The sequence below is a fragment of the Cebidichthys violaceus genome, unplaced genomic scaffold (assembly GCF_023349555.1).
Source record: "Cebidichthys violaceus isolate CVI_PGR_0920_01 unplaced genomic scaffold, fCebVio1.0.p SCAF_14, whole genome shotgun sequence".
Classification (NCBI taxonomy): Eukaryota; Metazoa; Chordata; class Actinopteri; order Perciformes; family Stichaeidae; genus Cebidichthys; species Cebidichthys violaceus.
In genome coordinates, this window is record NW_027176307.1 from 14882599 (window position 1) to 15018284 (window position 135686).

Consider the following 135686-nt stretch of genomic DNA (forward strand, 5'->3'; position numbering starts at 1 on the left):
TCACATTTTTTCCACAGACAGCGACAAACGTCACTCAAAAAAATTATTGAATAACAAAAAATGTAATGTTTATGGTAAATATGGGTTCTAAGAAAGACTATTTGTTTACGTACAAGAATAATAAAGAAATGTATGAATAAGAGTATCGAAAAATAAGAGTACTAGTATCAATAAAATCCTAACGATACCTATCCTATAGATTCTGAAAAAATATAAATAAAAATATAAATATTACAAAATGTTGATTTGAATATAAATAAAGTTATTCTTAAATAGCTTTTCATCTTCTTATATAACATCAAACACCAGTTTAAAATTACATTTTGGCACTTCTGGGCCTCCGTACTCACGGGGTAAAATATGATCTTTATATTCTAATGTCTAGTGAGCTTGTAGATATCACTGACTAATAATCATAAAGATTAATACATCTATCGACTTGTTTTGACTGGTTTAACCTGTGTGGTCTCTTTGTGGTTCAGGACATCAGTTCGGTGTATCAGATCTTTGCTGACGAGGTCCTCGGCTCCGGACAGTTTGGGATCGTCTACGGAGGTGAGAGGCAGAAAAAAAACAACTCAAATTGTCGTCGTTGTGTTTTCCTTTTTTATTCCACATCGCCGCCTCTGATGTTATTTAAATTACAGATCAATACGAATCTCTAAGATGTTGTCCTCCGCAGGTAAACACAGAAAGACCGGCAGAGACGTGGCGATCAAAATCATCGACAAGATGAGGTTTCCCACCAAGCAGGAGAGCCAGCTGAGGAACGAGGTGGCCATCCTCCAGGTAACGACGCTCCTTCAGCGGCTCAACGCGACGTAGAAAAGCACAAACAAGCTTCTTAATTTAGGGCTTTTAGGTTTAAATCCCTCGGCTGGAGTTCATCGTTGTAGTTTTTTTCACGTTCCTCGTCCCGTTTTTTGCCGACAGAACCTGCACCACCCGGGGATCGTCAACCTGGAGTGCATGTTCGAGACGCCCGAGCAGGTGTTCGTGGTCATGGAGAAGCTCCACGGCGACATGTTGGAGACGATTTTGTCCAGCGAGAAGAGCCGGCTGCCCGAACGCCTCACCAAGTTCCTGGTCACGCAGGTCAGCGGACGACCAGCAGCCGGATTTGAACCTGCTTTTTAGATCGTCACGTCTCGCACACGTGTGAACTTGATTTGTAAAGTCTGCGTGAGGTCCTTTAAGATCTCCAGGATCCTTCCTGTGACTGCTGAGTGTTAAATGTTCTCGTGTCCACAGATCCTGGTGGCCCTCAGACATCTCCACTTCAAGAACATCGTCCACTGTGACCTGAAGCCAGAGAACGTTCTCCTGGCCTCGGCAGAACCCTTCCCTCAGGTTAGAACGACCCCAAACGCCGTCCCTCTTTCTTCTGTCCGTCGCCTTTGAACGTCTCTCGGGTGGAGCATTCACGCCTCTCGTCCTCCAGGTGAAGCTCTGTGACTTCGGCTTTGCCCGCATCATCGGGGAGAAGTCGTTCCGCCGCTCCGTGGTCGGCACGCCGGCCTACCTGGCGCCCGAGGTGCTCCGCAGTAAAGGCTACAACCGATCTCTGGACATGTGGTCGGTCGGCGTCATCGTCTACGTCAGCCTGAGCGGGACGTTTCCCTTCAACGAGGAAGAGGACATCAATGACCAGATCCAGAACGCCGCCTTCATGTACCCGTCCAACCCCTGGAAGGAGATCTCGGAGCCCGGTGAGGTTTGAATTAGTCGAACTACAGCTGAAATTATAATAAAGAGGCAACAATTAGTAGATTAATCGACTAGACATTTCTTTTTAAGCAAAAAATCTCTGGTTGCAGCATTTTAAATCATAGTAAACTGAATATCTGTGCGTTTTGGACCAGTAGTTTGACAAAATAAGACGTTTGACGACGTCAACAGCAACATTTAGGATCAAACATCAGATCCAGATTGCCGGTGTGGACTTCTAAAGGTTTTTGTTCTTCCTCACAGCCACAGACCTCATTAACAACCTGCTGCAGGTGAAGATGAGGAAGCGCTACAGCGTGGACAAGTCGCTGAGCCACCCCTGGCTGCAGGTAACCGAACTGCTCCTTACCTCAGTCCAGATATGGTCACTTCCTGTTCACTGGTTCCAAAAAAAAACCAACATGGCGACGGCCAAATCAAAAACGTCAGTCCACAAACCAACGGGTGACGTCACGACGACTACGTCCACTTCTTGAATACAGTCTGTGGTTTAAAATGTTGTGTGGTTCTCGTCCTCTCGCAGGACTACCAGACCTGGGTGGACCTCAGGGAGTTCGAGACGCGGCGCGGCGAGCGCTACATCACCCACGAGAGCGACGACGCCCGCTGGGAGGAGCACGCCGACGAGAGAGGCCTGCACTGCCCCAAACACTTCATCATGTCGCCCAACCTGGACGACATGGACGAGGACCCTTAGCGACACCCCCCCCCCCCCCCACCCTTCCCACACTGGACGGGTAAAAAAAACATTTTCGACATGGAAGCGAATGTTCCCCGAGGCGGCGCGGCGTTCCTTTTGTGGGAGGCGGCGGTGAGGCGACACTGTGACGATAATTCAGGTCCAGAGAATTTTTATGAAGGAACATTTCAACGGCGATATTTTTCTACAAGCCATACACAAATGAGCCAAAAGCTGGAGGGATCATTTTATTTTCCAGAATTCGAGCCGCAGAAGGGTTACTCGCTGAAAAAAAAAATCAAAATCCAGAGCCTTTATATCCTGTTTCAGCTCAAATAGCATATTTTTATGACGTCGTTTCAGACTTTCTATGTGATGCTAACTCAAAAACAACATCACGTCTTGATCTTGATTATGTTCTGAATATAATGTTCATTGTTCTTGATGTTCTTCGTTGGGAGGTCTTTGCACTATTGGGAAACTCTCTTTTAAAAAGGAGAATTCACTGATAATAACTTTTTTATTTCCTTTGTTCATCTGCAAAAGTGAACTTCTTCCTACTCTGTAATACTCATTACGCACCAGGAAACTAAATAATTGGATGGATGAAAACTGGATTCATTTTTTATTTTTAAAAATCAAAAGAGGTTTATTCGTTGTATGGTGGCCTTTTTCGGACATCTCAGGCTCAACTCTTACTACTTTTAATGCTAATGTTACACAACAGAATATTAACTTATGTTAACATGTCCGACAACTATCAGGTATTAAAGTCAAATTCCAATATTATTCACCCTCACATTGTCACACGCTAACCTTAGCATGCTAACATGCTAAATGTAAATATGTTAAAGACAAAACAATTCAGGTATTTCTTAACCTCAGATTTATTTTCATACGTCTGTTGTCGAGATTCAGGAAAAGTTAGCATTGTCACACGCTAACCTTAGCATGCTAACGTGCTAAATGTCAATATGTCAATAAGGACAATTCAGGTATTTTATGTCATGCTAACTTCTTAAAGATTTGAGAAATGTGACAATCAACTTGGGCCTTTTTAAAACTTTCCAAAAACTTAAATCTTAAATAAATTATTTCAAACTTCTGTTGTCTACGAGTCCAACACAGGAAGTAGCCTCCTAAATTAGCTTTTGTAGCTAACTGCATACTTTACTTTCGGACAATTTGCCGGCTAACCTAACTAGCAAACATTTAGCATTTTAGTAACACGCTAACTTGTAAGTATGTAGTATCCGTCTATTATTATTATTATTATTATTATTATTATTATTATTACAGGATTATGATTAGACTCAGTATTTATAAAACTCAGTTGAGATTATCAAGATTATTCTACAAACATTATAGTTTTGCAGAGAAACAAATGCATTAAGTTATTTTCAGTGATTCTCGGCGATGAAGACGAGCTAAGAATGGTCACTGGTCCTGATCCGACTCCAGCCTGAGAAGTTGCTTCACAAGTTTTATATTTTTGCAAGAAATGTTTGTCTCATGTGGATTTTTTGACGGGGAAAATATTAAAATGGTTTACTTTGGGAAAATCTCATTTTTTCCATCCTTGTTGTTGAACTGATGCTCTTCTAGTCATAGTAACTTTACTTATGAGACATTTATATAATTGGCATTTTTACAGGAAGATCTGGAATTTAGAGGGTTTTATGGCAAGATGGTGGAAGGAGTTAAAGATCAGCAGAGAAAACACTGAGATGAACAGAAATCAGTGGAGCAATACAAAAATACAAAAATAAAAATACTTAAATTGTGTGTAATCCCAAATTTAAATCAGATTTAAAAGGCACAACTCAAACCGTGGTGGCGAGAAACCTTTATAGCATCTACAGTAGGTTTAATAATAACAACATCTCCTCCTGAATCAGAGGAAAAGCTGATAACGATCCCCCAGCAGGATGTTTGGAAACGATCATTTAATTACACGATCCTGAACACGATCCCGTCTGGAGGGACGGCTGCTTGCTTTGGCAGCGGCGACCCCCTCACACGTGTAACCAAATCTTTTAATTGCCACCGGGCTCGTTGTGAATGGCTGCTGCACAACTGTGAGCTCAGCTAACGGCTTCAAGATGTGGACAGAGGAGGAGGAGGAGGAGGCGAGGCAGCGTAGCAAGGAGGGGTTGACCCTCTTCAGCGGTGTCACGGTCTCTCTGTCAGTGTCAGATAGGCGACGTAAAACAAAAACAATTTTGTTTTTTTTAGTTGTGTATTTCTGATTATGGGTCATGTTATCTCTCAACCCTCTGTTGTAGAGATTTAGCATAAGTTAGCATTGTCACATGCTAAGCTTAGCATGCTAACATGCTAAATTTCAGTATGTTAAAGACAAAACAATTAAGGTATTTTTCAACCTGGGATTCATTTTCATGGTTGTGGTCGTTCTGATTATGGGTCATGTTCACTCTCAACCTTTTTTTTTTTTTTAGAGATTAAGCAAAAGGCTAGCTTTGTCACACGCTAACCGTAGCATTAGCAAAAGCTAGCATAGCATGCTAACATGCTAAATTCCTATATGTTAAAGACAATAGAGTTCAGGTTTTTGCAGAATTTGGAAAATAGAAAATGTGTTGAACATAAATTCTTTATTTTCTCACATCTTTATATCAAAACATCTTCACAGTTAACTTAAAGAGACACTGTCCTTTTAGCTCACTTCACGTTGGACGTAAACTTTGTTCTTCTTTTCCTAAATCTAAAACGCCATCGTCCCATGAACACGATCTTCTGTCCGAAGCGTCTCAGGTGAAGCTGAGCTCGGTGAATCCGGCTACAGGCGGCGGCGCCGCCGGACTCCTCTTCTTCTCCAGCTTCAGCCCCTCTGGTCTGGCGGGTTTGGCCAGCCGGCTGTGGTGCAGCAGGCCGAAGAAGTGGAAGCGCTCGCCCATCTTGGCGCCGTTGGTCAGCATGTCGTAGCTGCCGATCAGCTGCTGCCTGGTGGACGCGTCGCTGCAGTTCCTCAGGAGAACCTGCAGGAGAACCGCAGAGGAGGTGAAAGGCTTTGAATCAAAGGATCTGAGCTAATCACACTATCTTAAATAAATCACTGTGCTCAGTGAGGTGAACACCGTCACACTCGCCTGCATTCGGGAGTCGATGCCCATGTTTTTCAGGAACGTCCGCTGGGTGACGGGTCCCAGACAGGCCACGCCCCCTCCGGCCATCCTCCGCAGGAAGCCAAAATCCACGTCGGCGGTGAGGTCGGCCGAGCCGGGCGAGGAGAGGACGTCGTGGAGCCGGTGGCCTTTAAAACCCTGACGAGTAAGAAACAGTAACTTTTTCATATTCACATGTCAGAGGAAGAGGAGCGTCCTCCCTGGTTTCCTTTTCACTGCTTCCTACATCTGTTTCCTTCAACTGGAACTGAGGAGACAACTAACTGTCGCCACTTTAAAAAGGTCTAAATCTCAAAACTGCTCCTTTTCTGAGAACTGCTCTCCCCTCTTATAGACTTATTAACTACGTGATGATGTGACTACGTGAGGACACGCGTCTGTCCAGGTGTCCTCTCGTGAGACGCCGTCCTCCTCACCCTGAACGTGTCCGTCTTGGTTCCGTCGTGTCCGTAGTCGGCGATCAGCGCCGCGCCGCCGTCCTCCGCGATCCGCCGGGCCAGCTGCTGCACCACGACCCCGCCCTCCGCACACACCTCCACGTGACCCCGCCTCTCGTCCGCCTGACACACACACACACACACACACACACACACACACACACACACACACACACACACACATATGACTCAATCAATAATAAATCACTTCACTCTCAGTTCCTCTCTGCTGGAGACGTCGACCACAGTCCGACTTTTAACCCACACAGTCGGGTTTCCTCACTTTTTAAAGGTGGGCTGGACAATTAAATTTAATAAATGTCCTCAATTTTGATGGTTATTAATCTATTTATTATGAATAAATAGACACATCTCTTTGATGTAGAAACCAGCCAAAAACGGATCATTGTTTCATTTTTAGGAACACAGACGGCCTCAATGTGCTCCTTAAAATCCACTTCCTGTCTGTTTTGACCTCTCGTGCTGCATTTAAGAGCAGATTCTTCATCCAAACAGACTGATGATGATGATGTCATGGCTCTGGCAGGAAGTTCAAAGCGTGTGGAGAGAGGCCAAATCAAAGCAGACTGCGAGCGCACAGAAGGTTTAAATGTGGGAAAGGAAACACCAGATGGAGGCTATAAATCATAAAAAGTGTTCATTGAAAAGACTGAAGATGTTCTTCAAAGTTTAAAGTTTAAAGCTCACCTGCACAAGCGTGGACGAGGCCGGAGTGGGAGACGGCGCCACGACGAACCTCAGCTGCTCCGTCTTCTCCGGGTCGATGTCCACCATCACCTCCCTCCAGCCTCTCTGAGTCCTCTACACACACACACACACACACACACACACACACACACACACACACACACACACACACACACACACACACACACACACACACACACACACACACACACACACACAAAGTTATGTCTAAACACCCGGAGAGAGGTGTGTTTGTGCAGCGCGTTCACTTCATTGTGGCTCCATCTGGTGGTGAAGTGGTGTAACGACACGCTGGTGAAGAGCCGCTACAGCTCATTTTTCTACACTTTTGAGATTTTAGAAAGTTTGTCAGAACAATAAAACAAAGAAGCAGAAGAAGAAACAACATGAACAAGAGAAGAAGAAAGTCATGACAAAAAAGTAAACAAACCTGAAATTTGTGGATCGGCAGAGCGTCAAAGAACTCGTGAGCGAGAAAGATGCTGAATCCTGAGAAAAGAAGAAGAGAAACCATCAGTGTAGTCCTGGTCCTCTATATGAACCAGTCTCAGTGTAGTCCTGGTCCTCTATCAGGCCTCCATCAGTACAGAGACCATCAGAGAGAAGATGGTCTGTTTCTATAGAGTTATTCTTAATGATGTCATCGGAGCCACCGGGTCGGATTCTGGTGAAACCAGATGAACTCATGCGTATTTCATACCTGTGGGGACGTCCTCTAAGCGGCGGTACCAGGACACCGGCAGCCCGTCGGCGGTTTCCCCGCGGCGGTACACCGGCTCATCCTCGGCGTCGGCCTCCCGGCTGCGGCTGCCGGTCAGATTCTGGGCCTGAAGACGACTCAGCACCGGACTCACCTCCACCAGGTGGAGGGACGGCGAGGCTCCGCCCACCACGGACCGCAACTGACCGAACACCTGGGAGAACAACACAGAACGTAGCTAGTTAGCTTAGCTTAGCACAAATCCACTTACCGGCACCTTTAAAGTTCACTAACTAACACGTTAGAATCTGTGTCACACGTCTGATGTTTTTGTGCTCTTCGGGTCTGAAACACGTCTGATGATTTAAATAAAGTTCGTACTCGGAGGATGTCGACGGCCAACGATCCTTTTCCAGGTCCGAGCTCGACCAGCTGCAGCTGTTTGGGTCGACCGGCTCCGATCCACTCGCTGACGATCCAAATGCCTAGCAGCTGGAAAACAAACGGTTATAAACAAGTGTTATTACCTGACATCAGAGGAAATGTGCTGTTTGTCTTTCAGACGGTGAACTATCAGGACGCCGGTTCCCTAAAACATAACAGAGGTTTCCAGCCTCACCTCTCCGAAGATCTGGCTGATCTCTGGTGAGGTGATGAAATCTCCGTCCGGTCCCAGCATGTCGTTCCTCACGTAATAACCCTGAGAGAGAAAACACAGCAGACGGAGTGGAACTAGTTCAGGTTTTTAGACAGAAATAGAAGAGTTAGTGGTCAACCGGACTCCTTCAGAGTCCTCGTTAAGAGTCCTCGTTAAGAGTCCTCGTTAAGAGTCCTCGTTAAGATACCTCGTTAAGAGTCCTCGTTAAGAGACCTCGTTAAGAGACGGAGATCAATTAAAGAATCTAATAACCAATTATCTGATCGTGCTGTAAAACACGTACTTTTACTTAATTTAATTAGTTTAACAAAAAATAAGTTGCTTTATTAAATAAATTGTCACTTATTTTGTAAAATTACAAAACATTTACTGGAATTTGTTAAGCTTTTAAAACATATAAAATAAATATAGAAAATGTTAAAATTTGAGAAGAACAAAACAAAATTTGACCTCAACGATTAACGATTTGTTGTTGATTAGTTTTCTGCATTATTCGATTCGATTAATCCAGAAAATGTTGCTCCAATCAGAAGACTGTATTTATTTTTCAAAACAAAAGTGAGAAAGTTCTTCACAATAAAAGCACTTAAAACCAAACAGGCTGTTTTCTTAAACTGCGATCCTCACTCACCGTCACCGGGTTGGTGAGCACCTCCCTCATGTACTCCGCCACCGTGATCGGACCCGTGGCTTTTATTTTGGAGGTCAGGTGTCGCATCATGGAGGGGCGGGGCTTCTCCTCACCTGTTGAGGAGCTGCAGGTGAGTCTGGTCTGAGCTGCTCTCCATCGCACTGTCAATCAAACACATATACAGTATACATGTTATATACATGTTTAATAATAAAGAAATATTCAAGAATTATGTATTATTATTAATAAATAAAAGAACAAAATACAGATTCAATATATTAATCTATGAATATTAATGAGATCAGTTCTTGTTTATGGCTAATTCTTAAGATCCCTGCATGAATACTTGATATACATGCATGAGGAGGGGGAGGAGGAAGAAGAAGAGGAGAGGTGAGGGAGGAGGAAGAGAAGGAGGGGAGGAGGAGAAGGAAGAGGAAGAAGAATAAGAGGAGAAGTGAGGGAGGAGGAAGAAGAAGAAGAATGCATGAAATACATGAATAACTTAGTTATTTGTAAGGTTGTGTGGTATAAGACTTGTGTCCTTAGCCCAATTTACTTGAATTAATTAACATCAAATTAAACAAAACCTACATATTTTGTATAACAATACATCTGTTACTCAGTAATAAGCACATAATAAGGGACGAAACAGGCAATTAATGTGGAATAAAACATTAAATTATGCAAAAATGCATCGAATTTCACAGAAAACATGCAAATATTCAACAACAGTTAGGTTTCACAGCACGTGGTGTCTCATTATAATAATATAAAGTAATACGTGTCTGTTAATCTGAATTAAATCTAAAGTATGGATCACTACACTCACCTGCTGATCGATTGACTGGACTGGAGACTCTGATCAGCTGCTGCGTTTTAACTCCAAAACAAAGCCTCATTCTGCTGATTATACTGATATAAATTAAACTAAGACGCTGTTTTATAATATATATTAAATAATATTTGGCTTGGCACCATTATTAGACACGAAAGTGTATTTAAACTCTTAACTTTAACCCGCATGGACCAACTCTCTGCTCTGCTAAAGTCCTTGTGCAAGAGCGACATGCTAATGCTAACAGAGTGACGAAGGTTAAGCTAACCACCGTAACATTTACAACATCCGGGTAACCTTTCACAAGAAAACACCTTTCGTTGGCCATATTTGTAGTGTTAAATTAAATCAACAATATACAGGTTTTATTTTATTTTTATAAAATTGTAACAAATCTCATTAAATCTGTATCCTTATGATTGTTTCTGTTAATTTTGGGTTCATTTATGAATAAGCCAACACTTATTTGGAATACTTTTGCTATATTATTTTGAAAAACATCAGAAAGGTAAGAGTGGTAAACTTGACACATTTTGCCGGGACAACAAACTCTCTGATTGGACAAACGATTGGTGACGTATTTGGACAAAATATTGCGATTGGCTCCTCGATCTATAGCCGGAAGTAGTTCTTCTTCACAACATTTGCATTTAAAAAATGAATAAAACGACAATAATTTTTCGTGTACATTTTTATATTCTCATTTAAACAATAAAAAAAGCATAATGTGAGGAAAATTACTAAAATATTTCGTTTTTCCCCCAAAGTACGGAAACGCTGCCGTGACGTTGCCTCTTTCCACATCCGGGTCACGTTCTTCTCCTCATGCTGTTTGTTAGCAAGCATGGCGGCGAAAAACAAGCACCGTAAAAAGTCCAAAGCGAGCGGTAATAAAGTGACATTTCAGCCCGCAGACAACGACATGGAGGCCGAACACAGCGGCGGGGAGGAAGCGGAAGGACCGGCGGCTGATGCCGGTGAAGACAGACGGAAGAAAGGAGAAGAAGAAGAGCTCAGTCTGGACGAGATTCTACGGCTCGGAGGAACTCAGGCGAGTTAAATAAATAATACAAATAAAATAAAACCTCATAACAGACAGACCTGCGGCAGCTTTACTTATATAGATAGTTACTTTGTTAATTATAATATTTGTGTATTTATTTATTTTAGTTATATAATAATTCACCCGAATAAAACCTCATAACAGACCGATTATAATTGATTATATTCACAATATTTAATATATTATAATTAATTACATTTACTAAAGTACTGTACTTACAAACTCAAACGCTAACTTTTAAATTATAATTATTTGTATTTATTTTGATAATATAATAATTCACCTCATAACAGACAGAACTGCTGCAGGTTTACATATTAATAGTAACGGTGGAAAGTATTTAATTACATTTACTAAAGTCTACAAACTCGATCTACTTGTAGTTTTATTAAAACATTTATATTAAATAAAATGTATTATTTCTTACTCCTCTACCTCTTCTACTCCACACATTCAGAACTCAAAGTATAAACCACCTAAAACATCTTGGTGTGTTATTATTAATTCTGCATTTTAATGCATCAATATTAATAATAATCAAACAATGAAAACGTGTTTTTCTTCTTCTCTTGCTCGTCTCCAGGCCGACTACGTTCTGCTCGCCGGCCTGAACGACTGCAACGAGCTCGTCGACGGAGGAAAGAAAGGAGCGATAGACGACCTGGAGGACGGCGAGCTCGAGAAGTTCATCGCCAAGCTCGGCGTCCGGGCGTTCTCCGGACTGCAGAGCATCCCGGACGAGCCGGAGGGAGAACCGGGAGGCGAGGAGGAGGAGAAGGAAAGTAAAAAGGCAGAAACGAAGAAAACAGAGGAGGAAACCGCTCAGCAGAAAGCGAAGAAGGAGGAGAGACAGAAGGCGAAGAAGAACAACGACGCGGCGAAGACGAAGAAGAAGCAGAACGTGAACGTGTTCGAGTTCCAGAAGAGGCCGGTGCTGCTGATCAAACCCGGAGGGAAGTGGTTCGACCTGGACTACACCGCCGAGGCCTCCTCCGCCCAGCAGGACCCGTCGCTGGTGTCCCAGTACAAGACGCTCGCCCAGCAGCTGTACGAGGCCGACGTGGCGCTCTACAGGAGCAAGAAGAACCTGCAGAAGGGCGCCAACTCCAACTGGATGAAGACGGTCGTCTCCTCCGGCGTGCTGGCGGACCGGATGGCGGCCATGACGGTGCTGATCCAGGACGCGCCGGTGCACACGCTGGAGCACGTGGAGAACCTGGTGTCCATGGTGAAGAAGAAGGGCAGCCGGCGGATGGGTTTGATGGCGCTGGACACGCTGCGCGAGCTGCTGCTGTCCGACCTGCTGCCGGAGGGCAGGAAGCTCCGCCCCTTCGCCCAGCGGCCCTTCGACCAGCTGGAGGAGAAGGCCAGCGGCAACCGGGACGCCCGCGACCGCCGCCTCGTCCTCTGGTACTTCGAGCACCACCTGAAGCACCACGTGGCCGAGTTCGTGGCGGCCCTGGACACCGTGGCGCACGACACGGTGGCGGCCACCAAGGCCAAGGCGCTGGCCACCGCCCACGAGATGCTGTGCGGCCGCCCGGAGCAGGAGCGGGCGCTGCTGGGCCAGGTGGTCAACAAGCTGGGCGACCCCGAGTACAAGACGGCGGCCAAGGCGTCCTACCTGCTGGAGTCGCTGCTGCACAAGCACCCCAACATGAAGGCGGTGGTGTGCTGCGAGGTGGAGCGGCTCATGTTCCGGCCCAACATCAGCGCCAAGGCGCAGTACTACGCCGTGTGCTTCCTCAGCCAGGTGATGCTGAGCCACGACGAGGCGCCGCTCGCCGCCAAGCTCATCGCCATCTACTTCTCCTTCTTCCGCGCCTGCATCAAGAAGAAGGACATCGAGTCCAAGATGCTGAGCGGGCTGCTGTCGGGCGTGAACCGGGCGTATCCCTACGCCGGCGCCGGGGACGAGAAGGTGAGGGAGCAGCTGGACACGCTGTTCAAGGTGGTGCACCTGGTGAAGTTCAACACGGCGGTGCAGGCGCTCATGCTGCTCTTCCAGGTGATGGACTCCCAGCAGAGCGTCTCCGACCGCTACTACGTGGCTCTGTACAGGTAAAGCCTCCTCATCTTCATCTTCATCATCTTCTTCTTCTTCTTCTATTGTAGTCAGGATCTATATAACCTAATCTTAGTCCTTCTAATAGATTCAGTCAGTGTGATCTTGAGTTTTTTACAAAAAGATCGCTGCAGTTTTTATTTATTTATTTAAACAAAACAAAAGTCGACCAAGTTATTGATTAACTTTGTAGGTTGAAATTAAATGTTATTTGACGACTGATGAAGATGTAAACGTTGACTCCTCTTCTTCTTTCTCTTCTTCTTCCTTCTCCTCTCCTTCCTCCTCCTTCTTCTTCTCCACCCTCTTCCTTCTCTTCTTCCTCCTCCTCTCCCCCTCCTCTTCCTCTTCTTCTCCTCCTTTTCTTCTTCTTCTTCCTCCTCTTCTTCTTCTTCTTCTTCCTCCTCATCTTTTTTCTCCTTTTCTTCTTCCTCTTGTTCTTCCTTCTCTTCTTCCTCCTCCTCTCCTTCCCTCCTCCTCTTCTTCCTCCTTCTTCTTCTTCTTCTTCTTTCTCCTCCTTTCCTCTCTTCCTCCTCCTCCCTCTCTCCTCTCCTCTCCTCCTCCTCCTCCCTCTCCTCTCCCCCCCTCCAGGAAGCTTCTGGACCCGGGTCTGTCGTCGTCCTCCAGACAGAGCATGTTCCTGAACCTCCTGTATAAATCCCTGAAGGCCGACATCGTGCTGCGTCGGGTCAAAGCGTTCGTGAAGCGTCTGCTTCAGGTCAGCGCCGAGCAGAGCGCCAGCTTCTCCTGCGGAGCGTTGTTCCTGGTGTCGGAGGTGATGAAGGCCAAGCCGGGCCTCAGGGTCCTGCTGCAGGAGGACGGGGTAGGAGGGTCGCACCGGTCCGGGTTTCGTTCTTTAAGATCCTGAAGATTGTTTTACAGTTTGTGAGTTAAAGTCTGACATCACTTCCTGTTGTGTTCACTCAGGACGGAGAGGAGGAGGAGTTCAAAGACCTCGCTGAAGAAGAGGAGGAGAAGGAGGAGGAGGAGGGTGACGACGATGATGAAGAGGAGCGCTTTGTGGACGCCGACAAACTGGAGGAAGGAGCGAGAGCAGAGCCAGAGGTGGCAAAGCCCACTGCATCATGGGTACACCACCAGAACCTGGAAGGTGAGTTAAAACGATCAAAAAGACCAAAACACATTGTTAAAGTCTGTCTTTGATGTTATTTGTTAGTTTTGTCTCATCTTTAGTTCTCCACAGTTTACCGTAAACAGCAGATTCTGTGTCCACATGTTGTTGTTGTTGTTGTTGTTGTTGTTGTTGTTGACGACAACTGATTTCCTGTTTGTGTTTTTTTCAGGAGGGAAGAGCATTCAGAGCTACGACCCGCTGCACAGAAACCCGTTATTCTGCGGCGCCGACCACACGACTCTCTGGGAACTACAGAGAGTGAGAAATAAACAAATAAAGAAATTATTATATATATTATATTTATATATATATATATATATATATATATGTATATATATTTTTTTATATCATCAAATATCATATTTAATCATATTATATATCATTAAAAAATATATATATATATATATATATATATATATATATATATATATATATATATATACATATATATATATGTATATATATATATATATATATATATGTATATATGTTTATTGTGTGTTTTTTGTGTCCCTGTCATGTCGTTGTTGTGTGTTTTCTCGTCCTCGTTGGTCACGTTGTGTCTGATGAGGACACATAAATGACTCTGTACCGTTTCCTGTTCCTCTGCAGCTCTCCGTACATTTCCACCCGTCGGTGTCGCTGTTTGCCAAAACCCTCCTGGAGGTAAAACGATCAAACTGTTTGATCACAGAGACAAAGAGTTAAAGGTGAACCTTTCCTCTCTTAAGACGCCTTAATGTGTCCTCAGGGAGGCTCCATCCAGTACTCCGGTGACCCTCTGCAGGACTTCACCCTCATCAGGTTCTTGGACCGGTTCGTCTTCAGGAACCCAAAACAGCTGAAGGGGAAACGTAAGAAACACCGACCTCACCTCCGGTTTTTAGACATTAGAGCAGAAGTTTTAACAGCTTATATCAACAGTTCAGCTGCAGAACAACTTGAATATGTGGAATAATCTTTCATGTTTTATCTTTTCTTAGAAAACACCGACTCTGCGGCGCTGACGCCCAAACAGAGGTTCCCTCTGAACTCTCTCCCAGGTGAGTTCATGCTGTGTGATGATGTCGTGTTTCTTCACTTTGTTCTGTTGTGAACTTTCGTCTTTCTGTTGGTCTGTCAGTGAACTGTGAGGAGTTCCTGGTGAAAGAGGAGAGTCAGATCCCCGTGGAGGAGATCTTCTTCCATCGGTGAGTTTATAGACCAAATATTGACTAATATATTTTAATAATAATATTTATTTGTCGTCGATAAGACAAAATGAACAACAATACAGATTAATGACGTTTAAGAGGAGCGTTCACAGAGAAAGTTTAAAGCAACAAGAAGCATCTTAATAAACGTTTATTTCTGCAAAAGATCGAGACGAAAAAGTGTGAATTTGTTAAGAAACATAATTTTAGATTTTGCTCTCGATTCTCAAAAAAAAAAAACGTTTTTAGTTTTGTTGAATCTACATTGAAACACAACGTATCATGTGACTGATGCAGTTTTCGATGTTTCTTTCTTGGACAGTTTCTTCAGGAAGCGTCAGCAGCAGAAGCAGCTTCAGGGTCGTCGTCCTCGAGGAGACGGAGACAACGAGAGCGTGGAGGACGTCGACGACGAAGAGTTCGAGAAGCTGCTCGGTGAGTCGAGACCCTCAGGAGGTCAAAGGTCAACGGCTCGTGTTCATTAACTGTGGACGTTCTGCTGCTAATCATGCAATAATAACAACACGGAAAAATGTATAAAATCAGATTTACTTTTAGAATGAAACACTTGAAATGAAAAGAAAATGTAAACCAGATTTTGCTGTTTAATATTTACATTTTTACTCCTTCAACATATTGTTTCTTTTTTACAAAATGAACCAAAACTGTATCAATGAAAATTTTAAATATTTATTACATATATGTGTTATTGTAAATATTTATTACATATATGTGTTATTGTAAATTTCAATTTTATATTCAGGGTACTTGTTTATTTTTGCTTTTTATTTAATTTAAAAGAAACACCAAGTGAAAATATGTGAAAACTACTTGCATGAAAAGTAATATATTTTTACTTATATTTGAAAGTAATTAAATTATTTAAAAACAGTATTTAGTTTAGTTCAAAAGTGAATAATAATATGTATTTCTTGTGTTTTTGTTGTCCTTTCTGTTATAAACCTCTTGTTTTTACTAATAATAAATATGAATATGTTTCTGAACAGATTCCTGTGAAGGAGACTCGTACTTCACTGAGATGACCGTCGATGATCTGGACTTTGCAGGGTGAGCGGTTCTCTCATTGATTATTGATTAATGAACTACGGGTCAGTTTGTGTTCTGTTCCACATGAACAACATGGTGAATACTGCAGTAATAACACAGTTAATAACACACTGATGGAGTCTCTCTCCTCTCTGCTCGTCAGTAACGTGAAGAGTAAAAAAAGTAAGAAAGGAGCCGAGGACTCGGAGGACTCGGAGGACTCGGACGTGGACGACGTGGACGACCTGGACGACGAGGAGGTGTCTCTGGGCAGCATGGACGAGGAAGACTTCGGAGACGAGCTGGAGGAGGAAGGAGGAACCTTCATGGATCCTGATGGAGGCGGAGGAGAAGACGACGATGATGATGAAGAAGGTGGGGAACGGATCACGTCTTTCTTGTATTTCTGTCAGTTTCCTTTTTAAAGTGTTTTACTTCTAAAACGACCCGACTTTTGTTAAATATGTTCAGTTTATTACATTTTCAAACCTGAGAAAACTTTAACTTTAATCAAACAAACCGTCCGTTTCATTTCCCCTTAGAGCATCTCAGCGCTGTGGATGTTTAACAGAAACATCAAAGTCATAAATAGACTCTGGATCCAGTTTGAAGCCACTTTTCTACAATCAGCTTTAAGTTCTTGGTGGTTTTTAACCAGATTCAGGATTAGAGTCGATCGGTCGTCTTAAAGGATCTTAAAGCTTTGTAAAGGAATTCTAATTAACTCATATTTCATATTCATAAACTACTTCATTACTTTTGTTCAAGTCAAGTATTAAATGTTTACTCGAATGAAGATTTTTAAACGCTGCTTCACGGCGTCACCAACTCCGTTTGTTGTTGTTTTTGTACTGATGGTGAAAATTACAACAACTGAACATTGAACATAAATTGAAGTTGAGATGATATTTGTACGTGTTTTTCTCCGGGTTTTAAGATGATTTTTGCTGCTTCAGGACTTGAACCTGTGATCTTAAAGTTCCAGGACGCTTCTCTGAGCTGAATACTAAACTAAATCTATCTTCCTTTTCTTTATTTAAATGTGTTTGTTGTTTCTTGTTGTCTTCTCTCAGTTCCAGAGCTGGAGGAGGACGACATATTCGGTGGTGAGTTTACAAACCAACAAATGTACATAAAGTACTTTATCGAGTATTCACAAAGTTGTTCTTTAAATATAATAATAATAATAATAATAATAAAACAAACGCACACAAACAATAAAAACACCATCACAAAATATTAGAAACACAATATGTTGTTACAGATGACGTCACTTTTACTCAAGTACTTCACTTAAGTACAATTTTTGAAGTAGTAGAATTCTACTCTACTGCAATCCAGAGGGAAATATTGTTCTTTTTACTTCCCTAATTGATAACTTAACTTACTTTACTGATTCTGGTTAATAATAATATAATCAACTAATAAAGTATGATGTGTTGTTGTTCGTTAAGATAAAAACTTGATTGAGTAAATTCACAATGTACACAGACATATTTACAGTAATTAAAGCTGCAGCATTAGAGCGATGAACACATTCATTTAATGTAATTAAAACATTCTTTAAAAATGATGATATATATTAGTTAACTTGTTCGCGCTACAGAAGATTCCAATTTAAACTTTCCTGCTTCAAATAATGAAATGAATGTTTGTTTGTCTGCAGAGTCAGACGATGAGATGGAGGTTCCAGACATCACTCCTCGAACCAAGAAGATGAAAAGGAAATCCTCTGAGGAGCTCGACTTCTCCGAGTCTTCAGGTTGGTTCAACTTATTTCTCTGTTACATTGTGATGCCTTCAGGCTCTGGGTGAATGATGACATGGAGGTTTAAGGGTTAAAGCGCTTTGCGTGGTCGGAAGACTAGGAAAACGCTTTACAAGTGCTTATAGCTTTTACCATTGTTTCTCCATCGCATAGATTCAAAACAGGGGAAGAAGAAGAAGAAGAAAGGAAAGAAAGATGAAGCCATATTTGCTTCTGCTGAAGAGGTGAGATGTTTTGTGAATTAAAATAGTTCAACGTAAAATCCAAGTTTGAATTTGATTCAGAGAATATCAGAGTGGAACTTGAATAAAAAAAGGACGAACACGTAACAATGTTTTTACCACATGTTATACTATGACTTTTTTTGACATGTTATACTATGACTTTTTTCGACATGTTATACTATGACTTTTTTCGACATGTTATACTATGACTTTTTTCAACATGTTATACTATGACTTTTTTTGACATGTTATACTATGACTTTTTTCGACATGCTATACTATGACTTTTTTTGACATGTTATACTATGACTTTTTTTTCGACATGCTATACTATGACTTTTTTTGACATGTTATACTATGACTTTTTTTGACATGTTATACTATGACTTTTTTTGACATGTTATACTATGACTTTTTTTGACATGCTATACTATGACTTTTTTCGACATGCTATACTATGACTTTTTTCGACATGTTATACTATGACTTTTTTCGACATGTTATACTATGACTTTTTTTGACATGCTATACTATGACTTTTTTCGACATACTATACTATGACTTTTTTCGACATGTTATGCTATGACTTTTTTCGACATGCTATACTATGACTTTTTTCGACATGCTATACTATGACTTTTTTCGACATGTTATACTATGACTTTTTTTCTGACTTTTTTTGACATATATTATGACTTTTTTCGACATGCTATACTATGACTTTTTTCGACATGTTATACTATGACTTTTTTCGACATGCTATACTATGACTTTTTTCGACATGTTATACTATGACTTTTTTCGACATGCTATACTATGACTTTTTTTGACATGCTATACTATGACTTTTCGACATGTTATACTATGACTTTTTTTGACATGCTATACTGACTTTTTTCTACATGCTGTACTATGACTTTTTTCGACATGTTATACTATGACTTTTTTCGACATGCTATACTATGACTTTTTTCGACATGCTATACTATGACTTTTTTCGACATGCTATACTAATTTTTTTGTAACTTTTTTTCAGTTTGGCTCCCTGTTGGATGAGAATGCTGGCTCCAAGTTTGATAACATTGGACTGAACGCGATGGCAAACACTGACAAAGCAGGTAGGTTGGATAAATGGAACACTGTTCGTACCTCATGTTAACAACAAGAAAAAGGTGAAGGTTTTTATTCAGTTTGCTGGATACCAGCCATGTTTAATGACCTCTCCACTGAGAGAAACAGATCAGTTGGATAACAGCTTTCTAAAAAAATGTATCATCTGAAACAGGTTGAATCAGGTTTACAGACACAAAATGGTCCACCTCTTCTGTACAGTTTGCTGTAGTCTTCCATTAGATCCATAAAACCAGACACTGATGTGCCTTTTTTTTTTTTTTTTGTCCTTTCTAGGCCTAAAGCAGTTGAAGTGGGAAGCGCATCGAGACGACTGGATGCAAGACCGCGACGCCAAGACGATGCGCAGGAAGAAGAGCGCGTTCAACAAGAAGAGGACCTTCGGTCGAGTCAGGGCGGGAGGCAAGACATTCGGGAACAAGAAGAGGAAGAACTAGCAGCTGCTGTGTGTTTGTGGATATTTGGACTGACAACTTCATTCCTGTTTGACCGACCACGCTTCATGGTCTCTCTCTCGGATCCCGTGGACCCCCGCCCACTCATTGGACCGGTAGTAAACTAGGAGGAAACACAGGAGAAGAAAGTGATTTTATAAAATCAAAGACTTTTATTCATACTACCCCTATGTTGTAAGAAGACATGTACATCAACAGAAATTAAAATTATTAACGTTTTCTGTCTATGGTTTGTTTTTTAGTCTACATGCAAAAGTTCCAATATTTTCAGTTATGCCATATTAAAAACATTCAAATGTGTTCATCTTTTCTCCATTTATGCCCTGTGGGTATTTGTCATAATAGTAAATAGAAACTCATAGTAAAACATGTTGAAAAAAAAAGTCCAAAAGAGTCACAGTATAGCATGTTGAAAAAAGTAATATAACACAGGGGTATTCAATTAAAATTCCAAAAGGTCCAGATTGAGAAAATCTCCTTGTGCAAAGGTCCGGAACATTACAATAATATCTCACTTGTGCTATTTAGTGCCATATATTCAAGAAGCCTAGTAGTAGTAACGCCTCTGTGTAGTCAACTGTCAAATCAAATAAAGAAAGTACACATCGATTATATTTTAACAATTATTATTCTCAGTTTTCAAATTTAACTGGATGGATTATAAATAATACATAGAAAGACAAATACATGTTCTCTCATTTCAAGTAAAATAAGGGCTCCATCTAAAAATAAGAGTCCGTCCATTCTTTGTTAAAAGCTTTCGCGGGATACTTTTCTCTTTATAGAGCACGCCATGTGAAACTGCTTCGCCGACTCAAGATGCATTTCAGAATACACACATTCGATTGGCTGAGTAGCGTCACGTGAGATGATTTACAATGCATGTAATTGGTCGATCTATTTCCTGGACTGTTGACCGAGTGCCGTAAAGGCTAGAAAAGCTGTGCAGGTTAAAATAAAAGCGCTCTGCCAAAATGTATAACTGACTATCCAACAGTTATACGTCCGGGTCCGGATAAGACAGCGTCTGGAGCCGGACCACGGTCTGCCTATTAGTGACCCCTGATATAACATGTCCAAAAAAGTCATAGTATTGCATGTCGAAAAAAAGTCATAGTATAACATGTCGAAAAAAGTCATAGTATAACATGTCGAAAAAAGTCAGAAAAAAAGTCATAGTATAGCATGTCGAAAAAAGTCATAGTATTGCATGTCGAAAAAAGTCATAGTATTGCATGTCGAAAAAAGTCATAGTATTGCATGTCGAAAAAAGTCATAGTATTGCATGTCGAAAAAGTCATAGTATAGCATGTCGAAAAAAGTCATTGTATAGCATGTCGAAAAAAGTCATAGTATAGCATGTCGAAAAAAGTCATAGTATAACATGTCGAAAAAAGTCATAGTATAACATGTCGAAAAAAGTCATAGTGTAGCATGTCGAAAAAAGTCATAGTATAGCATGTCGAAAAAAGTCATGGTATTGCATGTTGAAAAAGTCATAGTATTGCATGTCGAAAAAAGTCATAGTATAACATGTCGAAAAAAGTCATAGTATAGCATGTCGAAAAAAGTCATAGTATAGTATGTCGAAAAAAGTCATAGTATAGTATGTCGAAAAAAGTCATAGTATAACATGTCGAAAAAAGTCATAGTATAGCATGTAAAAAAAAGTCATAATATATGTCAAAAAAGTCAGAAAAAAAGTCATAGTATAACATGTCGAAAAAAGTCATAATATATGTCAAAAAAATTCACAAAAAAAGTCATAGTATACCATGTCAAAAAAAGTCATAATATATGTCAAAAAAAGTCAGAAAAAAAGTAATAGTATAACATGTCGAAAAAAGTCATAGTACAGCATGTCGAAAAAAGTCATAGTATTGCATGTCGAAAAAAGTTATAGTATAACATGTCGAAAAAAGTCATAGTATAACATGTCGAAAAAAGTCATAGTATAACATGTCGAAAAAAGTCATAGTATAGCATGTCAAAAAAAGTCATAATATATGTCGAAAAAAGTCATAGTATAACATGTCGAAAAAAGTCATAGTATAGCATGTCGAAAAAAGTCATAATATATGTCAAAAAAAGTCAGAAAAAAAGTCATAGTATAGCATGTCGAAAAAAGTCATAGTATTGCATGTCGAAAAAAGTCATAGTATTGCATGTCGAAAAAAGTCATAGTATTGCATGTCGAAAAAGTCATAGTATAACATGTCGAAAAAAGGCATAGTATAACATGTCCAAAAAAGTCATAGTATAGCATGTCGAAAAAATTCATAGTATAACATGTCGAAAAAAGTCATAGTATAGCATGTCGAAAAAAGTCATAGTATAGCATGTCGAAAAAAGTCATAGTATAACATGTCGAAAAAAGTCATAGTATAACATGTCAAAAAAAGTCATAGTATAGCATGTCAAAAAAAGTCATAATATATGTCAAAAAAAGTCAGAAAAAAAGTCATAGTATAGCATGTCGAAAAAAGTCATAGTATTACATGTCGAAAAAAGTCATAGTATTGCATGTCGAAAAACTCATAGTATAGCATGTCGAAAAAAGTCATAGTATTGCATGTCGAAAAAGTCATAGTATAGCATGTCGAAAAAAGTCATAGTATAGCATGTCAAAAAAAGTCATAGTATAGCATGTCGAAAAAAGTCATAGTATAGCATGTCAAAAAAAGTCATAGTATAACATGTCGAAAAAAAGTCAGAAAAAAAGTCATAGTATAGCATGTCGAAAAAAGTCATAGTATAACATGTCGAAAAAAGTCATAGTATAACATGTCGAAAAAAGTCATAGTATAGCATGTCCAAAAAAGTCATAGTATAACATGTCGAAAAAAGTCATAGTATAACATGTCGAAAAAAGTCATAGTATAGCATGTCGAAAAAAGTCATAGTATAACATGTCGAAAAAAGTCATAGTATAACATGTCGAAAAAAGTCATAGTATAACATGTCGAAAAAAGTCATAGTATAGCATGTCGAAAAAAGTCATAGTATAGCATGTCAAAAAAAGTCATAATATATGTCAAAAAAAGTCATAATATATGTCAAAAAAAGTCAGAAAAAAAGTCATAGTATAGCAAGTCGAAAAAAGTCATAGTATAACATGTCGAAAAAAGTCATAGTATAACATGTCGAAAAAAGTCATAGTATAGCATGTCGAAAAAAGTCATAGTATAGCATGTCAAAAAAAGTCATAATATATGTCAAAAAAAGTCATAATATATGTCAAAAAAAGTCAGAAAAAAAGTCATAGTATAGCATGTCGAAAAAAGTCATAGTATTGCATGTCGAAAAAAGTCATAGTATAACATGTCAAAAAAAGTCAGAAAAAAAGTCATAGTATAGTACGTTGAATAATGTCATGAAGAAAGTTGTAGTACATATTGAAAATAAATATAATATAAATAATAAATATGTTCTCACCTTCCAGAACTGAAGGAAGTCTTCTGTTCATTGTGTTCCTGAAATCTGTGGTGGAAATAAAGCAGGATTCTTTCAGAAACAGATCAAAGTTCTCCATCAGCTCGTTCCAGTAAAATACTCTGATAATAATGATAATAATAATAGTAATAATCAATACCAGATACCTTGACTGTTGTTCATCTTGTGGAACAGAGCGTACGCCCCGAAGACGCCCAGCAGCTCCAGAGCGATCACTCCCTTCATCAGCTTCTTGGCCAGAGGTTCCAGAGGTTTAGGAGGCATCTGAGGAGAGATCAACACACACTACTGTAGCTCACTTCAACACCAACGTCACCCAAGACACTGACCCTAACCCCAAACATGCTCCTCTATACAATAATTCAAAACAATATGTATTATTGTTCATGTCTTTCTTGTTTTAGCTCTTTTATTGTATTTAGAGTTGTTGCACACTCTCTCTAACACATCGACACAATTACATTTTATTTTGTTGTTTGTAATGTTTTGATATTATATTTCATATCTTGTCAATACTATTGTACGTAGTCATATCTTATGCATATTAATTGTATGTTAATATTTGTATATTTTAATATTATATAGGTGGAGGCTTCAAATGAGCCCAGGTGTCTTTTTGTCTCTTCCTGCTCGGTGCACATATTATTTATCTCCGTTATGTTTCTTTATTGTTATTGTTTGAATTGTGCAAAATAAATAAAACAAAAAAAAATACGTTTAGCTGGTTCATCATATTTGTAAACAAACATATACAATAAAATAAAATGCAATCAGAGAAACAGTGACTCATAAATCAATCATGTTTCCTTCATAACGTTGCGGAACAACGTGATGTTCATGAAGTTACGAGATGATGATTGTCTACTGAGTGAGCGGGATCCTCACGTGACACCCTGAACGGTCTCTGTGTCTTCATGCTCACGTCCTCTCACTCTTAAACACACTCACCTTCAGACAAACCACAGAATGAGTCTCTACTGTAGAGGAACTCACTCACAGCTCCGACAGTAACGTGAAATGCTCGCGGACGTCCTTGTAGAAGCGAAATGACGGCTACTTCCGGAGTACGGAAGCTCGGCTGGGAAAAACAAAACCAACTGCGACTTTTACACTTTGAGGGATCGTGCTGGTATTAAAATGACTTAAACTACTACCAATAACAAAAATAATAATAATTATAATAATTACAATATTTGCAATAATTATAATAACTATAATAATTACAATAAATTAATTATGTATGTATTAATAACATTATTATGAATAATAATAACAATAATGTTACTATTATGTTGTTGTTATTATTGTTTTAATATTGTTTAAGTTTCCTAATGTTTCACATAATTAACTAAGGCTTTGAATGCTGAAACTTTACTTGCTAAAGCACATTTTTACAGCGTAGTAAAGGTACTTTTAGCCCACACAAGCAGTATCCACTACTGCTTTTCAGTACAAGCATGGTGCTGTAACATAAAACAAATACAGGTGTGGGTAGTAATTAATCTCTGGAGCTTTTACACGTTTTCACCATCAAATATATTCATACATGCATGTTTGTGATTGGGGTTTGTTGAAGCCATTAACTAAACAAAGTACTTTAAACCCATATTAGCCTTTCATCTCTCACCTTGAAGAAGATGCAAATCAATTATTGTTATTATGTAACAACTGTGATTTCAGCCAGCTGTAGTTGCAGAAACTCTCCGGTAGGTGTCAGTGTGTTCTTGTTGAGGTTTCAGATGAGAAGAAACTCAAAGAAGAGATTCTCACCTGAGAGAAGTGTCCATGTAAAGGAGAAGAAGAAAGATGTCGTGCATCTACAACCCTTAAAAAACATGTGAAAAAAACCAAATCAAGTTATTAAAATAAGATGCTATATAATGATGTTATAGAATGTGATACAGCAGTGATTAATCCAGAAACAATATAATAAAACACTATCAATACTTCTACTTTAAGTACATTTTACTGATACATCCCTTTATACTCCAGTAAGGTTTTGAATGCAGGATTTTTACTTGTAGTGTAGTATTTGTCACACTGTGGTAGTATTTTATACTGCAGTAAAGGATCTAAATACTTCTCATGATATAAAATACAGTTTTTCTGTGAAATGAACTAATAAAACGTGACAATAAAATGCAGATTAATGAGCAGACTCTGCTGTTTCTGCTGTTTTCTGAGAGAAAGCACCAGTTTGTGGGTGTTTGTAAATGTAATTGCCTTCATGTGGACTCTCAGTATACTCAGGTCTCTGCTGGTCTCTGATGGTCTCTGCTGGTCCCTGCTGGTCCCTGCTGGTCTCTGCTGGTCCCTGCTGGTCTCTGATGGTCTCTGCTGGTCCCTCTGGTCTCTGCTGGTCCCTCTGGATTCTCAGCAGCTGCACAAATCTGAAGTTTGGTTGAAGAAGAATTCCTCTGAGTGGCTTTTTAAAGATAACTTTACTGTTTCTTAATACAAACACGTGACGTTCATCGGTTGAATGTTTTGTCGTGACATGTTTAAAAACTACAATACCCATGAGCCTCAGCAATGTAGACCAACACAACAAGATATCACGACGGTTAGTCAAGTTATCGATAATTCGGCTGAAATAAAACAATGAAGTCATTTTTTTTTTAAGAAAAAAAGGCCAAAAGTGTGACGGTTTGTGGAGCATGTTTATCAATTAGCGTAGCTTAGCATAAAGACAGGAAGTAACAGCTGGGAGCAGTGACCATGTTTTTCAGACCAAACACACCAGAGACGTTTTATTTAAAGAGCTTTAGAGGCGCTGGTATATATATATATATATATATATATATACGTATATATATATATATATATATATACATATATATATATATATATATATATATATATACGTATATATATATATATACATATATATATATATATATATACGTATATATATATATATATATATACATATATACATATATATATATATACATTTATACATATATATACATATATACATATATATATACGTATATATACGTATATATATATATGTATATATGTATATATATATACGTATATATGTATATATATGTTATATATATATATATGTTTGACTCTAAGGAGCCAGGCTAGCTGTTTGCCTCTGTTTCCAGTCTTTATGCTAAGCTAGGCTAACACCGTCCTGACTCCAGCTCTGTACTGAACACACAGAACAATGTTATAATATTATTATGGTTATTATTAGACGCATGTGTTCAGTTATTGATGCAGTTTGTTGGCAGTGGTGGGATGTAACTATAAGTACGTGTACAGTAGTGTAGAGAGCCTGTAAGTACAACTTGAGGAAGGCTTCAAGTTGTGTGTATTTTTTGGGGGGGGAAACACATTTAAAACGTAAAGAGAGACATTCCTGCGGTTGTCCTTCAGTCACTAACTCGTATTACGAGCCGGACTATAGATCGTCACACCAGCTCACACGGATCCTTCAGGCCCGACCGTCTCAGTGACCCGCTGAGCTACGCTGGACCACAAAAGGTGAACTATTTGGGCTTGTTTGACGTCCACACATGGGAGGACAGGTTGTGTGTGCAGAGAGCACGGTGGTCCGGCTCCTCTTGTTCCTTCACCTCGGTCGTGTGTACCCACCGTCCTGTCGTCCTGTCAGATTCATCACCAGGTAAATACACACTCGGACAGACCTCAAACAGTAAAGACCTGCAGCCGAGGAGGAGGAGGAGGAGGAGGAGGAGGAGGAGGAGGAGGATCAGTCTCCACTCTGCTTGTTAACTCCTGTGAAACAGTACATGAATAAAACATGAGACGTCCTGAAGTTTAGGGGTGATCTGTGTTGGTTTTCCGTGAGTTTAAGTTCATGCAGAGACGATCACAACCAGTCATTCAAAGCAGGAAGTTTAACTGCAAGTAAAGGAAAGTACGAAGAAGTGCATTCCAATGTGACTGAAAGCTCCAGAACTGCTACTAAATGGACTTTGAGGCCGAGTTAGTTGTTCAATTTACAAAGTGAAAAACTTTAAAGTCACAATATTTAAGATTTTAATGAAACCAAACCCCATTTAATGTTTTTACAATCAGTAATAACTGTTCTATATATAACACAGTTTTCATATCGTTACAGCAGAGCTGCAGCAAGTACTCAGATCTTGTAGTACACAGTGTAGAAATACTCAAAACGACTGAAAGTAAAAGTACTCATAATGCAGTATGGCTTGTTTCAGAACAATATAAATTACATTATTGAATTATGATTAATGATGCATTAATGTTGCAGCTGGTATTGTGATTTTAACCTATAATAATACATCATAATCTATTAGTTGATTATATGTTGTATTAATATAGTATAGTGTTATATAATGTGAAGTAACTCAAGTTTTGAGATATATGTAGTTCAGTAGATGAATAGAAGTATAAAAAAGTACTCGAGTAGTAAATGAGTTACTTTAGTGTAACACGTTACCTGCGTAATTGGACAGGTAATGACATCATTTACTGAGAGGCCACGGGGTGGGAGTCTCCTCGTGCCGAGATGGAATATATTCAAATCGGAATGTGCGCGTGAGCTCGAGGAGGAGGGGGGGGGGGGGGGGGTACGAAGCGGAGACAGCTGATTGGACACTGGCTCCGCGGCAGCAGCGCGAGCGCAGGTGCCAGAGTCCCTCAGTGAGCAGAGAGCCCGGTCACACAGACAGTCCCCGCTCAGGTGTGTGAGCCAGACCCGGTTCTGAACAGCCAGGAGACACCGGACGAGCGTCACCGGCGGCCAGCTGAGGACGGGCTTCGGTTCGCGTGTTTGTGTTTGTTTTTGTTTTTGTTTTTTTTTTGTTTTTTTTCCCCGCTTCGCGTGAAGCCGTTTGGATGCATTAAGTGTTGGGAGCGTGCACGATGCTGAGCGCCGTTAAGATGGAGGGACACGAGCATGCGGACTGGAGCGGCAGCGGCTACTACGGAGAGACCGAGGTCCGTGCACTTTACACCGGCGTTCATCAGAGCTGAACCCCGCTGATTATTACATCACTAGATTATTATTATTATAATAGATGAACTCTAATCACACGATCACGAACATACACACATCTGCACGAACCAACAATACATACAATATATATAATATATATATATATATATATATATATATATATATATATATATATATATATATATATTATATAGGCCTGTTTTACTTATATCACGTCATACTACTCGTGTGTTCTCCACACAAATACATGAATATTTGTCATCTATATTTTGCAATTATAATACACATATTCGATGTCAGTATTTGTCTTATTGGTGCATCAATCACGTGATTACTTCAATGCAGAACTTTTATTTATGCAGCGCATTAAAACGAGAGATTTGAGTTCTTTCTTTTTTATGTGAATTTTGCAGCAAAATGAGAAAAAAAATCCCCAAAATCTAAACGTTTGATTGAAGTTCGCATCTAAGCCTATATTAGTTGATTCCCTGCTCTGAAGAGATTGTTACAAAGAAGCAGAAGTATCTGTTATTCTTGAGGTAATTCTTCTGATTCGGTGAATCAGTAAAATGAGACTTTGTTTGTTCAGAAATCTCACTTCTTCACATCAGTAAAGGTTGATTTTAAGAGCATATGTCTCACCGATGTGTAACATGTAAAGACCGTGAACTGTGACGTGTGTTTAAATGGCTGTTATTGACTCCGGCCCTCAACATAACTTCTATTTGATCATCATTACACTGGAGATATTTGTCAAACTATTGACAAGAAAAGACAGAACATCAGAGAGCATCATGATCAATGTGGAGGACCTCTTAGTATGTCCTAATAATATGAATAATAATAATTCCGTTGGAGGCCGTTAAGCGGTTCTATCGACACTGACTCCAGAATTCATGAAGCTTAATTTAAAGCTCTTAAACAATATTCTGACCTTCGCACTGAGAGATGAGAAGATTACAGCTCTATAATACCTCGAGTTTCCATGGGGAGAAATATAATGTATGATAAAATAATCAGTTATAATCTCAGTTAATGTCAAGAGAAACTCCTTGAAATAAATACTCCGTTTAAGTAGAAACCTGCAGGAAATAGAGTGGAGGAGTTTTTTGGAGGACTTCCACTCCTACGATCCTGCTTCAGTCATCTGTATCATCTGTGAAGCTCCTGGTTGTTGGTGTCAATATAATACAACATAATATAGAACCGGAGCTGTGCTGAAGGTGTAACGTTCCGAATTTAATATGCGCTCAATTAAACGAACGCATGATGAGAGGCTGCTGTGTTGATCATCAGGAATAACTCCCTCATGTTTGTGTATAATATTACAGAGATACAGATGTGCTGCTTTTCTTTGTCATATAAAATCATCTGAGGGTTTGAACACATTATAATGAGATTAGAGGCCTTCGCAGCTTCCAGATGTTTTTGGACCAAACAATCAAATAATCATCAGATTAATCCAGAACGAACATAATCGTTAGCAGCCCAATTTAAATTTGTAAAGTTATTTATAAGAGTAAACCAAAAAAAAAACCTTAATTATAATTCATGCAACAGCATTTTTACAAACATTTGAATACAGTGTGGCCTGTTTATTAAATGAATGTCTACTAATAGTATTAAATAATATATATATACACATATATCTATATAGTATAAATACACATGAACAGGCTGTGGTAATAACGTGTTGCTCTGTGTTTCAGTGTTACACCTCAGCGGGAAACATGAACTCCGGTTTGTCCATGAACTCAATGAGCAGCTACATGAGCGCGCCTGGCATGACCGGCACCGGCCACATGAACGCGCACTACGTGAACCCGGTGGGGGTCAACCACTCGTCGATGCCCGCCGGGGTGTCGCAGGGCCCCGGGGCGATGGTGCAGGCCGGTGTCGGTATGACGGGCCTGGGCGGCGCGCTGCCGCCGAGCATGAGCTCCATGAGCCCGCCGCCGCCGCCGCCGTACGGGAGCGTGCCGGTGATGAGCCCGGTGTACGGGCAGGCCTGCGGCATCAGATCCCGGGAGCCCAAACCGTACCGGCGGAGCTACACGCACGCCAAGCCGCCGTACTCGTACATCTCCCTGATCACCATGGCCATCCAGCAGTCCGGCAGCAAGATGCTCACGTTGAACGAGCTGTACCAGTGGATCACGGACCTGTTCCCGTTCTACCGGCAGAACCAGCAGCGGTGGCAGAACTCCATCCGACACTCGCTGTCCTTTAACGACTGCTTCATCAAGGTGCCCCGCTTACCGGACAAACCGGGGAAGGGCTCCTTCTGGGCGCTCCACCCGGACTCCGGGAACATGTTCGAGAACGGCTGCTACCTGCGGCGGCAGAAGCGCTTCAAGTCCGGGAGAATGTCCGGCGCAGGTGAGAAGGAGGCGGCGGGGAAGTCGGGCTCGGAGGGCGGCTCGGTCACCACCACCAGCACCCGGTCCGACTCCCCGCACTCCTCCTCCTCCTCCTCTCCGTCCTCAGACGCGAAAGGCACCGGGGTCGACCTCAAAGCGCACCGGGGCGAACTGTTGCCCTCCAGCCCCGTGCGCGTGCCCTCCCCGCTCGCGCACACCCAGCACCTGTTCTCCCACCCCCACCACCACCCTCACCACCACCACCACCCTCACCACCCGCTGCTGCTGCACGACGCCGCGCACCTGAAGCCGGACCACTACCACCCCCACTACTCCTTCAACCACCCGTTCTCCATCAACAACCTCATGTCCGAGCCGCAGCACCACAGACTGGAGCCCGTGGTGCAGTACGGAGGCTACGGCTGCCCGGTGTCCGGGGCGCTGGTGGCGGCCAAAGGCGGCCTGGATCCCGCTCACAGCGACTCCAACTACTACCGCGGCGTGTACAGCAGGCCCATCATGAACTCCTGAAACAGAGCAACAACACGCTGGATTTGTACATTTGTGAATGTGAGGAAAGGATTTTTCCATCAGTCATTTGTGTGTTTGTATTTGTGCAACAGATAAAAACAAAATCTTTATATGAAAACAGTCTTTTTATCTTTCATTTAATTGAATCCAATCCTCACCGAAGGTCTAAATTTGATTGCCACGCTGCATCTCCAGCACCAACGGTCTGAACGTCAATATGAACACGAAGTGGTTTAATCATCAGCTGCGGGGTCACAGAGGCATGACGTCATCCGCAGATAACAAACAAGAGATTAAATGTGAGGAGGTGAAATGTTCTGCTCTTAACTCACATTAACGTCCAACACAAGTGGTGTTTAACAGCTCGATGACAGACTTCAGGGTCAGGAAGGACATTAATCAGCACCGGTCACTTCAAGCTGACAAAGAAAACACTCTGCAGCCTTTTAACTGTGTAATTATCCTCTTTATATTTAAAGTTTTAGTATTTCTTACAGGTATAAAGGGGACGATAGCAACGCACGACATGATAAACATCAGTTAAATTAAATTAATTAGTCTGTTTTTGATATTTGATATACAAAAAAGTATGTTGACAGTCAACGAATCAGCAAAGTCATTTTTAAAATTTTAAAAAAATTGCCAAAAACTTCTTTGATTCCTGTGAGTGCAGAGATGGAAGAAGTACTCTTATATTTACTTGGAAAAAAATACGCCATTGCAAGTAAAATCATTCAAAAAGTATTATGAGCAACTTAAAGTATCAAAAGTACCCATTTTGCAAAAGTATATATATATATATATATATAAAAATATATATATATGTATTATTAGAGAATATTTTGTTAGAGCGTTTTAATGTTAAGTGGAGCCAGTTTTAGATACTGGTATTATATTACTGGACATATTAGAGGTATAGTACTGCATCATATCCTAAAAACAACGTGTCAGACACATGTAGTGAAGTATAAAGTACCATATGTCTTAAGCAAAACATAATTAACAAATAAGAAATACTTTAGTGCCTCCCAATTAAGTAGAGTACGTAAATATACATACGTGAATATAGTAAGTTACATTCCACCACTGACTCGGAGCGAGAGTTGACGTCTGTTAAACCTTAAATCTTAAAGATGGAACAGGACAACGTTAAGAAGAACTCCTCAACGCACTCTTTGACTTTTCCAACCGTCTTTGTGGAACCAAACGATCAATCGATCGATCAATCAAGAACATAATCTGGAGATTAGTCAACGATGAACACAAACACGCTGAGGTTTGTTATCAGGATTTCACTCAGTCCCCAGGTACCATTACATTAATTATCGTTTCCCTTTGAAGTAGCAGTGAATCTTTTCATTGATAAAAAAAAAACATAATTATTTCACACAGTTGTGGACTTTTCGTTAATCCGCTGGAACAAAATGGAATCTAAATCCCCGATAAACTAAGTTTTGTTATCTAATAAAAAAAAAAAACAGTCCAGGGCTGCATTTTAATTAAAAGCATCTCAACAGCGATTCAGCAGATTGCCGTGAAAGTTTGTTCAGACGTTCATGTTCCCCAGAGGATGAATGCCATTGACTATGGTGATAACCTGACTTTTCCTCTAGCGCCACCAGCAGGTCAAACCTTTTACTTATCATGTGAAATATCTGAAAATGTACTTGATAGATTGGCACAACGTTTTGCCCAGACGTTCATGTTCCCCAGAGGATGAATCCTACTGAGTCTAGTGATCCCCTGACTTTTCCTTATGTGCCACCAGCAGGTCAAACCTTTTACTTATCATGTGATGTGTCCTAACATTTACTTGATTGATTGGCACAACGTTTTGCATAGACGTTCATGTTCCCCAGAGGATTAAACCATAAAGACTTAGCGGGTATATAACGGCTGGCTAACTTCTGCACACGCTGCAGAAAAACAAAAACAGTTCATGTCTTTCAGCTTTTAACTGGCTTATTTACAGTGTTGTGCATAATGTATAAGATGCTCCTTTATTCATGGGAATTCATTGGTTGTTGTAGCAGCACAAGGACAGAAATAAGTGCAGATAAAAGAAGTATATTGACCTAAAATATGAATAGAACTTAAACAAGAACAATGAAGACAAAAGTAACAGTGGTGAGATTAGAAGCAGCAACGTCTTATGTAAACGCCAGACTAATATATAATTATATAAGATATTTTGTGTGTTGGAGTCGTCGCGTTTGGAGGAGATTGGAGTTGTCGTCACCAGCTGACACCACAACACAGGAAGTTGACCTGAACCCTTCGGGTCAGTTTGTTTTAAGACGCCACGCCTCCCAACCGCTCAGTCTGACTCTCATAACTCATAAAACACCAACCTTTTACTGGGGAGGGACACTCTGTGTTGTCACGAAGCAGAATTAACAAGCTGAGCGTCTGACGGTTGGAAGGAGAGCTGAAGGGACGCCGAGCCGGCTTTCATGAGCCGTCTGGGAAGCTTTCAGAGAAAATAACGTCTACAGACACGACAGGTTGTTCATTAACTTCACACTCAGGATCAAACACGCACTTCACCAGCTCATGTTGAATATTAAACAATTCTGGTGACAGAAGTTTGAGATAGAAGAAAGAAGTACTCAGATCGTTTACTTCAGTAGAAGTACTGCAGTGTAGGAATACTCTGCTACAAGATGTGGTTCTGCATTCGAAATGGTACTTTAGTAAAAGTACAAAAGTTTCAGCATCAAAATATACTAAAAGTACCAAAAATAAAAGTACTCATTTTGCAGAAAGTGTTATACTTTTACAAGGAATCCTGCATTCTTTTTCTTAAGTAAAAGTACAAAAGTAATAGCATTAAAATGAAATGTACTCAAAAGTAAATGTACTTATAATGCAGAAAGTGTTGTACTACACAAGCATTCCTGCGTACATAACCAATACTTAGTTAGGTTTAGGAAAAGATGGTGAAATACCGAAGTGCCTTTACTGAAGTAATGAAGTTACGTGACAAATAAATCAGCGTTGACTTCTGGTTCCACGCGGGGAACAAACGGTCTCCTGACTGAAATATCGCTGCTTGTTGGACCCGCCCACCTCCACTCCCTCCAGACCAATGATGGCCTTTTGTGGTCTTCATACTTCCTCGTTCATGATTACGTGGATAACATACAAAATGATTTTGTGGGAAACCTCCGAATTACGGCGCATTATTTTTCGTGTAGGTATAGCGACGAACGCTGGACGAGACCAGCCGGCCTTCACGACCTGCGTGATGTCAATGGAAAGAGGAATTAGGGATCGACTTTCTAGGAACAAGAATGAAAAACAAACAGTCTTTTTGTCGGGACATCGGTCAGGCTGTTTTCATACAGCGTTTGTAGCTATACCTACGAAAAGTGAATGTCGTACATCCAGGAGATGCTGTTTGTTCCCCGTGTTAAATGAGTCAACTGTGATTTATTCGTTACATAACTTCCGTACTTGAGCAGCACAGCTTCTGCAGTTATTTTAGACCAAATCACGATCTTTTCCTAAACTTTACCGAGTAGTTCTGTTGCCTAAATCTAGTTCCTTTGAAGACAGAAGTATATTTTGTAAAAGACCACATTATGTAACGAGTGTAAAATGACGTGCGTTGCTGGACTTTTCTGGGAAAACACACAAAAAACGTTAGCGTAGGATATCAGACGAACCGTAGTATGAGGATACGTTGCATCGGATGTCTCCCACTAAGAAAAAATAGTATTTTTTTCCTTCTTGACCTCCTTCGTTATTAGACATTAGATTAGTTTTTAATAGTAACAATACACTTGTCAGCGCTCTCTAGAGGACATGTTCTGTAATGCAGACAGTTTCTATAAAAGACCTCAAGACTAGTTCGGCACTTGTAATTTTTTCAAGTTCATTGTTACTTATTGGCTAACATGTATACGCTGATATCAATAACTCTGCAATAAGAGGATATTAATATATTAGGTTAGCTCTTATGCTAGTGTTAATTAGCACTAAACGCAGTAGAGCTGAGATTAATGGGAATGTTATTTGATCATAAAAGTGATGAAATGTCACCAAAGTTGTTGCAGTTCATCCTCAGGGGAACATGAACGTTTGTACTGAATAACATGTCAATCCATCCAATAGCTCCCAAGACGTTTCACTCAAAACTGTAAATGTCAACCTCATGGTGGCGCTAGAGGCAAAGCCAGAGGATCGCCAACGTCTGAGAGGTTCATCCTCTGGGGAACGTGAATGTCTGAACAAAAAACCTCACAGTGATCCAAACCGACAGATATTTCAGTCTGGATCAAAACATGTTTCACTCGATGCAAACATCACGTATAGCTTCAAAGAGGAGCTGCAAGAAGAACGATGCAGAATATGTAGAGAAATGTGATGGTTGACGTTAAAAAGAAAAAAAAGGCGAAATGAAGCCTGATTCTGCAGGAACAAAAGGCACAGATCGGCGTCGGAGGTGTGAGCGGTTTCTCAGTCGCTCGCCGCCTCGCTGAGCGTCTCTGTTTGCTCACGAAAGCAATCAGCCCGTTATGAATAATAATGGCGTTTTTCTGAGGAAGGGCTGCATGCCGAGCGACTCGAGGTCAGAGCTTAGCCAGCGATGCCGTGTTTGGACAAGGAGCGTTTACCACACATACACACACACATGCATACATATGAGGGATGTCCTAACTTCAGCTTTGCATGCACTATTATTCCTACAGTTCAAAGCCTCCAAGAGATAAAAGGGGGGCTTTTCTTTCACATACATACAGTAATCTGACAAATATCTGCATCTCGATAATGCCAAATATTAAGCTAATTTCCTTAAGTTGCTTTGTGTTTTCCATCAGTTATATAAAAGGTAACAGATGCTTTTAAATAATGTCATTTCCATTTGCACTTTTATTTCCATCTTTCAGTCAATCCGATCTCAATCTTTTGTCTTTGACACAGCAGCTTTCTTTTCCACCTCAAAGCCATTATGTCTGTTGACCCCTTTGATTCAGGCTCAAATACCTGAAGAAACGTTAAATAAATCACCGTGACATTCTGTGCAGACGTTCATTGTCCTCGTTGGATGAATCCATGAGACTTTGGTGATCCCCAACACGCACTCGAATCACGCTGCACCTCCAAAACCTAAAGACCTGTCCTGCACTCTGAGACGAACGGTAACTCGCCAAATATTTGACTATTGACCACTGACCAAAGAGCATGGACCACATTTAGTTTTATGTAGATCAGCTTTTATTGAACGACAGAACCGTCAACAAGGCATCTTTATTTTAGTATTTGTTAATATGTAGTTATTGAAGTTATTATATATCATATCTTGTTAAAATACGTCATTAATATTACGTATCTTATGTCTCAAATTGCCACCATCTTTTAATAAACCCAACTAAGTTGTTTCCCACGAAGACGGCAGTTTATTTTGAAAAGACTGTATTCATGTAACGAGCAAAAACGGTCACGTTTAGGACTTTAGTAGGAAAACACAGAATTGTTTTGACTTTCCTTAAGATATCATGTGAACAGTTGGGTGTCGTGTTGTGGATGTGACAAGTTCGCGACAGTTTTCCTAAACCTATAACTGGTTACGTTGCCTAAATATTACTTTTCTTTTGTAGCGTAACGTCGTCCCGACTGACGGGAATGTATATATTACATATATATATATATATATATATATATATATATATATATATAAATATTCGTATTACTACAATGAAAACTATTCATTTATTAAACCGCTATCCTTTGGCACTTCAATTTGTGAAACCTGAGCGGTGAGCTGGCTGTAAATTTAAGTATTTGTGTCACTGTTGGGATCCGTATCCGTAACTATGCGCATGGTCTTCAGTCTGTGTTTCTGACTCTCTGTTTGTCCTTTTGCCTGCCTTCCTCCTCAGACCTCCTCTTCCTCTGCAGAGCCTCTCCTGCTGCTGTCAGAGCATGTGTACACTGAGTAAACCTCCACATGCCATCGACCACCTTCCGCATATTTGCGCTCGGCTTTATCAGACCCTCCATTTTGGTTTTCCCGTTCAAATTCATCCAGAAAAAAAGGGGGAAAAACTTTGAAAAAACGCTAATGATGGGGGGTGAAAAAATAAATAGATAAACAGCAGTCAGATGTGTCGGGACTGTTTTCATGTGTTTCATTTAAGGACGTCTGTCTGAGGTCGAGGTGACGGGTCGCGTGGTTTGGAGGGCAATCAGAAGGCAGGAAATTTGAATGGAAATGAGTCAATAACACCGTCACCTTCCTACATAACTGCTCCATGGTGTGTCATTGAGCAAGGCGCTGCTGGGAAATTTACTCACTAACAAGTTACTTTGTCGGCGTCCAACTAGTGATGTATGGAAAGCTGAAAGTGACATTTAAACGCCTCTATTTTCACCCCATTGATGTAAAAAAAAAAAAGACCACTTTTGACGAACAAAAAGCTGCTTTTTACGCCGCTCTACTAAGTGACTTTAAGGCGTTTGTTCCTGATAGTGATGAACCTCTACTTCTGTTTTGCATAACCCGAATGGAAGCTATGTCCAAACCATATAATGTATAAAAAACGTAGCCATCATGACATCACCATTGGTTTGTGGACTGGAGTTCGGAAGCCGGGAGTTCGACATCTTGGATTACGGCCGTTGCCATTTTTCGCAAACCGATGAACGGAAGTGACCATATTTGGACAAAGAAGAAGTGACCTGTCAATCACCGTGTGGCCCCGCCCCTAAAGCATCCCCTGCTTTATGGTGTGTTTGACTCTAAATGGAGCATAATGTACTAAATGAACATCATGCTGTATTGAAGAAGACTGTAAACTAGAGATTGAGACCATAAACTCATGTTTACAATGTTTACTGAGGGAATAAATCAAGAGAGAAGTAGAGTCATTTTAGACTAGACTTCTATACAACCAGAGGAGTCGCCCCCTGGTGGACACTAGAGAGAATGCAGCTTTAAGACATGAAGCATCAGCTGGGAATTCATCAGCATGAGAAATGTGAGTATTGATCCAGACCGAACTAGATTCAACCTTAACAAATTATTAAAACAAAGTAGTTCTTAGACTTATTTAGAAATGTATACAAAGTGGCTTCACAAAAACACTGCAGCATTCTGCTCTGGTCTGGCTTTTAGTTTTGACATATAACATATAAAAACAACGTTTTTGACTGCTTTCAAACTGCTTAAAACGCTGCATTTTGTCAGAAATGTAAATAAATTGGGAGAAAATAGAGGCGTTTATTGGCCCTTTTGGTTTTCCACCGTGAGGCGCTGTCCAAACATTTACTGCGGTGGGAAAAGCAAAGCCAAATGGTAAAATTTCTATCGTGCGAGAGGTTTAAAATGATAGCATTTTGAGGAAAGAATCTAGGAGATGTGACACCTCACAGTCTCAGAAAGATAAATAAAAAGATAAGTGTCCAAACAACTTTATAATAGCGACAGTTTATCCCTGTTAATTGCATTTCCCATCAAATTAAAGTTTGATAGCAGCCTTGCCCTTCAAAGTCCAACATCAATCGCCCCCTAGTCTCCAGGAAGTGTGTGTTTTGTGTGTGTGTGTGTGTGTGTGTGTGTGTGTGTGTGTGTTGTCCCTGACTTCCAGCCACCTGTGTTTGCTCAGCAGCTTTCCCTCGGGCTGGGCAGAGTGAGCGGCAGCAGCCAGATAACAACCAAGGCTGCGTCGGTCTGCAGAGAGGCAGCAGGGTTTTCTTTTTTTTTTGAATACAGTTAATCATCATCTCTGCTCTGCTTTGTTCTGCGGCTCAACATGGACGACGAGGATCTGCCTTGTTTTGTGTCGGCTTCACGAGTGACACGAGGCCACGAGTCAAGAACCAGAAGCGTTCGTGACGACGGTGGTTTCATTCGTTCATCTGTTGTGGGATTTGACTCGAAGTTATGGAAGCCTGTTTCTGCAATGTGATGAAAAAAATAAGATCCTGAAAGTCATTATTTTTAGATACTAAGTCATTATTTAGAGATAGTAAGTCATTATTTTGAGATATTAGGTCATTATTTAGAGATATTACGTCATTATTTTGAGATATTAAGTCATTATTTAGAGATATTAAATCATTATTTTGAAATACTAAGTCATTATTATGAGATACTAAGTCATTATTTTGAGATAATAAATCATTATTTTGAGATATTAAGTCATTATTTTGAGATACTAAATCATTATTTTGAAATACTAAGTCATTATTATGAGATACTAAGTCATTATTTTGAGATAATAAATCATTATTTTGAGATATTAAGTCATTATTTTGAGATACTAAATCATTATTTTGAAATACTAAGTCATTATTATGAGATACTAAGTCATTATTTTGAGATAATAAATCATTATTTTGAGATATTAAGTCATTATTTTGAGATACTAAATCATTATTTTGAAATACTAAGTCATTATTATGAGATACTAAGTCATTATTTTGAGATAATAAATCATTATTTTGAGATATTAAGTCATTATTTTGAGATACTAAGTCATTATTTTGAGATACTAAGTCATATTTTGAGATACTAAGTCATTATTTTGGTTATCTGCAGCACGGGAACCGTTCTGGTTCTGTTACTCTTCACTTTTTACACCTCGCCCGTCAAACACAACTTTGTTAACTGCCACCTGCAAAAAGCTTTCTGACGACTCTGCAAATCGTCGTCCTCGTCCGCGATGAGGACGACGAGGAAGACGAGGAAGACGGAGAACTAATCCAGGACGTTATGAGCTGCTGCCAGCGAAGCCGCCTCCAGATGAACTCAGGGAAAACCAAAAGGACGCCATCAACACTGCTCCCAGTAGACATACCTTAAAAAACCCCGGCAAATCACTTTTTTATTAATTTATGTGCAATATCAGTATCAATATCAATGAATGTGCAATAACAACACTTCATATTTCCTACCTCATATGTGCAACAGTGTGAATCCAACCACTCAATCAGATTATATGGTATTTTTAGCTTGTTTTTATGGTTTATTTATTATACCTTTACTGTTTCATTATTTATTGTATTTGTTTGTTTTTTAGTATTTTTTCTACTGATGTCTCTTGTTGCTGTAATCCTGCAATTGTCCCCGCTGTGGAACTAATAAAGGATTATCTCATCTTGTCTTGTCTTATCTTATCTTATTTACATTTCTGATTAATTTTGTCAATGGATTAATAATAATTTTTGCTGTACTTGTACATTTCTGTAGTTTTTTGTTGTTTAAAACTAACTAAAGCTTTACTGAGATGATGACTCATTGGACGTCTTTGTGTTTGTGATGAGTTAAGTCCAACGTTCCCTCTCTTTTAGCTCAGTTTTTGGTCTCCACCACGCCCCGAGCTCATAATGCTCCACTACGTTCACCAGCTGCTCTGTAGCTGTGTCTGTCTGCTGGTTAGGTAGTGTTCAGTGTAAAACATCCGCCTGCAGCGGCTTGAAACCAGCTTAATGAGAGCCGTGAGACTGAACCAAAACAGTAAAGTTGTGGGCTATAAAACCAAAACAAAGAGGCGAGAGCTGAGGGTGAACAACAGTCTGGTGATAACTGAGAGGGGCAGGTTTCCCTCATCCATTATCGATATGAGAATATTGTTTAGTGCAGCTTTAAACGTTGTCAGAATCAAGTAACTAAATGCTGCTGAGAACGTTGTGAGATGATCTGAGACGAAGAAGACTTTAGGTCCTTCAAAAAATTGATTTAAAGAATGAATACACAGTCAAAGAAACAAGGATATCTTGTTAATTTCTAACCTCGTCTCAGCTGACTTGTGCAACTTTAAAGATCTTCGTCTTTTGATCTCGGCGTAAGGATATATGAGTTGGAGGTCTCACGGCAGTGGGGCGTCTTTGAAACTGCAGATACTTCAAAAAAAAAAAAAGAAGAAGAAAAAGATCGGGTCCATCTTAGATAAACAGCAGTTTTCCATTCATGGAGATGTACAATGACGCTTTCTTAAGGTGAAAAGAGCTTAAGCGTCAATCTGGGTGCCTTTCAGACCTCCAGCCCGGCCACCCAGAGAGCTCCGGGTCTGGGTGTCTTTTTTTTTTTTTTTTGCAGTGGGGATAAAAATTTGGCGGGGCAACGGTCAACTACTGCTAAACGTCAGAGTTATTGGCCCGAATGTCATCTTCACTCTCCCACGTTTGAAGTGGTCGGAAAGCCCCCCCCCCCCCCCACACCCCCCCTTTTCTTCGATGGATATCGGGCTGAACATTTAGCCCGTAGGCGCCACGTGCCGACCGCCTCTACGTCAGAGCGAAAGCCAAATAAAACAAAGTCAGAGCCGGTCACCTGACGGTACAGTTCACAGAGAAAAGGCTCCAAATGCCATGAAACCGGTTATATGTAGTGTGTTGTCTAATAGCTGGCGGCGCAGATCCGCCACAACAAAAAAAAAAAAAGGGGGACGCCTGAGACGGCGCCTTGATTCATGGGAACGCCTCGGCTCTGCCTTTGTGGCTGCTCCTCCACTGAGCAAATACTCCAAACTGTTCATTCCCCCGCCGGCCCTTTCTCTCCTCCGGCACATTGTTTGTGCCCTCGCATTTCATTCAGCCATAGAGGAGGGAGGTGGTGGTGGTGGTGGTGGTGGGTGGGGGGGAGATTGCTCTCAGAGCCACTGAGCAAACAGTGTGGAGAAAAAGGAGCCTGCCATCTTTACTCTGTTCCCAGGAGAACTTGCCTTTTTTTATTTTTCTTATTTGAGCTCCAAGCTGTCGAGCTGAGCCGAGAGTTTGATGTCAGAAAAGCTGAATTAATTGCTTTAAGCCAAAGGGGCGGGCCACCCATCACCAAACGCTGCCCGAAATGTTTTATGGAGATTATTAAAGCTTTCCCGCTACACAAGGTGTACAAATATTGGGGCATCCTTTTATTTATGATTCTGAATCATTTTCAGGGGGGAAAAAAATGGTGGACGCTGTTGCTTTCTGTTAGTCAACAGTGTTTTTTTAAGCCTAAAGATTATTTTAGTTGTGTCTTTCCTCCAGAGGGAGAGCCAGGTGCACCAGAAACTGAACATAGAGTGGCACATTAACGTCCATTTACTTTACGCAACAGCGTTCAACTTGCGTCAATGCAGCCCATTGATTTCCTTTCATTTTAGCGTGAAAGTCAGATATGTTTTTATCATTTCAAACTCTTCCGAATCCCAAAAATAACAGTTTTAATAGCAACCTTAAAGGGTGACTTAGTGTTGCACTTTCATAAAGGTGGGGTACTCAGAAGAGGGGTTAATAAAAGAATATGGATTACAATTGAAGCGGACGAGGTTCAGTTAGTAGTGTGGGTCGAGCTTCTAAAAACACTGGATCCTACACTTCCCATAATGCCGAGTAAACCATGTTTCAGTAAATGCCCCAGAACCCAAACTACACCGTCAGTCCTCCCTCAGGTGGACAAGGACCTCGAATGTGACGCACAAGAGCTCATTCTGCATACAAAGAACCTCCTCATTAAAAACCACCTCGTGCTAAAAAAGAATCCCTGCTGCCATGTTTCTGATCTCCACTTAGCATCCACTAGCAGGGTCATTCAATGTAAAGCACACGGCGGCCTGATAAACACATCTGTGCTGTGTGTTATCAGCAGATTAGTGGCTCTTTGTTAACGAGGCTGCAAACATGGAGAGAGCTATCAAAAAACCCTGGAACAAAGCATCCGAGAGAGCAGAGGATAAACCTGCATCCTCCGGGGTTAAATATAAAAAAGAAGCTATATTTAAGAGACGCAAACACAATTCTCTTTATACCAAATTGCACAATTTACAAGAAGCTGATGAGTTATTAGTATAGGACTCCAGATGTTGCTCTGTTATCTACAAATTAATTGTTTTCACTAACAGAAACAACAAATGCCAAATTCTTAAATGGAGTCTGGTGCTAGTTGTGCTTTCTGGTTCTTTAAACCGCATTTTTGAAGAACGTCTACCTGTTCTTACAGTGATCCGAATATATATATATATATATATATATATATATATATATATATATATATATATATCTATAAAAGGGTTAGACAAATAGACAAAAGCGTGCCGAGTTAATCCTAAAAATCACCTAATTTCCATGGTTTTACAGCCTACAAGTCTGAAGACATAATGGCAGACTAACTCATATGATATGTAAAGAAAAAATGAGCAGAATATGACTGGAGTCTGGTGGTAATTTTGCATCGCGGCTCTTAAAATAACATTATTCAGGACCATGTCGCCTCGCAGTGAGCTGAATAAACCAAATGATGGCAGAGTTCCCTCAGCGCTCAGGACCAGCTTTGTAAATGCTGACAAAATCTGTTTGGAAAAACAAAAGTAAAAAACTATGTAGCCAACAACTGTGCTGAATAAATCTTAAAATCCACCCAATTTCCAAGTTTTAAAGCCAACAGGGTCGAAAGAAACAAAGGCAGAAGTTACGATATGTAAATGAAAAACGAGCAGAATATGTCTGGAGTCTGGTGGTCAAAAAGAAGCGATATAATGATCTCATATCAGACGGTGAAACTCACACGGGCAGATCGAGGGAGTTCACTGAAAAAATACACGATGTCGACGAGCATCTGCTCTGGTTTAACCTCAAAAATCTTAAAATCTTCTGAGCATCACTGAGAGAAAAATCTATCCAGCTGATCTGACGGCAAACCAGCTGCTTTGTGCACAACGTCCCTAAAGATTCTTTTACAAATCTATCAGGTGACAAGTCAGTAAGACTCCAGATGTTCCTTTATGTGTGGATGATGAATGTTTGTGATAAACTGAAGGATGAAGTGTTCCTTTATGTGTGGATGTTGAATGTTTGTGATAAACTGAAGGATGAAGTGTTCCTTTATGTGTGGATGTTGAATGTTTGTGATAAACTGAAGGATGAAGTGTTCATTTATGTGTTGTTGAATGTTTGTGATAAACTGAAGGATGAAGTGTTTCTTTATGTGTTGCTGTTGAATGTTTGTGATAAACTGAAGGATGAAGTGTTTCCTTTATGTGTTGATGTTGAATGTTTATGATAAACTGAAGGATGAAGTGTTTCTTTATGTATTGATGTTAGTGATAAACTGAAGGATGAAGTGTTTCCTTTATGTGTTGCTGTTGAATGTTTGTGATAAACTGAAGGATGAAGTGTTTCCTTTATGTGTTGATGTTGAATGTTTGTGATAAACTGAAGGATGAAGTGTTTCTTTATGTGTTGATGTTAGTGATAAACTGAAGGATGAAGTGTTTCCTTTATGTGTTGATGTTGAATGTTTGTGATAAACTGAAGGATGAAGTGTTTCCTTTATGTGTTGATGTTGAATGTTTATGATAAACTGAAGGATAAAGTGTTTCCTTTATGTGTTGATGATGAATGTTTGTGATAAACTGAAGGATGAAGTGTTTCTTTATGTGTTGATGTTGAATGTTAATGATAAACTGAAGGATGAAGTGTTTCCTTTATGTGTTGATGTTGAATGTTTATGATAAACTGAAGGATAAAGTGTTTCCTTTATGTGTTGATGTTGAATGTTTATGATAAACTGAAGGATGAAGTGTTTCCTTTATGTGTTGATGTTGAATGTTTGTGATAAACTGAAGGATGAAGTGTTTCCTTTATGTGTTGATGTTGAATGTTTATGATAAACTGAAGGATAAAGTGTTTCCTTTATGTGTTGATGATGAATGTTTGTGATAAACTGAAGGATGAAGTGTTTCTTTATGTGTTGATGTTGAATGTTTATGATAAACTGAAGGATGAAGTGTTCCTTTATGTGTTGATGTTGAATGTTTATGATAAACTGAAGGATAAAGTGTTCCTAAATCAAAATTATATGAATTTTTTTGCAGTAAAAGTTTGTTTACAAAACAGATTTTCAATATATGATAAACACTTTCTAAATATTTGAATAATACACCATTGGGTCAGAAAATTGATAAGTGGGACTTTAAACCTCATTGGATATGTGTTACTGTTGTGGGGACATAAATCTGTTCACACACTCACATTGTGGGGACTCGTCTTCCTTCTGGGGACACAATGAAAGTGCCCATAATGTAGATCAGAACATTTCAGGAGGAAGACTAAGGTTTGGATTAAGTAAGGTTAGGTTTAGGCCAGTTGCGGTTATGGTTCAGGCAAGTCTCCAGGAAATGAATTTAAGTCAATGTATTGTCCTCTAAAGTGATGGAAACATGACTGTGTGTGTGTGTGTGTGTGTGTGTGTGTGTGTGTGTGTGTGTGTGTGTGCGTGTGTGCTTGCGTCAGCAGCAGATAAACAGACTGTTTGTTGTGGCTCAGTGAGCCGCCGTTCATCTGGAAATCCACATTTCTTCTTCTCTCACATTTTGTGTGTCTGCAGCAAACAGCAGGAAGGCTTCAGTCCAAACCGCTGATGCTAACACAGCATGCTAACCGATGCAGCATGCTAACTAACACAGCATGCTAACTAACACTCTGCTGACTTGCAATGTTGTAAATAGTGGAAATTACTAACATAAACCAGTCTTTAAATCTTCCTTTAAAAAGCTTTAAATCTAATGCTAGCACTTGGTTTTATTTCCAACATGCCATAACTGTATAATTATTGTTGTTATTTTATGTTATTGTTGGATAATTTATTACATTTTATTTCTGTGTTATTTCAGGTTTCATTTACCTCGTTGCCTCCTGAATTTTTTGTATCCCGGTGAACCATGTAAAGCCCTCTGTACTTTGTTTTGTGTAGTGCTGTATACATGAAGTTTATATTATTATTATTATTATTGTTGTTTTAGACCTGATGTTCTATTCTTCTTCTACTCATCTCCTTCACGCTGTATACACTGCTCATAACCACACACTTCATGAATATAAACCAATCTATTACATTATACAATCAATATTTACTCTTTTGCACTATTTGTATTTGTTTAAAATGTACAGACACTCTTGCATATATATATATATATTGTATGTGGTTATCTAACTGTTTCTTTATATTATATATTTGTTTGCCTCTCTTTGGTTAGCTTGTTTTTGGCTGTATGTTTATTTCTGTATTTCTTAAATTGTTCAAAACCTCTTTTCTGAGAGAGAAAGGGGCTCAGATAATAATAATAATAATAATAATAATAATAATAATAATAATAATAATAATAAGAAGAAGAAGAAGAAGAAGAAGAAGAAGAAGAAGAAGAAGAAGAAGAAGAAGAAGAAGAAGAAGAAGAAGAAGAAGAATGTATGTGTTCACATGAAATCAAACAGTAGAGCTATATTAACATATATAAAGAGCAACAGGCTGAAGAGCAGACGAGTGGCGCCATCTACTGGCCGGGACACAATATCACAGTTTCACTGCACTGAAAATATTACAGAATACTTATACAAATAAGTTCTGTTTATTTCTCATCAGTATTACCAGAGAGAGACGTTTTTATTCTCATGTAAATTTCTCCAAATTAGTGGAGATGAAGTCATGATTTGAAACCTTTAGTTAAAAAAGTATTTAGCAAATGTAGTATTTGAAGACAAAGAAGAGGAAGCGAACAGTTGTTAAAATCTATTAGCCACCAGATGAAGAGTCTTCAGTTCAAGAGCCAATCACAAATTCTCATTTATTGTTATATGTATATTTAGAATCAATGATTCAATGAAGAAAATATTAAGCTCATTAACAGGATGTCTGAAAATCCCATATTATTCAGGATTGTACTTGAATTACTTCTGAGTTTTGCATGAAAAAATAAATGTATATGTAACGATAATCTTTATATAATAATATAACAGTGGCAGAGGACTTTTAATTTAATATTTAAACTGACATTATTTACATAACATTTTCATTGCCAGACTTTTACTTGTAACAGAATACTTTCACAGTGTGGTACTTGTACTTTTACTTGGGTCGAGGATCTTAATACTTCTTCCATCGCAGCGCAACATAAAGTCCACAGGGTGCCTCTAACAGGTGATAAAACACCTGTTTCCTCCTAAAGGAGATCTTAAAGCTGTTTTAAATAATAACACTAAGGGAAGGAGATGAGGAATCATTTGAAGGGAATCAGATCACTCTCTCGGTCCCTCAATCTCATTCTGCATTCAGCAGCACGATGCTTCTGTCTGCCTCCTTCCAAATGGGAATCTGGGAGAGAAATCCCTTTAAGTCGGAAAACCCTGAGAAGTGATCGCGGGGTGAGGCGGCTCGTTACGACGACCAGCTGCTGTGTCAGACTTCCAAATGTCTTAATGTTCGAAAGCCTGCGAGTCATCAGTGAGAGTAAAGCTTCTGTAAAGCTCTGCTCGCCATGCTAAGCCTCCGTGACCATATGTGCAATACATAAATATAATGGAGGTTGACATCAGCAGCACCTGAGGAACCCTGTCTCCTTTAAAATCACGTTCCTGTTCAACTAAACTGAACGCTCAATTAAGTTTGGAGGGAAACGTGTTTTCTGTCCGGATTACGGTCTCATTTTGAAACAGTTTGAAACACGTGGTTAACGTTGTTAATTGAATCAAAACAGGGACAACACCAAAAAACATAAAAATATCAAAGTGAAAACAAAAAGATGAATGAATGAAGGATTTTATGTCAAGTAAGTGTAAATTTACACAAGAACCTCGACCTGTGTGACCATTAAGAGCCTGGTCACAGTGAAATTCATCCTCAAATCCTCTAGAATAACCGGTATAAGCTTGGTGACGTACTTATAGCGCTAGTGAACTACTGTAGTTGGCAATCATGTTAGACAGCCTGGTAAATGCTAGCCAGCTATAGCGCTAGTCACAGTAGCTCCCTTAATTGGAAAAAGAGATATTTAAAGGTGCAATGTGTAGAATTTGGCGTCATCTAGTGGTGAGGTTGCAGTTTACAACCAACTGAAACTTCTCCCATTTGCCAAGCGTGTAGGAGAACAAACGGTGGCCGACATGGAAACACAGAAGGCCTTATAAAGAGCCAGTGTTTGGTTTGTCCATCCTGGGCTACCGTAGGAAACATGGCTCTGTATGTAGATATAAACCACTCATTCTAAGATGGCAAAAACACAACAATTCTTATTTTCAGGTGATTAAACACTACAGAGAACCTACCTATTAATGTTATATTCAAATTCTGCCAATAGATCCCCCATAAAAGCTACACACTGGCCCTTTAAGAGGAACTTAAAGCTCTCCCTGATAGCTAGCTTGCTAACCTTGTCGCTAATGAGACAAAAGACGAGACTCTGTCCGTGTGTTCTTCGCATTTCTGAAGAACCATTCGATCGATTTCTATTTCACACTTGGCGGATTTATCAGTAAAATAATTTTGAGCTATTAACTTTAATACAATTCAGAAAGTAAACTAATTATATTTGTTGTGTCTTTTTGTCATCAAGAGATGCAATAAATCCTACCAAAAAATGACACTACAAAAACAAAACAAAATCAAAAGCCTTTGTTGACACACTTTTCACATCCAAAATTGTTCCCTCTTTTGTTTTTTATCACTCTTCTTGCCACGTTTTCATTATTATCACTCAAATGGTGGTTGAAGACACCAAGAAGCCCATTTATGCCTCCAGTAAAGAGGACATACTGGGCCACAAGTACAGAAGCAGTGAAGCTGGAATAATAATAATAATAATAATAATTAAACCCTCCTCAGGTTTGTTGAGGTCAGCGTCTGCACAGAGAAGATAAACGAGTCGTCCTGTTCTGTGTTCGGAACATTTCACTCAGTTGCTGCATTTGTGGGCTCTTTGAGTCAATACATTAAATAGATCCAGAGGGAGCGTGATGTGTATCGCCCCCTCCCCCCAATACGCTCGGCTGCCAATGAAAACATACAGCGGGCGGTGTCTCCATGTGGGTCTGAGGCGAAGATATTTGTGTTGCTGACTGGACTGTGCGGTCCGGTTCTGGCCGAGTACAAACCCAGAATTTTCCTTTCCCGCTGCCTTATTCATCGCTGATTAATAAGATGGAAATGTTTAACCGACTTCACCTTCTTCATCCTCACAGAGGGTCTGCCGTCGACTCATCTTGTGTAGACAAACTTTAAATTCCTCTCAAAACCCCAAAGTTTCGAAATACACCAGTCATTTTAAACATCAAGTATAACTTCAATTAGCCTTAGCTTCAACTAGCTCCCATGAATTTCGCTACATTTTTTTGTCTTAATTTGTTATTCTTTTGTGTTTTTTACTGGAGAACATGTGTTTAGATCATGATGCTTGGTGCTCAAACACAGTCAAAGTTGATGGACGATGTCAATTTCCTCATGTTGAATTTTTTATGTGAAGATGTTGTATATTATCTGACCAGATAATTGTTTTTGTTGCTGCTGTTTGTAGTCCTTAATACGCCAAATTAACAAATGCACTACAGGAATGTACTACTGTTTTTGTGTTGTTTTGTTTGTCATGTTTTTCTTGTGTTACAACATTTCTTTGTGCATTTTTAAATTACACTTACAAATGTAAGTGCAAAAAAATGCATGCACTCTTCCTACCACTTTTAGTTATTTTCATTTGTAAAAGTAAGGCTTTCTGTTTTTATTTATTTTTAACTCTACAGCACTTTGAGATACATAGTCTGCGTAAAATGTACAAAATAAATAAAGATTATTACTAAAGGATCTAAAATGATCTAGACCTGCAATGAAAATTGCCTCGAGATAACTTTATTTGATGCTATATAATTAAATGGAATTAAAATACTTCCTCCACCACTGCTTTTATAAATAAGATGGACTCTTACGAGTCCATTACGGCTCCTGTGTTAAAATATAACCGTCCTGTGTGCAGAACATGCATGACTTGTAAAATTAGAAGCTTCCAAAGTGACTGTGCCCGTCTATCTTTGGTCCTTCCGCCCACTCAAAGTGTCTCAAACATGATCGATGTGAAACTTTCCCCCTCAAACATAAATACAGACGAGGACGAGCTCAGACCGCCGCAGAGGGAACTTTTCCTCTTTTCAACAATTTTTACTGTTTCCATTGAAATCCCGGTGAAGTTTGATGGTGATATCTACTAGTTCATGTTGTGACCCTCTTCACCTGGAGACTCTTCTAAATGTCTGGACTTTAACTAAACGTCTCTTTAAAGGACCTTTTCTATCAATGGAGTTTTTCTCACACTCTGATCCAGAAATCTCCACTTCAGTAGTTCTGACATCCACCAAACTTCACACCTTCATTCCTCTCTGTGTGCTGAAGCTTTCTACAGAGGGGGTTGTCCATATTTAGTTTTTTTATGTTGACAGTATTTTCTGATTCATGTAGTGATACAAAGAGATATCCATAATCCCCTCTGTAAAAACCTTTCACTCTAATATGTCAACAACATGAAATGAGAATTCTGAACCTGGCTTTAGATTTCTGGCTGTATGCTAATTAGCACATATTTTATACAATAATATCTAATTTGCATATTTAAACATAGAATATTCAAAAAACTTGAAATACAAAAAATATTTGTCTTATTGTGAGTAATGAACTGGGTAAGTTTCCTTCTCACCTGTAGTGTCTCTCATTAATGTAAAAACAGGATTTTATTGTAGTTGTTTGAGCTCGGGCTTATTTTATACTATTAACTAATGATAACTTTCATTATGGATTAATCTGATGAGGGTTTTCTCCATTAATCAATGAACTGTTTTATAATTCTCTCATAATAACCCAGAAAGTGACACCTTCACAATGTTTGTTTTGTCTAACCCTCAACATTATCACAAATACACTACAATTATTAACAATATTGAAAGGAGAAGTAACTCGTCTGTCAATTAAATGTAGTGGAGTAAAAAGTACAGTATTTGTCTCTGAGATGTAGTGTAGTCGAAGTATAAAGTACCTTCAATAACAGATGCCTCATATTTTACATGTAATGGTGTGTTTGGCCACTAGGTAGCAGTACACTGCAGGTAATTCTCTTCAGTGTGACTCTACAGACACTTTTCATGTCTGTCACAAAGAAGAAAACCAAGGATCCATCATGCTGTTTACACTTTCACCTCGCTGTGTGTTTATACAGACTATAATATTTTAAACATCAGGCCCTTTAAATACTGTGTGTATAAATATACTAACCCATAGAAACAATTTAACTTGTTTTGCTGTAAAGCACACGGGGAGCAACTTATGGTTCAATGTCTCGCTTTAGGACACTATAAAGACAGCATAGGAGCCGAAGATCAAACCGCCAACCTTGTGGTTAAAGGACGACCCGCTCAAGACCACTGAGCTACAGCCGCCCTAAATATACCGATATATCTTTACAACAGAGCCTCATACGACAGTTCGTATGACATCTCACCAAAAGCAAATCCTCATTTTCTGTTCGTTTTCATAATAAAGTCCAGCAACATGTGTCAATTTCAAAATAAACTTCTGCCTTCACAAGAAACTACATAGTTAGATTTAGACAAAAGATCGTTGTTTGGGTTAAAATAACTACTGAAGTACGCAAGTTACGTGACAAATAAATCACCACTGACTTCCACTTGATGTTCCTTTGACCCAGAAGTTGCTCCACTACAGTTTTACATGTTAGGTGCAACGAACGTTATAGCCTGTAGGGGCTGTTAACTGATATTTCGGTTTTGTTTTCATTTAACCACACAGCCAACAAGCCAATAGCTCAACACTATCTGTTCATCCTCTCTGACTGCTGTATGTCTCACACATACAGTATTTAGAGATTATGTCTGTTAAACAAAAAACAATAAAATCCACATATCTTTTATTCCACCGTGATATCATGAAGTCAGCTCCACCCATGTGTGTTATTATTTCTGCCTGTTGCTGTTGAAGTGAAGCAGCTCATTGGTCGTCTTTGATCTCATGACGTCTTCCGAGGCCGGCGACCGAACCCTCCGACGTCAAAGTACGACCCGCCGGACCGCCGTGACCGTACACAAAGAGGACCGCAGACAAAACACAAGGCTGACGAGTTCCAATGTCACAGTCTGCCTCTGATCCCCCCCCCCCCCCCACCTCTGGATCTGGACCCAGCACACCCAGAGGACCACAACTGGTGATGCAATAAGTTTGGCAGCCATCTTGTTTTAACAGCCTTCTCCATCTGGTCTAGTGGCCAAACACGCAGTTTAAGCTGCTGACACATGACCATGGATTACTGGACGCTACAGTTAATGTTCCCAAAAAAGACACAATAATTTTAAATCAATCAAAGATAACTACGACTCATTTTCCAGTCCAGTAACACGTGTCAATTTCTGCTCGTTACATTAATACAGTCTTTTCAAAATAAACTTCAGTCTTCACAGAAAACAACTTAGTTAGGTTTAGACAACACAAATACTTGGTTAGGTTTAGGAAACAAAACGTTTTAGTTAGTTTAGGAAAAGATTGTTGTTTGGGTTAAAATAACTACATAAGTGTCGTTGCTGAAGTACGGAAGTTACGTGACGAATATATAAACATTGTTGTTTCACTCAGGGAACAAACAGCGGCCTCCTGGGTGGAAGATCAGAGATCGTTGGACCCATCCCCGTCCACTCCTGCCCACCCTGTGTGGGTTTTTGTGGTCTTTAAACCTCCTCGTTCATGATTACGTTGATAACATACGAAATACGGAGCATTATTTTTCATAGGTATAGCTGAATGCTGGATGAGACCAACCGGATAAAGGAGAGTGGTCTTTGTTGTAAAGATCTCAATAAAGGAATATCAAGTGTTATTTGCACGATTAATGTATATAGAAATGCAGAAAACACTGTTTATATTTCCTTGTTGAAGACGCAGCAAATCCCCTTATACTGTTTAAATTCAAGCCACGTTTAGATTTAGACTCAAATACATTTTGTTTTGAAATCCACACTGAATAGAAAACATCGCATGTGAATCATTCCAATGTGTTAAAATCTGAATTTTGGGCGCAGCACAGAAACCTGCTTTCTTCTCTCATGAATTCAGACTCTCATGTTCACGTGGCTCTGACGTCAGAAAATCCTCAGTGGGACTATTTCTTTGCGTGGTTGGATACTTTCCACGAGCGATGGCGTGAATATCTTGGCTGTTTTACAACGTGCCCCCTCGACCAAAACACACGGGCGTCCCTGAGCTGCGGTAACTCATCTCGGAGCAGATTTATGACCCCTCTGCTGTCGGAGAGTCCAAACCAACTTGCTGAAAATAGAAGAAGAAGCTTGTTTCTCTCTCCTGTACAGCCAATGTCTTCGTCAAGCTGCCACAGTTTGAACACACACACACACACACACACACACACACACACACACACACACACACACCGTCCTCCCTCTGCTTCACAAATTTAACAAGTAGGACACGAGTGACCTGTGGAAACAGTTTAACTGCCCTCAGTGGACCCTGTTTTCAGCAGCGGCAGGCTGGGTGGTCCGTCCCACATTTCTCCATTACATAACGAACACAATGTTGTGTTTGACAAATGAAGAAACATACCTGCAGATGAATTTGTCCCGGTTGAAGTTTAATGCGAAGGTATAGTAGTTTTGACTCCTTTGTCACATCGTGATTCAATCGTTATCTCAAAGACACCGCGTGGTGTCGTCTGCATATTAACGACTTTTACACGTTTAACATTCCCTGATGTTTTCACTGCAAGCTCAAATATAATAACCATTTACTGACTCATAAACCCTCACAGATCAGAGCTGCATCATATTAGAGCCAAACTTTTTTAAATGTGGGCCATGTACAGAATGTAGTAATAAAAACAATAATAAATGTGACATTTTCAACCAGTTACAATGCAAGAAAATCAATGTTTCTACACCAGAAAACCCAATGTGCCATAAAATATGTATTCTCTATTAAAATAACTACAACACGACTAAAGAGTTTAACATTTGACATTCAAGTATTTTACTGGTTTGCCAACATATTACAAGAGTGAAGTCAAAGCTGAAGCGTCTTAACGCTGCATCTTCACTAGTGTCCATCAGGGGGCGACTCCTCTGGTTGTATAGAAGTCTAGTCTAAAATGACTCTACTTCTCTCTTGATTTATTCCCTCAGTAAACATTGTAAACATGAGTTTATGGTCTCAATCTCTAGTTTCAAGTCTTCTTCAATACAGCATGATGTTCATTTAGTACATTATGGTCCATTTAGAGTCAAACAGACCATAAAGCAGGGTACGCTTTAGGGGCGGGGCTACACAGTGGTTGACAGGCATCTACTACAGCGTTGTCCGGTCTGGGAGTTGTCTGTGTTTTCGGCTTTAACCCTTTCACAGTGTTTTCAATCATGAAAGTTAATTGTAACATTTTGGTCGCCAAAAAAATGTTTTATTCAGTTGTACTTAGATGGCTAAAAACCAAGATGGCTTCAAAACTGTAGCTCATAAACCAATGGGTGAGGTCACGGTGACGTCCACTACTTATATACATTTGATTGCATAGTATTCACAGTCTACATTGTACTTAGACCCTTTCAACTATTGGCTACAACAGGAATTATATTTTTGTAACATGCACACGTTTCTTTCCAAGTTATAGCTTCATCTTCTTCATGCTAGTGTAAGTATGATCGACTCTTGTTGTACGTTTGGTTCCTGGTTACAGTACATACATTAGACCAGTGTTTAGTTACTGTCCTGCTGATTTACGGGATCAACGGCGCCGTATTTCTGGGCTTCACTCACCTTTATAAAACCAGTGCCATGTAACACTGGATCAAAGTGTCCTCGTCCTCATCTGCTGCTGATCAGTCGTCTCTTTCTGGTCTTTCAGATCAGCTTTTTCACTGCTGCTCTCCAGGAGTCGGTTTCAGTCGGACTCTGGTCGTAAAAACAGGTTGAAAATGTGTTTAAGGAGATGTAATGTGGGGCAAAATCATCTATTACAGACAGATCAGCAAGACAAATGATTAATGTAAGAGCAGGTAAATCAAGAAAAAGAAAGGAACTTCATCAAATCAGAACAAAAATGTTGATTTAAAAACATGAAAATGTTCATGCTGTTTGCTTTTGCATTATTTTTTATAATTTGTATTAAAACTGGTCCATTTTCCTGATTATATTCTAGATTACAACTACAAGTAGCAGATTTTCGAGGAGTTTATTAACGGAAATACTGTATTTAAATAAAATGACATCAGTGATGTTGAATATCAAACACTTTGTAACACTTCACCATGAGGACATTCTTTAAACAAGCACTGTTTCCACTTGTTAAAGGCCGTTTTCTATCAGCAGACATGATGTTAATGTAGTGCAGTGAGTCAAAGAGACGTTCATTCATGCTCACATTTAACCGTTTTTATTTCGGCTAATGACTGCCGCTGAGCCGCTTTAGTGCAGAGGAGGTATTTTTATTGTTTTTCCAGACTTTAGATCAAGGTGACAATACATGAATGGGCCACGGAGAGCAGGAGAGAGGTTCAAATAAAGACTACTGATCACCTTCACACAGTTCTCAAAGGAAACAGCACATCAAACCTTCCTTCCTTTCCTTAAAAACATCAGATAAATATGTTCTGTTTTATTACCCATTAACATCTCTGTTTATATATTTATTTCTTCTCATTATGCATAAACATGTATTATATTCCTGTTTAAATTCAGATTATTATTTTTTGCGTGTGTGTGTGTGTCTCAAGACTGATTTTAAAACCTACCTGTAACTCCAGTTGTTCTCATTCTTCTCGTGGTTCTGAAGAGTCCTCGTTTATTCGTGTCGTCTCTGAAAGCTGCGGAGTGAAAAGACAAAAAGACGTCTGAGTTCATGACATGGTGTCAAATAATGTCAGCTGCTGTTGAAGGCTTCACAAATACTTTTAAGTTTAATTTTCTTCATGATTTAGACTATTAATACCAAGTTGTCTGATTCTGGTGCAAAAGTGACTCAATTGAATGCATTTTATTTGGCTGAATTGCACAAACAAATTCAGTGGTGGAATGTAACAAAGTGCATTTAATCAAGTATTTTACTCAAGTACAACTTGGAGGTTCATATACTTTACATGTACATTTTATGCTACTTTATACTTCTACCTCATTACATGTCAGAAGGAAATATTGTAATTGTTACTCCACTATATTTACTTTAAAACTATAGTTACTTTGCAAATTCAGATTCAGTAAAACTTTATATAATTAACTAATACATTATGATGTATTGTTATCAGTTAAGATAAAACTTTATTGATCCCCAGGGTGAAATTCAAAAGCTTCAACAGTATTATAATATACATTATTCTGCATAATTAGTGCTTTTACTTTTTGTAATTTAAGATTATTTTGATGTTAATTATTTTGTACTTCAATAAGAGTTTACGTGCAAGAATTTCTACACTGTTGTATTAATAATTTTACTTACGTAAAATATGTGAGCACTTCTTCCACCGTTAGTTTTAATGAATTGCTGCTAAAGTTGATGCAACATTTAGTTTAGGAGTTGATGTTTAACACGTGTAAACTTTAGGGTGTACAGAAGTAGAATAATTATATCTCTTGTGGGTGAAAGGTGACTGGATATCTAATATCAATATCTGCAAACGTCTCAAACATGAATGGTGTTTTGATCCCTGTTGGAGTCAGAAACATTTTTACTTTGTATTCATAGAAATGGAGGAAATAATCTCAGTTTTTCAGACACCAGTTTTCAATCAAGTGACGGAAACAGAAAAGCTTCCGAAAACAAGCAGCTGAAGTTAAACGGGAGCCGAGGGACTAAAAAACATGAAGATCCTCGTGAGGAAGGCGCGTGACATCTGTTTCCTTCCCCTGGTGACCCCTGGGAAGTCACGGAGGGGAAACCTCAACAACAGACCACCTACCAGAGACCAGCCGTCTTTGCCTTCTAGTAAGTAATGCTCGAGGAGGAGCTCCGGTCCTTCCGAGTGAATCCAGTGCTTCATGTGTTAAAAACTGCATTCTCTCTAATGACCATCAGGGGGCGACTCCTCTGGTTGTATAGAAGTCTAGTCTAAAATGACTCTACTTCTCTCTTGATTTATTCCCTCAGTAAACATTGTAAACATGAGTTTATGGTCTCAATCTCTAGTTTACAGTCTTCTTCAATACAGCATGATGTTCATTTAGTACATTATGCTCCATTTAGAGTCAAACACACCAGAAAGCAGGGGATGATTTAAGGGCGGGGCTACACAGTGATTGACATGTCCCGAGAACTGGAGGTTGTTTGCCTGGTCCCAAGAATTAAGCGACCACCCAATTAAAATCAATCAAAAGACTGGCTTTTCTTTACCAACAACTTCTTGTTGTTATGTCAGTGGATGTGTTTGGAACAGACATTGATATTAGCGATGGTTGACCCTCTATCGGCTCATCATATGTTTTGCCTGATCCTTTGCCAAGAGGCTTGTTGCGACTCGTCTGACCCCATGCACAGACCTTCTCTCTCTCTACACTCCTACTGGTGCTCTGAGCGTCTAACAATGACGTGTGTGGGTTTAAATTGGAGTTGGTTGAAAGCCCGGTGCTTCTTATACGGGTGGCTCCGTCGTTGACGTCTTCAGAGACCAGGTTTTCCAAGGAGACTTCGACATGTGGACAGCAGACGATCGAACTTCCTTTTAGGATCTTCCGCGTTCTGCTGCCTTCAACACATTCATGTCAGTGATTTGAAAATGCTCAGCGACTGACTGTAAATACCTGAGCTGCAGTCAGCTGGATCAATCATGTCGTCTCTTGTTATTTTCCTCTTCATCTGCGCTCCTGACAGACTTTTTCTTTCTTCACAAAACAGCGATCAGCTGCTCAGTGACCCCGTCTTCCTCTGCTGGGAGCTTTTAAACAGTCGGAAGAGAGTTGCTGAAGACATCCAGCTTTGACCTGTGTGGTCCAGTCTCCTGGTGTCTTTACGTTTTGGACTTCATCAGGAGTTCCTTTGACACTCAGTTAGTGGAAACAAGCAGGTTAGTGCTCTTTGGAACTTTGATAGGAAACTCGTGATGTTTACATTGATTCAAACTATAGACTGTTATATGAAGTGGAGGTAGTCATCGAGACGTCACCCACTGGTTTGTGGACTGATGTTATGAAGCCTTCTTGGATTACGGCTGTTGCCATGTTGTGGATTTTTGCAACCAGTGAACAGGAAGTGACCACATCTGGACTGAGGAGGAGTGACGTAGAGACGCCGTATACGTCTCTGGTAGAGACCTGTCAATCACTGTGTAGCCCCGCCCCTAAAGCATCCCCTCTTTATGGTCTGTTTGACTCTAAATGGAGCATAATGTACTAAATGAACATCATGCTGTATTGAAGAAGACTGTAAACTAGAGATTGAGACCATAAACTCATGTTTACAATGTTTACTGAGGGAATAAATCAAGAGAGAAGTAGAGTAATTTTAGACTAGACTTCTATACAACCAGAGGAGTCGCCCCCTGGTGGTCACTAGAGAGAATGCAGGTTTTTAAGACACTTCTGCATCGGCTTCACTCGGCAGAACCGGAGGTTGCCGCCTGATTAAAATCCTAAAACTCTGTATCTTAACTAGAAAATAAATTGTATTTATTTAATTGAATGCACTAATGAAATACATTTAAAACTGTAGTAAAACGAAAACCAACGACTTTAACTAATACTCCAAAAATAATCACCACAAAGCTCCACGTCTACAATGAACCACAAGAGTAAGTGTAATCAGTTACTTCCACTCTTCTTCGTGGCGTCCCGACTCGCTGCAACATGCCTGGTGAGAAGCAGAGCACAGCGGAGGCTCGGCACGCTTCACTGCTCCTTTAAAAGAAGGAAAACCAGCACAGGTGGGGAAAGTTTCACGTCTTTTTGTTTAATGAAACTAAATGAAAGTCTGCGATGAAACACAAAACAAAAGCACTGCTTAATTCTCTATATAGTGATACATTAAACAGGGTGAGATAGAGTGTGCTGAAGGCTTTAATGATCAGCACTGTGATGCCTTCAGGTACCATCACCTCCACTCTATCGTGAAACCTGAGAGCTTTACTCAGCCGGAAGAACCGCCTTCCCCCCCTCCTCTTTACCTCCGCTGAAGTATTTTAAAAGCCTTTCAGTGTTAATCCTCAGGTCAAATATGGTGAGAGTTTCTCTTGATGTGTGTGAGCTCAGATCTGAAGGATTAACTGCACAGGTGAAAGATCAGGTGATCGACGGAGATCCACAGATCAGGACCTTTGGTTCATGGTGGACAGCAGAAGTGCAAAGTGGTTATTAATATTATTATTTAAGATTCACCGTTTTTGAGGGAGGTGAAAGTGTCCATTTCATTGCGTCTATCCAGATTATCATCTAATCTGTTCCAGGCGGCAACCTCTAGGTTCTGAAAAGTGAAGCCAATGCTGCATTCTCCTTACTGTCCACCAGGGGGCGACTCCTCTGGTTGTATAGAAGTCTAGTCTAAAATGACTCTACTTCTCTCTTGATTTATTCCCTCAGTAAACATTGTAAACATGAATTTATGGTCTCAATCTCTAGTTTACAGTCTTCTTCAATACAGCATGATGTTCATTGAGTCAATCAATCTTGGTGGAGATTGTGGAGACACGAAACATTCACAACAAAGACGAGCTGACAGGAGAATAAAGACGTCTTGTCAGCAGGGTGTGTGGCAACGTGAAACACAGCCAAATAGTTAAGATGGTATTTTTTTTTTCATCGCCCGTTCACAACATGAACCTGTACCCTCACAGCTTTGTTAGTCTGTCTGTCGTCACTCTGCAGCACAAGCTGTCCGTCAGAGATGCTATCAGATGGCAAAAGACAGCAGGAGGGTTATCGAGGTGAGATCTGTGGGAACCATCTCTGATCTGATTCTGTTCTGTTTGTGTTTTTGCAAGCTCATCGTCTTTGATGTGCAGAATATGTATTCCACAGAAGAGCAACACAGATGGGGTTTTTTTGGCCGCTTTAACTTTGTGACATTAGCTGAATTCTGTGGCTCTTCTCTGGGGACGGTCCTACAACAGAATTACAACGAATATTATCTTTAAGATGATATCTAATGTTTGTTTTTTTAACCTGTTTTACAGGTGTTTCTACATGTTTCTTCTGCAACAGAGACGAGAGAGAGAAGCTGTTAACTGTCATTCAAAATCACAGCCACGTACAGTACATCGAAATAACATTCGTCATTTGTTCGCCCTTTGGTTCTCCATCTTCCCCAGTCAGATGAGGAAATCAATTTCATCGCAAATCACTTATTCAATCAACATATATGAGAACTCCTCAAAATGTTGAAACTGGGTGAATCAGTGCAAATCCTTCATGTTCTTCCTGTAATGTGTGATGACTAAAAACTATTTTTTTTCTATGTTCAAGCAACTCAAAGTACTTGGTTATGGAAATTTTGAAGTCTTAAATATTGAAAAATGTAAGTGTTTAGCCTTAAGCTGGAATCATTCTTCTTCGGGTTGGACCAACACATTCTCATCCTCAATGTGTCACATACCACAGCTTCAAAGTATGACGCTCTACGTTCCCCTCTAACTTCAGTTTTGGACACAATCGTTGTTATGATATCCATCGAAAAGTTACATCCCATTTTGATATGTTTTCCTACTTAAATCCAGCAACTCATGTCAATTTCCGGTCTTGAATATAGTCTTTTCAAAATAAAATTCAATCTTCAGAGGAAACATCTTAGTTAGGTTTAAACAACGAAACAACTTAGTTAGGTTTAGGAAACAAAACTACTTAGCTGGGTTTAGAAAAAGATTGTCGATAAAATACCTACAGAAGGGCCGTTACCGACGTACACGCAAGTTATGTGACAAATAAATAAATTACCTTAAATAATAAATTGACTTCTCGTTTTCGACTTCATTGTTCACATTAGGAAAAAGAAGAAGATTCTATGTCTGAATGTCATAATTGGTTCCTGATGTTGCAACACGTTGTTGTTTTGCAGTAATTGACACGGTACACTGGCAAAGACTGCAACAGAGCGTGAAGATGAAACTACACGGCATTCAGTCATGAACATAAGTGAGGTGTTAACAACGTGATTAATGTCTTCAGAGATGATGTCAGTGATAAGGAATGATAAATTACACAGCAACCAGTCTCAACCATCACATACGCACCCATGGAAGATTCTGAAGAACAACGAAGTCGAAAGGTTAAATTAGTCGTATTATTACAAAACACCTGTAAACACCAAAAGGTCTTGTGTGGTTAAAGCTGCAGTACAAGAGAAAAACATAAACTCCAATCCAGCCAGTTAAAGGTGCAGTATATCTACAAAACACGCTCTAATCCAGCAGTCAAAATTGCAGGATAAGTAGAAAACATAAACTCTAAATTCAGCTGTTGAAATTGCAGTTGAAATACAAAACGCCATCTCTAATCCAGCTGTTAAAGGTACGGTACAAGAACAAAACACAAACTCTAATCCAGCTGTTAAAGGTGAAGTACAAGTAAAAAACGCTCTAATACAGCTGTTAAAGTTGCAGGATGAATACAAAACACAAACTCTAATCCAGCAAATAAAGGTGCAGTACAAATGCAAAACACAAATTGTAATCTAGTTTTAATCCAGCTGTCACTGTGTCAGTATATGTGTAAAACACAAGGTCTGATTCAGCTGTTAAAGATACAGTACAACTACAAAACACGAGCTCTAATCCGTTTTTAAAAATGCAGTATGAATCCAAAACGCAAGCTCTAATACAGCTGTTTAAAATGCAGTAAAAATACAAAACACAAACTCTAATCCAGATGTTAAAGGTGCAGTATAAATAAAAAACCAAAGATCTGATCCAGCATGTTAAAGGTGCAGCACAAGTGCAAAACACAAACTCTAATCTTATTGTTCACCTTCTTTCTCTTTTTCAAAAACATTTACAGTTTATCTGGTAGTTTGTCTGATTGTGTGACATCACTAAAACCAAACATCGCCACATTCCCCATATCTCAGAAATCAACTTGATGAGAACATTTTCATTATGACCAGTAGGACTGATGGCAAAAACTATGAAGATTAGACCCAGGAAACTGATCCTTTAATGTCCCAGAAGTGAGTCCAGGTGGACGTTTCCAGGCAGAAGGACTCACTGAGCAACACAAAGCAGATCACAGAGAAGAGAATCAGGACTTAACGGCTTCCTCAATGACTCAAACGCTTCCTAAAGAGGCCGTTTTAAACAAAGACCTGGTGTTTGCTCTGTCAGTCTCAGCACCAGTCAGATTGCTCAGGTATTAATGGATGTTTACTTTGAGCTGTTTGCTGATGGATCATTTTACACCTTTTGTTTGTTTACCTGATGGAAGCTTCTTCTTCTTACCTGCAATGAGTCTGAAACTGGACTTGTTTTTTGAGTTCTTGGCTTTTGCTTAATTTCTGTTTAGTTTTTTTTTTTTGTTGTTGTTTAGACATTTCACATTTGTATTACCATTTCCCAAGTGATAAATTACATAAAGGAGCATGGGGTTTTCATATATTTCACATGTGAAATATCACAAAAACAACAACTTCCTAATGTAATATTAAAACATTTACTGCGGATCGGATGACAAATACATTTACAATACAGTTGCATGTGTTTTTTGGGACATTTCAAATAAATTTGAACATTTTGACTTTTTAGTTGGGTCAAACTATGACAAGTTTGTAAGAGTCCATATAAAAAAAGAGCAATATCATCTGTAAGATTTGCTTTGTTTGAGGTAGTTTGATTATTCAACATAGAGCTATAAAGTTGACATGGCAGTAGAGATTAGCTGCTGTTAGCTTCAATGGAAGGGTAATAAAATATGATTTATTATACGTCAACACTGGCGCCCAAATTAGCGTCGATATTGGTGGATTCTGCAAAACAATGTACGACTTTTATTATGTATAAATACTGTCCGTGTATTTCATGGACACATAAACTCTGAATATTTTATAGTTGAAGTTTAGGTTAAACATATATATTCATGATTATATCTAACCATTTATTATTCTATGCTTTGCTTAAACATCTGGAAAACTCAACACCACCGACATACATTTTCTATTGCATGTCTTTATTAGGCACATTTATAGAAAAATATATTTACAGCTTTGCCAAAATATTTTACAAGATGATACAATTCCAACGCAATTTAAATGTTTAATGACAAAAAAAATATGGAAAAAAGATTCTAGCAAAAAGTTTGACAAATTTGAGAAATATACTTATTTGCGTTAGTGAGATGAGAAGATCGACACCACTCTTCTGTTTGTCTGTTAAATATGAAGCTACAGCCAGTTAGCTTAGCTTAGCATAAAGACAGGGGGAAAAGCCAGTATGTCCAAAGTAACAAATTATAGCTAAAAACAACTTTAAAGCGTTACGTTTCTAAAACGTCATGTTTTACCTGTGAAGCTAATATTAGCTAACCATTTTGCTGTTTGAGAGGTGATTATGTGCAAGACAATTTATTGGATCTGATCAGGAGAGACTCCAGGAAGTAACTCTGTGCAGTCAAAAGAAATAATCCAGCTCAAACTCACCATAAAACAAGATATATTAGTTACTTAGTGAGTGGTAGAGGTGCGGGTTGACGGATTTTGCTACCTTTGGACAGCTGTTTCCCCCTGTTTCCGATCTTTAAGCTAAGCTAAGGTAAACGGCTGCTAGCTTCATATTGAACAGATAGGCATGAGAATGATATGTATTGATCTTCTCTCTCTCATCTAACTCTAAAACAAAGTAACGTTTTGAATTATTGCTTTAAAATTGTGAAAGAAAAAAAACGAAGGGTTTTTGTTGTTAAAAAACAAAAAACAAAGGTGATGTATTTTACATTTTTGGTTGCATTTGGTGTATTTCTTCCTTCACCACATGTCTGTGTGCTGCTCATCCTGGAAAACAGAAACAAATCACTAAATAAAATCCTGAAAGGAGTCGATCAGGAAGAGTTTTAACAGTCATAGGAGAATGTTTCCTTCAGTTCTTCTTCTGCAGCAGTACAATTTCTCTTCGACTCTCCTCAGAAACAAAACCTGACTTTTAGTCTTTCAGCGTCACATCAAACGCCTTCTCATGTTTCCTCAGAGTCGTCACGATGTTGAAGACAATCTGTGGTGTTTGTACAGAGGACCCTGAGGCTTTCGGTCCTCTGCGGAGAAAACGACAGGGAGAAAATCATTCGTCATCATTGTTGTGTCTCATAATTACATTATTGTTAAGGCTTTAACAAAGGTTTTTAGGTTTTTAACCAAACAAACAGGAGGAAATAGTGCTTTTGTTGGGGGACTATTTTCAGCGGCGGATGAATCCACAGTTGGTGCTCTAGAGAGTATTTGTTGTGGGATTGAGTCAGAACAAACTGTGTGTGAAACTGTGTGTTCATTGCAAACAGTGATGATCATCGATGTGTTTGAATAGAGATCTATGGCTCAGAGAAGGAAGAGATATCAGGCTGTGACACAAACACACACAACTTGTTAGTTGATATGTGCACTTTTGGTGGAAGATGAGGTTAATTGACAATTACAAAAATATAAAAAATCACCAGACCGAAAAGTAAAAATTAATGAATAAACATGTTTGCTAGAATTGTTAAGACAATCACCTTTGCATTTGTTTTCATAGGGTATGCATGAACTGGGCTAAAAGGTCATTGTTATATTTTTACTTTATTACTGTTTATTGGTTTTTATTTCCCATGTTGCCGCTAATCAATTTGAATGAATGTGTTAAGTATAAAAGGTGTGCGTCATAGTGATGTCACAAGAGATTAAAAAAAGAAAGAATTAAAGTCGGACCCGTTGAACTTATTATCTGCTTCTGTTTGTTCATCAGCAGCTGTAATGAGGCCTGAAGCTGCTGGCTGGAGATCACGTTTGTGATCATTATTTTGAACTTTTCCTATTTAAATTATGGCGAGGTTGTTTTTCCGTCCTTAAGAACTGAAATTAAATATTTTAGACAGCTGGAGAAAGCTTTAAACAAACATATATTGAGTATATGCAGGTGAATTTTCTCATTATTCAGTTTGCAGATATGGTTTTTAAAGCAGATTCTCTGCTTCAGCAATGTGCAAACTAAAGACTTTTTTTTTCCTACAGTTTCTCTTCTGTGTAATTTGTGACCGTTTTAAACTCACCCTTGTTTCTTAAAAACACAAACATTAGTGGTTGTTGAGCAGAGAAACACAGCATTTAGCAGAACATAAACATGTTTTTATAGCTTAAAAAATGAAAGTACTGCAGCTTTATAGATGACTGTTCTGTGATTCTACTTCCTCTTCAGTGTCTGAAGACTGAAATACAACTGTGAATATATCAACACAGGTCTGGAGGAAAAAGAGAGATTTTGTGGGACAAAGAAATGCCCAAAACAACGTCAAAAACATGTTATTGATTAAACTGAATAATTAGGATCTATCAGGTTATCGTCATTGAAAAAAGTGTTGAAATCAGTCTCACCATCTCTTTGTGGAAGTTTAAATGATGTTGCAGGGTTAAAATCTGCAGGACTCTGAGTGACACTGGGAGTGAGACCGGAGGACTGGGGCTGCCAGTGGTGTCCAGTGCTCACGTAGTTGGCTGCTGGACCTCCGTACATGCCGTACTGGTGCGGTGGAGAATACGCACAAGCTGAGACGTAACCGGGCAGACTGGAGGAAGACTGAGGGGGGGGGGGAAACAATTAAGAAAGGACAATTCATCTATACGTTTAAAACCGTTCACTAGACGGAACTTTACCTTAACTTAAAGTGAATTTAACTAACCCTAACTTGAATGTTATTCTAACAGTAATCCTGAAGTTTCATAAATGTCTTCAAATCTATAATTTATAAGTCATATTTCCACAATTTCAGTAACACAAATGTCCTAATTTTTTTATAAATATTCTCACTTTCCATAATCTTTCTCACTTCCTAAAAAATATTCTCATCTCCACAAAGAAGTCCATATTTCTGAAATTGTCCTTTTTCCAAAATAGTCCTATAAATGTCCATAAAACGTCTTCACTTTCCATAAATGTTTTCACATCTCAGAAATGTTCTCACTTTCTTAAAATTGTCTAAAAATGTCCTCAAATCTGGAAACAGTCCACATTTTTTAAAGATTTATTTTTGGGGCATTTTATGCCTTTATTTGACAGTGTTAGTGGAGACATCTTAAAACGCAGTTAACGGTCCAGCCAGCTGGGAATCAAACCAGGGACTCACTGCTCAGTGCGCCCATGTGTTTCACTACCTGACCATTCGGATGTCATGTTGCCCAAATTGTCAAAAGATATCTTCAATTGTCCAAAAATAATCTGACTTTCCAAAAATGTCCAAAAAATTGCCTGACTTTACAAAAAAATTTCAAAAATATCCAAACTTTTCAAAACCATCCAAACAATCCTCACTTTCAAAAAGTGACCAACAATATCTTCATTGTTTAAAAATATCCAAATTTTCCAAAAGTGTCCAAAAATATCCAGACTTTCAAAAATTGTCCACGAATGCACAAAAAAGTCAAAAATTGCCTTCACTTTCCCATAAAATTCCACACTTTCCAAAAATGTCAAACAAATGTCTTTCCAAAACGTTCTTTTCTACAAATTGTCATCACTTCTGAGGTCCAAAACTCAAGATGTTCCTCACAAACATACATCAGAGTCAGGTTAGGCTCAAAACAACACTCTGATCGACTGATTGGTCACCGTTTTAAAATCAGAGCTCAGGGTTCATTAAACATTAAAGTCAACTACAAACTCATTATTTTACTCACTGATAAATAGAATAGCATCATCGGTATACTGTCGACTCTCTTTTTAACAGTGACCACACTCTGTTTGTAGTTTACTGCTATAAACCAGCTGGAAAACAGGAAGTGGGCCTCGATGACAGCCAATCACAGCTCTGGTTACATTAATGCCTCATATGAGCCACAAAATCAAAACAGATGGAAGAAAAAACAGCTCAACAAAAAAGAAAAAATAATCTTACGTTTGGTTTTCCTTTTAAAAAAAAAAAAGAAAGTATTTTTGTATAAAGTCAGCTGTTGTTGTCTTTTTTAATAACTTTATTGTGAAATTAAGTTCTAAATTCTACCAGGTATTTAATTTAACAATCGGTTTTATAGCTAATCATTCATAAATCCCTTTTTTATTTTAACCTTTTCTCTAGTGGACGGATTAATTTACTTTTCTGTTTCCTTTACTTTCACTTATTAATTCATGTATATTTTATTAACCTGCTGATGGTACTTGATGTCCGGCTCATTGTTGGTTTTCTCCACTCCATTGACTCCAGAGGGAAACGCTCTGCTGCTGCTCATGCTACTAATGCTGGTCCAGTCCTCCATTTTAGACGAGTGTCCATCAGATCCACACAGAGCTAAAAAAGAAAACGTTGATACTGAATTAACAATTATTCATTTTACATTTTGGGCTCATATCTGCAGTTGTTAGTTCAACGAAAGTCTTCTAAGTCCACCTTAAAAGATCTGTCCACTTCAAACCAGGTATTCAATATTTAAATAGATTTATTTAAGGGACAAGTTTCCCATTTTACTTGAGAGAATTCTGATGAAATAAATAGTAAACAATGGAAATATCCAGATGTTTTTGTACTCAACACAAAACTAAATCTCAGCTCAGTTTGTTTGCAGACCACAGTTGAATACAAAAAGATTTAAATTCATTCAAACTGTCTTCATATCCTCTCGATCATTGTTTTTGGCCACTTTAATATTTCCCATAAAGATTTAGACGCTAAGCTGATCTTAACACAGAGATTGTAAACAAAAAAACAAGACAATTTCAGACTGATGAACATAAAATAGATAGATAATAGATACAATAAAATAAAAATGATGACTAAAATGTAACAAAACGAATAAAGAGGGATGAAAATATATTAGAAATATATTAGATATTGTATACATAGCTGACCTGCAAACTTCAAATGTATTCAAAGACATTTTGAGTGTCTGGATGTCATAAAGGCCATAAAACTATGTGAGAGCCTTCATTGCATAAGCTCATCATGTCTCTCTTTCTTTACTTGTTTTAATAAGCAGATTGGATAACTCATATTTCTCTGTCTTTATATACAAATATGTGTAACGTTCGGTAGGTCTGAACAACGTCTGTCTGCAACAAACTAAATGAAAGAGTAGAAACATGAGCAGCTGATTTAATGTCAAACATTATAAACACAAGAATTTATGAAAAACATAAAAAAGATTTGGGCCCAAAAATCCCAATTAAATGTAATTTAAAACAGACGTAATAAAAACGACAAGTGCATTAAAACATCAATCATATTAATAATACTTATTATTATTATTATTATTATATTATTATTGTTGTTTGTATTATTATTAATTTATTATTCATATGTTATTTCTTGCAGCATTAGCTTTCTTTTCTACCAAATTAATTATGTTTTGTTTGTGTTATTATTTTTATTGTTTCTGGGGAAACTCTTTTTCGATATTCAGGCTAATTCTATATGTTGAAGTTTGAATACTTTTACACCAACAATAAATACATAAATAAATATCTCTTTAAAAAAATCTAATAATTAAAAAAGACTATATTTTTGGTGACCATCATCTTGAAACTACAGAATATTGTGTTTGTTTTTGCTTTTAAATGAGTTCAGTTTTGTTATAATCTTTCAAAACTTTTGGACGAAAATTCATAAAACAAACAGAATTTTGTTTTAAACAATATAATGAGATCATAAATGGTGAGATTTGTGTAAAATGCTCAATAGAAGTTATCGATTTGAATATTTGGCTTTATTGAGGCTATTAGTCTTCACTGTAGCCATGAATACAGTTTATTCAGATATGTATTTTAATGTGATGGAATAAAGTGGGAGAGGTTTTGTCTTAAGTCAAACGTTAAATGAGTAAAAGTGTCTTTTTTAAAGTGTCTCCACCGACCTGTCGGGTCCATGAAGGCTCGGATGCCCAGGATGTTGTGCCAGCCCCGCGGCAGGCCGACGTGTCCGGGGTGCCCGCTGCCGGTCCTGGTCCCGGTGTGGCTCACCACTGCGGGCCCGGTGGTGTAGGAGGAGTACGGGTAGACACCGTGTCCGTACTGGAGCTGAGCCGGGCCCGGTTTGCTGCTCTCGCACGGCGGAGAAAGAGCCCCGAGTTTGTGCCTGAGTATCCGGCTGATGGAGCTCACGGACGGCACGTTGTACTTGTCGCACACCCCGTCCGACAGCAGCCGGTCCCGGATCTCCCAGGCGAAGATGCCCGGGTCGCCCTGCTTGTAGTCCCGGATGCTGTCGACCACGGCCGGGGTGGTGACCCGCGGCTTGCTGCCCCCGATGGCCCCGGGCAGGATGGAGCCCGTGTCGTGGTAGCGCGTCAGGATCTTGGACACGCAGCCGTGGGAGACGCGCAGCTGGCGGCTGATGTCGCAGGGCCGCATGCCGAGCTGCGCGAGCTCCACGATCCGCAGCCGCACCGGGTTGGGCAGCGGCCTTCCGTTAACGAACATCCCGCCGAGCTGGTTCACCTCCCCGTAGCTCTGCTCTGCGCGGCGGACACACGAGACTGAATAACAGCGCCGGTATCGATTTATTATCAGTTATTGGTAATAATTCATAATCTCTAAAAGTGATTTTGGAAGAAATTTAGACTTAATTTAACTTTCATTACATACTTATTAAATTAAAGATCTTGTTTCTATGCATTTAAGAGGTATAAACATGTACAATATAATATAAAATATAACAGCATACATGCAGTTTTATTAAACATATATATATATATATATATATATATATAGTTTCCAGACTAAACAAAGGAACTAGATGAGGATTAATTTAACCTTGAGGTTAAATTAACGATCAAATAAAACAACGTTTAATTATAATAATGATAAAAAAAAAAAAAATGTTGTCATAACAGCAACAATAATCATAATTAAAGGACTTTCAGGTTTATTCACATTAAAGTGAAGTGTACATTTTACATGTTTGTGTTTCTCATCTGATTATATTTAAAGTGTTGCGTTTACAAACATCATGTAAATAAAACCTGTAACAGAACATGAATACATCCGCCAATCGATTAAAGAGGGACTTCAAGGTTACAATATGCATAAATGATATTGTATTCATTTGGAACAACAGACGTCCTGCTGTGAAAGCTGAGAGTCCACGTGTCTCTATACTTCTTTTAAATATATTTAAAGTATGTTTAATCATCTCCAGACTTGTAGGAAGCAACGTTTCCCTTTTGTTTTAATTCATCTGACGTCAGATTCAGAGTCAAATGCAACATTTTATTTAACAACATTTATCTGACTTTTTTTATTTTAAAGAATAAATTCACAATCAGGCAAATGAACAGGTATCCCCCAGATTTAGGAGATGATACTTCAATAAACGACATATTTTCTACATTATAAGTGACGTTTGACTAAATCTAGTTTACTAGAATAAACTCCAGAGAACCAACATGTTGTCTTTCCTCATGAGGCTGACATGTTTAAAGCACCTTTAGACATGAATTAATACAACATTAAAGAAGGTGTGTTTTTAAATCCCTGCTGCTCTTAAACTTTAAGGACTTTATAGTCTGACAATAAAACACATATTTACAAACAAGCACTGAAGCCACTTATCCATAAAACATAGATTCAACTCCGTTCTAGTCTCTGTTTGGTGTAAAAGTTGAGTTTTTGTCGTCTCACCCATCAGCTGTCGTCCACAACACCGCTCCACCGTCCAACGACTGCAGCCTGTTAGTGATCTTAGTGATCTCAATCCTCTCCTCCTCCTCCTCCTCCTCCTCCTCCTCCTCCTCCTCCTCCTCCTCCTCCTCCTCCTCCTCCGGGCGGACGTGGTGTCATCGTTTCCTCTCTGCAGAGAATCATTTTGGCGTCAGCGCCCAGAAGAACGAGGGCTCCTGAAGGCATCTCTGGTCCAAAGTGTAGATGTGTGTGATTCTCTCACGGAGGTTCTTCTTGTTTTGGGGGTTCAGGGAATAACGGAGCAGCTCAACTCATGTTAACATATAATACTATAACTGTAACACCTGAACGCCACCTGTTGAGAGAGGAACTAGTTAACAGCCGGGAAGTTGATACATAAACGGTTGAAATTGTAGCTAAAAGTAGAGGAGAAGTAGATGTCAACGTTTGATATCTTACAAAAAGTTACTCTTCATTTTTTGCATGTTTTCCAGCAACACGTGTCAAATTTTTGCTCGTGACATGAATAGAGTCTTTTCAAAATAAACGTCTGTCTTCACAGGAAACAAATTAGTCAGGTTTAATAAAAGATTGTTGTTTGGGTTAATATAACTTCAGAAGTGGTGTTACTTAAGTACGTGACAAATAAATCAACCGTGAATATTTGTTTCACATGGGACACAAACAACAGTAAAATACCGTTTTTTGTTTATTTGTTTATTAGTCACTTCTATGTCTTTAAAGGTCTTTAAGCTTATGTTGGACGTTTAATTTGAAAAGACACTCTACATGTTACATAACTGACACGTCCTAAACTGACGCTAGAGCGTTACAATTAACTTTCATACATCTAAAACACACCATGAAAGGGTTAAAGTTCTAAGAGAAAACGTGAATAAGAAGTGGTAGAGACCTGTCAATCAGCGTGTAGCCCCGCCCCTAAATCATCCCCTGCTTTCTGGTCTGTTTGACTCTAAATGGAGCATAATGTACTAAATGAACATCATGCTGTATTGAAGAAGACTGTAAACTAGAGATTGAGACCATAAACTCATGTTTACAATGTTTACTGAGGGAATAAATCAAGAGAGAAGTAGAGTCATTTTAGACTAGACTTCTATACAACCAGAGGAGTCGCCCCCTGGTGGACACTAGAGAGAATGCAGCTTTAGGACACTTCAGCGTTGACACATGACACAAGCTACGCTACCGGCTAGAAACAACGAAGCTAACGCTTGACAAAGATATGAAATGTTAGACGACAGAGTTGTCATCAAAACTACAGATTTAAATTCAAAGACATCAAAAGGTTCATTTTATTTTTTAGGTGAAACTCATGAACTCACCTGGAAAGAAGCCAAAATCTCATTTCACAGCTTTGGGAAGAAACATGGGGTCAAAGTGGACGTGGTTCTGTTCTAGATCAACTGAGAAGTGATGTTTTGTTCATTTACACATATATATATATATATATATATATACACGTGTATATATATATATATATATATATATATATACATACGTATATATGTATATATATATATATATATACACATATATACATATATATATATATACATATATACGTATATATATATATATACATATATACGTATATATATATATATACATATATACACGTATATATATATATATACGTATATATATATATATATATATATATATATATATATACATATATATATATATATATATATATATATATACGTATACGAACATAAAAGTACAAATGAAAGTTGTTTCCAGCAGCAGTTTTAAAAACATGAAGAATAGTACAATATGAAACACCATCATAATACACCAATAAATACTCCCACGCTGACTTTTCTTTTGAAGGCCTCATTGTTAATACAATGGCGCCTCCTTTTGGACATCTCTCTTCACTGCAGTCAGAGAGCATCAGTGAACGCTCAGCTGTCATTTATTTAAACAACTTCAATACAATACAAATACAAAACAACATCATCTTGGTAATACTATCTCCCAAATAAATAAATATATTTATAATATATTTATATATATTATAAATAATACATATACATATATATATATATATATATATATATATATATATATGTACAATATACTAAAGTATAAAATAAAGTTTCACAAATTATGATTTTTATACAACCGCACACAAAACCTAAACACATCAGACCTTCTGTGATTATGATAAATAATACAATTAGAGATTGTATAAAACTAATAAATAAAGGAAACTAGACTAGCAAAGCACATTTGATTTCTGGTCATATTTGTTTTTTTGTTGGTTTATTTAACATTATTTCTTTCTCACGGTTGCTTTATAAGTTTCCTTTAAAGATGTTCAAGTTAAGATAGATGTTATAAAAATAATCAAGCTATGCTATGTTGATCTATGTATCTGATTTATTTACATTTGTATTGAACATCTGAAGCTGCAGTTCCTCGGTGTGACAGCAGGGGGCAGTCTGAGCTCATTCATGTCCAACGTTTAAACTATAAATATAAGAATTCAGTTTTTATTCTGTTTGTCATTTTCTTCATATGTTCATCTGGTTTTCCTCACCTCTCACAGGTCGACCTGACAGAACGTACTGAGCATGCTCAGAAGAAGCTGTTCCCTTTAAACGTGATGCTTTCAGACGTCAGACGACACTTTAGAGGGAAAGAAGTGTGAAACATGTGTTTTTGCTGTAAGTTTGTGATCTAGAAACATAATAAACTTATAACTTATACAATTATTATTAAGATATTTCAACTGCACCTTTGACCCATAAATAAAGCGTTAATTTTGTTATATTTTTTGTTTAATTTTTACATTGTTGTTTTTTATTTATTTTTTTATTAATTAAATTTATTAGAATTTTTTTATTTGATTAGATTTTTTATTTGTATAATTTATTTCTTATTTCTATTTTTTGTAATTTGTATTTGATCCAATTTTTAATTATTGTTTTATATTATTTGCTTTTATTTGTATCTTTATTATTCAGTTTATTTATTATTTAAGTCTAAACGGAAACTGGTCCCTTAACAATAATTGTATTGTCTTGTTAGTTTTGATTTGATGTTTTTGAAGTGATTTCTTTTATAATACTTTAATTCCAATTTTACTTCATAATTATTTATTTACGTATTGAATTGTATTTTTAGTTAATTTTTCAGGTTTATATTATTTGCATTTTATTTCATATTTTATTCAGAACATTTGGACTTTTTATGTAAACAGCAGTTTCATTTTGTACAAAATTAATAATTTTTAGTTTTATCTTATTATAAAATAAATCAACTCTGGGAAGTTGTTGACTGCTGGAAATAACTGGTTTATATATGTGTGTGTGTGTGTGTGTGTGTGTGTGTGTGTGTGTGTGTGTGTGTGTGTGTGTGTGTGTGAGTGAGTGAGTGAGTGAGTGAGTGAGTGAGTGAGTGAGTGAGTGTGTGTGTGTGTGTGTGTGTGTGTGTGTGTGTGTGTGTGTGTGTGGTCATGAATATAGAAGACAGTCTATTGAAGGCAGCAGTCTGAATACCATGACAACTCCCAGCAGCCTCACATGTATTCAGTGTGTGTGTGTGTGTGTGTGTGTGTGTGTGTGTGTGTGTGTGTGTGTGTGTGTGAGGCCATTATAAAGTGTTCAGGGGGAATAAATGGGATAAATGTGGAGGCTGTGCGGCCTTTGTGGCTGTCGGCTCGACGTGTGTTTGTTTGCAGACTTCGACCACCCAGCAGGATTCAACACACACACACACACACACACACACACACACACACACACACACACACACACACACACACACACACACACACACACACAGCAAAGTAAAAACCAAAATCTTCACCAAAAATTGTCCCCAAAAAACAGAATAATCCTGACAGAGTCTGGTTATTTAAAACATTCATATTATATATATATATATATATATATATATATATATATATATATATATATAGTCATATTTATATTTAAAAACTCTGAATGTGTTTCTCAGAGCAGGTCGACATTAAGGACAGAAGAAGATCAAGCTCTACTTTATCCTCAAAGCTTCAGGCTAGCAGTTTCCCTCTGCTTCCAGTGTTTGTGCTAAGCTAGGCTAAACAGATCCTGGACACAGTGAGACTCTCCTGTCTCTCCTGAATGTGATTCATATCGTAAATGTGTTCTTCTTATATGTGACTCTTAGAAGTGTCCCAACATGCTCCAGGAAACAGGGATTCAGCTGCTTATGTAAACCTGTCACCATGTCTTCAACAGACCTCTTTATCACACTGATGAAGCATCAAGACGACGTCATCAAGTGATGAAGAGTCTCTTCTGCGAGTCCATCAGCTGGTGTGTCAACACTGTGACTCTGGAGTTAATCCTCACGACACACACTGGACCTCTGATAGTCATCCTAAATGTTCTGCATGCACAGCAAAGCTCATAACGTTTGACTTTATTTATCATGTTTCTTCATCGATTCTATTGTTTTTGTCAAAGGCTGCAGAAGTCACTGAGAGCATGTCGGTATTTATTCATCTTAATGTGAGCTAGAGGGATTTTAAGAGGGAGCCCGCTCAAAAACTAGTGTTTTATTTAAAGTTGATATATTCTATATACAACAAAGTCATATTTATATCTATGATTTTAAAGCTTTAATTTAGTAAATAAAAGTAAAGTGATTTCATTTAATTCAGAAGGATATGTCTGTTTATTGTAAATAGTTTATTGAACTTTACCTCGTGTTATCTTGAGCTATTTAACAGTTTTTATTTTACATTCAAAATAATCATTTTTTTCCACGTTTTTATTGTGTTTTCAATACAAATTTGTGTTAATAAATATAGATAAGATAAGATATTTCTCAGTTTTGTAAATTAAAATAGATTTTAATCACAATGCTCATGTTTGACACTGCATAATGGACAAAACAACACTGATATTATATGTCTTGTGTTTTCATAAGCATGTCAACAGGACGCGGATCAGTGGCTCTAATGAATGTAAATGAGTCGCTTCTTCCTCTCTAAATCCTCCATCATTAAACATCCTCCTCCTCCTCCCTGAAGCTCCAGCATCTCTTCACGCGCTGTCCCCCCCCCCCCCCCCCCCCCCCCTCGACCACTTGACCCGCCTCCGTCCTTTTTAACGGCCGGTGTAAAGGACGGAGGACACAGTCTCTAAATGTCTTCCCTCATGTTTTTTTCATGCCGTTAAATCCTCCCCGGTCGCCCCCGTGCAGCAGCTCCGGGCTCCCGCTCCGTTTAACGGCATTCATGGACCCAAACCCTCCGCTGGCTGCTCCTCTCTAACGGGCTGCAGAGGCTGAATCACCGCTGGAACTTTTGCTCTCCTTCTCTCCTCTCCTCTTCTCTCATCTCCTCTCCTCTCCTCTCCTCTCCTCTCCTCTCCACGCGCGCGTCATGTCGTTTGGCACCAACACAAAAACGGGCTTCTCCGTGCGCGACATCCTGGATCTCCCGGACCCGAACGGGAGGTGCGGCTCCGGGACCGAGGAGACCGAGGAGGACGACGCCGAGGAGGCCTCCTCCTCCTCCGCGGCGGAGGCGGCATCCGGGGCGGGAAGCGCGCAGAAGTTGGGATTTAGCGGCCGGAGTTTGTGCGGGAGAGGCGGTGGAAGCTACGGCCGGTGGAGCCGCGGATCCGGTAACCTGACCTTCTCACGTGAGGACTATTTAAACAGAAATATGAATATTTATCATATTCATATTGTATGATTTATATAGTTTACAGCCCTATTTATGTCTAATGTATGACTCCAAACTCTTGACGCTGACGCTCGTGCGTAATTACCAAATCAATTGGCTAATTAATTGTATTTATCTGATTATAAATTGATTCCTTTCTACTTCAAACATATCATTTAGTAAATGTAACTTCAGATTTACTATTAAAATGATACAAAATACATTAGATCATCGTTTAATCCTCTCTTCTGTGACTGTCTACAGCATCGAGGTTTGATATTTTATCACCAATGAACTGCCTCGTTATTAATATTAACTGTTAAACTTTATACATATATATATATGTATATAAATATACATATATATATATTTATATGTGTGTATAACAAGGACAGCTGATGAGAGCCATGTTGAACTTTATGAAGTATTTTTGTGAAGGAATGATTTCAGTATTTCTGTTGTTTAATGAAATAGTGAAAGTTAGTGAAAGTTCTTTCTGTGTTCCCGTCTGTTTCAGAGTACTTAGAGTACTGAGAGTAATCAGATTACTTGTCCTCTCTCCCTCCGCAGTACACGGTATTTCCTTAGAGTCCCGTACCGGAAGCAAATCCCCGGAGCTCTCCACGGACGAGTCCCCGGACGCGGAGCGGGACGCGGCGGGCGGCGCGGCGCAGAAGAGCCGCGGCAGAAAGCGGCGCGTGCTCTTCTCCAAGGCGCAGACCTTCGAACTGGAGCGCCGCTTCCGGCAGCAGCGTTACCTGTCCGCGCCGGAGCGGGAGCACCTGGCCGGGCTGATCCGCCTCACCCCGAACCAGGTGAAGATCTGGTTCCAGAACCACCGCTACAAGATGAAGCGGGCCGAGCACAGCGGCTTCGAGACGCTGCAGCTGCTGCCGGCGGCGCGCAGGGTCGCCATCCCGCTCCTGGTGCGGGACGGGAAGCCCTGCGACCGGATCACAGCGCAGGACCTGGAGGTGACGCTCAGGTCCGGCCTGAGCCTGCCTCTGTGCGCCTACTCCCCGCTGCTGCACCCCGCATACGGCGCGGAGCACCCCGGGCTGCCGCAGCAGCATCCAGCGGTGCGGCAGCTGGCGCACATGTACCACTGGAGCTGGTGAAGCAGAGACTTTGACCGAGGGACACAACGCGTAAAACCCCGAAGAAGGTCCACTTCATAAGCTCCTGTTTCAAATGTAAAAGCACCACTTTAGTTGTTTGGGTTTCAAACAATGCAGAATGAAACGTCAGAATAATTGAATTTTAAAGTGAAGAAACATATTTTTTTTTTAAGTTAAGAGTCACTTTTTAATTCAGTTTTCAATCTTTTCTTAAATTCTTTTATGGTATTTATTCGTGTAACAGCGAGTTCTCTTTCAAATCGACCTTTTTGTTGCTTATAAATTGGAAAATGTGTTGATTTCCATTCTTATCCTCACAGGTAACAAACTGATCCTTAAACGTCCAACCGGGTCATAAAACAGGTCAAAACGTGTTTATTTGGGACTTTGTGAGTTCTGGTGTGTGTGTGTGTGTGTGTGTGTGTGTGTGTGTGTGTGTGTGTGTGTGTGTGTGTGTGTGTGTGTGTGTGTGTGTGTGTGTGTGTGTGTTTGTTTTCTGCAAACGTGTCACTTTTATCGCGAGGAACTGTTTCCGCGTGTTTTATAAATCTATTTATAATGTTGACTTGATGAGGTGAGTTGTTTTGTAATAAACTGGATATTTATGATGGTGAATAAAAGTTGGAGCAGCTGTGAGTGTTTTTCATATTTCAGTGTTGAATAAATATATATATATATATATATATATATATATATATATATATATATATAATTTAAATCAAGCACATGCCAAAACACAATACAAAGTTTAATTATTCAACATTTTAAAAGACTTCATTATGATGAGTCATGATGTTCCTATATTATATATATATTATATATATATATATATAAATGTTTCTATATTGAGTGCTTACAGTATGTCACATTATAATGAATTACATTGAGAATAAGATAAATGACAAAGAGAAATTACATTTTATGAATACATTTAGTATTTCAGCTATAATGATAAAGTGGAGTTTGGTTCGTGTGCAGATTACTTTTTACAAGTGATTAAACTAATAAAAAAGAAACATCTGTCCTTTAATTTGTAGCATTATTACAATAAAATATTTGATGTTTTCTCCTCTAATAACCTTTAGAGACGTCGATCCCGTCGTCTCACGTCTTCCGTTTGTTGTTGTTGTCCAGGCTGGACAACAGAAGCATGAAGGTTTTATTCATCATAACTTTGTTTTGAGATAATGAGAATTAAACACCAAAGCCCCAAAACCAGAGAGCAGCTCTGTGCTGAAGGTCTTCACAGGCCCGGCTTCATCAACGTACCTCAGGCAGGTATTCACTGTTTCAGCTGCTGAGTATATCATGTACTCCTGAATTCATTTGTGTTTAGTTGAAATACCTCACAGCGTAGACGTTGACACTTTGTGTTTCCTGTCGCCTCATTCTGCAGTTTGACTCCTGAATGAAGAAACGCAGAAGAGGAGAGTGAAACCTTCAGAGCGTCTGTCTCCACAGCGGAGATCTGCCGAATGTTTGATGGTTATTTAATTCTTCTTTTACGTAACAGTCATGGGTCCTGGTTCCTCCAGTTAAAATGCAGGTTTAGTTCCTGGTTCTTCTGGTTGGAATCCAGGCTTAGTTCCTGGTTCTTCTGGTTGGAATCCAGGCTTAGTTCCTGGTTCTTCTGGTTGGAATCCAGGATTATTTCCTGGTTCTTCTGGTTGGAATCCAGGATTAGTTCCTGGTTCTTCTGGTTGGAATCCAGGTTTAGTTCCTGGTTCTTCTGGTTGGAATCTAGGTTTAGTTCCTGGTTCTTGGTTAAAATCCAGGCTTAGTTTGTGGTTCCTCCAGCTAAAAAGCCGGTTGAGGTTCTGGTGTGTCCCTGTGATACAAACACTTGAGTTTTCCAGGTTCTAGTTGGTGGACTTCCTCACCTTTGGCAGAACCAGGTTGTTTCCTGCTGTTTACAATGCTGGTTTGAATTTGAACAAACTGAATTCACATGTATTGTCTAAACATATCTCTAACCATCCCTTTAAAGCTGCTCATTACCTCATTACTTCACCTTAATCTTCACAAAGTTATGAAAAGTTTACAAGAGTTTTAACTGATTTGCTGAGCTTCAGAGATCTGTTGATGCTTCAGTCTTCAGATATTTGTGCTCAGACTTCCAGAAGGTTTGACATCAATACTGAGACTTTGTTTTATTTTAATTTGAAGGGTTCATTTGCAAAAACACACGTCTGTATTTTGCTTCTTTCCCTAAATTAGCGTTTATTAACTCTTCATTTTAATATTAGTTTTTGATTCGTTGTTTGTGTTTTTTAAACAAAATGAACATTAAAACAATAAAATGTCACTGAAAACTCACTTCTGAAAAGTGGTATTTCACAATAAGAGCATCAGATGTGTTGCAGGTACAAAGATCATTTTATGAAGTTGGTGGTTTTTGTTTTTCTATTTCAAACATGTGACCGGATTAAAACATCTTCACCGCAGCAGACGACTTCATTCACCGGAAGAAAAGCAGAGATTTACTGTGTTGTGACAAAGGGAAGAAAGACCCCCCTGTGTGTGTGTGTGTGTGTGTGTGTGTGTGTGTGTGTGTGTGTGTGTGTGTGTGTGTGTGTGTGTGTGTGTGTGTTGGGGGGGTCAAAGGTTGGCTCATCTCAGAGGGATGATGTCACAAGAGAGAGAGGGGGGAGGGTGTCAAAGCTTTGAGACAGTTATAATGTGTCACCTGCTGCAATAAAAGAGGAGAAGAAGAAGAGAAGCAGGAAGATGAAGACACCAGGAGGAAGACGAGAGGAAACACGTTCATGAACCTGGTGTTCAGATCCAAACCAGAGAACGAGATGATTAAAGGATCCTGAACCTCTGGTGGTTCCACTGAAACACCCCAATGAGTCTCACTGTTCCTTCATCTTCATCATCATCATCATCATCATCATCATCACACTGTAGTTCATTCTGACTCAATCACACGTACCAATACTCTCTAGAGCACCAAACGTGGATTCATCCGCCGCTGAAAATAGTCCCAAAACTAAATTAAATCAAATATGTTTGATTAAAAACTACAGTTTTACAACAAGAAGTTATTCTTCAGTTACAATAATGAATCATTTAATCAGCAGTGATGTTACATCAGGTGTGATTTGCAGTAAGTTGGTTTTTAATAATAAACAACATTTGATTCTTTAATAAAACATTTTCTTTGTGATTTTCTCTCTCTTATTTATTTACATAGTGTTCCTCTAGAATCCGTTTGATTCCATGTTATATAAAGTATTAGTGTATTGTATAGTTATATACTTCATTAAGCTCATTTCTAGTCTCATTTTATGTATTTGTACTCAAGTAAACAAACGTTGTTTTAATGATTATCAGTTACATGTTGTTGTGTGTCTTAATCTTTTATTATTTCAGAATGTGTATCTGTTGGGCTTTGGTGCAATATTTTTTATATTCTATTGATATATTGATTGATGTATTTATTGGTGTAGTTTATATATATATATATATATATATATATATATATATATATATATATATATATATAAACTACACCAATGTACCATGTACTTTTTATTTTGAACTCATATAATTCATTTTTGGACGCAGCAAACATCATTTGTGAAGTTCATCCCGCCGTCAGCAGGTGGCAGCAAAAGCTTGATCAAAACAGGCTTTTGCCATCACACACACACACACACACACACACACACACACACACACACACACACACACACACACACACACACACACACACACACACACACACACACACACACACACACTACAGTCTAAATACAGAAGCTTTTACTAGAACTGAACTTTATTCTGATTTTAAGCAAAATGTCCTCACAAAGATAGACATGTACTCTGGCTCATGTGTCAATAATAATCAGCTGTTTTTAAATGTCTGGATGGACGTAAACTGAAGCTTTTTTATATAGAATGTATTCATAAAATATGACCAAATGTGTAGTTTCATGTTTAAAACACGAAACAGCTGGTTGTAGTTTATTATCAAACAAACAGGAGGAAATAGTGCATTTATTTTGGGACTATTTTCAGCAGCGGATGAATCCACGTTTGGTGCTCTAGTGTGTATTAGTACGTGTGTGTGTGTGTGTGTGTGTGTGTGTGTGTGAGAGTGTGTGTGTGTGTGTGTTCACTAACCTGAAGAAGATGATTCCCCGCCATGCGGTGAAGAAGACTCACAGGAAGTTTGACTCTTCATCATCGACGCAGAGAGAGTCAGATGGAAGACTTGTTAATGTATAAAGACACTGAAGGAGAGCAGAACAATATCACAGTGAATCAGCACTAATACAAAGTATATATACATATATACATATATATATATATATGTGTATATATACATATATATACATATATATGTATATATATATATACATATATATATGTATATATATATATATATACATATATATATGTATATATATGTATGTATGTATGTATATATATATATATGTATATATACATATATATATATATATGTATATATACAAATATGCATCATATTCAACAAATTAAAATATTATATCACAACAATTAGTTTCAAAACAGAGAAGAAAAAATGAAATTTAAAAGAAAAAAGAAGCACAGACTGACCTCATGATGGCGCTCTGGAGAGACACACACACACACACACACACAGACTCACAGACTCACAGATTCACACACACACACACACACACACACACACACACAGACACACACACACACACACACACACACACACACACACACACACACACACACACAGACACACAGACTCACAGATTCTCACACACACACACACACACACACACACACACACAGACACACAGACTCACAGACTCACAGATTCACACACACACACACACACACACACACAGACACACAGACTCACAGATTCACACACACACACACACACACACACACACACACACACACACACACAGACACACAGACTCACAGATTCACACACACACACACACACACACACACACACACACACACACACACACACACACACACACATACACTCACAGATTCACACACACACACACACACACAGACTCACACACACACACACACAGACAGACTTACAGACTCACAGATTCACACACACACACACACACACACACACACACACACACACACACACACACACACACACACACACACACACACACACACACACACACAGACAGACTCACAGATTCTCTCACTCTCTCTCACACACACACACACACACACACACACACACACACACACACACACACACACAATTATTTTTCTTCTGAAACACTTAATTTGTAAGTAAGATTTATTGATAAAGTGCTTAACATGAGCAGGATTACAAACACATAAGGGCCAAAAGGTGGGTAAGAGTGAAGTAGGTCAGTCCTGTAGGAGTGTGACCGTGTGGTGCTCTGTAGGTGAGGGGGAGAATCTTAAAGTGGATCCTAAATGCTACAGGGAGCCAGTGGAGAGACCAGAGTATGGGGGTGATGTGAGACCGTCCATCTGTCCTGGTGAGTAATGTGGAGGCAGCATTCTGTTTTACCTGCAAACGGTTGAGTGCAATGACTAGAACCTCCATCCTGGTGCCTGTAATCAGTTTTCTGCCATCTAGTCTCCAATAGCATTTACAATCCAGGAGCCTAGTCACTGTGAAAGCCTTACTGGGTTTGAATGAAACATAGAGTTGAATATCATCTGCATATAAATGATAGGCAACATTATGACTTTATTGGTCCCAAAGGCAACAAATAAGGAAAATAACAGCGGCCCCAGAACCGAGCCCTGCGGTACACCACAGGACGGTGGAGAGCCGACAGACACAAGATCACCCACAGAGACATCAGAACTTCTGTCAGCGAGGTGAGACGTGAACCACTCTAACGCTATGCCAGATATGCCAACCAGCCTCTTAGTAGATAGAGTTGCACCACAACGATCTGCAGCTTTGACTTTGAAGCGTTTAATAAGAGGTAAGCACCTTCAAGTTGAATGCTGTGGTAGTCTGTTGGAAAACTTCACACTTCAGGTTTAAAGAGAGTCACTGTCCCAAAGGTCAGATATGTTGAGGTCTTGTTTGTTAAGTACATCAAAATGTTACATTTCTATTTTACATCTCGAGTTAATAAAAGACATTGTTGTAATAGTTTCAAGATGATTGTTCTCTGCAGGCGTACATAGTAAGTAGCTAAAGAAGAATTACGATTGCTGTGACATGAGTGAGCTATTGTAGAGCATTAATTCAGCATTCATTTTCTTCATTAAATTAGTGGTGTTCATTTTCTGTTAAACCACTTTTTATATTTGCAAGCTCTCCTAGTGCTCATGTTCGGGGGCAGCACACAGTTTATGAGGTGACGGGTGGAGACCGAGGCGTAACTGTGGAGTCAGATCCAGTTCATCCTCTGAAACTCCAGGTGGAGGAGTGAAACGAAAGTTCTGCAGGAGGCTGGTGAAGAAGATGAAGAGCTCCATCCTGGCCAAACTCTCTCCGGGACAAGCTCTGCTACCTGCAGGAGAGAACAAAGGAAAGGCTTCAGGTCATCTGCAAGTAAACTAACACTGAACAGAAAGGTTCCCCTCAGCTCACAAACCTGCAGAAAAAGGCATGAAGGCATCTCGCTTGATGAACTTTCCAGCTTTGTCCAGGAAGTGAGCAGGATGAAAGCTGTGTGGGTTCTCCCACTCACTCTCATCATGCAGGACAGATATCAAGAGAGGAATCACTGCGGTTCCCTGTAGACGACAGAAATATTGGAAATATGTTTACATGATAGGTAAAGTATTCTTTGAATCTCCTTAAACTCACACCCAGAAAATACTTGCTCGATGTAACAATTGTCACATTGTGTTTCAGAGCATGAAGAGGAGTATAAAGATGAATCAGCATTTATTCAAACAAATTTGCAGGACCAGCAGAGCCCCCAACAGGGAGGTAGAGCTGCAGGACTGAAGAAGCAGATCTAACGCCCCCATGGACTCTTCACAACGTTTCCTGAAGAGCTTCATTATTTAAAAACCTCCAACCAACAAGAGCCCAACGAGTTTCACTGATGCTTTGAAAGACAATGGGACGGTCCTGGCCAGAATCTAGACTAGAATCTGCAACGCCTGCGGTGAAGACTGTGAGGAGATGGACCAAAGATGGCAGAGCCGGAGCTCCAGTCCTGCTTTGAGTGTTCTTGAGGCTGCTGCTGCTGCAGAACCGGATGAGCTCACCGACACTGTGACGTCCTACATCAGTTTTTGTGAGGACGTGTGTGTGTGTGTGTGTGTGTGTGTGTGTGTGTGTGTGTGTGTGTGTCGACTAAAACCTTCTGCACATACAACAACAATAAACCTGGTTCACTGCGAGACTCAGGCAGCTTCATCGGGCTAAGGAGAAGGTCTACAGAAACACGACAACGACCCCTCGTCACTGTGACCAACTACAAGAGACTAAATTAGGACATACTGTAGTTCATGAGACATTGTAGTTGTAGTCCTCTTCCCTCTCTTAGATGTTTCTAGCCAGGTGGTCTGGTCTGGTCTGGTCTGGTCTGGTCTGGTCTGGTCTGCCCCCCCCCCCGGTTGGAGTGGGCTGCCTTCTGGAGAGGCGTTCAGGGACCCAGCTGCTTGGCCTAATACTCCTCCAGAGAGCCGAGGATTAAACTGAGGGGAGACACATTGTAGTCCCCCCCACCCCCCAGCCCCCCTCTGAGACATGAGTCCTCAGGTGGTTTCACCTGAAGACCAGAGAAAAAGAAACCACACAAGTCAGGAGGAAGAAGAAGTCCCATATTAAAATATTAAAGAAAAGTCTGAAAATACTTCATCAAAATGTGTATTCAAGTAAAAGTAAAGAAGTATTTACAGCAAAACTTTAAGTAGAAATACTCAGTATGCATCGTTATAGAACACTTTGTTCTGTTTAAGTAACTAGAAGTTTAACGTTGCTGGTTTAATCCACAATAATACATCATAATGTATGAGTTAACTTATATTTTGTGTTACATCATGAAAGAGTACCGACGGTCAGGAAGACTCTGTACGGAAGCCCTGAGGGGCCAGTGAGAAAATAAATGATCCATTTTATTTAAGTCTGAATTAAATAGTTGTTCTCTGCTGTGTTTAAAAAAGGTTTTGTCAAGATAATCTCTTATTTTTCCCATTTTATTTTATGTTTATACTTTTAAACAACAAAACAAAAACAAAAATCTGGAAATCAACAAAGACATATGGTCAAATTAAACAAAAAAGATTTTCTTGGAAGATTGTCCAGCATAAACACATTCATCCTTGACTATAATGAAATTAAAATACATTTAAAAAAAAATAAAAAATTTGTTTACATTTATTTTTTTTTTACAAATAATTAAAAACAACTTTTTTTAAAAACATGTATAAAAACATAAAATGTCATACCAAATGAAATACACTGGTGTGCAAATCAATCGCACAATACAAAATAAGCCCCCGGTGTGTAAAGTTCCTGATTTTTTCTTTCATCTGTGAAACAAACGTCGTCAGTGTGACGAGTTTGTTGTAATACTCGTTTTGGCCACAAGAGGCTGGAGTGTACCACTACCTCATGTTCTTAATAAAAGGACTAAATGTTTTAACTTATATAACTTTCTAACACACAGTTAAGAGGAAAACTTCCCTAAATCGTCTCTAAAGTTTGTACAAAGTTAGATTTAGTTAAAGGAGACTTTTAAACTTTTAAATCTCCTACTGATTTAAAATCAATATCTCACTTATTTACATATGTATTATAGTAATAGTTTAATGTCCCTTTTCTAAAGTTTACGAAAACAAAAGTAATTTTATTATATTAAATGAAAACATAAAAAGTATAACAGAGATCAAACACTTGAAATCCAGTTCCCAGATGTATTAATAGTGTTTTAAATGCAATTCAATTAGTTTGAAATTGTTTGTGTTGAAATATTTTAATAAAATCCGGCTCAGTGTTCACATGACTGTTAAAGTATTCTTCTTGCTGTTAATAAATGAACTTAAAGACGTATGAATAGATGAAGTCTTTATTTAAATGATCTTTATTAAAGCATCGTGTTCAGTCTCTCCTTCAGAGACGACGGTCACATTTAAACCAGAGACGCTCTGCTTCTTATTCATACACACATTTCATCTTTTACATGTTGAATAACTCCTTTAAAACAAGACTGCAGGAGGTACAAACGGGCTCCAGAGGAACACAAGGAGGTTCAGGTTCTTTAGACTTTAAATAAATTAAATGTAGACTTTAAAAGTCTAAAACACATCTAACTAACCGACAACCGACAAGACTAGTCAATCAAAACACAGATATTAAAGAGGATGCATAATAAAATGTACATTTTGAATTTAATATTTTTGTCATCCAGCTATTAAAGTTTCTATAAACTATATTTGTTCTGTCATGAAGACCTAAAACGTCTCCACATTGAAATGAACACAATCAATATATATATATATATATATGTATTTATTTATCTTAAAGTAAAGTCAATAATAAACATATTGTGTCAAAAACTGCTGGAATCAGATAAAAAAAAAAATTAAAAGAGTTTTAACTTAAACAATATAAAGTACGAGTTCAAATACTTTTAAGTCTCATTTAGTCTGACGTAAAGATGAACAAAAACAAACTTAGAATTTAAAAACTCACAATAAAGTACTAAACTCGTCCATCAGTGTTACGTTGATCAATACCTCTACATGAACATTAATATAATATCATATATGATGATATTTAAAGGTTGAAATACAAAATAAACAACGAAAACAGAACCACAAACATCCACATCTATACTAATAATGATACAATAACTCACTTTAAATCTAGACTTTGTTTGATTATTCATATATATGTAATAACGGTTTAAAAGTGTAATTTAACAGTAGCAGATGCATTATTAATATATTTAATATTGTATTGATCAAAGGCAACACATAGTCCATATAATATTATAATTAATTCATCTAAAACTGATAACGGATGCATTATACGTCCTTATAGAGCTTAATATTGTAGCATAATGTACATGGTCATTTAAGAGTATAACATTAAAGTCATTATTTATCATAAGAAGAATTAAAGTAATTCACCGTGAACTCAGACAAGATTCAAGAGACAAAAGATTTTATATATATATATATATATATATATATATATATATATATATATATATATATATATATACACACATACACACACACACACACACACACACACACACACACACACACACAAACTGTAAATATAATATTACAAAGAGCAGAACGTACCTTTAGAGGCACTAGTCGTTCAAATATTAGAGTTAAAAAGCCTTTCAGCTTCACCTCAGACATATTAATAATAATAATATTATAACACTTTAAGAAGTCAATAAGCAGCAGCAGAGATACTTATGAGTCTTTATACCACCAGAGACTTCAGGAGTGTTTCAGTGACGTCAAATATCTCTTAAAACATATAATTAAAACGTGATCTAAGAGAGATTATCATAAAGCATAAAGTAACTCTAGAGGCGGATATAATAAGAGATAGAGGCGACATGAAGTCCTTTATATCAGGACTATTAAAGAGATGTGATGAGAGTGAGACGGGTCTCAGTAGATCGTTCACTTTACAGTGATTGTAATCTACACGGATGTACTGTATATTCGGTTACAGCCTCCATGGTTCTGTTGTTGAGCTTCTTAAAGTTACATAAAGTCATTAAAGATGAGCAGATCTGTGTAATGACATCAGAGACATTACAGATATATAACACAAATTAATAATAATGAATTCACCTTGAACACACAAACAGCTGGAGCACTAAACATCTGTGCATCAGCTCCACGTTAAGTCCGTTAAGCTGAAGTTACTCCCCGGTGTGTCTCCGGTCCGTCCCGGCCGGTTCTCTCGCTCTCAAAACCCGCAGTAGCTCTGAGCCCCGGGGAGAAGCTCCGCAGAGGTCCCGGCCCCGGTTCCGGCCCCGGTCCCTCCTCCGGTTCACCGGAGAGACGAAACAAAAAAAAAAAAAAGTTTTTTTTTTATCCGCTGCAGGCAAAGAGACCAGAGAGAGCGCGTGAAGTGACGTGACGCAGCAGGTCAGCAGGTGATTGGCTGCTCGGACTGTTCACGCGGAACCGGAGCGGCACGTTTTAAAGGTGCATTATAGAGACAGAGACAGAGACACACAGAGACACACACACACACACACACACACACACACATATATATATATATATATATATACTTATATATGATTATTATTATTGGTTAAAGAGAAACCTGTAAACACACGAAGAGTGAAACGTTTTAAATCAAATTCAGAGGAATAATATTAAAATTAAAGTGATTAAATGAACAAAGTTCTGCAGAATTAAAACGTTGGAAATGAAAGAGGTCTTTTGTATATTTTTACTTTATGTAAAGGAGTTTTAAGAAGTCACTCATGTATTTTGAATGAACTTGTAGCTCCGTCCCAAAAATGATCTCTAAATAAATTAAAAAAAAAAAAAAACATGATTTGGAGGTTTAAATCTTTAAAAAAGTTATTTTAAATATAAATGTTGAGTTAATTTAAACCTTTGTTAGAAATAGACAGACGTGTTGAAAATTAATACATAAAACATTTCTAATAAATTATAATAGTTTAATAAAATAATGTACAGAAAACAAAAAAAAGATTATTAATAACACTGCCAACTTAAAAAAAGAAAGTGTTTTGTTTTTACTAGAGCAATAAATGATCCTACATGTGCTCAATAAATAGTCTTATACTTATATTTCGGTGAGTTAATTATAAAAACACTGATTTACGTGACAAAATAAAACAGGTATTCGCTGTAAAAACTGGAACTTGGGAGAAACAAACTGAACAATAACAAAGTTGAACTGAAAATGTTTTAAAACATTTATCTTCACAATTCCTTTAAGAGGAAATAAAGTGTCTATGTTCACCACAAAGAAATAGGGAGTTGATCGTTTACAGAAAACGACTGTTTTTTCAGGATCTACTTGTTGATGGAGAGTTAAAATAACTTCAATAAACTGCAACAAAAAAAGACAATTTTAACGTTTAACTTCGTGTCCGAGTTAGAAGATGAAACTCAAATGAAACTGAGACGACGGACCTGAACACACGCATGCGCACACACACAAAAAGAAAAGTGTTACAAGTTATGACAGAGGGTCAAAAATAACATGAAAAGTTCTGGGAAGTTTGAACAAAACGTTTTCCAACATAAAGTAAAACATGAATCTTTCAAAGCTTCTATATTAATCTAATAATAATAATAATAATAATAAAGTGCACATTTGAAGTTTATTATTAATATTATTCTGTGTTTTAAGAGAGTAAATTCAGCGCAACGTGAAGCTCGACTGAGACTTTAAAACCATTTGTGCCTCCGCGCTTCTCGTTCGGGTCAAACCTTCATGAGAAAGTAGGTCCAAACTGTTCTCTCCACTTACCTCCGTGATGTCAACTTGCCTTTTGTTGGCGTCGCTCCGCCCCTCCGCGTGCGTGCGTGCGCGTGTTGGGAGTCTCCGGTCCGGCGGGATAAGGACACAACCCGTCTCCTTTCCTTTGCAGCCGATCAGCTGGACTTGTTTCCTGCAGGGAGATCGGACGAGCGCACGCAGCCGGAGGGAGGGCGGGGGACGCAGGCAGAGAGCCGCCGGACAGACCCGGAGACCACGAGCCAGCCAGACGCGCAGCGGGGGGGCGTCCGCACCATGTCCTTCAGCCCAAAGCACTCCACCCCCTTCTCAGTCACCGACATTTTGAGCCCGATGGAGGACAGCTACCGGAGGTTCGGAGGCATGGATCCCGGGTCCCAGCTGGGCGCCTACCGGCAGCCGCAGGTCTCTCAGCCCGGTACGCAGCATCATCAGCACCAATCGGCGCAGCAGCAGCAGCAGCCGCCGCCGCCTCATCTCCATCACCATCACCACCACCATCACCATCACCACCTGTCCTCCGCCTCTTCATCCTCATCCTCCTCCTCTTCCTCAGCAGCAGCAGCAGCAGCCGCCGCGGCTCTGGGACCCGGAGGGCCCTACCAGCACCACCACCACCACCACGTGCCCCACGGGGTGCCGCAGTTCTCCGGGCCCGTCGGAGGGTTCTGCAACGGCGGCATCGGGAACGTGGGAGACCTGCCGTCCTACCAGGAGACGGTGAGGAGCGGAGGAGCGGCAGCGGCGTGGTACGGAAACCCGGAGCCCAGATACCCGACATGTAAGAGGAGCTTCAACTCAAAGTTTACATACGAGGAGTTGAAATGAGCCGGTGGACGGAGGATGATGTGAAATGTTCCTTAAACGAGATTAAAGTGACATTCCACCGTTTACTGTAAGGCACCTTAACTTCTACTATTACCTCCAGTTATTAAGACTTCAAACAGGCCTTCTCACCACCACGCGTAGTCACTTTACAGCGCTTTCATATCAGAGTTTAACAGTTAAAGTATCTGGAACAGCATTGTTAATATACATAAAGGGTTAATAGTCCTCAATAATTACTTTAAATGTTTGAACTCTTATAATATACATTCGGATTATAATAATTAGCTCTTATTTTTGCTTTGATAACTGATTATTAAAACTAAAATCAACGGTAAGCTTATAGAATGTTTCCACTCGTTTCATATTTTTTGTTTCTTATTATTTTAAGTGGGTTTTTTTAAGCAAAATAAATGCAGTAATGTTCGCTGAATTGAATCCATTACGTCTTTAATTACTTAACATCATTATAAATTAATCAGACTTGGTTTTATTCGTCTTGTTTTTTTATCCAAACGATGGTTTCTCCGCTATAAGTCTCCAGGTTCATGGGCCCGTCCTCCGGGATGAACGTGTCCGGGATGGTGGGCAGCTTGGCCGGGATGGACTCCGCCACCGCCAAGTCCATGGTGACGCTGCACGCGGCGCCGCGGAGGAAGCGGCGCGTGCTCTTCTCGCAGGCGCAGGTGTACGAGCTGGAGCGGCGCTTCAAGCAGCAGAAGTACCTGTCGGCCCCGGAGCGGGAGCACCTGGCCGGGCTGATCCACCTCAGCCCGAACCAGGTCAAGATCTGGTTCCAGAACCACCGCTACAAGCTGAAGCGGCAGTCCAAGGACAAGCAGCCGCTGCAGCAAGAGGGAGGAAGCGGCGGAGGAGGAAGTCTGTGCGCGACGACGACCCACCACCGCGCCTCCTCCGTGTCCCCGGTGCTCGCCAAGAACGGCAAGGGCTGCCGGAACGACTCCAGCGGCTCCAACCAGACCGGGAACCGACAGAGCAGCTCGGAGGACGTCATGGCGGTGACCCCGCAGCAGCAGCAGCAGCAGCAGCAGCAGCAGCAGCAGCAGCAGGTGAACCAGCAGCAGGTGAACCAGCTGTCCTCCACCGAGGAGCTGGACGATTTGTCCCCGAGTCCGCCGCTGGGACTGCACGCTCAGATCAACATGACGCAGACGGACGCGGCGCTAATCGAGTACACAAACAGCATGATCGGCTCCAATTTACTGTACGGGAGGACTTGGTAGGGGGACGGTACGGGAGCGGGCCTGTGAGGACCTCATTCCGGGGCTGGATTCTTTTACTTTGTATTTTTTTTAGGAGAACCGGCTGGAGGACAAAAACAAAGCGCCACTATTTTGTATTTTCGTTTCCGTGCGTAAAGTTCTGGTTCCTTTACGCACACGGGCACTCAAGAGACACTCGGTGGTTTTGAGCAACACGGTGCAAACATAAAGCTGTACATTAGATCCTGCTCGGAGTGTTAATAATGTATTTTCTTCTTCTTCAAAAACGAAATATTTGTCCTTTTTTTTGTAAGCTGCTGCTGTTTAAACCATGAAATCTGACTCGAGGGTCTTCAGGATGAGGCGCGCGCACTGTGCTTCCCGTTCAGCTACACCACTAATTAAATTATTTACAGGTTTTATATATGAAGTCAACACAAAGTGAAGCAATAGAGGGACGGCTAATCTACAGTTTCTCTGTTTGGATCAGTAAATATTCTTTTTGTCACAACTTCTTTCCAGTATTGAATAAATGATATTTTCATTTTGGACATTTCGATTCTTTTTTTTTTTTTTTTTTTTTTGGACTTTTGTGGCATTTTTACAGTGTTTTTAAATAATAACAAAAAATATTATTTAAATGTTAGAGACGGAATATAAACTGGAAATACTTCAGATTATATCAAATATCATTTTGTGAGGAAATCTTTATTCTATCGGGAGTTTTAATAAAAAATAAGTGACTTTTAAAAGTGTTTTTTGTTTAATTTAAATACAATCAATTAATTTAAAAAAAAATCCTTTATAGATGGGATCGTTTCTGTACACAAATATAATCCCAGCATCACTATTATTCTTTTATTTCACATGTTTCTGAACACGCTGGAGAGATTTGTCTCAAAAATAAACACATTGGGACACATTGAGACACGTTGTCCACGTTGTCCACGTTGTCCACGACACACTTGTGTTTTACAAGTTTTACAGGTTCTTTGTCTTAAAAATCACAAGTTACACAATACATCGGTTTCTGTAGGTTCATTAAAAAGAAAAAACACAAATTCAATTTGTAAAAGAAGACAATCAAATAAAAAAAAAAGAAAAGAAAAAAAGACACGTCTCCCCTAAAAATCCCCCCCCCCCACCCCGAAAGTCCAACATTACTTTGAGTTTAATTCCAGTTGTATCTTCTGGATGGAGGAGGAGCAGGGTAACCTCGGCCAGAGCTGTAGCCCTGAAACACACACACACACACACACACACACACACACACACACACACACACACACACACACACACACACACACACACACACACACACACACACACACACACACACACACACACACACACACACACACATTATGAAGTTAGAACATTTTAAATAGACGTCTCACACAAATACATTATTATATTACAAATGTATAAATGTGATTCAGTTCATTTATACATTTGACGGTTTTTAAATACTAGTTTATTTCTGGAATCGACACATTTTCTTCACACAGATCAACGATGTATTAATTAATAAATGTATCTTTTATGGTTCCATTGAGATACATCTCTCTGAGGGCAGCTACAAATAATTTAAATGAGACCCACCAATCAAATCTAAATACAATAAAACTAATATTAAAACAGAAAAGAGAAAACATTTAGAGTTTCATTTGTATTTTAATTAAAAACATTTCATGTAAATTGTCAGGCGAGTTATTTTTTTTCAACAATTCCCTTCAGGATTTAACCCTTTAGTCAAATTTAACTACATATTTTAAAATGTTTAATTTTGTCAATCGGAGCCACTTTTTAATTAAAAAGGTGAGTTTTCTGATGAAGAAATAAGCTGAGTTATGTTTTCTGTTAGTGCCCAAAGATTGTATTTAGTGTGACGAGAAGAAAGAAACGTAACAACAAATGTTCTGATTGGTCTAAAGTCTTGAAATCTGCTTTAGGACAAAATAACAAATTAAGAAAAACACTTAAATTGTGTTTATTAAATGTCTTTTATACGTTATTCTTTATACACTGCATACATCTTTAACAATCAACTTATTAGTTCATAGATGGTAAGGTTTTTGGGCACAAATCTTTTCTAAAATATAATTATAATTATATACATACATTAGTCCTGTCATGTGCCCAAACTCTAAATATAGTATGAAAAGATTTCTGCCAAACGGTTTGAATATTTATTTAGAAACATTAATTAAAGAAAACGTCCAAAACAAAATTTAAATTTTCAGTCGTGGGCAAAACGAAGTTAAAACCACCGACAGTGAATTCCATTTACCTCCATTGATTTTGGGAAGAAATTTCAGAAATTAAAAAAATAAATAAACGGTCAGCATGGACAGAAAATCAGCGGTAAGTAAAATAAGTTATTGTTTGTTTATCTAATGCGACGGATTCAAATCACTGATGGCTGTTTATATTTCATATTTTAAACACTGAACTTTCTCTCCGTCACTTTTTAAAAAAGTTTAAAGTTCGTCTTTCTCTCATTTCATTTCATTTGAGAAACTACCAACACGACGTCCACCAACATCCACCAACATTTGTTTTAAGAAGCTTTGTTTTAATGTTAAAACTGTTTCTTTAAAATAAACTAGCTGTCGACCAATCAGAAGACAGTGTTGATTCAAAATGTTCAGTTTAAGGAGTTTCAGTGAATTTTAGCGAAATTTAAAAAAGAAAACACACATTTATAATTAATAATAACAATAAAAACAGTTAATCGTCAAGAATTTTTAGTATTTGGATTTGATGCTTTAAACTGAGTAGATTTTGGGTTAATTAACAATTAACTGATTAAACTAAAATAATAACGGATAAAACTTCTGTAGACAAAAATATGAATCGTAAATTTCGCTGAATATTATTAAAATAACTATTATATATATATATATATATATATATATATATATACACACACACACACACTATTATATGTATAAATAAGTATTAAAATAATGACGGATAAAACTTTGGTATAGACAAAAATATTATTCAGCGTAAATTTCGCAAAAAAAGAAAGAAAGACTTCTAAAACAAAGTTTCAAAATAACTTTACATCAACATCTTAATCCATTGATGAAGAATCCAAAAATGTAAAATTGCGAACAAAATTCACGCCAAAGAGTGACACGATCTCAAAAAGAGTTTCATTGGTTGATTGAATAACATTGACTCGTCATCAGCCAATCAGATGGTTGGGCTTACCATCGGCAACCGTTTTGAGGAATCGGCAACTAATTAAAGTTGTTTGACTCGGCGGTGAAAAGTTAAAAAAAATTACAGTATTTTTGGCAATTTTGATAAAACAAAAAACTACAAAGAATTTAGTTCTACTACTGTTTAAAGCTTTTATTCTTGTATTTTACATTTCCACCATTGAGCTTAAAAATGACCCTCTGAGGCCTCCCTACCTGGTGCTGTTGTCCCCGGTTGTCTCTGCGGTCGTCTCGGCGATCTCGCCACTCGTCTCTGCGGTTATCGAACCGTTGCTGGTAGCCGCCCGTCGGCGCCGATGATGCCGGCGCTCCAGGAGCCGCCGCCGCCCCTCCCCCTCCACGACTCGCGTTCTGCTGATACGCCGACGGCTGAGACTGAGCGGCACGATCCCAACCGTGGCCTCCTCGGCCTCCGTAAGACTGCTGCTGCCTGGAGACGACGACATTAAAAACGGTTTAATACACCGATAATTAATACACCGTTTAATACACTGATAGCAACGTCTGTAATCAATACAGATATTGTGAGAAGAGGTTCTGTCTGAAGAGGATGTAAAGACCTTGGAAGAAGAAGAGGAATAAGGAAGAGGGCGAGGAAGAGGAATAAGAAGAAGAGGAATAAGAAGAAGAGGAATAAGAGGAAGAGGGCAAGGAAGACGAATAAGAAGAAGAGGGCGAGTAATAAGAGGAAGAAGAATAAGAAGAAGAGGAATAAGAGGGCGAGGAATAAGAAGAAGAGGAATAAGAAGAAGAGGGCGAGTAATAAGAGGAAGAATAAGAAGAAGAGGAATAAGAAGAAGAGGAATATGAGGGAGAGGAATAAGAGGGCGAGGGCGAAGAGGATTAAGAGGGGCGAGGAATAAGAGGAAGAGCAATAAGAAGAAAAGTATGAAGTTTCATCTCCAGATTCATTACTTATGAATTGTGAGTTGCAGTTTAAATGGATCTAAAGTGATGTTTTAGATCAGGAGAAGATCAGACACACATTGTCCTGAACTTGCTTTCTGTAATAAATAAAACAGGGCCGCTGGAGTTTAGATGATGACCTTCCATCCCACAGATGAACATGCTGGACCTTCTGGACCTTCCTGAGGCGAGGCGACCTCTGACCTCCCTAAAGTCCCCAGCGGCCGGGCGTTTACCGTCCTGACGGAGACATAAAGCTCCTCTTCTCTGAGACGACTGAGCATGAAAGAGACGAGTGTGAAACCCAGCGGATTCACATACGAGAGAAGAGTCGGCAATGCAACAGTGATATTAAAAGTCTGAGCAACAAAAGATGAAGAGAAGGAACTTGGAGCCGCCACCCCCCCCCCCCCTCCATCCCTCATTACTGAACCATGTCACACTCTGGACCAGAGCCGGACTAAACCGGTAATCCCCTCTCCTCTAAAGTTCCTCCCCTGCATTTCATTTATTTGGTCCGGTTCCCGAGTAGTTTAAAGAAACTGTTTCTTCAGTCGCCTCTTAATAACTACTGACCCGAGGTGACTCGGAGGCACAATGGGCCTGAAAAGTTGAACTGGAGAACCTGATTAGGAACTTCTGAGGAGGGAGGAGGAGGAGGAAGGTCTGGAGCCAGAATCAACCAACAGCATTAGTGATGCCTCATTAAGTTGCACAAACCTCCTCGAGAGAAATTTGTTTTAGAGCGACGGAGGAAAAAAAAAAACAAACAAAAAAAACCCAGAGCAGTGGAGGAGGAAGGCTGGAAGAAAACCACAGCCTTCACACCTTTAATGCACTGTGAGTGTACCACAAAAAGAGGGAAGTTTGAGGAAAAGGATGTTAAAATACATAAAAAAAAAGACACAAAATCAGCTTTCAATGGAGGGTCGATGAAGACCTTGGCTGGCAAAGTAACAAAGATTAAATCCTATTTTTTGAGTTAAAAAGGATGAAAACTCTTCGTCTTTCTTTAAGTGAAGAGTTGTAAATTCCAGCGACTAACCAGAACCCCCCCCCCCCCCAAAAAAAACCATCATTGATTTTCCAAAGAAGCAGACAAACCAGCCCCCCCCCCCCCCCCCCCCGACTCACCTTGGATACTGGGACTGCTGGTAGGAAGGAGGCGCTCCCAGTAAACTGTTGTGCCGGGAATCTACGGAGGACAAAAGACGACATGTTCACGAGCAGAGTTTGAAGTTCTTGGAAGCAGACGAGAAGACGACAATCTGTCCTGAATTTAACCTTTTTTTAATGGGAGATAATAGAGGTGAAACAACGTGAAACTTCCATAGTTGATTACTTAATTTAAGACAATACAGTTTTCTGCAAATGTAGGGTTTTAGTATGCAAATGAGGTGTTATCTAATGGTAGCTTTTGGTTGATTTAGGAGAAATCTACAGACGCAAACAGACAAAGTAGTTAGATAAGCAGCTGAATGTGTGTTTTGGGTGTTTTCTTTCCACTAGTCTGAAACAAAGACGCGTTTAGGAAGTGAAATAAGACTTAAAGCTCTAAACCTGGTGCATCATGAAGCCATCGGTACGGAGCAGGTTGTTTGTTTTACGTCAAACGTTAACATGCGGGTTTACTTTATAAACTCAACAGGGTCACAATAAAATAAAAAGGAACACTTCAGATCCACATCATCTGAGTTGAACTGCAGAATCTCCAGTTTCATTGTTAAAGAAAGCCTGAACATGGAGACTAATTAACCCAATTCAAGTCAGCGTTCACCTTGAAGATTTAATTTAAAAACCACAAACTCTTTCCTTCCCGTCATGGAGACGGAGCGGATCGGCTCCTGCTGATGAAAACGCAGCTCCGTGGAGCGGCTCTGGAGGGTGGAGGTGGACTCTGAGAGGCGGGTAACGCCACATTTGCATTTTTTTGTTCAGAAAATGAAATAAGCATTCAGCCGGCAGCATTGTGGACGCCTCAAGTACCGCGGTTCCATCGCTGCAGGCCCTTCACAAAGACGCACTTAAAAAAAAAAAAAAAAACGGGAGCTAACGGCTTCTTCCAGATTCAACGTTGCCAAGGCAATGACCAGCTGCGAGAGCTGCGGACTTGTTTGTTTATAGGGGGGGGGGGCCTGTTGAGTGGCTCGGCTCAGAGGGGGTGAAGGGGGCCGCGAACCCCCCCCCAAAAAAGGGACCCGGACGCTCAACATTCACAAACCTGGAGAAGAGTTTGATGTGAAAACTAAGACTCGACAGGATCGATCCAGATCAACAGGGTAAAATATGAAATATATCACAATAATACCACATATTCACAGCTGATGTTATGTGTAAACAGCGTCTCAAATGTGCATATATGCAGGTTTATCAGTCCAATGTCGCTTCACTTCTAAAATGAATTTACAGAAACTCTGCTGGAGGGAAAAATGCAAATTTAAAAAAAGGGAAAGTTGTAGAAGTGTGGCTGTTATTCATATCAGACTAATAACAGATAAAAAGACTCTTTCAACAAAATGCTTTAACAGAAAGAATAATCCTCTGGTCACAAAAACAGTGATTTAACTACTGTTGCCTCCTTCAGTTTGTGTTTTTATATCACAAGCAAACTATCAAACTAAAACACAGACTGTGTGTATAAGTGCCTCATATAACCCCAGACTGTGTGTATAAGTACCTCATATAACCCACTTCAAATGGTTTTCCATCCACTACATTTATGTAAATACTAGGAGTTGGTTCATGGAGCTAATTCTCCTGTCGGGTGCCATTAAAACCACTGAAGAAGAAGAAGAAGAAGAAGAAGAAGAAGAAGAAGAAGAAGAAGAAGACACAAAAACATGTTTGTTTCATAACATAAACACGGTTAGCTGAGAGCACGTTAGCATGCTGATGTTAGCATTTAGCTCAAAGCACCGCGGTGTCCAGGTACATCGTAACACAGAGCTGCTAGCATCTCTGTCGTGTTTCTTTAATTAACTGTCCGCGTTTGAAGGCGATGTTCTGAAGCTAAAACAGCTGATTTTACTTTTTTTTTAGACATTTAAAAACTATTTACTGTTAAAAAACAGAGTTTACAACATAATGTGCTTCTTAGGACATAAAGAAACATCTAAAAGCTTCACTGAAACCTGTTTTGAGGTTTGATTTCCAAACCGAGAACTGTTCCCCTCTCTGGTCTACGTTAGTACTCTACTGTGCATTTATATTAATTAGTTAGAAAAATGAATAAAAGTCACGGCAGCTTTGCAGATCTTTTGTGCGAGAGGAACCTCAAACCATCTGAAGATTAAAGCTCATAAAAGAGCAAATATCAGGACTTTTGGAACATTAATTGAAGTCATTCTGGAACTCGTGGTGAAAATGATTAAAATGGAAGAAAACACTGAAATAATCTGTTTTAAGACCTGAAAATACTCCACCAGTAGTAAAACGCACAATTAGCAGCCAGCAGGCGGACGGCCCTCGGCACATTATCATTTTGTTTTTGTCATTCAGTTTTCATGTTTGATTATCTCCTCCACCAACAAACTTTAAGTGGACCACCCAGTCGGGCTCCAATTATAACTCCGCAACACTCTGGTCTTCTTTTTCCACATCGAAGAAAAAAAAAAAAGAGAGAATTACAAGTGGACACCTGTCAATCTCCTTAATTAACAATGATCTGAACGTGTATAGACCTCCAGTCTGCAACGGACAAAAGCCAACAAAGGATTACGCTTTAAATCCTTAAAACACGCTGCGGCCACTGTATTAATGTGTGTGTGTGTGTGTGTGTGTGTGTGTGTGTGTGTGTGTGTGTGTGTGTGTGTGTGGGGGGGGGGGGGGATTACTACCGCGCTAAACAACTAAACGTCTCTCTCCGCCTCTTTTCAATTCGTTCGGCGACTATTTGACTCAGTGAGGAGGAGGACAGTAACTTCTCAGCAGGCAGACGGACGCCGAGCTGCTGCTGCCTCACCAGGAGAAAAAACACATTTATAGGAAAGATTAATGACGCTTAAAATCATCACAAAGAATCATTTTGATGATACGATACCGGACAAAATCAAAATAAAGCACATTTCTAAAAAGACAGTTTAAAAAAGGACAGAAGCAGCTGTGCATGAACTCCAGGAACCGTCCAATCAAAGAAGCTAGAAACACTCAGAATGAGTCAAATAATTCACTTTCGGTTCATGAGTCAAATCCTTGAATACCTCCTGACCTCCGACAGTGAAAAGGTCTCCGATCCCTTTTGAGCTCAAATCAGTGTTGGAGTAAAATCAGGTAAAGGTGAACACGTCTCCTGTGAGATTCTTCTGAAGATTTCGAAAGTGTTTGGTGCAAACGGAGAACGTAACTCCGTCACCAGCAGGACCTGGTGAGTCTGCCGCCGTCATGTGTGCAGTTGTTCCCCTGAAGTGCTTTGGGAGTTTTGGAGGCTTATCGGACACTGTGGCCCGCTGGATGAATCCGTTACTTTGCTGACACCCCCCCCTCCTCCCCGGTTCAAATTTGGTGTCAAAGGCAATAATGGCCGCCAGCAGAGACTCCCCGGCCGGTTATTAAACGCCGGCCGGCACAAAGGCCCCGCGGCGCGTTTCAGTGGCGGCGTGTTGACACATCACCGCGGGGGGTAGCAGGCGCCGACAAAAGGGGGAAGTTAACTTCGGTTTCAACCCTCTTCAGAGCACATCACACACCCAATCAAACGGGATCCTCCGGATGCTTTTATCAGGGGGGGGGGGGGGGGGCACTCCAACAGTCTCATTACCGGCCCGGGTCTCCCACAACGCTAATCAGCAACCCCCCCCACACACACACCCAACATCACAAAAGCCCAAAGCCTGCAGTGATTACTGGCCGGGCGGAGGATCGGCCCTGAGAAAGTGTCGTCTGGACAAAAGCGAGCTCTCCGGGAAGAAGACCCACTCGTCTGGATCAGCACATTCCTACGGACGCCAATATTATAGTGGGTTAAGTCCAGATCTTCACCGTCAATGTTAAGCAGAAACCCTGGAGTCAACAGCTCTAAAAGACCTGAAGATCGTTAAAGAACATTTTTAAATTTACAAATTTAAAAATGTTCTTTAAAAACATTTTTACAGTTTACAACTTTAAACGGACATACATGTGCAGAAATCCTGCAGTCAAAAGCTTTAAAAGAACTGAAGATGGTTTAAAATATAATTTTTTAACCAACACTGAGCTGATGAGCGTCAACGCTGGAGGGAAAAGTCAAAGGTTTACAACTTCAAATGGTCAAAAATCTGCAGAATTCAAATCAGTGCTACCCTAAAAATAATAATAATACCAATAAGTGCATTTAAGCTGCAGGTGCTCGATATAATAAACCTGAGGTCATAAAAGCCACACTGGACATTTACAAAAGATTCCTTTTTGTTGAGAGTAATAATTTCCCCAACGATGATGGAAAAAATATAGAGAAAGAAAATCCTGCGCCGCTAATTGGCAAGTTTACCGTTAAGAACGAGCGGCAGAGGCCAGAGGGGGGGTGGGTGGGTGGGTGTGGGTGGATGGCGGGGGGGGGGGGGGAGGTGGTGCCGCAATCTGGAGGAGCCAAAAAACCCCATTTGCATCAAGTGCCACCAAGAATAGCTGCGACTCCCCCACAGCCATCAGCGGGCAGATGAGATTATTCATCTACTTGCAAATTGGCACATCAAAGTCACACCGGAGGAGAGAGCTGGGGGGGGGGGGGGAAGGGGGGCACAGTGTGGACAAAGTGAAATAAAAATATCTATTTATCTTCATCATGTTTGTTATGAAGAAGCAGGTTCTGCAGAGTAGTTGATGTTTGTTGTATTTATTAGTCTTTCTGCTTAATAGAGTTTCTTTAAAAACTTCCAAAACGCTTCATTTAATCTGAACGAGATCTTTGATTCAAACAAGATGAATACAAAACTAAAAGTCTGAGTGTCGTAAAGCTGCATTCTCTCTAGTGTCCACCAGGGGGCGACTCCTCTGGTTGTATAGAAGTCTAGTCTAAAATGACTCTACTTCTCTCTTGATTTATTCCCTCAGTAAACATTGTAAACATGAGTTTATGGTCTCAATCTCTAGTTTACAGTCTTCTTCAATACAGCATGATGTTCATTTAGTACATTATGCTCCATTTAGAGTCAAACACACCATAAAGCAGGGGATGATTTAGGGGCGGGGCTACACAGTATACGGTGTCTCTACGTCACTCCTCCTCAGTCCAGATATGGTCACTTCCTGTTCACTGGTTGCAAAAAAAAACAACAAGATGGCAACGGCCAAAAAGACGAACTCGAGGCTTCAAAAGCGTAGACCACAAAGCAACGAAGTGTCGTCACGACGACTCCGTCCACTTCTTATAAAACACTCAACACTGAAACAGGAAGCTGGACTCAATGTGACGCTAAGCTTCTGATTCATTTCACCAACGACTTCTCTTCTCATTCACCCGATCCTCAGAGGAACCTTTGTCTCTTCATCAGTCTGGTTGAACCGCTGTACAGAGATGTTGTCCTCCGTCTACTAAACTACAGATCGGTTTGAAAGATGTGACGAGTGTGTGTTGGCGTTTGTGTGTGTGTGTGTGTGTGTGTGTGTGTTGGCGTTTGTGTGTGTGTGTGTGTTAGCGTGAGCTTCTTACGTTGGAAGGACTGGTGGCCTCCGCTGTGTGCACCGCGGTAGCTTCCTTGTTGGTACATGTTGGGTGGCGGGGCGTTGCTGTACTGTCCTCCGCCCCGGTTTCTGTTCACACTGTGACTGAAGGAAGAGAAAGGTGTGCTGTAAGAATCTGAGTCACAACAACAAACAAACAAACAAACAAGCTGTGACGTTTGGGGCGTTAAGCTTCAGGTGAAACATGGAAAAAAAAACAACAGGAAGCTATTTTAGCAATACTACTACTCTTATCTGAACTTTTTCATTACTTAATAATTGCAATTTAATATATTATTTAATAACTACATAAATTGAGAACATTTTGAAACATAAATTAATTATTCTAGAGGAGCAACAGTAATGTTTACAGCAGCAAAGTCACTGTATAAAAGACAATGTCTCTGGAAATAAATCTAAAAACATCAATAAAATAAACAATACGTAGGAGTGAAAGCTCATGTGTTCACATCTCATCAGAGGTGAACAAAGCAACAAAGATCCTTTGGATAACGATCCTCCAGGTTTTGCTGCTCTCCGTCTTCTGAGCAGCTGCCTGTTTGGCCCCATCAAGGCACATAACTGCCGGAATTAACGACTTAGTTTAGCGAGAAGGAGAAGAAGAAGAAGAAGAAAATTGGACTACATTCCGTTTCTTCGAATCCGTGCATAATTAATTCCACAGTCGGACCGAGCCAGATGTTCAATCATTCACATTTTCCTTAATGATAATATCAATGTGTGGAGGAGAGAGCTCGGATCATAATCAAGGATGGCTGGTTAATGGGCAGTGACGGACACATTCTCCATTTTAAAACACTGTAACTGAATACTGAGTCACTGTTCAACACTCTGAAATGAGATCATCGCACGCTGCAGGACGGTTCACAGGCAGCTGTGAGCGGAGACCTAAGAAATTACAAATCATTTCACAAACGGTCTCTCTTTAGATGACAAAGAAACAACTTTAAAATCTGCTTTTTGTGTTTTTCTTCCCCCTCAGAGGTATAAAAGTCACCGACGATCACCGATAAACTACGACCGATTCAACTGCATCATAACTGGATATTAAACGGGAGCCGGTCGGCTTTATCGAATGCTTAGAGGCGTCAACGGTTCAACCCCAAAATCCCAAACAGCAGATGAAACAACTTGGTTTATGTTTGTCGCAGTGAAGCCGGCGCTCGGTCGTGCGCCTCAACATTGTTGTAACTCAAACAGTTGACTGACGACACCACCGTTTACATGTCTAATGATGTTTTAAGATGCTTTACAAACAGGTGTTAATAACCTTCATTTGAGTGAATATTTAGTAGCCAAATCAAATAGTTTAGATGATGTTCAACCTTTGTTTCTTCATAATGTATTTAATACTTGACTTGTTTCTTTACAGGGGTTGTATAAAAGGTGATAAAGTAGTTTATGAATATGAGATATGAGTTTACAGATAATAATCCCTCTCTATAGTGGAGGTCTACATCTACAGTCTATGTTCACATCTCATCTTTTTGATTCTTCACACTTCATTTGGTTTGTTCTTCTCCTCCGTACATACTCGACACTCGCGAGAGTGTAATCAAAGCTCCACAGCGCATTAGAGAGATCGATAGAGTCGTCCTTAAGGGCAGTAAATAGATGAAACTCACCCCAGAGCCCTGAAGCCGGACTGGTCCAGGTGAGCCTGCTGCCTGTGCTGGTTGAAGCCCAGCTGGGGTCTCCATGGTTCTCTGTTGCCCTTCTCCCAGTCCCCCGGCTTCAGCACCTTGTTGGGCATCCTGATAACAAACAACAACAAACAGACAAACAGAGTCAACGCTGCACTGAGGTCAAGAGCTTTATGTGAAGATACTTTAATCTGCGTGAATCCCAAAGAGAAGAACACACTCCGTTATTAATAAAGTTATATTTTATGTTCTTGTGATTAAACTGTTTGTTGTTGTTTGTTTACTTCATCTCTAACTATTGTTATTGTGATCATGCTTTGTGAGCTCTGGAGGCTGCAATCTCTGCATCAAATGTGTTATGCAAATGAAGTTATTAGGAATATTACATGATGATACATAAACAAGTTATGTGTGTGTGTGTGTGTGTGTGTGTTACAGCCTGATATCTCCATCAATGAGCCTAGTGAGAACACTCACTAGAGAACCAAATATGGATTCATCCGCCGCTGAAAATAGTCCTCAAAAAAAGCAAATTTTTTCCCGTTTGTTTTTTGTTCAATTCATTGGATTTTGATATAAAAATGAAGTGCAAAATATATATACATTAAAACCTGAAAAGAAAGCGGCTAAATATTTATTAAAGCATTTCTGAGATGAAAATAGTCCTCACTTGGCTCCAGGGAGGAGGACCGCCTTGAACACAAAGTCGTCTGCAAAGTGCGGATCTTTGAACTTCACCCTGAAAAGCAGAAGAAAATCAGCTTCAAGTGCGGACGAGAAGAGTTCCATTAGCTCTCGTTCTTTCTGATCCCGAGTTTGTGACGCTAGACGTGGAGGATTACTCTGCTGAACAAGCATTTCAGCACATTCTCAACCGGCCTTGTGTTCCCTGAATGTCTGCTCTGCCTCAGAGAGAGAAAAGCTGCACACTTGTATTATTCCTCTGATGAAAGGTGGCTGAACAGATTCTCACAGCTCAACTGTAAAAACACAACGCTTTGAAGCTTCGCTGAAAATGTCTCAATAAGTACGTCTGTCAGTGAATCGCTGGGACGACGCATACAGAGAAGAAACATATACATCTCTCTATATCTACATATCTATCTACAGCTAGGAACTAGAAAGCAACAGGACCGCTCGTCCTTTTACATTTAGATCAGATCATGTGTCTATGAAGGACAGTCAGATATGTCAAACCTATAACCGTCTACAAACAGAAGAAACAGAGACGATAGACGGTTTGTTACCCGATGGCGTGGTTCTGTGCGATGTCACGCAGCATTGGGATGGGTGACGTCACCGGACTGAAGGAGAAATGTGACATAAACAAGTGAGTAAACAATCAGGCGAGTCGTCGCATTAAAACTTGGTTTTAGTTTTTGTTAAGAACACGAGACAAAAAGACACAAAAAGATGAGGCTGAAGCCGGCGCTTCCTTACTTGTCTGGTAGAATCGGGTTGTCGTCAAGATTTAACGTACCCAGGATTCCATGGCAAAGCTCTGCAGGGATCTCAGTGCCCTGGAGGAGGTAAAGGTGCAGTTTGTGTATCCAGCAGTGAACGGTGACGAGTGAGGTATTAGTGAACCGTAGAATATACGGTAAATACATGTTAAAACACTGTGTGTTACTTATAGGGATGGCCCCCGAACCCAGGTTCTAAATGAGTAGAAGCTCGGAGGACTGATGCGGTCTGGACTCAACGGTTCTGATCTTGTTTTTAAGCCAACAAAGTATTTTTAGACTGTTTGTTTACATACAAGAACAATAAAGAAACGTTGATTCTTTGTGAATTCTAGAGAACGACTTCAGGGTGTTTCTGTCCCGCTAACAAGGGAACACTTTGCTTTACTAATCACGTTTAGTTTCCCCAGAGGATGAACCCTGTGTCTAACCTGGACAGCGTCTCACTAGGACAGGAGGCGTGTCAGTCCAACTTTTGGACATTTGTCTCACGGGTTATGTTAACAGAACGCATCGTCTAACGCTGTTCGTTTGTCACCGTTAACCAACGTGTATTTAGTAAACGTAATGAGCGGGCCTCGTCTTTAGATCAGGACTTTAACTGGATCATCTCATATCATCTTGAAGAGGTGAACCGGCCACCTCTGCAGATAGAAATGTCCATTTAAAGACTTTGTAAGAAATCTTGCAAAATTGCGTCGACAACCCGAATAAAATCTGTGTAAACACGAGACGGCTTTCAAGAGTTAACGGAACTTTAAGATCTTTTCAGATCTGCAAAAAGAAAATGACAAACGTATTTAAGTTTCTGTCTACGACTGAATATAAGAAGCTGGTTCATGGATGTAAACAGTAGGAGGAGCCAATTCTGTTTGTTGTTTTACATCCTTTGTTTTTGTGTTTTTTACGCTCACATTTTGCTTTTATTAAAACTCCAACTTTTCCACCTCAGACAAGTTTTAAAACGTTGTTCTTCTACATTTATTTTTTGCACCGATTGTCTAATTTGTATTTCTTTACTCACATTCCTGCTCATGAGGTGTTCTCTAGCGCCACCAGCAGGACAACCTTCACATGTTTAGTCTACTACCAGTAAGACTAACAAAGATAAATCATTATTTTGGGGATTTAATTAACATTTGATTGGTTTGCTTCAGGATGGTTTCTTGTTTTAAGGAAGAAAACTTTGACAGCGAGTCTTTAAATGTTTTCAGTATTTGTTCAAATGTGCTCCGTCCTCATTAATGTTTGAGTCACTGCTCAGAAATACTCTTTAAGAAGTTCTTTTAACTCGGAGAGTAAATAACTTTTCCTTGCATTTACAAATAATCAACGAGAGTCGACCGGACTCAGACGACACCTGCTCAGCTACACAAACACATCTGCAGCGCGGTGACGCAGAACGTGATGCGGAGCTTTCACTGGAAGATGTGAGAGTGTGATTTATGAAACCACAGAAGAAGAAGACTATTATTACAGTGTTGAGAGGGGGGAGGGGGAGGGGGGGGCGTCAGCTGCACGATGCATCACAGAGCAGAGAACAATATTAATTTAAAGGAACAACGAGCCGCTGCGTCACCAAATCTACCGCTGCAGGTTGTTAGTGCTCCTGTTCAGAGGTGGAAGAAGTACTCAAGATACTTTACCCAAGTAGAAGTAGCAATACTACAGAGTAGAAATACTCATCAAAATACACTAAGTACTAATTATGCAGAATGATGCATTTTCTAAATCTTCCATTTACTTCTGGAGACAGAAAGAGCATGAGGTAGATTTTGGTGTCTTGGTACCTCTTGAGATTCTGTGCGGTAAAGTTCGCGGATGAAGTCGGAGAGCGGGTGAGACTTCTGGAGAAACATCACGTCGCTGCCCAGACTGTTCCTCCTCACTGCAGCAGAGAACACACAGCGAAACAAGTCTGAAGCATGTCACCACACACAGCCTGTGTAGAAACACTGAAACACACGTCGTTACAGATGCTCATGAAAGGGAATCCACAGTTTCTGCTCACCTTCCTCAGGTGAGAGGTCGGGGTAGACGTCAGCCAGAGCCACCCTCAGCCGACGTTCATCCACAAATGGCAACAGGGCCACACCTTCAAAATAAAAGCACAAATACAGGAATTTAACAATCAACTAGAGATTGAGACCATAAACTCATGTTTACAATGTTTACTGAGGGAATAAATCAAGAGAGAAGTAGAGTCATTTTAGACTAGACTTCTATACAACCAGAGGAGTCGCCCCCTGGTGGACACTAGAGAGAATGCAGCTTTAACACGTGAAGCATCGGCTTCACTTTAAAGAACCCGAGGTTGCAGACTGTGGTATCTTTCAGGATCTTCGCCAGTGTCATTGAGCAGGGGGGGGACTCACCCTGCCAGGCGTATTTCTTGCCGTTGAGATCAATGGCGAAGTCGTCGGGGTAGAAATCGATGATGGCAGAATCCTGCGTCAAAAGAAGTAGCGTGAGACTTTGTAAATAGCAGCTCAGAGTGAAAACCACTCTACCTCCTGATCTCTCTGCGCCTCCTTCAGGACTCAACACTTACCGGACTGCTCATCAGGCTCCGCCATGTGGTCGGCAGGAAGTTGCCGCTGGCGGCGGGAAACACTCCCATCAGCTGCTCCAGTGGCTTGAACTGGACACGACAACCACACAAACAAGTTACTTACACACTCATAGTTACTCTGATTCAACTCGTCTGGGATGAGGCATTTTTGTAGTCCAACAGGAAGTCATCGTCACTGGTTCCCTCCACAAGCAGACAATAAGACTGTTTCATTGTATTCTGGATTATTACAATAAATAACCTGTGTGTCGAACAAACATTTACAGGTTTTGTTCATCAAGACAATCGTCCCTAATGAACTCAACGTTAACTCTTCAGCTTGTGTTAAACAACTTATTTCAGATGTCTAACCAAACAGTTAAAGATTTGTACCAGCAGAAATGTTTGTGGTCAAATTCGTCATCCTAAATATTCAGAAACGATGTGAGACAAAGTCTCCAGCGTCACCCGTTCACCTCTTTTATTGTGAAGGCTCTAAAGCGGTTGCGTTTTCAACAAAAAAACTCCTCCTTTGTTAGATTCGGTGGTGAAGTGGGAGACGAGACAAAACGAGGAAAGAAGGAGAAGTCTTCAGGCCGTTCTTACCGGTTTGGTGTCCTTCTCAAAGTCCGTGAACATCCCTTTGATGTCTTTGAAGTCGGAGGCGAACGGAGCGTAGTGGAACGGGAAGTACCACTGCCATGAGGCGCAGCCCTGCGGAGCGACACAGACACAAGCACCGGCTTTAAGATCACGTTACATGTCACAGACGAGCTGCACGGCAGCTAACACTCATCTTCAGAGGTGGATTTACTCCATTACATTAATAACTAATTACCCACAGATGACTTCTGTTGTTTGTCCCACAGTCCAAAGAGGTTTCATTTATTATTATATAAAACAGAGAACCAGAGAGTACAATTCAAGAACTTTCAAGGTACCAAAACATAAAAATCTTTCAAAGCCTCTAAATTATTACTATAAATACAATTAAAAAACTAAAGTTCACAGATTCATTTTTCATTTACACAAGTGATTGTATAGAAGAAACACCAGATTACGAGTTTATTTAAACAGCCTTGAAACATGAACCAACGTATAAATATTTAGTAATGATTAATCACACAAGTAAACTTCTGTTTGATTTAATATCCGCCCGACAACCGACAGTTGGTTCTCTTCCCTTTGTGTTACAATTAACAATAAACTTTACAGAATTATTTTATATTTTCACTTTGTTTATTCTACCAGCTGTTTATAATTTTATTTAATTAATAGTTTGTTCTGATCAGGATGATTTAATGCTAAGCTAACACCGGTCATGTGTGATTGTACATATAAAAACAGCAGATAACCGTTTTTAAATGAAGCATTTTTTTTTTTGTATATTTGAATGTAAGAAATCTCTAACCTCTGAGAGATAACAACCTCTTTTTGTTTGATTAAAGACGTAATAATGAATAATAAACTCATCTTCTGTTGGATTTATTAACATTTTCAGTGTTAGAAGCGAAGTCACGACTGACAGAATAGGGGAAAAACAAAAACTTAAAGGCGATCAGGAAGTAGAGAAGAAAAAGCTTTCCTTTGCCCTTTTTCCCTTAAAAAAGTTCCACTGCAGCACAAAGCTTAAAATCCAATCTGGTCAGACTAACGCTGACATTTAAAGAACCTCCACAGGGCGGAACCCCGATCGGACCGCAGTGGGTTTTAAAACCGCCTTTCAAACTTCAGTGTCGACGGCAAGACGCCGAACATTTCTATCGATCCACAGACAGAACCGAGAAGCCGGAGACAGAACACTCGTCTCTACCATAACTCTCTCCGTCCGGCACCAGAGGACAACCTTCACTTCCCACAATGCACCTCTGAGGAGACCCCGCTGTGATAAATCCCCCCAAATCTCAGCGGCACTCCATCGGCTAAAGACGCTCATTCACATGATAATATGGAGACTTTACCATAATAAAAGCCCAGAGGAGGATCCAAGCCGCACCCTCAGACATAAATCACACACATCATTTATGGTAATGTGACAAAATGCTTTGGCTCCAGGAGAAAGTCCTTCGTGACCTTTTGTCAGTCAAAAGACTACAAACCAACAATAACAGATAAATAAATAACTAAACTATACTTTTACTATTAATTAATGAGATTAAGATCGATGGTTTAGTGGATGTGACGTCAATGAAATGTCCAAAACACAAAGATATTAAAATAATAAAGTAACAGAAGAACAATAAATCATCACGAGTGAAACTGGAAACAGCTAATTTATGACAAATTGATTATTAAATAGTTATTCTAATTAAGTAACTGATTAAGCACTAGTTTCTGATTTAAATCAAATAGTGAAAAAAACTACAACACGCTGAAATGTAATTAATTAAAACTAATGAACAGAGTTGTTGTGAATTATCACAATAAATATCAGATTATTTTATACAAGTCAAATTAAAAAATATTCTCATATATCACACTAAAAAGAATTGAATAAAATCTACATTTTCATCCAGTGTTTCACAAGACGGCAGAACTTTTAAGGACTTTCAGTTCTGATTGAAATGAAATAAAGTGATCTTTACAAACCAAATATAACAAAATGCACGATTAATTATTCACCATTATCAGTATTATTATTATTATTATTATTATTATTATTATTAAGTCGTATGTAGGTTGTCCTGATCTCCCGTCTCTACCAGGAAGTCTCTTTTCGATTAGTTCCATTAAATGATTTAGAATTATTCAACCTTCAACTTCACAACCTTGATGTGTTCGACGTCATTAGTGTCAATGAAGAGGATCTAATAATGCATTAAAAGACCAAAACAACGCAACAAAGGGAAATAAAAAGCCGACAGACATTCACAGAGAGAAGACACACAAAAGGGCTGATATTGAGATTTTAAGAATTCATATCGGATCATTTTACTAAAGATCCGGATTCGTCGCGGTTAGAAAACGGCTGTAATTTGAAGTCTTATTGTTTAAAAAACGGGGCGTCTGAAAACACCACCTTCATCAAGAACAGAAAGTGTGACTCTTCAGTATTTGGGATACAAGCGTGACCATAAACTCCGCTGCCGCAGACCGAACCGTGAATGTGCGGCGGCGGAGAGCAGACACGTCCCGCCCGTCCACCGAGGACCCCCCCCCCCCCCACTAATGAATTCACCCAGAAGGGCCCCCATGAGAGGGGCTTTGGATGGGCCGACATGTGGAGTCAACACAGAGCGTGCATATAGACAGCTCACAATCAGCCCACGGACAAATCCCCCCCCCGGCTCCACTGAAGAGGGCTCTGCAGCTGATCGCTTCACTTTAGAGATAAAGATCAATATTTTACAACAATAAAAGAAGATTTAGTGCATAATCACACGGCAAACAGTAGAAGCGGAGGCGGCGATGTATGTCTCTGTTTGCGGAGACACTCGACGGCGAGGAGTTCTTGACTTTCAACAGAACGCCGGTCGTCCTTTACGAGTCTTCATCTCAAACGGTCGCTTATCAAAACACAAAATAGTCAAACTCGAGGCCGAAAACCTTTCTGCGGAATGTTTTTGAATCTCTGAATATTTTGAGGTCGAGTTCCTCGTCGATCTGATATTTTTATGAAACTTTCACAGCGGCTGCTTTCATTACATTTCATCACTTAAATGGGATTTTGTCTTTAAATTGTTAACTTCTCAGTTTTTTGGGGATATTTTTCTGCTGTTGCAAAACATTTAGTCTCTCTAAAAAAAAAACCACACCTGAGATTCTGAAAGAACAATTCTATTAAGAGTCTGATCTTTTCTTTAATTCCTCTCTTTATACGTTTACCTTCATGAGATGGTTTACAGTAAAGACACTGTACAGGAAACATGGGGGGGGGGGGGGGAGTGTTACCTGGTAGTACTACAGAGATCAGAGCGTTACCTGGTAGTACTACAGAGGTCAGAGCGTTACCTGGTAGTACTACAGAGGTCAGAGTGTTACCTGGTAGTACTACAGAGATCAGAGCGTTACCTAGTAGTACTACAGAGATCAGAACGTTACCTGGTAGTACTACAGAGGTCAGAGTGTTACCTGGTAGTACTACAGAGGTCAGAGTGTTACCTGGTAGTACTACAGAGATCAGAGCGTTACCTGGTAGTAGTACAGAGGTCAGAGTGTTACCTGGTAGTACTACAGAGATCAGAGCGTTACCTGGTAGTAGTACAGAGGTCAGAGTGTTACCTGGTAGTACTACAGAGATCAGAGCGTTACCTGGTAGTACTACAGAGATCAGAGCGTTACCTAGTAGTACTACAGAGATCAGAACGTTACCTGGTAGTACTACAGAGGTCAGAGTGTTACCTGGTAGTACTACAGAGGTCAGAGTGTTACCTGGTAGTAGTACAGAGATCAGAGTGTTACCTGGTAGTACTACAGAGGTCAGAGTGTTACCTGGTAGTAGTACAGAGATCAGAGTGTTACCTGGTAGTACTACAGAGGTCAGAGTGTTACCTGGTAGTAGTACAGAGATCAGAGTGTTACCTGGTAGTACTACAGAGGTCAGAGTGTTACCTGGTAGTAGTAGCGCAGCACCCAGCAGAGACCCTCCACGTAGGACCGGACCACCTTCTTCCTGAAGTCCTCATCACTCACATCCACGTCAAACTTGGTCTTGTAGTATCTCTGCTTCCAGCCCTCCTCCCACAACCTACAGCACACAAAAACATAGTATATAATACTCACAAAGCATACTTTTATTAACCTGTATTACTGCATTAACCCTCTGTGGTTTGATTTTTCGATTACAAAATAAAAGTCCTGCTCCTCTATGGAAACAGAAGAACCACGAGTAGAAGTAGAGAGAACTAGAACAACACAGTTATCAGACAAATGTAGTGGAAGTATAAAGTGTAAATACTCCACTTCAGTTTTAAAGTACTCACTGAAGTGCTGAACTTTAGTAAATGTACTCGGTTTACATCCCAACACCGGTAATGACGTCGACAACTTTGCGCCAAACGACTTAAATTTGGCAAATTCAAGGTTCAACTTAATCCTGAATCCATTCAGTGATTCTTAATTGTTTAATTGTTTCCACTTATACCGATGAAACGCAGCGCGGTCGTCCTACAAACAACACGTACCTTCCTCTTATTAACGTCACAATATCAATAAACTCGTTGGAACGCTGTGGCTTTAAACACTTCCATCGTCTGTGACCGTGAAACGTCAACGCATTACATCACGTGTGTGTGTGTGTGTGTGTGTGTGTGTGTGTGTGTGTGTGTGTAGAGCAAAATGTACCTAAACGATGCATTTGCTTATTAAAATGCAGCTTTGTTCATCTATAGGTTGAACCAAAAAAAAAAAAAACACACACACACAACACTGCTGCTGGAATAGTTTAATGGCTTTGACTTCGTTCCGCAGACATAATCAGAGCCGATCCGAGCATCTGTGCGGCGGATCCTCGGCTCCTGAGAGGAAAGCCTCCATGAATACCAATTTAGCCCGATGGATTTAGCAGCTTTGACGAGAGCGTCACAGAGGAATTTACTGGAATATTCCTGCTTTCCATATTAATCACGTGCAGAGGGAAGTGTGTGTGTGTGTGTGTGTGTGTGTGTGTGTGTGTGTGTGTGTGTGTGTGTGTGTGTGTATGTTGCAGCAAGGTGGCATTAATGAGTGATTCTCTCCGGTTGAGTTCGTTAACGCCATCTTTGCTGGTCTGTGACGATTTATTTTAAAAAGGCATTTTATGAACTACAGGCACTCAAGTCTGTTGTGGATATTTACACTGTAGGTAAACTGCTTATTAACCACATCTGGACTGAGGAGGAGTGACGTAGAGACGCCGTATACGTCTCTGGTAGAGACCTGTCAATCAGCGTGTAGCCCCGCCCCTAAATCATCCCCTGCTTTATGGTCTGTTTGACTCTAAATGTTCCATAATGTACTAAATGAACGTCATGCTGTATTGAAGAAGACTGTAAACTAGAGATTGAGACCATAAACTCATGTTTACAATGTTTACTGAGGGAATAAATCAAGAGAGAAGTAGAGTCATTTTAGACTAGACTTCTATACAACCAGAGGAGTCGCCCCCTGGTGGACACTAGAGAGAATGCAGCTTTAAGAACACATGGAGCTTTACAGAACCGGAGGTTGCCGTCTGGTTTTATGTCTACTGCAATATTGCGTGAGGTCGAGTTGCATTGTGAAGGCCTCATGGCCGAGAAAGAATAATGTGTGGAATAAAATTTAAAAAAGACAATATCTCTGGTTCTGCAGCAGCAGTTTGAAGGTTCTCTTTTACTTCCACAATACACGAGTACAGCTGACAGACCTCGGAGAGTATAAAAGAATGTAGAAGCAGATTTAAACATTTCACCCCCCCCCCCCCTTTTTCTTACCTGACGACGTCTTCGGGCTCCGGCTCGCTGTCGCTGTCCTCAGCCTTCCTCTTCACACCCTTGTTGTCTGCGCCGCCGCTCGGCCCTGCAGACGACTGGACAGGGCGACAAAAACCCAGAAAAAAAGAAAGAAGAAAAGAAACAGATTAGAAACTAAAAGCAGAAAAATCTAAAGTCTCATACGTTTATATCATCATGTTACTATCTTTTAATTTCTACCAGTAGGTTTGATTGGTCGCATCATAGTTCAAAGCTTTATTTTGTAACGTTTTTAACATTTGAATGTTGTTATTGTGTTTTAACAGTTAACAGCACCATGAATTACATTTATATAACCACAACAACAACAACAACACACATCTGAGTGTTTCATCACTTATATCAGCATCATGAACTATCGTTTTACATTGTAGATTAAATAGTTTCATTGTTTTTTCTCCGCTGTGTGTTTTTTGGGCGTTTCTTCACATCTATATTTCTTTTAAAAGCTGAATAAATACACATTTTTTGGGGGGGGGGGGAAATGAATCATTCTGATTGGTCACTGGAATATACAAAGAATAAATACAAACCTATTTAAAGAGGTAGAACTAACCAACGTATGTGATTGATTTTTGGACCACAAGACAAAGAAAAGCAGTGAATCCTCACAACTGAGCTGCAGTTTTGCTCAAAGAAGTGAAATGATTCATCGATTTATGTATAAAATCAGTTAAACTTTAAACATTTTATATTTGGCAGACGTGTCCTTTATATATATATATATATATATATATATATATATATATATATATATATATTTTTTTTTTTTTTTTTTGTATGTACAATAAAGCGCTTCCTATTCTAAACACATAACCCAAGAGAAAACTATTGTGACTGAAATTCTAAATCCATATTTATGCCATATAGGGTATGAAGTATGGATGAATTAAGCAGTTTTCAGGAGCTTCTATTGTATTTAACAGCGGCATCACGTCATAAAAACTGGCGGACGATTCTGAAAGTGAGAGATGAACTCTCTGCCGTCCGTTATAATAATAATAATAATAATAGAATAGAATAAAATCAGCCCTGTAGCTACTCAGCCTTCCTCCTTCCTGGAGCCTTTGTGCTCCCCTCATTCATGTGCTAATGTCGGGCCGGTTCAGACTTAAAGCTGTACAGGAAGCGCAGCGGCTTAAGAGACGCGTTAAACGGGAACACGACCGTGAACCGAAGCACAATGCGGCGTCCAGGTTTAAAAAACACACAACGAGGAGAGACTTTATGGTAGTTTGAGATGTTTGAGGCTCTTATTCAAGTGTTCTCTGTTTGTATTTAATAAACATCCGAGAGTCAAACCTCTCTCCGTGTCGTTTATGTGCATGGAACTTACATTGCCACCGTTCTTTATGGAGGCCTTCAGGAACTGAGCAGCATCCTGGATGAAAATAAACACTTCATCACCTCCATGTTGGATTACAAAATGTCCTCCCTTTCCTTAAATCTGAAGACATCACTAAAATATATATATTACATGTAGTTTGAACCCCTCTTATGTAATTCTATATTAGATTCTACAGTCCGATTCCTCCCTCCATCAGAACGTCACGATGACAAAACAAGAAGCTTTTTGCTTTGAATGCTGGAGATCTCAGAACTCCATTTCCCAGAGTTCCAGAGCGGCGCGGAGACGCCGGCGTACCTTGTTGTGTTGCATCCTCATGTCGAAGGCCTGGTGCCGGGCGTTCTGGACGGCCTCGGGTCGGTCTCTCCTCCCCAGAGCCTGAGGGGCGAACTGGCCCGAGGTCAGGTAGGCGGGGCCTCGCTGCTCCGCCTGCAGGAAACAAAAATACAGTTGTTATTATTATTATTATTATTGTTATTATTATTATACTTTTTTTTTTTTATTCTAGGAAACTTTTAACAAACATCCGGATCATCAATTACTATTTAAATTATAATTAATACAGTTTAATTTGGATGTTTTGCCATTTCTTCTCTTGTTGTTTTATTCTGATGTTTTTTTAACAGTACAAATAAAGTTTTAAAGATTGTTTTTTTTTTTAGGTAGGAATGAATGTCTTAAAGACATACGTATCAAAGTACTAGTACGTTAAAGTTAAATATCAACCAGTGGTTCCTCTGAACTTTGTTTAAATAATCCAGAACCTCCTGACAAGAGCAAAACCCAACAGAACAAACTTCTGTTGTTCAGAGTACACTAGTAGGAATCTAGAACTGATGGAAACGATCTGTGGAGGAACCTAACGATCAAACACGTAGTTTAACATCACTTAAGATCAGTCAGCTGGTATTAAAACAACGAGCAGCTCGACCGTCGTCCTGATCCTCTGCTTCACTCACCTTCATCCTCTTCCGTTTCTCCTTCATTCTCCTCTTGAAGCCTTCCTGAAGACAGGAAAACGACACGTCCGTCACAGACAGCAGTGAATTAAGAGTAGAATAGAGATGCCCACTAGTGTAGTCTCAGTCTCTGGAGATCATTTGAGCCTCAAGTAGTCAATACGTCTCTTTACTGTGAGATAAATAAACTCAACGTTGAGCTTTAACAACTTCAAATAGTCCGACGTTTCTTTAGATTAAATTTGAGGAAATCTCACGTCGTCCTCTTTGCGTTTCTTGAAGATGTTGTCCTCGGCCACGCCCACCGCCTGCATGATCAGCTCCACCCGCTCCAGTTCTACGAAGCCGTTCTCCGTCAGGTAGCCCTGAGAACAACATAAGCGTCGGTGACGATTTAAAAACAACAACACTTCATCCACCAACCGGGGAAAAAAAACACAGAAAGGCGCGACGTTACTCACTCCGGTTTTGTGCACGACGTCTTTGTAGATGTTGACCAGTCGGTCGATCGCTCCCTCTCTGAGAGACAGAGACACAACGACGGTGTTCAGCAGATACACCATCACCACTTTCTCTGAAGCTCAAACAAGCGCTCAGCGTTAAAGCTCACCTGATCTCTAAGGACGGCAGGTGCGGCAGGAAGTCATTCCCAACGAAGAAGCACATGAAGACCCAGTCGTCGATGCTCCTCTCGAAGTCGAAGGGGAACGGGAGGCTGGCCATCGTCAGCTCTCGGGCCAGGTACTGCAGACCCGGAGGGGAGGAGGAGGAGGAGGAGGAATCAACAACGTTTATCCTTCATCTCTGAAGATGCTCGGTCATAACGAATCAATAGTTTACAGAATGAGGCGTCGTATGAGCAGCATCTACAGACACGCTAGGACTGTAGAAGCGACGACGTGATTCATTCCCCTGAAAGAAGATGAACGCCTCACCTCCCGCAGCACACACAGCCTGATGAATATGAACTCCTGCTCAGACACCGGCATCGAGTCGGCAAACTCATCGTGCTGACAGAGAAAGAGAAGAAGACACAAAAAAACAAAGTCAAATTCAGGTCAGAGAAAAACGGAAAATATGAAATGTTCACCCTTAGTTCTGGTATTTAAAGCTACTATGAGGAACTTTCATGTGTTGGTTCTGTCGCCCCCTGTGGACTAAAGCTGTAGTGTCTCTGAGCACCAGACTCCCTTTAGAAATCCTCTCATTCTACTGCAGCAGGGTCTGACAGTCTGCCCCTCTCAGTCCTGGTTGTGGTTCTCCCGTTGCCTCCCTTCCCTCCAGAGGGTCCAGAAATACGTCCTGGGTCTCCAGCAGAGAGGAGAAGCTCTGCTCCTGGAGGAGGAGGAGGATCTGGGTCTGTCCACGGTGGACCGGTCTCTGCTGGAGTCTGAGCTGAAGGAGGTTCTGGTGAACCTGCATGAGTTCATCTGGTTTCACCAGAATCCGACCCGGTGGCTCCGATGACATCATTCAGAATAACTCTATAGAAACAGACCATCTTCTCTCTGATGGTCTCTGTACTGATGGAGGTCTGATAGAGGACCAGGACTACACTGAGGCTGGCTCAGTCACTTTTAAATGACCATAAAAACACATTTGCTGCACCGTGACCTCACCTGTCCCTGCTTCTCTCTCGCCGTCCCCTGACAGTCTTTGATCTCGTGACCCGTCTGTCCACAGAGAGCACAGGGTCGAGGCTTGTTGGGCTTGAACTCCTCTCTGATGATGGTGAAGTTCGGCTCGTGGGTGGCCAGACCCAGCATGATCAGATCAGCTGTTAAGTCACGACGACAGAGTTAAATAAAACCATAGAACATGTTTATTATTTAACTCGTATTTCATTTCTTTTACACGTTAGACTGAAACGTGACGGCTTACCGTCGGCTCCACACAGGCAGTGGTGCGTGTTTGGGTCGTGGTTCGGTTGAGCTGCAAAAGAGAAGCACAAACGTGAGTCAACTTACGGATCCTTCTTCATGAACTTTAATACGCCGATGATGGTCGGCTGTACCTCTCTGTCTCCTGATGTAGTCCATAATCTTGTGCTCTCCTTCACCGGGAACGCTGGCATCAGACAGCAAGACCTGGACAACAAAGAGTTAATAAAGATCAGCGACCGTCGTCCGCCAAGAGCTGAAAACTAAAACATTTTAAACGGCGTCATTACTTCTACGAAAATGTCCGGCTGTATTTCTAAGTTCTCTCTCACCGTGATGTTCTTCCATCCCGGATCATTGCTGAGTCTGTCAGCGACGTAGTATCGAAGACACTGAGCCAGGTTGTCCATGAACTCTGTTCCCTGGAGACGAAAGAAGACAAATCCTGTAATTCTGCTGCAATGCGTTGACATAATGAGTAAAGATCAGCGATGAAAGACACTGAACTATCCGGCAATAAGTATAACAGACTTACTGGAGTGATGCAGTTGCTGTCAAACCTCTCTTTAATCTCATCCGGAGGAAGATAACCTCCTGTGGAGGAGTTAACGAGTCAGGTTAGCTTTAAAATCACAGAAACACACAGTAAAACGTTTGTTGTTAAGATGTTTAGTCAGAGTTGCTGGTTACGTGTTTCCTTCCTCAGACAAAAGTATAAATACTTCAAATACATTAAACATAATATTACTGAATGAAGACAGAATATGATGCTTCTTCTTCAAATCATGACATCAGGTGTGATTTAAAGCGTCGAGCTGGAAAACGTCTCTTTACCATCAGAGGGTCAAGTCAAAACACACACACACACACACAGTCTCTCTCACACAGACACACAGTCTCTCTCTCACACACACAGACACACACACACACACACACACACACACACACACACAGTGTCTCTCACTCACTCACTCACTCACTCACTCACTCACTCACACACTCACACACACACACACACACACACACACACACACACACACACAGTCTCTCTCACACAGACACACAGTCTCTCTCTCACACACACACACACACACACACACACACACACACAGTGTCTCTCTCTCTCTCTCTCACACACTCACACACACACAGTGTCTCTCTCTCTCTCTCTCTCTCACACACTCACACACACACAGTCTCTCTCACACAGACACACAGTCTCTCTCTCACACACACACACACACACACACACACACACAGTGTCACTCACTCACTCACTCACTCACTCACTCACTCACTCACTCACACTCACACACACACACACACACACACACACACACACACACACACACACACACACACACACACACACACCTCTCCCGATGATCTCCTCTCGGATGCGATCCTTCTCCTCCAGTAGCTCGACGCCTTCTTTGGAAGCACGAAACCTCCGAGAGCGCTGCTGGTTCATCTTGGCCCGCGGAGCCTGGTGGAGTTAAACAGGAAGTCATTGTTTTAACAGTCGAGTTCATCTTGGTCATCGGAGCCATTGTTCTGCCTACGTTAGTCCAGATAACACTGGATTCTTATGAATAAGAAAGAACATGTTCTAGGGGTAAACTCCACAGTAAGCTTTGGACAAACCGACGACCCTTTCAGCCATTTGATAAACAGATGAGATCCCTGACTGAACCGGTTTCTGCCCCGGAGCGCCACTCACCACTCCGTCGATGGCCATGTAGAGAACTCTCCGGGGTCGCACGATGTTGAACAGACGGTCGATGTACTCGAATATGGCGACCATCATCTCATCCTCGTTTTTAGGGGCGGCTCTGTGGAGAGCAGAGGTGAGAGGGGTTATATTTTAAATCGCTAAAATAAAATGCAAACAGGAAGTGTAACAAGTCTTAAAAAGGTCCAGGCTGAACAGAGGAGGGTTCCTACTTGTCCTCTGGATGTGTACACGGGTGAATGATCCCGTTCATGTCCAAGTACAAGTTGTCGAACTCCACTTCGTTGGGGTTCGGCTTGGTCGTATCGACAGGAACACGAACTCCGTTACATTCTTTACCCTGTGAAGATAAAGACAACACAGGTTTATACCCAGAAAACTGTTTGGCAACACATAAAGGAAACACTTCACCCTTCAGTTTCTCACAAACATTCTACATCAACACATCTGGAGACACGTGGTTTTCATTTATATACATAAATATACAAGTGAAGTTCAAGCACAGATTATTCTTGACCCTTGAAGGTTAAATGCAGATTTTATATGGTGCGATTTGTTAAAAAAAAATCTCCATTTAGACGTTTGTGTTTCTAGTCGGAAGAAATAAACAACCGCGCCGTTGTGTTTACAATCTCACCGACAAGTCCACGCACTTCCGGTGATTTAAATTCTGTTATTAACGAACCATAACCTTCCAAAAATAAAAAAAAAAATGTAATCGACGACACAACATTAACGGCGGAGAAGACACATACCGTCTGTAATCAGTAAATATATATATTAAAGAAGATATCACACGTTAAAATCTTCCCGCTAACATTGACGCACCATGTCTCAGTTGCTAGCTAACATGCTAACTTACCTTCTCCTCAACACAATGCACAATGATTGACGCATATTTTCTGCTAAGCCAACGGAAAAACGCCGGGACTCCCATCTCCGGTACAATGTTTTATCTGTCAGCTTGTAAAAAAAAATAATAATAAGTGAACTCTTGAAGAAAAACACAGTTAAAATAGCAGAATTAAAACGCGATATAGTGTTGTGAATGAAATCGGCTACGGCTACATGCTGCTGGCCATAGCCGTTGGGTACTGCTTCCGGTTCGCTCGTGTCGGCTTTATCCGGGGCATTACGGAAAAATAACTGCGCCCACAGCGACCCCAACGACCACCGACGGTACTGCAGCAGTCTGAAGTATGGGACATTTCGGGACATTATGAATAACAAAGAAAAACAAATATTAATGATACAAAATCCACCCAAATACATTAAAATAAATACATAATTTAAAAAATATTAAAAAATAAATGTTACGGTCAGCAATTAGACTTATTAATATTAAAATAAAACACAATCAAACTAAAATCACAAAGAATGTACATATATTCACTTCACATATATACATATAACAACTGCCCCCATAAGAAAATGTATATACAAATTATATAAAATACAAAATAAATATCATAATAATAACAGTAATACAACATCCACACAAATACATTACAAGTAAATACATTTAAAATATGAAATAGGTAGATGAAAATAAAACACAATAAAAAATATAGTCACAAATAACGACTTATTGATATCTTAATACTAACGTTAATTAAAATGATTAGAGTTCCATGTAACACACCACCGGTGTGTGTGTGTGTGTGTGTGTGTGTGTGTGTGTGTGTGTGTGTGTGTGTGTGTGTGTGTAGTGTGCGTGTGTGAAGTGTGTGAGCGATGCTGTAGTCGTATCTGCAGCATCCACAGTCTGACGTTACATAATGCTGCTGTAATGGGGGACTCTCTGAACAGATGCCCTCTCGCTTCCCAACCCTGCAGCAACCCTGCAGCACCACATTTAAGGTTTTTACCTCCTCATCATCAGAGAGAGAGAGAGAGAGAGAGAGGGAGAGAGAGAGAGGACCATTAGTCTCCCCCTCTTCAGGCAGGGCGGGTCTGACATCAACACTGCAGTGTTATTACTGCAAAGAGCTGCTGATGGAAAACACTTGGCCCGCTCCAACGGGGCCATTTCCATAAACATTTACACCGAGCTGCAGGTAGAGAGGAAGAAGAACCCCTCAGTTCAATGTTTGTGGAGGGAGATCTGATGCAAATCTCTCTCTCTCTCTATCTGTCTCTCTCTCTCTCTGTCTCTCTCTCTCTGTCTCTCTCTCTCTCTCTCTCTCTCTCTCTCTCTCTCTGTCTCCCCTGTCTCTCTCTCTCTCTCTCTCTCTCTCTCTCTCTCTGTCTCCCCTGTCTCTCTCTCTCTCTCTCTCTCTCTCTCTCTCTCTGTGTGTGTCTCTCTCTCTCTCTGTCTCTCTCTCTCTCTGTCGCTCTCTCTCTCTCTGTCTCTCTCTCTCTCTCTCTCTCTCTCTCTCTCTCTCTCTCTATGGGAGTCTGCAGAGGATGCACTCATGCAGCCTCAAGGTGTTTAGTTTCAGACTGAAAGCAGCAATCAGCTGATGGAGACAGAATCTAATCATGCAGCCTTTTCCTCAGTTCTGTATGTGAGCTGATTTCCTCCAACATGCAGAAGTCTTAAAGAGGCAGAGCGCCCTCTCCTGGTGGCTTCTCACCAGTACGAAGCTTCACAGCAGCTCCTGTCTGTCTGCGTTCATCATGTCTGCTGTGTTTTATTCAACGTTGTTCACAAGAAAGCTGAAGGCATGAAGACAATTAAAGATAACAAAACCACCTCACATCTGGATGAATGCATATTCTACAGATGTGTCTTCTGCACTCCATGTCAGCAGTAAGACATTCTGTCATCATGCATGTATTATTTATAGTGTACCACACATATGCAATCAAAAATACACAATGTAAGATATCATTCAATCTTATAAAGCTGCATGCAGTTAAAGCACGAGAGAGATAACTCTCTTTGTCTTCGTCTTGGGGATTGATCATTTACATTAAGACAATGTATTTCTCGCTCTACAAGTTTTCTGAAACGTTATGTTTAAATATGCAAACGAGACATTCTCTTTTGGTGAATTTAGACGAGAAGACGAGAATAAAACAAAGTAGTAAATTAAACACCTGAATGTGTGTTTTGGATGTTTTTTCTTTCCACTAAGAATGTCTGTATCACTCATCTAATGCAGCGGATCGTTGATTAGCAGCACACGAGGCCTCTGCTCGTTTAGATTGGAGATGATATCATGTCTACACACACACACACACACACACACACACACACACACACACACACACACACTGTGCAGAATTAAATCTGAACCAAAGAAACAGAAGAAGAAGAAGAAAAAGTTTCTGAGGATGAACTTTTGCACAAAGACGCTGCAGCTCTCGCTTAAGTATTCAAACAGTGTTTAATCTCATTTAATCTTCCATCCAGGAGTTGATTTGCGTGAACGCTCACAGGCCAGGAGCTTCAGATACGCTCCATGTGATTATCAGGAAGTTTTTAGTAAAAGAGCTCGTCCCCGGGTCTCTTCTCCCGTCGTGCGTCCGTCACATTCAAACCGTACCCGCCGTAGTCTTCATGCTAACAAAGCCCGGCGGCTACATGGCGCCCTTTTGATCAGCTGATCCCTTTTAGCCCGCGCATGAAAAGCTCAGCGGGAACTCGGCGCGGTACAAATGCAGCAATTTGTGTCTCCGAGGTCGGGACGCGTCCTCGGCGACTCGCAAGAACGTCTTCTCATCTGAGCCTCTTTGAGTCGCTTTCTGCTCATTGTGCCGCAGGAATAAAGAGCCGCCGGGGTTCGTCTTTCTAAAAAGAGAGAACACACACAGACTCTCATTTTTTACTTCTCGTCAGCTGAGTTTTTACAACAATGTGATGTTTCTTTGAATGTGTTCAGGTGCACCATGAAGGGGACGGAGGGATTTAGTGTTTGTTTGTTTTGGGTGGAAACACCTTTATTTATCTGATAACCACAGTGTTGAAGCTGCATTCTCTCTAGTGTCCACCAGGGGGCGACTCCTCTGGTTGTATAGAAGTCTAGTCTAAAATGACTCTACTTCTCTCTTGATTTATTCCCTCAGTAAACATTGTAAACATGAGTTTATGGTCTCAATCTCTAGTTTACAGTCTTCTTCAATACAGCATGATGTTCATTTAGTACATTATGCTCCATTTAGAGTCAAACAGACCATAAAGCAGGGGATGATTTAGAGGCGGGGCTACACAGTGATTGACAGGTCTCTACCAGAGACGTATACGCCGTCTCTACGTCACTCCTCCTCAGTCCAAATATGGTCACTTCCTCTACAAGTATTATAAGTTCCTTCACAAACAATAGTATTACACACAAATGAGGCCGTGAACTAAATATAGTGACAGAAACCACTGTTGCATGAGGATAATAATTTACGTGATTATGGTTCATCCTCAGGGGAACATGAATGTTTGAACCAAATCTCAATCCATCCAGTAGCTCTTTGAGATGTTCCCCTCCAAGAACAAAAACAAATATCAACCTCACGGTGGCGCTAGAGAAAGTCAACGGATCACTGACGTCGGTGAGGTTCATCCCCTGGGGAACACAAACTGTCTGCACAAAACATTTCATTCGATCCATCCAGCGGTTGTCGAGATATTTCGGTGGACAAAACACCTCCTTTACTGTTTTTTGAACTGTTATTTTTCAGGCTCATTTCATCTATTAATTCGTCCGTCTGTTTGTTTACTCGTGTGAAACGATGCTTGATCTCCATCACGGACGTTGGAGGTTCTGTTGACGCAGCAGACGGTCGGTCGGTAACAGGATCGGCGGTGAGTCTGGTAATTGAAACAGCCAGCGGCCCCGACGGTGTGAAACACTCTCGGCAGAGGTAAAGTGCTCTAATTGAGCTAAATTTGTCTCAATGAAGGCGCTCACTTAAAAAAGCGAGAGGCGGCTCTGGCAGCGAGCCGGGACGAGGGGTCCTTACCTGCACATTAGAGGGGAAGGCATTTTAATAACACCCCCCCCCCCCCCCCCCCCCCGTTAGCATCTCTCTGGAGTGGGACTCAATTACTGCTAATGGAAGTTCACCACATGTTCAAACGGGAGCCGTCAACTGCTGCAGAGTCTCACAAACATTCCTCAATCGTAGATAAAACAAATAGTTCCTCTGGTGCTTGTGACTGTGAGGAACTTGTATCTGGTCCTGAACCGGTCTCAGTGTAGTCCTGAACCTCTATCAGACCTCCATCAGTACAGAGACCATCAGAGAGAAGATGGTCTGTTTCTATAGAGTTATTCTTAATCATTGCCATTGGAGCCACCGGGTCGGATTCTGGTGAAACCAGATGAACTCATGCAGGTTCACCAAAACTTCCTTCAGCTCAGACTCCAGCAGAGACCTGGTCCACCGTGGACAGACCTAGATCCTCCAGCAGAGACCTGGTTCACCGTGGACTGGCCCAGATCCTCCAGCAGAGACCTGGTCCACCGTGGACGGACCCAGACCCTCCAGCAGAGACCGGTCCACCATGGACAGACCCAGATCCAGAGCTCCGGAGGGAGGAGGAGAGCTCAGCTCCCGGTAGCAGCAGCAGCGTCTCTTCCTCCTCCTCCTTCTCCTCCTCCTCCTGTTATTTGTAGTATTTTAATTGACATAGTGGGTCACTACAGAGTGAAATAATAATAAGAGCATGACATCATTATGATAAAGATGTAAGAACAGCGGGGCGTCTCCTCAGCAGAGATCACACCTTCACTTTCTCATGGGGAGGTTCAAGTCACGCTGAAGCTGAACCGTTTTAAGAATATTTAAGAACGACTGAAAGAACACACGACCACGAAGACAACACTACACATCCAAGACATTGAATGTGTAAACATGAAATGTGTTTATTCTGACTCCACAGACACATGAGAATAAAAATGGCATAACTTCAAACATCAGTGTCAAATATGAATATGAATCCAGAGTTATCCTGGTCCAGGTCCTGGTTGTCACAGAGGTCTCCTCGGGTTCCTCTCGGGGACTTGTTGTCTCGTGCTGCCCCCTGGTGGTGAACAGCGGCAGCAGCACCTGGGGCCCCCTCTGCAAATAAGATGTGGAACTACTAACAAGAGACCACATCTGGACTCGAACTTGCGGCGGAACCTCTGGCTGTGCGGCTACCGGGGCGTCTGACGTCACCATTATAGTGTTAAAGTATTCAGCTCAACATCTTAAATGCGTTCGGTACTTTTGTTCAGCTGCACTTTGAGTTTTAGTATCATGACACTAAGATGTGAACACCTGCATGTCAGGGTTAGTCAGCGTCGAGGTCCAGACTGAACACACGAGCCAGTCCAGCAGATAGCCTTTGAGAGGAGGCTTCTCACCCGAGCCGTCATTTGAAGACTTTAAGGTAAAGCTGCAGCGACCCTGAGAGAGAGGAACCCGTTCACCACAGAGACCTCCAGCAGGGCTTTAAACGGCGTGCGTGGTGAACACATGAACGCTTCATTTCAGACAGTTTTCTGAACAACTTCAGAAGAATTCAACAGAATATTTCTTTGCAATTGATCCTTTGTTTCTTACTCGTCTTCTTTCTTTCCTTTAACATCTTTAACTGAACCTGTAGACGTGATCGGTGGCCCTTAAGCGTTTGTTTTCCACAGTCGACGTTCACTTTTGGGGAAGAGTTCGTGTCCTCGTTCCACCTCTGAAGGAGGAAACTTTATCAACTCGTCGGAAGCAGAACTGAACAGTGTTGAAGACCATCCAGTGTTTCTTATTTCTGTGTATTAAAATGTAAAAGCGGCACAATGCTGCAGCAGAAAGCCTCGGTGAACTGGAGGTGTTTTGATGTGCGTTGTTGGCTTCGCGGCCCTCCGCCTCACGCTGAGACATTCAAACAGAGCAGCGTGTCGTTAGCCGTGGGAGCTCTTTGGCTGCCACATGAAAAAGACGAGCTGATCGGGAGGCTGTTTAGCAGCCGACTCACAAATGACCTGGGTCGGGCTGTCTGTTTGATGGGGGGGGGGGGGGGCGGACTATACCGGCGGCTCACACGGCTCATTACTCGGACAGATGTAACCGACGGCAAAAAGGCGGCAGGGGAGGAGAAGTCACTAATGAGGAGGGAGAGCGGATGCTAAGCGGAGGAATTACGAGCTTTTCAGCTCCTCGTCGAGTCACTCAGAGACTCTGAGAGGAGGTTCACCTGTGAGGGGGGGGGCAGGTGACACTGGGGGCTCTAACCAGGCTGGAGAGTGGGGCGTATTCTTCAAGGGTTCAAGGGTCATCCGTTTGCACGACGACATCCAGTTGCAGCTCATTTGTGACACAACGAACACAACTGAACCAGTAGAACATTGTTGTTTCGTGTTCATTGTAACACTAAGACGTTCAGTTGTACTTAGCTCCGCCCCCTCGTGTCACTTCTGGTTCCTAAAAACAAAGATGGCGACGGCCAAAATGACAAACTCAAGGCAGTGACTACCTCACCTTCTTATGCACAGTCCGGGTTGTGGGTGAAGCTTCTTTGCCATCCGACAAACGCTTCACTACCTCCACATTCATTTAAATGAGACCACCGCGTCGGCAATGCAACATCATCCGGCAATGCAGCGAGTCGGCTCAATTAGACGTAACTGCACTCTTCTGGTGGATCGTGGTTCGATCACGTTACACCTCCATCATAAGAATATTCAAACTCAGTCTCACCAAAGGCAATCCATTGGTTTTGAGTACAGGGACGTGAATTGTCCGTTTTATTTTGTGTCCCTCGGAACTCATTTTTTTTCGGGGTGATATTACGTTAAAAATGAAAGTTAGGTTCAGGCAACAAAGCAAACAGTTAGGTTGAGGCAACAAAGCAAACAGTTAGGTTGAGGCAACAAAGCAAACAGGTTGAGGCAACAAAACAAAGTTAGGTTGAGGCAACAAAACAGACAGTTAGGTTGAAGCAACAAAGCAAACAGTTAGGTTGAGGCAACAAAACAAAGTTAGGTTGAGGCAACAAAACAGACAGTTAGGTTGAAGCAACTGAACCACGACCATAAAAGCACAGCGTGGAGTCAAACAGCGGTATTGTGGTTTGTTGGACTCATCCACCTCCATAATGTACATCACTACTCTGACTGTTGCTTAGTCACATGGATGCATTTCATTTGTGTGTCCATCATGAATACGACTCCATTATTTTTCGTCCTGAGCGACACAAACAAAAACAGACGATGTCACACGTTTCTCTGAGAATTTGAAGGTTTTCTTTACGAACACAGAAGCAATCTACAGAGACTCCGTACTGTCGTCTCCTGTAGGTTCTCTGCGTATGATCGAATGTGTTTCTACTGGGATTGATTTCTGGAGACATTTGCAGAAACAGCACATAATCACATGACCACCATGAGGTTTTTACTGTAGCTGCTGTAAAGAAGAGGCGACGCACCAACAGAACTTTACTGTGTGAATCGACTCACTTCGTGTCCGAGTATATTTAACAGCAGCTTTAATCTTTAGGTTCTGTTTTACCTTTATAGAACGTCAAAGACTTGAGCTACAGAATGAACACAAACACGTCGGCTGAAACGGAGACGTCAAACGCGACGAGGAGGAATCTAAACATTCTCAAACTCGGTTTCTGTTGAACAACCTGTGAGTTTATGTTCTATCGTCAACATGCCTCATTTGGCAGCGTTCAGATTTTTGGATTATGTCTCACAGGGACACTGAGCTGCAGTGTGAACACACATCCACGGCGGTCTTGGACATGGCGGCGGCGCTGAGATTAAAGTCAACTCTTTGTCCAGCAAGAGCCTCACAGCAACATGTAATTGGTGCCTCACAGCTGGACGCCGACCGCAGGCGTCGCCCTGAAAACATTAATAAACAACCGACGCCGCCGGCAACTTGTTATTCGCCGACGTTTCTAACGAGGATAACTCGACATGTTCTGTGGGAATGTAAAGAAGTGTACGTGAGCACGGGGGGAGAAACGACACGGTGAATGTTTAATCACCTCGGACACATGAAGAAGCCATTTAAAGACGGGGGAGGGGAGTGGGGGAGGGGGGGGGGAGAATCGAGAGTGATCTTTAGATCAAACGCCACATTTCAAATCCAGAACATCCGCTCTGGGCCGCTGCGTCGCCTTCCAATTTGTCAGCAAACGAGAACTGAGGCGCTTTAGTTGGATGCGTAGAAAATGGCCTCCCAGGCGGGGGGGCACATGGGGCAGACCACCAACGCATCCCCCCCCCCACACACACACACATCCACCCCACCCCCCCCCGGCCACCATGCTGCTTCGACACAAGCAAAACAAAAGCACAAAGCTGCAGCGGGGACGCTTTGTAGCCGGGCTTTAATGTGGCGGCGGGCCGGCTGCCCCGCTGACGCGTCGCCTCACTGCTCCTGAAGGCAACGCGAGCGCCGCGAAGAGTTCTCCACCCAGACCAGAACCAGACCAGAACCAGACCGGTGGTTTCTGTATCAAATGACGACAAATTAAACATTATTGAAACGTCTGCTGGGTATTTAATAAAAACAATTATTTCTCCCCCCGTGCTCAAAACAATTATTTAGATTTAGAATTTTAGATTTTAATTTCTTAAAAGATTATTATTCTTTTTTTAAAAATCAACTTTAAATGTTGCATCCCAGTCATCGTTAAGGAAGCTTTATTCTTTTACTTCCTTTAGTTGCCTTGTTAAGATTTGATGCACAATAAATATTTGTGAAAACAGAAAAAACAACATTGTAATTAAAACAACTATTGAATAAAACGTTCATCCACGTGTCTGAGGAGGGGAAGTTGTAAAGTGCAAGAAACAGACTTGAGTAAATTAGGACTTCAGATCTGTGTGGAGCGATTAATAACAATAATAACAATAATAATAGTATTAATACACGTTTTCCACCAGCATCACAGAAGATATCTGTTATTTCCTTCTTTCTTTGGCCAAACATTATGTCACATGCTGATGTTTGTAGAGACGAGTTCTTGCATCATAAATGTCAATGACAGAACCCCAAAACTCTGCAAACCTGAGGACCAGAGGGGAACCAGAAGTCTGTCACACTGTAGCTCTCAGCAGACTGTTCTCATGCACTGATCCTACCTACAGCAAGTCGTGCATTATAATTCATATATATATATATATATATATATATATATATATATATATATATATATATATATATATATATATATATATATAAAACTCACGTAATCAATTTGTAATGAGCCAGGTTCAGGTGACGTACACACGAAAAGAGACTTTCACCCAGGAGGCCGCTGTTAGCGTTGAGTGTGGAAAGTCCAAGTTTCACCACTTTTTGTAACTTAGCCTCCACTCGGCTCTCAACATGGCGACGGCCGAGCCGGCGGCTCGCAGGCAACGGCGCCACAACGCCATCGTCACGCTTGACCTCGAAGGCAGCCAATCAAAACATTCAAGAGGCGGGCTTTACCTCTTTATCACCGACTTCCTGTTTTGACGCTCGTAGCGTTTCTATAGGACCATAGATCTATAGATCTTTTCCTGAACTTAAACAGGCAGCTTGGCTGGATATTCATAGAAAAACAGCCAAAAAAATAACATTAATCTCCTAAAACAGCTGGTCACTCTGGGAGGAAATAGTGCTTTGGTTTGGGACTATTTTCAGCAGCGTATTAATCTGCATTTGGTGCTGTAGTGATTATTTCTATGTGTGTTTTCATATTCCATCTAAAGGCTGTTACTGTTCCCGTCTCTCCTCCCTCCTACCCGCCACACGGCTAACGGAGTTCTTCCTTTCTTCGCGGCGGCGGCGGCCGTGACCGAGTCGCAGTCTTAGCTAATCCTTGGGGGGGGGGGGGGTCTCGCTTTGTCTTGTCACAACCAGGGGGGTCAGAGACTCTGAAAGGCCGCGGCTCAGTTTAACATCTATTAGCAGAAAGCTGCGACCCCCGCGGAGACGAGCCGCGTCCCCCGAAGACGCTTAAAGACGAGCGCTGTGTTAACTCACGCTACACGTCTTCATCGGTCTCTGATACTTCTGTGTCTCTAGTCTTTGCAGGAACCTCACCTCAACGATGTCACCGGCGCTCCGTAGATGGGTCACGCATTTCGGACAGTTGTGCAGAAGTTATTGATAAATTCTGGAAGGAATCTCTTCATTTATATCTGAACAAACTCAGGTGCATGTAAGTAAACAGTGCTCTTGGATAAAACAGATGTCCACTTTTATTTAAACAAATCAGAGCAGGTGAAAGTAGCTCCAGACAGGTTGTGGTTTTATTGTTGTTGGGTCATAAAACCCTCAGTTATTCCAATTCACAGCTGTAGTCTCAGAGCTAATGCTAACGCTAACTAGCTGATGAAACAATGGTGGACACAAAAAGCTTGTATAAAAGCTTACAAAAGAAAAGCATTCTCATGAAGCCGGCTCTCTGTCATAAACTGCCACATGAAGGTTTGACAGCTGACGTTACTTTGCAGATGAAAGAAAACATTTTAGGAGTTATGAAATACAACTAAACCAATTCAAGATTAAACCAGTGGCTGGCGTCGTTTACTCTGATTGTCTACGAGTCGTTTGTCAAAACCTTTAAGATGGTTTCATCTACATAACTGTTTCAATCTAAATTCAAAGAATTATTAATACAAATCTTTCCTCTCCAATTAATCGTCTCACGACCCCTAAAACTTATCTGGTGAACCTCTTGAGAGGCCCGACCCCCATGTTGGGAACCACTGGACTAAACTACCAAACGTCACTGTTTGATAGTGTTGAAACTAGCAGAACAAGTACTTTTACTTTTGTATGTTTTAAATATAACACTTGTATGTATTCCTTTAATAAGACCGTATCAATAGAATCTTTCTCAGCTGGATCCGGTGGACCCGTTTCCACTCCCTCAACTGTCAGCTTTGTGCGGTTGGACCACGAGCTCGGGGAAGCCGGTCTTCTCGTCCATCTCTCTGGTGAACTGCAGGTCGACCGCCTCGCCGACCACCACCTCGGCCGTGGTGAACACCTCCAGGTCTCCGAGCGCGTGGCCCCCGACCGTCCGGCCCTCCCCGTCCGACAGGCAGACGTGGACGTGGGCGTCCCGGTTCAGAGTGCCGACCAGGGAGACGATCTCGAACCGTCCGCTGAGGTGGATCACCTGAGGGACCGAGGGACGACGAAAGCCTCCGTTTATTTATCATGAATTAACTTAACTTTATTTATATAGTAACACAACTATATTTATACAATTACATCACTATATTTACAGTTATATAAATATATTTAGTTTATTTATAGTCAAATAATTATATTTATATAGTTACATAACTATTTATATTAACATACCTATATATAGTTGCATAACTTTTTTTATACAATTACATCACTTTATTTACAGTTATATAATTTATTTATAGTAACATACCTTTATATATATATATAGCTACATAACTTTATCATCATGTCTTTATTTATATTAGCATAATTGTATTTATAGCAACATAACTTTATTTATAGTCACAATTCTTTCTTTATATAGCTACATAACTTACAGTCACATAAATCTATATCATTTACTTTATGAACAGACAGTTGACTTTTTGTTGCAAATATTTTTATGCTTTTACAAAAGTAAAAAATGTGAATACAGGACTCATACTTGTAACAGTGTTATATATTCTTAAGTAAAGGATCTAAACACTGCGTACAGTTTATGTTCTTCATGTTTAAGCTGAACTCAATGTGATTTAATCATTTAATAATGAATCATTCAAAAGATGGAAGGTATTTGAAAAACTGGATGTAGTTATTATTAAAATAAACTGCTGTCTCTAGACAATATTGTATTATTTCTTCTAAATAAAACAATATTTAATATATTATTAATGTATTCAGTGAAATAAAGAAATTGTGTATATAAATAGTGAAACTATTCTGTTTTTCAACAACCTTGAAATGTTCTATGAAAATATCTTTGAGTCGTTATCAATAAAGATTTAAACATTTGAATAGGCGCTCGTGTCGGCTTCATACTTTAAAACACAAGATCGAAAAAAGAATCCAGGAATGTGATTCAAAAACTAATCAGAGAAATGAAGCTGGACTCAGAGGATGAGTCCGTGGTGCTTGTCTGTACCTCGTCTGTACCTCATCTGTACCTCGTTTGTACCTCGTTTGTACCTCGTCTGTACCTCATCTGTACCTCGTCTGTACCTCGTTTGTACCTCATCTGTACCTCGTTTGTACCTCGTTTGTACCTCATCTGTACCTCATCTGTACCTCGTCTGTACCTCATCTGTACCTCGTCTGTACCTCGTTTGTACTTCGTTTGTACCTCGTTTGTACCTCGTTTGTACCTCGTTTGTACCTTGTTTGTACCTTGTTTGTACCTCGTTTGTACCTCATCTGTACCTCGTTTGTACCTCGTTTGTACCTCGTCTGTACCTCGTTTGTACCTCATCTGTACCTCATCTGTACCTCGTCTGTACCTCGTCTGTACCTCGTTTGTACCTCGTCTGTACCTCGTCTGTACCTCGTCTGTACCTCGTTTGTACCTCGTTTGTACCTCGTTTGTACCTCGTCTGTACCTCGTCTGTACCTCGTTTGTATTAGTTGCCGTGGCGTTGGCCAGCCGGAGCGTTGCTTTGGTGACGCTGCCCACGCAGGTGATGATGAACGGCGCTCGGAGTCGCTTCTCCTCCACGAACGCCTGCAGAGAACCCAGCAGCTCCTGACCCGGACCGAACCGGACCGCATGGACCTGCAGGGCCGACCCTCCTCCTGCTGAACTCTGGGAGAAGAAAAAATACGTTAATTTGTGCAATTTTATAAAAACTTTTGTTTTTTATTTGTATATTTTCTTTGTTTCTTTGTCCCTTTCTCTGTTTATTGTATTACATTTATTTTCACATCATTCACATAATTCTTAAAAATAAACATGTTTTGGTTCTTTGTTAATTTTGTAAAATAAAATAATGATTTATTTATAAATAAATAAATACACGCAATATTTAAAATCTATCATAGTAAAAAGCCTCTTTAAGATGTAAATAAGTTCTGGTGCATTGATGTCCATCATTAACTCACAACACAAACATGGAGCGTATCTTATTATTTATTACATTTAATGATCTTATAGAATACGATGCATTGTTGTAGATTTAACAAGACATCAGGATTTAAAAGAGTTACAATAAACATTACATAACATTCACATTAATGCAGCAGAAACATCAGATATAATAGTATAACACCAGTACTTTTAGGTGCTAATACTTGCGTACTCTTACTTCAGTGAATGCAGTAGTTTTGCTTGTATTGGAATATATTCACAGTGTGGGATTACTTTAAACACAAGTCGGTGTGTGTGTGGTCCATTCAGGTCTTTAACAGGATCACCGTGTTTAACCAAACACAAGCGTGACCTCTGACCCCTGCAGGGGACCGAACACTAATGGAGCTCTCAGTGATCCAGAGAGGCGGAGCTAACGTGACTCTGCTTTACATTTAAATACTCAAACGTGTTGACGAGTCAAATTTAATAAATCAACACATTTGATCGTTTTTAAGTCCCTTTAGATTCAGATTTGAATCCAGTTTTCCATTAAAATCTGCTTGAAATGGAGATAAACTATTATTATGAATGATTGTATGTAAGAAGACGCAGTGATTCTTAAAAGATGAGAACTACTGGAGGAAACAGAAGACTTTAGGACTGAACAAACCTGCAGACGAGCTTTTAAACGAGTGGAAATCTAACAAGAGTTCATCGGCTTTAAGTTCTGCTGTGTTCAAATGTAATGAAGTGAAAACTCACCATTCTGCACCAGTCTGAGGCTCCTGAGGGACTAAAGTCTGAACTCTTCAGTTAAACATTTACACACGCAGCAGCAGCAGTGAGCCCGGTTTGGGTTGAACTGAGCATGCTCAGTAAGCTGTGAGGACTTCCTGTTTTGTATTCCTGGTCTCTTACTGCCACCTGCTGGTACCTTTAAAGCTACACATCTGGAAAGTGTGCGTATCGTGGATGGATTACTGAACGGGCCAACCGGACACCAGCCCTGGGGCCCAAAGTGTCAGGAGCCCCTCTGACTGTCACCTGTAAAATGTCCCTCAGAGAGACACGGACCAACCAGGAAGAGACTCGAAATGACCTGAAAGAAACATAAAACATTTGTTTTAAAGAGAGACACAAAAGGACACAAAGAGACGCAAAGAAACTGCAAGGAGACGCAAGACACTGACAGAGAGACACAAAAGGACACAACGGAACTACAGAGAGACTCAATATGACTAC

At 40.2% G+C, this 135686-nt stretch overlaps 9 protein-coding genes, 1 long non-coding RNA gene and 1 pseudogene across 15 annotated transcripts in view; 5 read left to right on the plus strand and 6 right to left on the minus strand.

The window, feature by feature from the left end:
• The window catches only part of LOC137871315 (serine/threonine-protein kinase D3-like), a 17608-nt gene extending 13645 nt beyond the window's left edge, over positions 1-3963 (plus strand). Inside the window, exons 11-17 of the mRNA XM_068709087.1 lie at positions 483-555; positions 683-789; positions 934-1095; positions 1252-1350; positions 1442-1709; positions 1972-2057; positions 2252-3963. Of these exons, the coding sequence (XP_068565188.1) occupies positions 483-555; positions 683-789; positions 934-1095; positions 1252-1350; positions 1442-1709; positions 1972-2057; positions 2252-2425 (969 nt within the window). The 3' untranslated portion in view covers positions 2426-3963. The remainder of the gene's footprint in view (positions 1-482; positions 556-682; positions 790-933; positions 1096-1251; positions 1351-1441; positions 1710-1971; positions 2058-2251) is intronic.
• Positions 3964-5003: 1040 nt separating this feature from the next.
• On the minus strand, positions 5004-9777 carry ndufaf7 (NADH:ubiquinone oxidoreductase complex assembly factor 7). The gene is made up of 10 exons (XM_068708313.1): positions 9541-9777; positions 8709-8869; positions 8039-8119; positions 7801-7911; positions 7420-7633; positions 7150-7208; positions 6699-6812; positions 5970-6113; positions 5518-5691; positions 5004-5406 (listed from the first exon to the last, which is right to left on the minus strand). Exons 1-10 carry the CDS (start codon positions 9608-9610, stop codon positions 5179-5181), a joined length of 1356 nt encoding a protein of 451 aa, XP_068564414.1. The 5' UTR covers positions 9611-9777; the 3' UTR covers positions 5004-5178.
• A 593-nt stretch (positions 9778-10370) lies between these two features.
• On the plus strand, positions 10371-19852 carry cebpz (CCAAT enhancer binding protein zeta). Its single transcript, XM_068709089.1, has 17 exons — positions 10371-10597; positions 11193-12670; positions 13266-13497; positions 13602-13785; positions 13979-14067; positions 14422-14475; positions 14561-14663; positions 14793-14852; positions 14933-14999; positions 15325-15437; positions 16010-16070; positions 16213-16424; positions 17123-17155; positions 17716-17811; positions 17971-18041; positions 19078-19159; positions 19449-19852. Exons 1-17 carry the CDS (start codon positions 10391-10393, stop codon positions 19607-19609), a joined length of 3303 nt encoding a protein of 1100 aa, XP_068565190.1. The 5' UTR covers positions 10371-10390; the 3' UTR covers positions 19610-19852.
• Positions 19648-24121, minus strand: LOC137871317 (protein CEBPZOS-like). Its single transcript, XM_068709090.1, has 4 exons — positions 24029-24121; positions 23227-23344; positions 23063-23107; positions 19648-19730 (listed from the first exon to the last, which is right to left on the minus strand). Exons 2-4 carry the CDS (start codon positions 23342-23344, stop codon positions 19648-19650), a joined length of 246 nt encoding a protein of 81 aa, XP_068565191.1. The 5' UTR covers positions 24029-24121.
• A 3798-nt stretch (positions 24122-27919) lies between these two features.
• LOC137870864 (hepatocyte nuclear factor 3-beta-like) lies at positions 27920-30931 on the plus strand (annotated as a pseudogene).
• A 31884-nt stretch (positions 30932-62815) lies between these two features.
• On the minus strand, positions 62816-70474 carry pax1b (paired box 1b). Of its 3 annotated transcripts, none has more exons than XM_068708315.1 (5): positions 70430-70474; positions 68665-69264; positions 66964-67106; positions 65200-65401; positions 62816-63887 (listed from the first exon to the last, which is right to left on the minus strand). In XM_068708315.1, the coding sequence occupies exons 1-5, from the start codon at positions 70431-70433 to the stop codon at positions 63829-63831; spliced, it is 1008 nt and encodes a 335-aa protein (XP_068564416.1). In that variant the 5' UTR covers positions 70434-70474; the 3' UTR covers positions 62816-63828. The 3 variants fall into 3 exon arrangements, with proteins under 3 accessions (XP_068564416.1, XP_068564417.1, XP_068564415.1); XM_068708316.1 differs by having other exon boundaries at positions 68665-69259; positions 70430-70464; XM_068708314.1 differs by having other exon boundaries at positions 68665-69285; positions 70430-70453.
• A 5359-nt stretch (positions 70475-75833) lies between these two features.
• On the plus strand, positions 75834-77236 carry LOC137871424 (homeobox protein Nkx-2.2a-like). Its single transcript, XM_068709236.1, has 2 exons — positions 75834-76077; positions 76689-77236. The coding sequence occupies exons 1-2, from the start codon at positions 75834-75836 to the stop codon at positions 77234-77236; spliced, it is 792 nt and encodes a 263-aa protein (XP_068565337.1).
• Positions 77237-82520: 5284 nt separating this feature from the next.
• LOC137870866 (uncharacterized) lies at positions 82521-84754 on the minus strand. Its single transcript, XR_011102758.1, has 3 exons — positions 84672-84754; positions 83812-83953; positions 82521-83727 (listed from the first exon to the last, which is right to left on the minus strand). It is a non-coding gene; the product is annotated as an uncharacterized lncRNA (long non-coding RNA).
• A 5006-nt stretch (positions 84755-89760) lies between these two features.
• nkx2.4b (NK2 homeobox 4b) lies at positions 89761-92433 on the plus strand. 3 transcript variants are annotated; one of them, XM_068709094.1, is made up of 3 exons: positions 89761-90072; positions 90211-90435; positions 91017-92433. In XM_068709094.1, exons 1-3 carry the CDS (start codon positions 89931-89933, stop codon positions 91721-91723), a joined length of 1074 nt encoding a protein of 357 aa, XP_068565195.1. In that variant the 5' UTR covers positions 89761-89930; the 3' UTR covers positions 91724-92433. The 3 variants fall into 3 exon arrangements, with proteins under 3 accessions (XP_068565195.1, XP_068565196.1, XP_068565194.1); XM_068709095.1 differs by having other exon boundaries at positions 90214-90435; XM_068709093.1 differs by having other exon boundaries at positions 89761-90435.
• Positions 92434-92546: 113 nt separating this feature from the next.
• xrn2 (5'-3' exoribonuclease 2) lies at positions 92547-121583 on the minus strand. 2 transcript variants are annotated; one of them, XM_068709091.1, is made up of 31 exons: positions 121365-121583; positions 120715-120842; positions 120491-120602; positions 120145-120256; positions 119306-119364; positions 119103-119192; positions 118905-118977; positions 118772-118822; positions 118510-118667; positions 117826-117900; positions 117501-117634; positions 117352-117409; positions 117148-117255; positions 116891-116935; positions 116229-116360; positions 115920-115964; positions 114545-114639; positions 112704-112839; positions 108759-108866; positions 108153-108242; positions 107977-108049; positions 107613-107696; positions 107392-107489; positions 105579-105658; positions 105386-105442; positions 104809-104877; positions 104121-104249; positions 102464-102579; positions 96973-97033; positions 95128-95362; positions 92547-92936 (listed from the first exon to the last, which is right to left on the minus strand). In XM_068709091.1, exons 1-31 carry the CDS (start codon positions 121437-121439, stop codon positions 92874-92876), a joined length of 2949 nt encoding a protein of 982 aa, XP_068565192.1. In that variant the 5' UTR covers positions 121440-121583; the 3' UTR covers positions 92547-92873. The 2 variants fall into 2 exon arrangements, with proteins under 2 accessions (XP_068565192.1, XP_068565193.1); XM_068709092.1 differs by lacking the exon at positions 115920-115964.
• A 10021-nt stretch (positions 121584-131604) lies between these two features.
• Positions 131605-135306, minus strand: LOC137870868 (bifunctional protein GlmU-like). The gene is made up of 3 exons (XM_068708317.1): positions 135207-135306; positions 133989-134180; positions 131605-132548 (listed from the first exon to the last, which is right to left on the minus strand). Exons 1-3 carry the CDS (start codon positions 135207-135209, stop codon positions 132297-132299), a joined length of 447 nt encoding a protein of 148 aa, XP_068564418.1. The 5' UTR covers positions 135210-135306; the 3' UTR covers positions 131605-132296.
• Between the last annotated feature and the right edge of the window lie 380 nt (positions 135307-135686).

Excerpts from the sequence above, each read along its gene's own strand:
- LOC137871317 (XM_068709090.1), bottom strand. The coding sequence starts at position 23,344 with ATGCCTCCTAAACCTCTGGAACCTCTGGCCAAGAAGCTGATGAAGGGA. Across the intron at positions 23,108-23,226 it reads CAAGATGAACAACAGTCAAG|ATTTCAGGAACACAATGAAC; the intron begins GTATCTGGTATT and ends TTTCCACCACAG. Across the intron at positions 19,731-23,062 it reads ACTTCCTTCAGTTCTGGAAG|TTTACTACCGGTCCAATGAG; the intron begins GTGAGAACATAT and ends GTTTCCTCCTAG.
- cebpz (XM_068709089.1), top strand. The coding sequence starts at position 10,391 with ATGGCGGCGAAAAACAAGCACCGTAAAAAGTCCAAAGCGAGCGGTAAT. Across the intron at positions 12,671-13,265 it reads TACTACGTGGCTCTGTACAG|GAAGCTTCTGGACCCGGGTC; the intron begins GTAAAGCCTCCT and ends CCCCCCCTCCAG. Across the intron at positions 14,853-14,932 it reads CCCTCTGAACTCTCTCCCAG|TGAACTGTGAGGAGTTCCTG; the intron begins GTGAGTTCATGC and ends TTGGTCTGTCAG.
- pax1b (XM_068708314.1), bottom strand. Across the intron at positions 67,107-68,664 it reads AGCCTTCATGGACCCGACAG|CTCTGTGTGGATCTGATGGA; the intron begins GTCGGTGGAGAC and ends TTTCTTTTTTAG. Across the intron at positions 65,402-66,963 it reads ACATCAAGTACCATCAGCAG|TCTTCCTCCAGTCTGCCCGG; the intron begins GTTAATAAAATA and ends CCCCCCCCTCAG.
- nkx2.4b (XM_068709093.1), top strand. The coding sequence starts at position 89,931 with ATGTCCTTCAGCCCAAAGCACTCCACCCCCTTCTCAGTCACCGACATT. Across the intron at positions 90,436-91,016 it reads GGAGCCCAGATACCCGACAT|TCTCCAGGTTCATGGGCCCG; the intron begins GTAAGAGGAGCT and ends CTCCGCTATAAG.
- LOC137871424 (XM_068709236.1), top strand. The coding sequence starts at position 75,834 with ATGTCGTTTGGCACCAACACAAAAACGGGCTTCTCCGTGCGCGACATC. Across the intron at positions 76,078-76,688 it reads CCGGTGGAGCCGCGGATCCG|TACACGGTATTTCCTTAGAG; the intron begins GTAACCTGACCT and ends CTCCCTCCGCAG.
- xrn2 (XM_068709091.1), bottom strand. The coding sequence starts at position 121,439 with ATGGGAGTCCCGGCGTTTTTCCGTTGGCTTAGCAGAAAATATGCGTCA. Across the intron at positions 117,635-117,825 it reads GGCTGTGTGTGCTGCGGGAG|TACCTGGCCCGAGAGCTGAC; the intron begins GTGAGGCGTTCA and ends CCGGGTCTGCAG. Across the intron at positions 105,443-105,578 it reads AACCCGATTCTACCAGACAA|TCCGGTGACGTCACCCATCC; the intron begins GTAAGGAAGCGC and ends TTTCTCCTTCAG.
- LOC137870868 (XM_068708317.1), bottom strand. Across the intron at positions 132,549-133,988 it reads CGGCAACTAATACAAACGAG|GTGATCCACCTCAGCGGACG; the intron begins GTACAGACGAGG and ends TCGGTCCCTCAG.
- ndufaf7 (XM_068708313.1), bottom strand. The coding sequence starts at position 9,610 with ATGAGGCTTTGTTTTGGAGTTAAAACGCAGCAGCTGATCAGAGTCTCC. Across the intron at positions 6,114-6,698 it reads CCTCGTCCACGCTTGTGCAG|GCGGACGAGAGGCGGGGTCA; the intron begins GTGAGCTTTAAA and ends TGTGTGTGTCAG. Across the intron at positions 5,407-5,517 it reads GCATCGACTCCCGAATGCAG|GTTCTCCTGAGGAACTGCAG; the intron begins GCGAGTGTGACG and ends GTTCTCCTGCAG.